This window comes from Symphalangus syndactylus, chromosome 9, assembly GCF_028878055.3.
Source record: "Symphalangus syndactylus isolate Jambi chromosome 9, NHGRI_mSymSyn1-v2.1_pri, whole genome shotgun sequence".
Taxonomy (NCBI): Eukaryota; Metazoa; Chordata; class Mammalia; order Primates; family Hylobatidae; genus Symphalangus; species Symphalangus syndactylus.
Window position 1 is genome coordinate 18,116,475 of NC_072431.2, and position 144,179 is coordinate 18,260,653.

The following is a 144,179-nucleotide window of genomic DNA, read 5'->3' on the forward strand; positions in this document are numbered from 1 at the left end:
AGAAAGTAAATCCAAAACAAGACATGTGCATGTGACTTCACTGTATTGAACAACTGATCCTCAGCAGGACAAAAGTTTTTCTTTATTCTGATTCCAAAAACCTTGTTACAAACCTTTTATTGTTAAGTACTATTTCATATCTATTTTTAAATGATACAATGTATACAAACACAAATAGATATTTAATAAGGCAATGTTGAAATTTAGGTGATTACATCTAAAAGTAGTCATACATTCTTTATATATTTGTAATAATTATATGGCTTGTGTCTGTATCCTTGTGAATTTTTATACTATCTCCAGGTAATTTATTTTATGGAATATTGCCATATGATATATTGCCCTTTCTCAGTGTCCTCAGGAAACCCTGAAATACAGAAGCACTCTTGACACACAGTTTTTTTTAATTGGCAAAATAATGGAACTTAGAATATTAGAATATTGTAATATTGGAAGTTCCATTTATTACACCAATTAAACAGCATAGAATAACATTGAAGATGTAGATGTCATGCAGTCAAGTCTCAGTCTGCAAAGCCCATTCCCCTCCCTCCCAGGGCCATCATGGTCCTGAGTGGAATCCTAAGGTGACACCTGGAATGTGCTTGCCTCTGAGAGCAGCCTTTTGACTCCCCAGGCCTCAGCTGCATTCCTGGGATATGAGAAGTTGCTTGGAATTCCTTTTCCATAGCCTCTGTTGAACCTGTGTCTGTCTCTGTGGATTATGGCTCTGCTCCTTGGTTACTTCAATTTAGAATAGCTTTCTTTTCTAGGTTTTTTTTTTTTTTTTGAAATGGGGTCTTGCTGTGTCGTCCAGGCTGGAGTGCAATAGTGCAATCACGACTCAATCTCCCAGGCTCAGGTGATGCTCCCACCTCAGCCTCTGAGGTAGTCGGGACTAAAGGCATGCACCACTCTCCTGGCCAATTTCTTATTTATGGTAGAGGAGGATCTCTTGATGTTACCCAGCCTTGTCTGGAACTCCTGGCCCCAAGAGATCTTCCTGCCTTTGCCTCCCAAAGGACTGGGTTACAGGTATGAGCCACCAGACCTTGCCTCATTTTCCGGGTTTCGAGAAGCTGCAAGTTAGATAATTATTGCTGCCTGTCTAACCTATTCTCTTCCACACATTGCTGAGGTCACTGGAAGAAACAGTAAATCACAAACTTTTTCTTCTATCCATAACTTTTCCTGCCTCATCTAGAATCACCACTCTTGACAACAGGACCCCCCATTTTTGTCTATCACCTTATTAAAACTTCTGTCAAATCGCTTTATTTAAAACATTTTACAAACTTAGAGAAACTATGGTTATAACTAAAAATTATAAGCTGATAGTCATTTTAGCTGGTTGCTCTAAGAGGGTGGCAGAATTCCTCTTAAAGAGCAAACTGCTCTTTTGTTGGGAAAGCATCCAGTGGGCTTTTCTGAGTGTGGGGGTGGACCCCAGGAGAGTCTGAGCAGGAGAGGGTCAGCCTGAAAGAGAGCCAAGTTTCTCTGCACTATCAAGTCACAGGAATTTTGGAGTGGGTTCCACCCACCACTGCAGGGCTGAGGAAGGTCAGACCATGAGAGAGACATTGAAAACAAAAAGCTTTCTTAGAGTCCAGATAGCAGGCCCCAGAAGTACGCAGTTAAGAGTGCCACCAGTAAGGACTCCTCGAGGGGAAGACTTCAGAAAACTTTAGCAATAGTGTGACCAGCATTCAATTTTAAGTCAGTCCCCGTTTTGTGCTATCATTCCTCTACATTGCTCATATAAAACAAAATACAATAACACACTGCTAATCACAAGAGCATTGTCGTGAAGAAAAGGGTGGTGAGTCCATATTTTGAAGCAAAGCAAACTAGAAGGGGCTGGGGCAGCCTGGAAAGGCAGTAGGCAGATGGAGGGAAGAAACTGAAAAAGTCAGGAGCAAGAGAAAAATGGGAAGAACCAAGTCTCAACTCTAGAATCTGCTGGAAAATCGAACACGTTAGACTTCCCACAATTTAGGGGATGGCTGTTAAAGAAAAGGATGGCCTCAGAAGGACAGAAGAGTTAAGGACTTTGGGGTTTTATGGATAATCCTTATATGAAACATTACATGTTTTTTTCACTGCTTAAACAACAGACTTCAATGATGTATGTCAGAGAAGTGGGCACAGAAAGTGAGGAAGGACTGTGTGCCTGCAGTTTGTCCCATTAAATTGTGGCAATGAAGGCAGGAATCCTCATGTATATTCACATATAATAGTAATAAGAAAAAGATCAACAGAAAGTGATTATGCAACATTCAACATTTTTGCAGTACCCAAAGACTTCATTGAGTTGATTCATGTTAATATTGTCATTTTGATGCAAAATATCTTTGCAGAATATTTCTAGGCACGACTACCCCAAATCCCATCTGCATTAATCTAAAACAGCCTTGCAGGCCCAGTGCCAGAAATTCCCTGGGCAAGCCCATCATGTGCATTCACCTTCAAGCATGAAGGAATAGTTTATCCGGCAGAAATAGCAGAGGCCAGGTTCTCAGTACTCAAGACATCTCAAGTTTTTGAACAGTAAAGTATAAAATGCTGGCAGGGGTGGGTAGGGGGAACAGGATAAATTGGCGATAGCTCAGAAAAAATATCCAAGGGGATCGCATTTTTCTTCTCCAAAGCAAAACAGAATTCATAACTGAAAGAGGAACAGAGAAAGAGGAAAAAAGTGATCTGGGACCTGTTGTTTTTCTTGCATCCCATTTCTACTCTGCCTGTCAGTGAAGACTTGTGGAAAAGTCAACTGGAGAGACCAGGTCAAAGGCCAAGCAGAAGAGGAATTAGGCTTAAGACTGCACTAAGAGGGAACACTAGACCATGGTGGTAAGTGTTCTTGTTGCATCTCTTGGTCTTTCATTAAATAGTGGCATTTCAGCTGGGTTGTAGCCTCCTTAGCTCTCACTCATTGCATCTTTGATGTTTTGCCCAAAGGTATAATTAGATTGCATGAGTATACTGTTTTGGCCCCTGGAAACCTTAATATTGCTCTCTGGAGAAAGGACAGTTTAATCACTCACATGACATTATGTACATATGTACGTATTTGTATCGTTTTCTTAACTAAAAGTCCTTCTCCCACCTCCTTGACACTCCCAAACTGCTATTTGCTACCCACATTTTTCTTCTGTTGCTGGTTCTTTTCTTTCTACATGAATTTAATACAGTTATGGGAATAAAGCTCTTTCTGAAATTGGAAGAAGCCCTCCCAAGTTGTCATCCCAGTTGCCAACTTGGAAACCTGTTTAATTGTGGAAGAAAACCACAACAATGATGTCTCATTTTGGAAAGTATCTTTCAGAGGATATAATCAAGCAAATTACAAATATAAACTTCCAACTAGGTTTTCTTAGTGTTCAATGAAGTTACCCCAGTGATCCCAAAGACATGTTAAATATAGTTGTAGGCCCAAGATCACAGAGTTAATTGGTAGATAAGTCATAACTCTAAGGAGTGGGTTCTTCCTCCTTTCTTTCTGCTGTATCCAGCAAATGACTTAAAAATTTATAAAAGTACATGCTTCTGTCGGGCATATCGGGCATTTTGCTAGGCATAGTCTATATTATTTTAAGCCACATGAACTTTTGAGTTTTTGCAACTGGCTGGGACCTATTTTATGACATTTAATGGAAAGTGCTGTGGTTCCTATGTTCTTCCCAATGTGGAAATGTGATTTCAGGTAGGGTTGAAATCAAGCTATTGACTCCTGAACTTCCATCTCTAACCATAATGGGATGACTGATACTGTACTAGCCCAAAACTACTCTAAAACTGGACAGAATATGTGAAGCATCCGATTTCAGGCAGTGGATAACAAGCAATGTAAGGCTGTGATCCTTGACAGAAGGGAAGTGCATGAGGTAAGCTACATGATTGCCTTAGCTCTGTGCCTGGAGACAATTTCCTGACCATGGTACAGAGACCTGGAGTCTGAGCAGAGCATGGTAGTCCTGTTGAGCTGGGGAGGCAGACATCGGGGTTCAGGGTAACTGAAACAAGTAGAAACTGTGGAGCCTGAATGGAGGGAGCTATGTAGAGAGAGAGGACCCCAGAATCCAGCAGGGATCTCCTGCAAATCAGTGGCTGAGAGTTGGATTGTACACGTGTAGTGTGAGGCGACCTGAGCTTTACTAGATGTCAGATGCTATGCAGTTGAAAGTGGAATCAAGATTCTAGAGGTTGAGCAGTGCTTGGGGAAAAGCAGTGGCAGAGATGTCAGAGTTCTGGCCCTGCCAGAGAGGAGAGATTTATTAACATCTTGTTAAAACTCCTGACATCCAGCTGAGACACCACAAAGTGCACATATTAGGAATAAGGAATATGCCCCTTGAGAAAGACCAACTCTAGACTCACCCTAACAAAGCCTAAAACCAAACCCCAACAAGATTTATACAGGAGACACAGTTTGGAAAGTGACCACTGAAAGGTTAGAAGGGCTTGAAAACACCTTGGACTGTCCACAGATCTATACTAGCAACGCAAAACACTAAGTCTACACAAGTTAATAAGCCATTAAATGAACTGCCACCTGAAATATGAATCAGCCATTTTTAGAGGAAGACTACAGAATCTAGACTATCTACAGTGTGTTGTCCACAGTGTTCACTATGTAATCACTAGACATACAAATAAAAATCACATTAAAAGACTCAAAAATATGATCTTAATGAGTAATCAAATGGAAAACGGCAGATAAATGGAAACTACAAATACAACTATATGAACATTCTAGAAATGAAAAGTATAGTAACTGAACTAAAAAATGAGCTTAACAACAGATCAGACTTAACACAGAGAGTCAATGAACTTAGATACAAACCAATAGACATGCCTGAATCTGGAAAGAGAAGAAAAGCAGAGTTTCTAGGAGATAATATCAAGCAGCCTAGCACACAGGTAATTGAGTCCTAGTAGAAGAAAATAATTTGAGGCAAAAATAATTGAAAGAAATCATGGCCCCAAACTCCCTACATGTGAAGAGAAACACTGACTTACACATACAAGAATTTCAGTGAACCCACACGGGACACATACAAGGAAATCTGCACCTAGTCACGTTAGAGCTAAACTGCTAAAAACCAAAGATAAAAAAATCTTAAAAGCAGCCAAAGAGAAAAAAAAAGTACTTTATATACAACGGGACAAAAATAAGAATGATCACTTACTTCTCATCAGAAACAATGGAGTCCAGAAGACAATGAAATGACTTTTTTAAAGAACTGAAATAAAAAGAAAACTGTCATCTCAGTTTTATATCCAGCAGAAAGAGCCTCCGTAAACAAGAGTTAAATAAAGACATTTGCTGAAGAATAAGAGCTGACAGAATTCGTTTCCAGCCTGCCTGCACTGCCTGAAAGAAGTCTTTCAGGTCAAAGAGAAATTTAAATCTCCAAGATCAAAGGGCACCAGGAATGTTAAATAAGAGAAGATGAGCAGCATCTTCATCAGAAACATGAACAGTTTTAGACAAACGTCTTCAGGACCGTGCTGAAGACAGATATCATTACAGAACTGAAGTTCCTATAGACTTAATTTCAAGTCACTTCTACCTAATAGTTAACTGTCTTTATTTATTTATTTATTTATTTTATTTTCTTATTTAAGTTTTAGGGTACATGTGCACAATGTGCAGGTTTGTTACATATGTATACATGTGCCATGTTGGTGTGCTGCACCAATTAACTCATCATTTAGCATTAGGTATACCTCCTAATGCTATCCCTCCCCCCTCCCCCCACCCCACAACAGTCCCTGGAGTGTGATGTTCCCCTTCCTGTGTCCGTGTGTTCTCACTGTTCAATTCCCACCTATGAGTGAGAACATGCAGTGTTTGTTTTTTTTGTCCTTGCGATAGTTTACTGAGAATGATGATTTCCAGTTTCATCCATGTCCCTACAAAAGACATGAACTCATCATTTTTTATGGCTGCACAGTATTCCATGGTGTATATGTGCCACATTTTCTTAATCCAGTCTATCATTGTTGGACATTTGGGTTGGTTCCAAGTCTTTGCTATTGTGAATAGTGCCGCAATAAACATACGTGTGCATGTGTCTTTATAGCAGCATGATTTATAGTCCTTTGGGTATATACCCAGTAATGGGATGGCTGGGTCAAATGGTATTTCTAGTTCTAGATCCCTGAGGAATCGCCACACTGACTTCCACAATGGTTGAACTAGTTTACAGTCCCACCAACAGTGTAAAAGTGTTCCTATTTCTCCACATCCTCTCCAGCACCTGTTGTTTCCTGGCTTTTTAATGATGGCCATTCTAACTGGTGTGAGATGGTATCTCATTGTGGTTTTGATTTGCATTTCTCTGATGGCCAGTGATGAGCATTTTTTCATGTGTTTTTTGGCTGCATAAATGTCTTCTTTTGAGAAGTGTCTGTTCATGTACTTCACTCACTTTTTGATGGGGTTGTTTGTTTTTTTCTTGTAAATTTGTTTGAGTTCATTGTAGATTCTGGATATTAGCCCTTTATCAGATGAGTAGGTTGTGAAAATTTTCTCCCATTTTGTAGGTTGTGTGTTCACCCTGATGGTAGTTTCTTTTGCTGTACAGAAGCTCTTTAGTTTAATTAGATCCCATTTGTCAATTTTGGCTTTTGTTGCCATTGCTTTTGGTGTTTTAGACATGAAGTCCTTGCCCAGGCCTATGTCCTGAATGGTATTGCCTAGGTTTTCTTCTAGGGTTTTTATGGTTTTAGGTCTAACATGTAAGTAAGTCTTTAATCCATCTTGAATTAATTTTTCTCTAAGGTGTAAGGAAGGGATCCAGTTTCAGCTTTCTACATATGGCTAGCCAGTTTTCCCAGCACCATTTATTAAATAGGGAATCCTTTCCCCATTTCTTGTTTTTGTCAGGTTTGTCAAAGATCAGATAGTTGTAGATATGCGGCGTTATTTCTGAGGGCTCTATTCTGTTCCATTGATCTATATCTCTGTTTTGGTACCAGTACCATGCTGTTTTGGTTACTGTAGCCTTGTAGTACAGTTTGAAGTCAGGTAGCATGATGCCTCCAGCTTTGTTCTTTTGGCTTAGGATTGAGTTAACTGTCTTAATATTTGGCCCTTGTAAGCAGAATCGTGCTGAGAGTTAGCTAAAAGTTTTTTAAATTAAAGCATTCTTTTCCAAGGTTGTCTGGAAATTTGACATTTAATTCAGCATTGAATGTGAATAGCTCAGAGTCTAGTCTCAGAGCTCCGAGCTACTTTTCCTTTGTCCAGCAGAAGAGGGCTATGATTCAGAGTTACATTGTTGATTGCCTCTACCAGTACTTAGTGAAAGGGTCTGACTCATTTAATATGTGTAGAGTTTTACACTACCCATCTCTGTACATTTTTTAAAATTCTTCTATATACTTTAAATAGTCACGAAATGTTTTAACTCATAAAAAAGAAATGTAGGAACTACTACAGAAATAGATTTCCTGTAATATGTATTCAGAGTTGAGTTACTGCCTTTAAATACCTAATTTTGCTATAAATAGATAGCACAAGACTAATTAAACTTTATCTGTGGAATCTGATAAAAGGGCCTACTATTTCTTTTGTTGCCTTTATTCTGGTAATTCCAGAATAATTTTTTCTATTCTGGCAGAAAAAGATAGGTGAGAACCTAAGAACTACTTTATTAAATATATAACCAATACTTAAAAAAAAACCAAAGCAAGTTTTAAGTTTTTATGTTAACAAGAGCCAATTAGTTTATGATCACAGAGGTATTTTGCAGCTAAAACAAATCAAAACCAAATGTCATAAATTCAGAGGGCTGGGAGGCTTTTTGAGATGGGAGAATGTAATACCCCTTGACAGAAATCCTAAGTTATTGGGAATCTGTGCTTGGGGAGAGTGAGGAGGAGACTGCATTAGACCAACCGGACAATGAGGCTTGAAAAACTGAGCACTGGAAATGGATGGGATACATGGGTCATAAATCAGGAAATCAAAATGCATAGTTTGAGACACTATAAATGCAGTATTTAAAATGTAGTACTTAAAGTTGGAAGGCTATGGGGAGATCATTTGAAAACAAGGAACATTAAGCAAATGTTAGAATTGGGGAGGGAGGATAAGGAACCTCTTCAGATACTACCATAATTTTCTATAAATTTCTAGTGGCTCTGGTAGTGACAGAGTTATTTACATATTTTTATGCTCTAGAAATTAAATACCATTTTTTATTTTCCTGTTAAGAAAAGAACTAATCAAAGATCATTAGAAAATTTTTGAGCTAGACACTGATACAAATTTTTAAATTCTAATTACTAAAGATCAAAATCAAAATCCTATATTTTTAGTTGGCAGAGTAGATGAGCAGAATAAATAGCTAATACATTTTCATGGGCTTTTACGTTAACTAAAAATACTAAAAACTGTCTAACCATCTATAGTTTTTAATATATTTACATGCCCAACCCAACCCCTGGAAGCCCACTAAAACACAAATTCAGATTGCAATCCAGCGACAATGCAAGCCAGGCACAAAAGCCTTCTAATGATCTTTGATTAGTTCTTTATTAAATTCATCAAGGGAGCAAAGAAAATTTAATAATCTTCACTAGTTGTCATCTTTCTGATTAGAGTTTTGATTAGAACTTTCAGCTTTTATTTTTCTCCTTGCTAGCCTTCGCCAGAGCTTTGCCATTGCTTCTAGTTGGAGAGAAAGAACAAGGCAGATGGAAAAGGTTAAATAACCTGTGTTTGCAGAACATGCTAAATATACCCCACATTTGCTAATACTCCCTGGGTATGGTCATCTGTGTCAAGAGCTTATTGAGGGAGAAGGTCAGTAGATCTCTAAGTATCCCCTCCCACCACCTAGCCAGCCTCTTCATGTGGCAAAACATTTCTTAAACAGCAGACCTTCTGCTTTTACAGGCTTCTTGTCCAGGAATGCATCTTGCTTGCCTTTGATAGTTATTTTCCCCCGGGGTTGAAACTGATTTTTTCCCTATCTTGTTAAATTTACAAATAAAAATTGTATTGGGGGTTGGTTAGTGATACTGTACACATTTCACGCATGAAAGCAATGGGATTATAGAAGCTACCATCCATAGGTATTTGAGAAATGCCCAATTAGATTGTTCAGAATAAAGGGCTCTGAAAGGTCACTCAGTCTCAAATGAAAGGAGTGAGAAGAACAGTAATGATGTTTACATTTTTCTTCCTCATACAGCGTATGGGAGAATAATGACATTCAGATTTCAATATAGCACATTTCTTCCTAGTATTCACAAATATCACCTCAATTATTTTTCTGCCACTGCTGAAAAGTAGGAAATGTGTAAATATTATCTCCATTTCCCATTATATTATATCATGCTATTTTAGTATCTGCTACCTCAAAAGAAGGGCAGCTAGATTGTGTGTTTATAATCACACTCGATCACCATTAGACCTCAGCATTGGAAAGAGATAATCGGAAAGAAGGTAAAAAGAAATAATAAAAATGCAAACATGGGAAATTCTTAACCTACAGAAGGATTATGTTCTAAAAGTTCATTTATCAGGCTATCGTTTAGAACTCAAAAATCTATATTTCCACGGAAACAATATTATAATTGGTAGTTAGGTTCTTAGGATAGCCCATCACAGACAATTTATTTATGTAGTTGAAAATACAAGTACTACAAAAATTACAGTAGCAGAAAGCTATTAAGTTAGAAATACATGGTATTTTAACTACATACAAGTTTAAATCGCTTTTCTCAAACTAACCTACTAGGCAAATGTATCTGCATAGCCTCAAGTCAGTACTTCACACACTGGCAATACTGACGCTGTGCCAACCACTCAGGGTCTGGGACACTCATAACCACAGGATCCTCAGAAGGAACTGTCTAAAAGTCCATCAAATAGGTCACTTTCCCCGTTACTTCCTAGACCACACTAGACATTGGCAACCTGGGAAAGGGCAACTTGGTGTTAAAAAAATGTTTGAGTCCAGGATCCCAGAGGAAGTTCTCCTTCTCATTTCAAGTATGGTACAGGTTGCTGATTCAAATGGTGCTTTCCGGTGAATTAAACTCTAGGTTATTTTCAAAATATGCTGGGCACATACAACATGCCAGGCACCACAATGCTGAATAGAATACTAAAAATATTAATTTTGAGCTCTGGCATGCTTATAGTAATATAAAGAACATGTGAAAAAATATGGTATATAGTATAGTAGGAGTAGGGTATATTTAAGGAATGTCAAAACCAATGTTTAGTTTCAATGCCAATGAGCAAATGAAAATCTTAAAGGAATTGGTTGATTCAATTGTTAAACTAATTGGAGTTCTTGTTCAGAATACTGAATTGAGGTTATTCTTTCCTTATTGCTACTGAGAAATCGGTTTGAACTCATTCATTCTCTTTCACAAGAAAGAAGGTAAAAAATAATAAAAATGCAAACGTGGGAAATTCTTAACCTATAGAAGATATTTATTAATATTTATAAATATTTTTACTTATAAAAATACTTTCTCTTTGCAAGCAAGAACATAGATACACATTTCCATAATGAAACAAACATAGATGATACCCTCTCCCGGCATCAGAAAATGTCTAGCCTTTTGAAAACAAACATAAAGCTGAACATCTCAAAGAACACTGCTCATTTCCCAGGGCACACGTTGTGATTTCCAGACACAGTTCAACGTTCTAGAGCTTATGGTCCTAGATTTTTTGCATATCTCTATTACAGCACTTAATGCATAGTACCGTAAGTATTTATTGTAAATCTAATTCATCCGCTTTCATTTAAGCTCTTAAAAGGCAAGGATTGTTGTATCTTCTGTCCCTTGCATAGTGCCTGGACCACAGCAGGAGGTCGATATGTGTAAGAAAAGTGGCAATGTTCTTCCCCAACTCCTTGTTTCCTTCCATGGACATAGAGCTGTACCAGCTGCTTTTCCTCTCCTAGCTCTTCTATTTCATTTCTCATTTTGTACAGAAACTGGGAGGACAAAGAGGTACTGTTTATTGTTCCCCCAAACACAACCAGATTGATAGGTAGGAAGATGAATTGCAACACATAAATTAACCTGCCCTACATCCCTACTTCCCATTTAAATTGCCGTTGAATATATAATAACCAACTAGAGAAAGAGAGCAAACACCACTAAACTTCAAAAAGCTATTCTTGACAAAGTGGATGCCAGAAATAGATAGTTTGGGAGATTCTGATTGTACCTGAATCCATTTTGTCCATTCTCTCTCAAAGGTATTTGTGTACTTACACAGATATACACACAACCATACTCATCAGAGATCTGAGACACCACGAATAATGGTAATGCATATTCATAAATGGTTTTTAGAGTGTATCATTTATGTAATCGACATAAATAGAACTTTGAGAGCTATTCTTAATATTACAATTATATATTTAGGACACATTTTCCATAGATTTAAAAATTAAAAATTTAAGGCAGTATGTTTGTCCCACAGCTGAGTTTTAAAATTTTGCCTCCCATATTGAACAGGTAAATTTGGAAGATCTCTGACTGAATCAAGTAGCAGGTTTGGTCCCCTCTAGTACTAAACCAGTTATGGGATTTAAGAGAGTTTTTTTTAAATGTCTCTATAATTTCTCTTAATGTGTAAAATAAAGGGGTCAACTAGATAGTCTCTTAGATCTCTGTTTTAACTCTGAAGTTTTAAATTCTAATAATTGCATTTTTTAGTGCTGTTCTAAGCTACTCTTAAAATCTTTCCAGCCAGGCACAGTGGTTCATCCCTGTAATCCTAACTACTCAGGAGGCCAAGGAGGAAGGATGGCTTGAGGCCAGGAGTTTGAGACCAACTTGGGCAACACAGCAAGATCCCCCACCTCTAAACAAAAAAAATTTTTAAGTTAGCCAGGCATAGTGTCACATACTTGCAGTCCTAGCTACTTGGGAGGCTGAGGTGGGAGGATTACTTAAGCCCAGGAGTTTGAGGCTGCAGTGAGCTATGATCCTGCCACTGCACTACAGCCTGGGTGACAGAGCAAGACTCCATCTCTAAGTAAGTAAACTTTTATTAAAAACCTTTCTTTCTTTCCTTTCTTTTTAAATCTGAGTTTCTGCGTCTATTTACAGTAGACAGCATAACTAGAATCCTTCCAACCTTAACTAGCTGGAAGGATTCTAACTCCAGCATATAATTAGAGTAATAGCAAAGTATTTCTGCAGCCACACAAAAAGTAGAATATATATATATATATATATATATATTCAGAATCGATAGTTTAAACTCCCAATAATAGGTTTTAATGGAATGCAAAGGCATAATGTTTTATTAACGAGAGGGTGTTCTTTTGTTTAGGTAAAGATCGTGGAAATGGAACTAGAAAGTGGTAGTTAATTCCATTTTCCAGAACACAGACAACACACATGAAACTAGCTTGACGAAAAAGTGGCCTATTCAGCCAAAGTCACATAGAGAAAATATCAAGATAGAAAATAAGCCATTCAGCAGCCACAGTTCTGAGCATCGGGAGCAACAATATTATTGGCAAGAGCTTTCCCTTCAAGCTACCAGCATCACTGGACTTCAAAAGGATGCAATTCACATGCCTGGGAACATGCAGGCCAACAGCAGGGGAGGGAGGGGGTGTCTTTTTGTGAGAAAGCATGAAAATTTTCTAAGGTACATTATAAAATGGCTTGGCAGAAGCTTGGTGTGTAAATACCAAGGTTAGCATATTCTTTGTTGTAGCTCTACAGAATGTTAAGCACTGTATTTTTTAAATCTTAACATTTTAGAGTGCTTAAAATGAGTACTCTTCCCATTTATTTAATTGGAGCGTTTTTTCCCCTCTGATGGGCAGACTATGAGGTTTCCTAAGTGCTTTCCCTAAGTCTCAGAATCAAAGAGATTTGATTGGTTCTTTCCTTCACCAGCTTATTTTATTGTGTTGGATGATGACTTGGCTTTTCATGTAACCCTGAGAGACAGGGATTTGTTTACGCTCCCCCGGGCTTTGGGAGCGGACTGAGGTCTTTGAGGAAGAAGGCAGCTTTGGATAACATCGAGAACTAGGATTTGGTGGTGAAGTTGTATAATGAGACCACATTCTACCCAGGACTGAACACGACTATCAAAGCCAACCTACTCAGAGCATTTGATACAGAAGTTAAAATGGGTTCAGTCTTCTTTGTAACTAAAATTGTATGTTTTTCCTTGTGGTTGTGGCGTCCCAGTTAGAATAAGCTGTTTATAATGACATAAGTAAGCATGGCATCTCTAGAAGTTATGCATCAACGTCTTTTCACCAGTGTGCAAAGAAGGGAAAAAAAAAAACCTAACAGAGGAAACAGGCCAGCTAGCTTCCTCCATTCCCAGTCACTTATTAGAAAATAATTAAGATTTCAACATAAAATAAGTTGGTGAAACAGAAATAGGATTAATCATCTGCAAAGAGGAGAAAAGGTATTGAAATAACTTTGCACTCACTATTGCTGGGTTTAAAATGGTTTCTCTTTTACAAATGTGCTTGCTCTAACATCCAGGAAATTGACCTTCTCGGCCGTAGAACTAATTAGCCATGAAAGTCATTCTATCCCAGAGAGAGAAAGATTATGGTATAGCCTCTATCATCCACCTTAGAATTCATGGCTAGAGTGTCTGAATTGCCTGTCCTAACCTGATTTGTTGGTCGCTGTAAAGTTCAGATGGTGTTTTCCTTAGTCATCATAAGAACTCTATTAGGAGAACTGCACTTTTAACCTTCCAGTGCAGGCCAACTATATTCAGAGTTTTGTCTGTTAACGCTTCAAGCCTTTAATAGAAGTGAGCAAAAATTTAGAAAGAAAACCACCAAACACTGGCAATCCCTGCACAGTTGTTTTACGATGTTCACTATTAGGCAAGATGTATATTATCATACCTTCTATTTCTGCCTGACACATGAATACGACTGTTAAAACCAAAGATAAAGGTACATTCCCTAGCAACCACAGACAGATTTTGGGGACAACTGTAACAATAAAGGAAATATCTCTCAGACATATTAAGTGCAAAAAGCTGGATGTAGCACAACACATATGATGTGAGTCTATTGATTAAAAAACCAAGAGTATGTATATGTTTCAGTCTGGAAGGACACACGTCAGACACCCTGCTTAGAAAGGATATTTTTACTTTGTCTGGAATATTTGAACTTTTTATAAAGGAAATCTATTAGTGTGTTTTCACTTAAAACAATTTAAAACATATAGCACTAAAAATTCAGACGTAGTTGAGCCTTAATTTAATAACTTACACATATTTCACTCTGCTTTGCCAGGAACATGTTTCGTCCTTATGTTCTCTGTGGTGTATTTTATTAAAAAGCCATCAAGGACTTCGGACTTATCTGAAGACAGAGGAAGCGTGTGAGCAAGCTGTTGCTGTAGGGTGCCTAGAATACTTTTCACATATTCCTTAGCATGAAATCCTACACACAATAGCCATCGGGTGGATGGACAGACAGACAGGTGGACGGATGGGCAAAACAATATGAAGACTTTTGAACTTACCATTAATCCTGGCTGACTGATAAGAGAAGCATGTAAGCACTCTAGAATGACAGTTCTTTTGGGTAATTTCTATTTTGCAGTAAGTTTAGAATTGCTAGTTTTTATAGTGCCTCTGACTGTATTTAAAAGAGAACTTCTCATCCTGTTCACTGACAGCTTTTCAATATTTGATATATATCACGAATCACAAAACCACTAAGCAAGTTTTCAAGAGTTTTCAAATGCAGTTTCGAAAAGCTCTAAATTGTACTTGCCTCGCCAAATGTGAAAGTTCCTTCCATGGCTTCTTCTACTGTGCGAAATCATTAGTTTCATTATCGTCCTGAAGCAGATATTCCAAGACACCATCAATTCCTAAAAAAAAAAAAAAAAAAAAAAAAAAAAAAAAAAAAAAAAGGAAAAATAAATAGATCAGGAAATACCCATCTAACTGTTTCATTAACTTCCTTAGCTGAAACTACAGTTAAAGGAAAGGTGATTGGTTAAAATACCTAAAACGCTAATTTAAAAAATACCTGTGATATCATCTCTCTTCTTGACCCATCCTTAAATTTAACTGCTTTTTTTTTTATAGATTGAAAACAAGGGATTTATTTTAAACTCTCAATTGTTGTCATTATGCTGGGGGTAAATAAATGGGGGCAATAGTCAAAGTGAAAATAATCTCATAGAGAAACAGACAGAGATGGAGAGAGAATGTGCCTTTAAATCACCAGAGAGGCCATAGAGGTAGAAAGAACATAAGAGGTAGAAAGAACATAAGACAAACATAGCCAGGTCCTAACCTTAGAGGAGGGACAGCTGTGCGTGGCTTGATGGGGCAAGCACACTTACCTGCTCTAAGTGTAGCATATTCTTTTTTACTGCTTCCTCTAATGTCTTTTCATCATGGTCTTAACATCGTCTTATAAACTGCTCTATCTACTGCTCACCCCTCCGCTTCTAGTCTTCTGACTGCACGTTGAGAGAAGGCAAAAATGACTTGAGATGGGCCGAGAATGATGGGATCCTGGAGAATATTCACACGTCAGCTGTGAGAAGTAGTCAATGGACCACTGTGGCTCTTTATTTGCATAATGAGGTTATTCCCCTGGATAGCCCAAGGTTACTTCCAGGTCTAAAACATTTGATATTTTCATCCCTTTTGGTCAAACATATGACACTGCCTGGGGAAATTAAGTGTCCTATGACATTAACTTAATATTAAATAGTAGGAATTAACAAAGGTATCACTGTTACAAAGATACATTACATTGTTACAAAGATATATATAGCAAAGACATATTAATAAAGATATCATTTTCTGTCAATGTTCTACAGGAATCTCTTCCTTCCAGTGTATTTATATTGTAAAAATGGTTCTGATGTCTCCTGGCAGCAATGCAGAACTACATTGTAAAGGGATGGGGACATAGAGGTCAGTGGGGAAATGTACAGGTTGTAGTATCCAGTGTTTTCAAATTATCTGTCTATATATGAAAATTAAGAATCAATCTGTAAATGTCCAGGTATGGATAGTTGTTTAATAAAAAAAAAAAATAGTTCTAACTTTAATACATTTAAGACGTTTTCCTGGAAAATTTTCTAATTTAGCATGATGAAAAGAATGACTGGTTTCTAAAGTGCAGTTGAACAGGCAAATTCCCTTTATAAGAAAATAACACATGCAAGGATTACAACTTTGAAATTGCTTGAAATCTTTTCTACCAGCAAACACTGAAATTTGTATCTATTTATATTACCTTCTTTCAACAAATGCTTTAACCTTAGTATTTTATAGCTCCTTCCTTTTTATCCTCCTAAGTAGAAACTCTAATTTGGTGGCAAACATTTAGTGAAATATGATTCATCTCACCTATTTCATTCTATCCATATGGCTTCTAAGTCTTGAGCGTACAGGTGGAAACTGTCCATAGCAAATTGTTCCTGTCATAGTTTTCCGAATATTTTAGTCTTCAATTAACCATAGTTTAAATTCCAGAACATCCAGGAAATGAACACTGGTGAGAGTGAATGAGGCATAAAATTTGATTGTGTTATATATGAAATTCAGCTATTCAGTGAAATTCTCCAATTGTGGTAATTCTGCTGTCCTGATTACAATTATTTCATCTATGTGGTGCATATATATTTTAATCTTCTCCTGACACCGTCTGTTGTTATAAATGAATTTCTCTTCCCAGCTATTCACAAACGCATTTGCATTATTGAGGTCATGTCTGACTATAGGTCTTGGTTCCATGATTTAAACAATACTTAATCTTACCTCCTGGGATTATTTTTATATTAGATGATAATTGATTGGAAATCCACTGACAAATTATAAAGACATCATTTTCTGTTAATGAGCTTGACAAAGGAGGATTCATGCCGTTATATTTTAAAAAGAAACATTTCTTGACCTTGAATATAGGACTAAAACTACCTTATATCACAAAACATTCACAATAGAATGTTAGTTAAGCTTAACAGTTTTCTGGCAAAAGCCCTTCTAGATATGTGCAGAATTCCTGTAAACTCGGGTTCTAAACATGTTTTCAGCCCATGTGGCCCTGACCTCTGGAAGTTAGTCCACTTATATTCTACATCCAGATTTTCTTTTATATTTTCCTTTCTTCCTCCCTGCCTTCCTCACCCCGTTCCTCCCCCCCTCCTCCCCCCCTCCTCCCCCCCTCCTCCCCCCCTCCTCCCCCCCTCCTCCCCCCTCCTCCCCCTGTTCCTCCCCCCCTCCCTCCCCCTTCCTCCCCCCTCCTCCCCCGTTCCTCCCCCCCTCCCTCCCCCATTCCTCCCCCCGTTCCTCCTCCCCCTTCCCTTCCTCCCCCCTTCCTCCCCCCCTCTCCCTGCCCCCCTCTCTCCTTCCTTTCTTTAGTTCCTTAAGGTATTTCTTTGTTCTTTTTTTTCCTCCATGGTGTCTAGTTGCTTTTCCCAATTTCCATTGTTAAGGCTGGATTCCATAGGAAATAAAGGTGAAAAGAAGTAAAAAAATTGCGCCTTGGGGGAGTGCAGAGAAGATGTGGGAGCAGTGACATATTTTTTAGTGTCTCCTTTTAATTAATTTCTCCCCATTTATGCTTATTTTATTCTTTTCAAAAATTTTAAAGTTATTTTTAGAGATGGACTCTTGCTATATTGCCCCAGCTGGCTTCAGACTCCTAGGCTCAAGTAATCCTCCTGCCTCAGCCTTCTATGTAGGTGTGCACCACCTAGCATGGCTATTTTTGTTTTTTATTTCACTCAATTTATACAACAAAACCTAAGACAAGTACTCTTGCTTCAGATTTTAACCTTATTTTTCAGCTCTTAGCTATTATGTAAAGACAGCTAAAATTTTCTTCAAAAACAAAAAAACCTACCATCCATTTTTGTTTTTATGGAAATTTTGGAAAGCTTAAAAACACTTCTGTTGAAGAGAACTGACATCATACAAGCATGTGGTCTCAAGTCAATACCTGGATGTTCCCAGTACCAGTCCAAACTCCATTACTGATGGAATCATGGCAAGGTTTTGAAAATCACTTATTTTCTTAGCATTTTCCCCTAAATCAGGGACAATGATAACATCCTTTCCACAAAAGTACAAGGTAATGTATCATGGATTGACTGTCTAAAAATATAAATCCCAGATTGCAGGCAAGATGGCCGAATAGGAACAGCTCCAGTCTACAGCTCCCAGCGAGACTAATGCAAAAGGTAGGTGATTTCTGCATTTCCAACTGAGGTACCCAGTTAATCTCATTGGGACTGGTTAGACAGTGGGTGCAGCCCATGGAGGGTGAGCCGAAGCAGGGTGGGGCATCACCTCACCCAGGAAGCACACTGGGTCGGGGAACTCCCTCCCCTAGCCAAGGGAAGCCCTGAGGGACTGTGCCATGAGGAATGGTGCACTTTGGCCCAGATACTATGCTTTTCCACAGTCTTTCCAACCCGCAGACCAGGAGATTCCCTCTGGTCTGCCACAAGGGACCCGGGTTTCAAGCACAAAACCAGGTAGCCATTTGGGCAGACACTGAGCTAGCTGCAGGAGTTTTTTTTTTTTTTTTTTTTTTTTCATACCCCAGTGGCACCTGGAACGTGAGACAGAACTGTTCACTCCCCTGGAAAGGGAGCTGAAGCCAGGGAGCCAAGTGGTCTTGCTCAGCGGATCCCACCCCCACAGAGTCCAACAGGCTAAGATCCACTGGCTTGAAATTCTCACTGCCAGCACAGCAGTCTGAAGTTGACCTGGGACACTCAAGCTTGGTGAGGGGAGGGGCATCTGCCATTACTGAGGTGTGAATAGGCGGTTTTACCCTCACGGTGGAAACAAAGCTGAATTTGGAGAGGCCCACGGCAGCTCCGCAAAGCTGCTATAGCCAGACTCCCTCTCTAGATTCCTCATCTCTGGGCAGGGCATCCCTGAAAGAAAGGCAGCAGCCCAAATCAGGGGCTCATAACCCTGGGACAGAGCACCTGGGGGAAGGGGCAGCTGCGGGTGCGACTTCAGCAGACTTAAATGTGCCTACCTGATGGCTATGAAGAGAGCAGCGGATCTTCCAGCACAGCATTCAAGCTCCGCTAAGGATCAGATTGTCTCCTCAAATGGGTCCCTGACCTCCATGTCTCCTGACTGGGAGATACCTCCGAGCAGGGACCGACAGACACCTCATACAGGAAAGTTCCAGCAGGCATCTGGTGGGCGCCCTCTGGGACAAAGCTTCCAGAGGAAGGAACAGGCAGCAATCTTTACTGTTCTGCAGCCTCTACTGGAGATACCCAGGCAAACTGGGCCTGGAGTGGACCTCCAGCAAACTCCAGCAGAACTGCAGCAGAGGGACCTGTTAGAAGGAAAACTAACAAACAGAAAGAAATAGCATCAACGTCAACAAAAAGGACATCCAGACAGAAAACCCCATCCAAAAGTCACCAGCATCAAAGACCAAAGGTAGATAAATCCACAAAGATGAGGAAACACCAGCACAAAAAGGCTGAAAATTTCTAACACCAGAACGCCTCATCTCCTCCAAAGGATCACAACTCCTCACCAGCAAGAGAACAAAAGCAGATAGAGAATGAGTTTGACAGATTGACAGAAATAGGCTTCAGAAGGTGGGTAATGAACTCGAAGCTAAAGGACCACGTTCTAACCCAATGCAAGGAAGCTAAGAATCTTGAAAAAAGACTAGACTAATTGCTAACTAGAATAACCAGTTTAGAGAAGAACATAAATGACCTGATGGAGCTGAAAAACACAGCACAAGAACTTCATGAAGCATATACAAGTATCAATAGCTGAATCAATCACGTGGAAGAAAGCTATCAGAGATTGAAGACCAACTTGATGAAATAAAGCATGAAGACAAAATTAGAGAAAAAAGAATAAAAAGGAATGAACAAAGCCTCCAAGAAATATGGGACTATGTGAAAAAACCAAACCTACGTCTGATTGGTGTACCTGAAAATGATGGGGAGAATGGAACCAAGTTGGAAAACACTCTGCAAGATATTATCCAGGAGAACTTCCCCAATCTAGCAAGGCAGGCCAACATTCAGATTCAGGAAATACAGAGAATGCCACAAAGATACTCCTCGAGAAGAGCAACTCCAAGACACATAATTGTCAGATTCACCAAGGTTGAAATGAAGGAAAAAATCTTAACGGCAGCCAGAGAGAAAGGTCAGGTTACCCACAAAGGGGAAGCCCATCAGACTAAAAGTGGATCTCTTGGCAGAAACCCTACAAACCAGAAGAGAGTGGGGGCCAATATTCAACATTCTTAAAATAATTTTCAACCCAGAATTTCATATCCAGCCAAACTAAGCTTCATAAATGAAGGAGACATAAAATCCTTTACAGACAAGCAAATGCTGAGAGATTTTGTCACCACCAGGTCTGCCTTACAAGAGCTCCTGAAGGAAGCACAAAACATGATAAGGAACAACAGATACCAACCACTGCAAAAACATACCAAATTGTAAAGACCATCAACACGATGAAGAAACCGCATCAAATAATGGGCAAAATAACCAGATGGCATCATAATGACAGGATCAAATTCACACATAACAATATTAACCTTAAATGTAAATGGGCTAAATGCCCCAATTAAAAGACACAGACTGGCAAATTGGATAGAGTCAAGACCAATCAGTGTGCTGTATTCAGGAGACCAATCACATGTGCAAAGACACACATAGGCTCAAAATAAAGAGATGGAGAAATATTTACCAAGCAAATGGAAAGCAAAAACAAAAGTAGGGCTTGCAATCCTAGTCTCTGATAAAACAGACTTTAAACCAACAAAGATCAAAAGAGACAAAGAAGGCCATTACATAATGGTAAAGGGATCAACTCAACAAGAAGAGCTAACTATCCTAAATATATATGCACCCAATACAGGAGCACCCAGATTCATAAAGCAAGTCCTTAAAGACCTACAAAGAGACTTAGACTCCCACACAATAATAGTGGGAGACTAACACTGTCAATATTAGATGGGAATATTAACAAAGATATTCAGGACTTTAACTCAGCTCTAGACCAAGCAGAACTAATAGACATCTACAGAACTCTCCACCCCAAATCAACAGAATATACATTCTTCTCGGCACCACATAGCACTTATTCTAAAAGTGACCACATAACTGGAAGTAAAACACTCCTCAGCAAATGCAAAAGAATGGAAATCGCAGCAAACAGTGTCAGACCACAGTGCAATCAAATTAGAATTCAGGATTAAGAAACTCAAAACTGCACAACTACATAGAAGCTGAACAACCTGCTCCAGAATGACTACTGGGTAAATAACGAGATAAAGGCAGAAATAAAGATGTTCTTTGAAACCAATGAGAACAAAGACACAACGTATCAGAATCTCTAGGACACAGCTAAAACAATGTTTAGAGGGAAATTTATAGCACTAACTGCCCACAAGAGAAAGCACGAAAGATCTAAAATCAACACCCTAACATCACAATTAAAAGAACTAGAGAAGCAAAAGCAAACAAATTCAAAAGCTAGCAGAAAACAAGAAATAACTAAGATCAGAGCAGAACTGAAGGAAATAGAGACACAAAAAGCCCTTCAAAAAATCAAAGAATCCAGGAGCTGATTTTTTGAAAAGATCAACAAAATAGACTATTGGCCAGACTAATAGAAGAAGAATCAAATAGATGCAATAAAAAATGATAAAGGGGATATCACCACTGATCCCACAGAAATACAAACTACCATCAGAGAATACTATAAACACCTCTATGCAAATAAACTAGAAAAATCTAGAAGAAATGGATAAATTCATGGACAAATACACCCTCCTGAGTCTACACCAGGAAGAAGTTGAATCCCTGAATAGACCAATAACAAGTTCTGAAATTGAGGCAGTAATTAATAGCCTACCAACCAAAAACATTCGAGGACTAGACGGATTCACAGCCAAATTCTACCAGAGGAACAAGGAGGTGCTTGTACCATTGCTTCTGAAACTATTCCAAACAAAAGAAAAAGAGGGACTCCTCCCTAACTCATTTTATGAGGCCAGCATCATCCTGACACCAAAACCTGGCAGAGACACAACCACAAACGAAAAATTTCAGCCCAATATCTCTGATGAACATTGATGTGAAAATCCTCAGTAAAACACTGGCAAACCGAATCCAGCAGCACATCAAAAAGCTTTTCCATCATGATCAAGTTGGCTTCATCCCAGGGATGCAAAGCTGGTTCAACATATGCAAATCAATAAACGTAATCCATCACATAAACAGAACCAATGACAAAACCACATGATTATCTCAATAGATGCAGAAAAGATCTTTGATAGAATTCAACACTCCTTCATGCTAAAAACTCTCAATGAACCAGGTATTGATGGAACTTATCTCAAAATAATAAGAGCTATTTATGACAAACCCACAGCCAATATCATACTGAATGGGCAAAAACTGGATGCATTCTGTTGTGGGAAGTCAGGGACCCCAAACGGAGGGACCGACTGAAGCCATGGCAGAAGAACGTGGATTGTGAAGATTTCATGGACATTTATTAGTTACCCAAATTAATACCTTTATAGTTTCTTATGCCTGTCTTTACTGCAGTCTCTAAACACAAATTGTGAAGATTTCATGGACACTTATCACTTCCCCAATCGATACCCTTGTGATTTCCTATGCCTATCTTTAATCTCTTAATCCTGTCATCTCGTAAGCCGAGGAGGATGTATGTCACCTCAGGACCTTGTGATAATTGCGTTAACTGCACAAATTGTAGAACATGTGTGTTTGAACAATATGAAATCTGGGCACTTTGAAAAAAGGACAGGATAACAGCAATGTTTAGGAAACGAGAGATAACCTTAAACTCTGGCCGCCGGTGAACTGGGTGGAACAGAGTCATATTTCTCTTCTTTCAAAAGCAAATGGGAAAAATATCGCTGAATTCTTTTTCTCAGCAAGCAACATCCCTGAGAAAGAGAAATACATGCCTGGGGGTGGGTCTATAGACGGCCCCCCCGGATGTGGCCATCTTCTATGGTCGAGGCTGTAGGGGTGAAATAGACCCCAGTCTCCCATAGCGCTCCCAGGCTTATTAGGAAGAGGAAATTCCTTCCTAATAAATTTTGGTCAGACTGGTTGCTCTCAAAACCCTGTCTCCTGATAAGATGTTATCAATGACAATGGTGCCCGAAATTTCATTAGCAATTTTAATTTCGCCCTGGTCCTGTAGTCCCGTGATCTCGCCCTGCCTCCATGTGCCTTGTGAAGTACGTAATCTCTGTGACCCACACCTATTCGCACCCTCCCCCCGTTTTGAAAATCCCTAATAAAAACTTGCTGGTTTTGCAGCTTGTGGGGCATCACAGAACCTACCAACGTGTGATGTCTCCCCTGGATGCCCAGGTTTAAAATTTCTCTCTTTTGTACTCTGTCCCTTTATTTCTCAAACCAGCCGACGCTTAGGGAAAATAGAAAAGAACCCACGTGAGTATCGGGGCAGGTTCCCCGATAGCATTCCCTTTGAAAACTGGCACAAGACAAGGACGCCCTCTCTCACCACTCCTATTCAACATAGTATTGGAAGTTCTGGCCAGGGCAATCAGGCAAGAAAAAGAAATAAGGGGTATTCAATTAAGAAAAGAAGAAGTCAAACTGTCTCTGTTTGCAGATGACATGATTGTATATTTAGAAAACCCCATCATCTCAGCCCAACATCGCATTAAGCTGATAAGCAACTTCAGCAAAGTCTCAGGATACAAAATCAATGTGCAAAAATTACAAGCATTTCTATACACCAATAATAGAAAAACAGCCAAATCATGAGTGAACTCCAATTCACAATTGCTACAAAGAGAATAAAACACCTAGGAATCCACCTTACAAGGGATGTGAAGGACCTCTTCAAGAAGAACTACAAACCACTGCTCAAGGAAATCAAAGAGGACACAAACAAATGGAAGAACATTCCATGCTCATGGATAGGAAGAATCAATATCATGAAAATGGCCATACTGCCCAAACTAATTTACAGATTGAATGCTATCCCCATCAAGCTACCATTGATATTCTTCACAGAATTAGAAAAAACTACTTTAAATCTCATACGGAACCAAAAAAAGAGCCCATATGGCCAAGACAATCCTAAGCAAAAAGATCAAAGCTGGAAGCATCATGCTACCTGACTTCAAACTATACTACAAGGCTACAGTAACCAAAACAACATGGTACTGGTACTAAAACAGATATATAGACCAATGGAACAGAGCAGAGGCCTCAGAAAAAATACCACACATCTACAACCATCTGATCTTTGACAAACCTGACAAAAACAAGCAATGGGGAAAGGATTCCCTATTTAATAAATGGTGCTGGGAAAACTGGCTAGCCATATGCAGAAAACTGAAACTGAACCCCTTCCTTACACTTTATACAAAAAAAGATCAATTCAAGATGTAAACGTAGGACCCAAAACCATAAAAATGCTAGAAGAAAACCTAGGCAATACCATTCAGGACATAGGCATGGGCAAAGACTTCATGACTAAAACACCAAAAGCAATGGCAACAAAAGCCAAAATTGACAAATGGGATCTAATTAAACTAAAGAGCTTCTGCACAGCAAAAGAAACTACCATCAGAGTGAACAGGCAACCTACAGAATGGGAGAAAATTTTTTCAATCTATCCATCTGACATAGGGTTAATATTCAGAATCTACAAAGAACTTACATTTGTAAGAAAAAAACAACCCTATCAAAAAGTGGGCTAAGGATATAAAACTTCTCAAAAGAAGACATTTATGCAGCCAATAAACATGAAAAAGAGCTCATCATCACTGGTCATTAGAGAAATGCAAATCAAAACCGCAATGAGATACCATCTCACACCAGTTAGAATGGTGATCATTAAAAAGTCAGGAAACAACAGATGCCGGAGAGGATGTGGAGAAATAGGAAAACTTTTACACTGTTGGTGGGAGGATAAATTAGTTCAACAATTGTGGAAGACAATTTCCACAATTTCTCAAGGAAAATGTGTGGCAATTTCTCAAGGAGCTAGAACCAGAAATACCATTTGACCCAGCAATCCTATTACTGGGTATATACCCAAAGGATTATAAATCATTCTACTATAAAGACACATGCACATGTATGTTTATTGCGGCACTGTTCCCAATAGCAAAGACTTGGAACCAACCCAAATGCCCATCAATGATAGACTGGATAAATAAAATGTGGCTCATATACACCATGGAATACTATGCAGCCATAAAAAAGGATGAGTCGTGTCCTTTGCAGGGACATGGATGAAGCTGGAAACCACCATTCTCAGCAAACTAACACAGGAACAGAAAACCAAACACTGCATGTTCCCACTCATAAGTGGGAGTTGACCAATGAGAACACATGGACACAGGGAGGGGAACATCAAGGGGTGGGGGGCTAGGGAAGAGATATCATTAGGAGAAATACCTAATGTAGATGACGGGTGGATAGGTGCAACAAACCTGCACGTTCTACACATGTATCCCAGAACTTAAAGTATAATCAGAAAAAGAAAAAAGAATGAAGATGAATGACAAGTAATAATGTCAACAGATTTTATTCTTTTTGGTGACAAAGTAAATGTACCCATGCTCTCTAAGACACACTGTTTCATCAGGAGGAAGGCAATAAGCATTCTAATCTTTCATCACAATGCCCTTCAGAAACATCAGCGTGTGTGCATACATATTTTATTTTCTGAAACTAATAAAAATCAGTCACTGAGGACACATGCAAACATCCATGAAAAGTAGAGCTGTTCTCAGTCTGCAATGCTCACCATGAGCAGAGACATACAGTGATGTACAAAAACTTACCAGGCAGAACCCATAGACCATATAATCTTCACAAAAGCTAGAAAAACTAGTTTTGGACAACGTGACGTTTTACAGAACACATTCAAGTTGGTACTGTCATGAGGGGAAACGCCCATAAACCAAAAGTTTCATGCAGAGCATGATTTTAGAGAGGACAGAGAATAGTAAGATACAATCTATTGGATGCAGTAACATTTCTGCTAATGTGAAAGTCTAGTCTGTATTATTGAATGAACAATAATCCAAAGGAGAGCTACATTTTATTAGGTTAAGAAAATGGAAATGACTTTGTGCTTTTCTCAATATGAATATTAAATATATATATAAATATAAATATATAAATCCCTTTCACCAATTTGGTTATATGAACAAACTTAACAAGCAACCACTAAAAGATACTGCCAGCACATGGGCATCCAAATCTTAGGATTATTTTGTGAAATTGTATAGGACACAGAGAGAGAGAGGAAGAAATTTTCAATCAAGCAACTTTAGCAAGATTTGGCAGACTCAGTTGTGCAGATGGGTTGAAATTTGGTCTTCCATTATTACTATATCATTTACTCTTGCATCATCTAAGGACAACCTTCTAATTAAGACTCTCTTATGCTGCAAATGATTATAATTTAAAGACCATGAGTGTATAAAATAAGCTATTATATATGTATATATAAAATATGCTCTAATAAATACAAAATAAAGAGTGTATGCATTAAAGAACCACTTGTGAACTCTTGGAGGGTGGGGGTAGCAACCAGCTACTTATACACCTATAGTAGTATGTATATCATCATCTAACTAGGTTTTCTTGATAAAGTTTTTACTGTGGAACCTCAAAATTGTTATTAAGGCTTTTTTGTATCTCAATTTCTTTTCCTTGATTTACATTAGGAATACAGATAAGGAAGAAAAATAATTCTCAGTCACTTAACTACCTTGGAGTTTCAATAGTGAATTCTTTGGTTTTCGAATGTTAGAATCTTTAATAATGAGATAATTATAGCTCTTTGGCCATTTTAATCTTCATCTTCTAAAATTTAGTCATTGTCTCGCAAGAAGCTGTGCCTTTTTCCTGAGGTGTAATTTGTGCCATGAAAACTCACCTTAAAGGAGAAAAAGCTCCAGCAGAGAATATAATACTCATCAGGGCACTGTTTTCTCATTTATATGATACAAAAAACTAATTTGTGAATGCATGGAGCCAAGAAGGGAAGATGACACAGAAAAAATTCATTTGGTGACTCAATGTTTTCACATTGGGTCATATCAAATGGTAATGTTGAAATTAGACATTTTACATAACAATTAAAATTATTTACAGACATCTCTACTTGGATATCCCAAAGGGAACCCAATCCTAGCATGTTTAAAACTGAACTTCCCCAGCTCCTTGCCCTTCCCCCAGAGAGAGAAAGAGGAAAGAGAGAGAGGCCTCTACTCCTCTTGTGCTCCCGATTTCAACATAATGCACCACCTCCCTAACCACACAACCCCAGTCAGACCCTCAGCACCTCTCACGTGGCTGTTACCAATGCCTCCTGACATTCCTGTCTTACCTCTCCCCAACCCATCTTTCACACAGTTCCTGGAGTGATCTTCACTGTAAGTAATATTTAATGATATTTTCTAATCACAACAGTAATTTGGTTCGTTGAAGTAAATTTGAAAAATACAACAAAATCACAAAAATGAAAATCTCACTATTCATTGATATTCACTGTTAACATTTTGGTATCTTTTCAGCATGTTTGTGATAGTGTACATAATTTTGGAGGGTACATATTATATAACCTGTTTTTTAAAGTAAGTTTCATATTGAAGTGATAATGTACATAAGTTAACAACAGCTTCATTAATTTTTACGAAGTAAACTCCTCTATGTAACTACCACCCAGATCACTCACCAGAAGCCTTCATTGTGTCCCCTCCCACTCATTATCTCCTTGAAGGTAACCACTATTCTAATGGCATTGACTATTTGTGCCTGTATTTTAATTTTACATAAACAGAAACACACAACATGTTTTCTTTAGATTCTGTCTCCTTTCACTTAATATTGTAGCAGTAGTTTTTTTTTTTTTTTCCGAGACAGGGTCCCACTGTGTCACCCAGGCTGGAGTGCAGTGGCACCAACTCAACTCACTGCAGGCTCGACCTCCCAGGCTGAGGTGACCATCTCACCCCAGCTTCCCAAGTAGCTGGGACCACAGGCATACACCATCACAACTGGCTAATTTTTTGTAGCGATGGAGTCTCGACATGTTGCCCAAGCTGTTCTCAAACTCCAGGGCTCGAACAATCTTCCCATCTTGGCCTCCCAAGGCACTGGAATTACAGGTGAGGCACCATGCCTGGCTTGTTTATTTTTATTATGTAGTATTCCATGTACAAATATAACAAGATTTATTTATCCATTCCACTCTTATTAGAATCTGAATGTTTCTACTATTATAAATTACACTGCTATGGACATTCTCAAATGTGTCTTCTGGTGCACATATAGATGCGTTGCTGTTGGGTATAAACCTAAGAGTGAATTTTGGGGGTCAAAGAATACATGTTTTAGCTTTAATAGATACTGCCAAAGAATGTTCCAAACTGGTTGTACAAATAATCTCCTATTAGTGGTATGTGAGAGTTTCCATTGCTTAACACCGTGGGTGTCAACATCGTGTCAACACTATGGGTTTTTATTGTTTTGATTTCTAAATTTGCCATTCTGATGGAAGCGTAGAGTTATGATTTGAATTTGTGAGTCCCTCACGGCTAATGTTTTCATAGGCTCAGTGGCTATTTTGGATATTGTTATAAACTAAATATTTGTGCCCCTGCCAAAATTTATATGTTGAAATCCTAATCCCCAATATGATGGTATTAGGGGATAGAACTTTTAGGAGTAATTAGGTCAGGAGAGCGGAACCATCACAAATGGGGTTAGTGCCTTTATTATAAGAAGAGACGAGAGAGAGATTATTTCTCTCTCCGTCATGTGAGGATACAATGAGGAGACACCCATCTGCAAATCAAAGAGGACCATCACCAAGAATACAATCATGCTGGAATCCTAATCTCAGACTTCCAGCCTACAGAGCTGTGAGAAGTAAATGTGGGTTGTTTGACCAACTAGTCTATGGTATTCTGCTGTAGTAGTCCAAGCTGACTGAAACAGCTGTCCTCTTTTGGAAGTGCCTGCTAAAACCTTGGGTTGTCTTTTTTCTTTTTCTTTTTTTTTTTTTTCCTTTTGAGATGGTGTCTCGCTCTGTTGCCCAGGCTGGAGAGCAGTGGTGCCATCTCAGCTCACTGCAACCTCCACCTCCTGGGTTCAAGCAATTCTCCTGCCTCAGCCTCCCAAGTAGCTGGGATTACAGGTACCCGCCACCAAGCCTAGCTCATTTTTGTATTTTTAGTAGAGAAAGAGTTTCACCATGTTGGCCAGGCTGGTCTCAAACTCCTGAACCTCAAGTGATCTGCCTGCCTCAACCTCCCAAAGTGCTGAGATTACAGGTGTGAGCCACTCGCCTCACTTTTGTTGTTGTTGTTCTCATAGTTCTCATATTCTGAATATAAGCCCTTTGACATAGATCTTTTAAAATACTGAATATTAAGTTCTTATTTGTATTGTGAATATATTTACCTACTCTGTGGTTGTATTTTCACTATTTTGATGCCTTTTTTTTTGATGGGATCTCATTATGTTGCCCAGGCTAGAGTGCAGTGGCTATTCACAAGTGCAATTGTAGCACACTATAGACTCAAATTCCTGGGCTCAAGCAATCCTCCCACCTCAGCCTCCTGAGTAGCTAGGACCACAGGTGTGTGCTGCCACTCCTGGCTTTTCTTGATGTCTTTATTAAAATAAAAAAAACCTTTTATTCATCAAAAGTCCAATTTATTCATTTTTTCTTTAGCATTTTTTTTTACCTTCAAAAAACTTGTCTATCTCAAATCATGGAGATATATTTGTATGTAATATTGTAGAAATTCTATCACTTTACCTTTTATATTTATATCTAAAATCCACACAGAAGACTTAAGATTTCCACTCTGATATGTAAAGAGTTTGCAAGTCATCATTCTTGTCCTCACAAGAGGGCTGAAAATTTGAAAATCAACAACAATTCTTCTTAGATCCATCAGAGCATTGCAGTTACAAATCACAATGAAATGAAAAATCATTTTCATGAGTTTTCCCTCCAAGAGACTCACCAGTTTATCACGGTGACCATCTGAGAAAAATTCCCTCTTGCTTCCAGCAAAGACAGGTAAAAAGTAATAATTTTGAAATGTACTCAAGGGAAAAGTACCCATTTTGAAATATGCCCAGAGCATTCTGTTCTTCATTCTGTCCTCTGTAACAAAGGCTGGCTCTCAGGGAAACTACCACAGCCTTATCTGACCTGAGGGAAGGTCAATTAGCTAACTCCAGCCTCGATTTCAATCTCACATAAGCATAGGGGAGAAAAAGGCTAAGAAACTCTTCTAAAAGTCACAACCCAGGGAATATAGCCCACCAAAGAGAAGAGAAAGGAGAGAGATATTTATTTATTTTTTAATTTTATTATTATACTTTAAGTTTTAGGGTATGTGTGCAAAATGTGCAGGTTTGTTACATATGTATACATGTGCCATGTTGGTGTGCTGAATGATGAGATATTTTAATCACAAAAATAATATAAGATTATCATAAGATAATAGGCCAGAACATCAAAGAACTGTGGGACAAGACAAAAGGTACAACATACATATAATGGGAATACCAGGAGAAGAATGAGAGAAAGAGGCAAAAGAAACATTAGAAGTAATAACGTATCATAATTTTCCACAATTAATAAGAAACACCCAGCCAAAGATCGAGAAAACTCAGAGAATACCAAGGGAATGAATACCCAAAATTTAGGCATATGATATCCCAACTGTAGGAAACCAAAAACAAAACATCTTGAAAAAAGCCAGAGGGCGGGGGCGGGGGTGGGGGCAAGGAGGTAATACCTTATCTACAGAGGAACAAGGATAGAGTTATATTGGAACACTCTTCAGAAACCACGCAAGCAAGAGAAGGGTGGAATGAAGTATTTAAAGTGTTGAAAGGAAAAGACCACCAACCATGTCCAGTGAAAATATCCTTCAAAAGTGAAAAAATTATAAAGGCTTTTTCATACAAACAAAAACTGAGGAAATTTGTCAGCAATAGATTTATTTGCCTTGCAAGAAATGTGAAAATTTCTTCAGGGAGAAGAAAAATGATATAGGTGAGAAACTTGGTTTTACATAAAGGAAGGTTTGTTTTTTTTTTTAAACTTATTCATATCTTATGTAATATATAATTGTTCAAAATAATAATAACAACATATATAGCTTCCGAATAAATAGAATAAATGCACCAATGTTATAAGGAATAAGAAGACATTGGGAAGATTCTGTTATAAGGTATTTGTACTTCCCATGAAGCTACATACTATTATTTGATAGTGAACTTAGATTATTTGTAAATATATATTGAAAACTCTACGTCAAGGCCTAAAAATTTTTTAATTGATTTCTAAGAAAGGAGGGAAAATGGAATCATATAAAATGCTCAATTAAAATCAAAGAAGTTAGAAAAAGGGAAGATTTTTCAAAAGTGAAACAAATAGAAAACAATTTAAAATGTGGCAGATATTCAACTGTATCAATAATCACTTTAGATATCAGTCCCTTCAGGCTGCTATAACAAAATACTATAAACTGAGTAGTTCATAAAACAGAAGTTTATTTATTTCTTACTGTTCTGGAGTCTGGGAAGTCCACAATCAAGTCACCAGCAGATTCAATATCTGGTGAGAGCACACTTTTTGGTTTATAGGTGGTACCTTCTTTCAGGGTCCTCATGTGGTGAAAGTTGTGAACAAACTTCCTTGAGCCTCTTTATAAAGGCACTAATACCATTCATGAGGGCTCTACCCTCATAACTCAACAAGCTTCTAAAAGTCTCAACTCCTAATACCATCATCTTGGAGGGTAGCATTTCAAAACATGAATTTTGAGGGGACATAAACATGCAGACCATAGTAGATCTAAATGACCTAAATATAACAATTAAAAGACAAAGACTATCAGAGTGGATCAAAAACAAGACCCAACAATAATCCTGCTTTAGACACAGGTTGAGCATCCCTAATTTGAAAATCCAAAATCAAAAGTGTGCCAAAATCCAACGTCTTCTGAGCACTGACATGTTGATCAAAAGAAATGCTCACTGGAGCATTTCAGATTTTCAGATTAGGGATGTTCAATCTGTAAATGTAATACAAATATTCTGAAGTCCAAAAAAGTCTGAAATCTGAAAAAGTTTTGGTCCTAAGCATTTTGGATAAGGGATACACAGCTTGTGTAGAAATGCAGATTAAAAGTAAAGGGATGGAGAAAGATGTACCATGTTAACACCAGTCAAAAGAAAGCTAAAGAAGCTATGTTGATTTCAGATAAAGCAGAATCAAGGCAAGGAAATTTATCGGGGATAAAGAAGAGGGATAAAGAAGAGTGTTACATATTAATAAAAGTGTCAATTCTCCAAAACGACATAATAATCATTAATGTGTATTCAGAGAACCAGAATACATTATGCAAAACTTATAGAAGTATAAGGCAAAGTAGATGAATCCACAATTATAGTTGGAGATTTTATCTGTAATGGACAGATCCAGCAAGCAGAAAATCAGTGTAAGAATATAGTTGAACTGAACAGCACTGTCAGTCAAATGGATTTAATTGACATTTTTAGAACACTTCCCCAACCACAGCAGAATAAACATTCTTATCAAACTCACAGGGAACATTCACCAAGGTAGACCACATTCTGGGCCATAAAAACATCTGTACTAATTTAAAGAATAGAAATCATACAAAGTATGCTCTTAGACCACAATTGAATTAAAATAGAAATCAATAAAATCTAGATGGATCTCAAATATTTGGAGATTAAACAACACACTTTTAAATAACATATGGGTCAAAGAAGAAGTTTTAAGAAAATTAAAAAATAAAAATAAATACAATTTATCAAAATGTGCAGAATGCAGCAAGAACAATGTCTAGAGGGAAATTTGTAATACTGAATTTACATATTAGAAAAGAAGAAAGACCTAAAATCAGTAACCTAAGCCTACACATTAGATAACGAGAGAAAGAGTGATATAACCCTAAAGCAAGCAGAAGAAAAGAATAAAAATTAGAGTGGAAATTAACAAAATTGAAAATGGGGAAGAAATAAGAAAATCAACAAAACCAAAAATAGAGCAATCTAATTGATAAGCCCTTAGCCAGGCTAACAATGTAAAAATAAATTATCAATATCAGAAATGAAAGAGGAGACATTACTACTGACCCCCCATGGCCAATAAAAGGATAATAAAGACTATTTTGAACAACTCTATGCCCACAACGTGATAATATTTAGATAAAGTGGACTAATTCCTCAAAAGATCTATAAAAACTCATACAAGGAGAAATAGACCATCTGAATAGGCCTGAATCTATTTAAGAAATTGAATGAGCAATTAATAACCTTCCAAAACAAAAAGCACCAGGCCCAGATAGTCTCACTGGTGAATTCTACCAAACATTTAAGAAAGAAATGATAACAATTCTTCACAATCTTTTCCAGAAAACAGAAGCAGAGGGAACACTTCCTAATTTATTCTGATAGGCCAGTATCACCTTAATACCACAACCAGATGAAGATATTGCAAGAAAGAAAAATCATGTACCAATGTATCTCATGAATACAGGTGTTAAAATCTCCAACAAAATACGAGCAAATCAATCCATCACAACCAGACGGCAGGTATGCAAGGCTGATTCAGTGTTCAAAAATTTATTAATATAATCCATAAAATCGGTTAAAGAAGAAAAATCACATCAATAAATGCAGCAAAAGCATTTGAAAAATCCAACATTTATTCATGATCAAAACTCTCAGCAAATTAAAAATTTAAGAAAACTTTTTCAGCTTGATAATATCTACCAAAAACCTCCAGCTAACATCATACTTAATGGTGGGAAACTAGTTGCTTTCTGCCTAAGATAAGGAATGAAACCAGGATGTCCCTCTCACCACACCTATTCAACATTACACTGAAGTCCTAGCCAATGCAGTAAGACCAGAAAAGAGGACAAAAGGCATACAGGTTGGGAAGAAACAAATAAAACTGTCTTTGTTCACATATGACATGACTGTCTGTGGAAAAAAAATTCCTGGAATAAGCAATTATGACAAATAGCAAGATTGTATGACAGAATGTTAATATATTAAAGTCAATAACTTTCCTACACACCATCAATGAACAATTAGAATTTGAAATTCAAAGCATATCTTTTACATTACCACCAAAAGCACCCAAAATAACTAGGTGTAAATCTGATAAAATATATAAATACAAATCTGGCTTAGATAAAATATATACATATATATGAGAAAAATATTTTTAGATAAACTATATACATATATGGATAAAATACATAAATCTGGCCAGGTGCAGTGGCTCACGCCTGTAATCCCAGCACTTTGGGAGGCCGAGGCAGGCAGACCACCTGATGTTAGGAGTTCGAGACCAGCCTGGCCAACATGGTGAAACCCCGTCTCTACTAAAAATACAAAAATTAGCCGGGCGTGGTGGCACGTGCCTGTAATCCCAGCTACTTGGGATATATATATAATTTGACAAAATATGAGGAAAACTATAAGACTGAAAAATACCAAAGAAGATCTAAATAAAGGGAAAGATATTTCATGTTCAGGCATTAAAAAAAATCAATATTATCAAGATGTCAGTTATCCCCAACTTGATCTATAGATTCAATGCAATCCAAATCAAATTCCTAGCAAGCTGTTTTGTGAATATCAACAAATTGATTCTAAAGTTTATATGGAAAAACAAAACACTCAGAAAAGCCAATATCAAAGAATAAAAACAATCTGAAAACTGACACCACCTTATTTCAAGACTTATTTTAAAACTACAATTATCAAGATGATGTATTAATTTTAAAAATAGACAAATTGATTTACACTTATGAACAAAATAAAGAGTCCAGAAATAGACTCACACAAATACAGTCAACTGACCTCTGACAGAGGAGTAGTGGTAACCCAGTGGAGAAAAGATAGTCTTTTCAACAAATGGTACTAGAAAAACTGCACATTTTCATTCCCCCCCAAAAAATCGAGACACAGACCTTACACCTTTCACGAAAACCAACTCAAAATGAATCATAGACCTAAATTTAAAATTCAAAATGTTAACTTCTAGAAGATAACACAGGAAGAAAATCTTTAATGATCCAAGGTTTGATAATGAGTTTTTAGAACATCAAAGGTACAATCCATAAAAGAAATCAAGTTGGACTTCATTAAAATTAAAATTTTCTGCTCTGAAAAACTCTTAAGAAAATGAAAAGACAAGCCACAAAAAGATAACCCAATTAAAAAATGGAAGAACTATCTGAACAGACACTTCATCAAAGAAGATATACAGGTGGTAAATGATCATATGAAAATATGTTCAGCATCACATGTCATTAGGGAATTGAAAATTGAGATACTACCGCACGTGGATTAGAATGACTAAAATAAAAAACTTGACAGTATCAAAGGCTGGCAAGAATGTGGACCAACAGGACCTCTCATCTATTATGGGTGGAAAGTGCAAAATGGCACAGCTGCTTTAGAACACAATCTGGCAGTTTCTGACGAAGGTAAACATGGACTTAATACAAATACCAATATGCTCCTAAGTATTTAACCCAAATGAATTAGAACGTGTTTTGGTATTATGGCCACACAAAAACCTGCACACAATGTTGATAACAGCTTTATTCATAATTGCCCCAAATGGAAAGCAACTAAGATGTCCCTCAATAGATAAGTGAATAATTTAAACTGTGATACATCCATACAACGGAACATTATTTAGCACTAAAAAGAAATGCGCTACCAAGCCATTAAAAGATACAGAGGGAAAAAATGCATATTGCACAGTGAAAGATTCCAGTCTGAAAAGTTTACATACTCTGTCATTCCAGCTACATGACATCTTAGAAAATGTAAAACAATAGAGGCAATAAAAAGGTCCATGGTTGCATGGATTCTTGGAGGGTGATGGAAGGGATGGATAGGTGAAGCACAGGGAACTTTTAGGACAGTGAAACTATTCTGTATGGTATTGTAATGGTGGATACCTGATATTATGCATTTGTCAAAACCCACAGAACTATACGGCACAAAGAGAACCCTAATGTAAACTATGGACTTTAGTTAATAATAATCTATCAATATTGGTTTATTAATTATAACAAATATACCACACTAATGCAAGATGCTGAAACAAGGGGAAACTGTGGGGAAGGGGGGACATATAGGAATACTTCATGATCCATTCAGATTTTCTATAGTTTTAAGTTTTAGCTCTAAAATATAGCCTATTAATTTTTCACCCACATAAAATTGATTTTTGTGTATGTTCTAAACTAAGGACCATAATTGCATGTAGAATCTATATTCACATATACACATGTTGTGTGTGTGTATGGGGGAGTAGCAAATAATGGAGGAAGCTGGGAGGCTCTCATAATCATCCAGTTGCAGGGTGATGGTGGCTCAGATCTGGGTGGTAAAAGCAGTATAATGAGACACACTTGGATTCTGTATGTATTTTTAAACTGGAGCCCAGTTATTATTTTCTGTTATTATAGATTATTTTAGTCTGTATTACAATTTTCCAGAAATGCAGTTGTGTACTATATACTGTTTTATATCTGGCTTTGTTCTTTCAACATGTTTTTGGAGCTCATCCATGTTCTTTCATATATCAGCAGTTTGGTCAGTATTATATTGCATGGATAGTCCACAATTGCCCTTAATTGTTTTCAGTTCAAGGCTATTATTAATAAAGCTTCTATGTTCATCCATGTGCGGTCTTTGTATGGACATATATGCATTTCTTTTTTTTTTTTTTTTTTTTTTTTTTTGAGACAGAGTCTTTCTCTGTCACCCAGGCTGGAGTGCAGTGGCGCCATCTCGGCTCACTGCAAGCTCTGCCTCCCGTGTTCACGCCATTCTCCTGCCTCAGCCTCCTGAGTAGCTGGGACTACAGGGGCCTGCCACCACACCTGGCTAATTTTTTGTATTTTTGGTAGAGACGAGGTTTCACCATGTTAGCCAGGATGGTCTTGAACTCCTGACCTCGTGATCCGCCTGCCTCAGCCTCCCAAAGCGCTAGGATTACAGGCGTCAGCCACCGCGCCCAGCCACATATATGCATTTCTTTTGAGCAAATATCTACAAGTGGATTTGCTAGACTGTACAGAAAGGGGATGTTTATACTAAACTGCCAAATTGTTTTTCAAAGTAGTTGTATAATTTTACATTCCCATAAGTAATGTATAAGGGTTCCATATTCTCACCAATACTTGGTTATGTCATTCTTTTAAATTTTAGCCATTCTAGTGGGTATGTAGTGGTAGTTTAATTTGCATATCCTTAATGATTAATGATGTTGAACATCTTTTCATATGTTTCTTGGTCATTCACATATCTTCTTTTGTGAACTGTCTAAAATTTTGCCAAATTTTTTAGTGAGTTGTCTGTCTCTTATTGAGTTATAACTGACAAAGGTTTTATATCCAAAATACATAAAGAAATGTTATATGTACAGCAAATAATTTCTGACAGTTTGTAGTTTGCCTTTTCATTTTCTTAACAGTGTATTTGAAGAGTAGAAGTTTTGAAATTTTGAAATCCAATTTATTTTCTTTTACGACTTTGTGTTCTAAGAAATCTTTGCCTATACCAAGGACATATTCTTCTGTTTTCTTCTAGAAGCTTTATCTCATTTCAGATCTGATGCTTAGGTCTATTTTGAGTTAATTTTGTATATAGAGTGAGTTAAGGGCTAAGATTCATTTTTTCCCTCACATGGATATTCAGTTTGTCTAGCACTATTTATTAGAAAAACTGTCCTTTTCTCCATTTGAATTACCTTGGTTTTTCTAATTTAGCAGCCACTTCTTCCTGTTCTCTCCTTTACCATTTCTTCCTCATCACCCCAGATGTTAAATGTCAGAGTGATCCAGGTCAGAGTGATCCAGGGTTCACACTTAAGCCTCTTCTCTACTTCACTTACTCCTTAGGAAATCTCATCCAGTCCCAGGACTTTATTGCTATCAATATGTAGATAATTCTCAAATGCATTTCTCATTCTTCCCCTGAACTCCAGGTTCATATGGCCAATAATCTCCTCATCATCTCCACTTGCATGTCTAACATCTAAAATTTCACATATTAAGATATAAGTATTAATTCCCCATACCTCCCCTACCATACCTGCTCCTTTTGCAGCCTTCACCGTGTTAGTTGCTCCATGTTATATAAGATCACATATCTATCTTATAGTTGCTCCATCTCCATGTCAGAAACCTTGGAGTTATCCTTGACTCCTCTGTCTTTCTCACAGAATATATCCAATCCAATAGCAAATCTCCTGGGCTCCACGTTTAAAATACACACAGAATCCAACCATTTCTCATTACGCTGCTCCTACCACTCAGATATGAGCCATCACCACCCTGAAACTGGATTGTGGTGAGAGCATCCCAGCTTCCTTCCTTATTTGTCCCCCACTCCAATGCACACATAATCTGTTAATTGTACCCAGCACCATAATCATCATCTACTCAAAACCTTCCAGTATTGCCCATCTCATTCAGAGTATAATCTCAAGTTCTTACATAAGCTGCAAGACCCTCCAGAATATGGTCCCCTTGATACCTCTATGATCTCATATTCTATTATTCTTCACTTGCATGCTCTCCTCCAGCCACACTAGCCTCCTTGTCGTACCTAAAACATGTCAAGCTGCTCCCATTTCAGGTTCTTTGTGCTTGTGGTCGCCTCTGCCTGCAGCACTCACACCCTAGATATCTGCATGGCCTACTCCTTCCTCCCTTTGTGTTTCTGCTCAAATGTTATCTTCTTTGTGAAGCCATCCTCATCCACCCCAATAAAATAGCACCATCCATTTTCGACCTTGTTATTCTGCTTTTTTTTCTATAACACTTACAAAGAAAAAAAGAAACACTGCATGTAACTTTCTTGTCTTCCCCTTCCAGAATGAAAGCCCCTCAAGAATAAGGACTTTGTGTTGTTTAATGCTATATTCTCAATAGCAAGAATAAAGCCTGCCACATAATAGGTGCTCATTAAATATTTGCTGTCAAATGAAAAAACTCCTACCCATTCAGTATCTCTGTCCTGACCTACTTAAGAATAACAAAGAACTTTCTTTTCTCTCTAGACTCCCAAATAATTTTGTTTTGTATCTCTTCTGTAAGCCTATGAAGGTCTCTCTTCACTATTTGATGCTATCTTATTTGCATTCTATTCCCTGGCACCTAGCATAACATCAATTAACAAGTATTTGTTGAATAAATAAATGAATGAGTTGATAAGGGGCCGGTATTATAAGCATAATTACTGGGTAAATAGTATAAATCCTGCCCTATCTCCCTTCCTCATACTTCCATTCTTACTCTTATTCTTACTCTTATTCTTCTTCTTCCAACCATCCCCACCTGAACCCTGAAACTGGCTACCCTCTCTCTTACCCATGCCTCCTCATAATCATATCTTATTACTCTTGCCTCTTATTAATCCTAGATAAGCAATCTTGGAAACTTACTTCTAAAGTATAAATAGAAAATTTAAAACACCACCAAAATTAAATGTCTAATGATTAATCCTCATCCTGTCCTTTCTTTACAGAGACAGTGCCCTGCAGGGAGTCTACCACTGTGATGGTTAATACTGAGTGTCAACTTGATTGGATTAAAGGATGCAAAGTATTGTTCCTGGGTGTGTCTGTGAGGATGTTGCCAAAGGAGATTAACATTTGAGTCAGTGGGCTGGGAAAGGTAGACCCAGCCATAATCTAGGTGGGCACCATCTAATCAGCTGCCAGCACACCTAGAAGATAAAGCAGGCAGAAAAACATGAAAACATTAGACTGGCCTAGCCTCTGAGCCTACATCTCTCTCCCATGCTGGATGCTTCCTGCCCTTGAACTCCATGTTCTTCAGTTTTGGGACTGGGACTTACTCTCCTTGCTCCTCAGCTTGCAGACAGCCTATTGTGGGACCTTATGATCATGTGAGTTAATAATGTATATATATATCTGTCCCTCTAGAGAACCCTGACTAATACAACTACTAACAAAAATTAGGGGCAAAAGACATTGATTGGGTATTGTAAGTAGGTTATGCTCACAGTAGCAATATCTCTTGAGGCTTTTTAGAAGACTTCCTAATAAAAGAGATTTAAAATACAACAAATATCAAGTTTGTGCATTTTCAATCTCATTATCGGCACCACCTTCATTATCCAAAATTATTACTAAAGCTTATGACACATACAGCATGAGCAGCAAACAGAAAATTTTGAAGTCAGTGCCTCTGTGGTTCACAGGTGCAGAGGCAGACATCACAGCTGTCAAGCAGTTATTTACAAGTGAGACACTTCTCCAGTAGTAATTGACTACCTTCTTTAAGGGAAAAGAGGTTGCAAAACTGTGGAATATTAGAACATGAAGCCAAAGAGGAAAACTGACTTGCCTAAGGCCACTCAACAAATTATTCAACCAGAATGGGAACTCATACTTGACTCCAACTTTTTATTCCTCATGTTCTTACTCCTACAAGTTTTCTACTACTCAGGGGCTCTTTAGGGTAAATTAACCATGAAAACACACACACACACACACACACACGAACTAAATTCCATTCATGTTAAGATATGCTCCCTTTTTTCTCTCCCCTATCCGTGGTAGTAATAACAAGAAGTAAAAGCTTTTTCATTATAAAGTAAACTTCCATTTTTCTTTCTTGATACGTTTTCAGGTTTTCCTCTAACTAATTAAAAGTACTACTCAAGTTCTTCCTAGTTGTCTAGAATGGCTTATGCTGCCATTAGCTTCTATAGCTCTATCATTAGAGAAATGGACTGTACTTCTTCTTAACCTTTCACATGCAGCCAAAATTGGGTTACTTTAAAAGGCCAGATGTCAAAAGCAGATAAATCCTTTGTACTGTAATGAGCATAATGATGAATAATGGCACTTGTGTTCAATAAACGATGCCCTGACCATAAACAGCCTTTCCTTTCAGATATTCTATTTAGTTCAATGATATATTCCAGGTAATTTGTGGAACTGAATGAGAAATTACCTTAAACGGGAAGACTTTGGAATTTACTAAAATATATCTTGTTGAAAATAATTAATGGAAGCAGAGTTTGCATTAGTAAAATTATGGCATTAAAATCCCTCATTGCATGAATTCATCTTCCAAGTGGCCTGCCTTGGAGCAGGTGTAGAGATGAGGGCATTGTGGCATGAACAATGTTGGTAATAAAAGGCATGCTATTGATATCAATGTGTCATGGTATGTGGTGCTCTTTGTGTGTTTTAAGAACAGAGAGAATCCATATAGCGTTCATCATCTCCCACTTAAACTACTCCAAAACCCAACTGATCTTGCCACCTATATTCCGTGGAACTATCCTAGTAATCTTTGGAAAACAAATTACATCACACCACCCACCCCCATTCAAACTACTAATGGTTTCCCACCATAGTTGAAATAAAAATCAAAAATGCTTTCCACGCCCTATAAGACTCTAAAAAGACCTATCTCTAGCCTGCCTCTCTGACATTGTCTTCTTCTATTCTTTCCCCCTTGCTACTCCACACCAGTTACACTTGCGGTATTGATAGTTCTTAAATATTCAAAGATATTCCTTCCCCCAGGGACCTTGCGTTTTTTTTCTCCACTATATCTCACTTTTGCATGAATTGCTTCCTCATCACGTTCAAGAATCTGCTTATATATCATCTACAACTTCTATTCCCAGCAACACAGCAAACTACATACCTTGAAAAAAAAACTTTTCCAGCAGAGAACAGCTAAAATTGCTTTAAAAGTACATTTTTAGGTATTTTAAGAGTTTGAGAAGTTTTTTAAAAAAATCATAGAAACCAAAAAGTTAAAGCAAAAACATTAATCTCCAAAGGTAAGAGAATACTGAAAACAATGCCTGTCCTGGGACAATGGCTGGTCCCTGATAGTCCAGAGCTGCACTGTTTGATACAGTAGCCACTTGCCACCTGTGACTAAATTTTTAAAAATAATTGTAAATTTAATTTCTCAATTACATAAGCCACATTTCAAGTGTTCAATAATCACAGTGGTTGATGGATACCATGTTGGACAACACAAATACAGAACGTTTCCATCATTATAGAAAGTTGAATTGGATGCTCTGATCTCAATTTTTAAACAAAACCTACAGCCCATGGAAAGAGAAAGTTAGATTGGAGACCTCCTCCTATTTCAGATACACAGATCCCCCTAAAGAAAAAAACACTACACCTACAGGGAACATCCGAGCTAGAAAGAAAATCTTTCCTCCCAAAGTAAAACAGGAAAAACAATGCATGTCTTAGACTTGACCCCAAATTGAAGAAAAAAATGTTCTTCTAGAATACATAACAATCTGTTCTTCACGTATGTTTGGAGCCAGAATTTTCTCTACCTCTATGATCCAGTTAATCTGAAGCTGAGAAATTTCTTTAATGCTGGAATGGGAGTGTCACCATGTTCCCAACAGAAGTAAATGTAAACCATCTATTAAGGAACCTACCCTAAATTCCAGGCTTCAACAAAATCCCTGCAAAATGTATAAAAATATATATGCTCACAAAGATAAAATACAACAGTAAATAAGATACAGTGAGCAGAAACCACCGAAAGAAGAGTAAAACTCTCAAATACTGTAGATATTAGAATTATTGTATATAGAATATAATGGTTATGTAATAAATACCCTTAAAATAAGAGTGTCAATACTACAATTAATAGATGATTCACTACATACAGCCATTATGGAAAACAATACAGAGCTTCCTCAAAAAACTAAAAACAACTGCCATATGACCCAGCAATCCCACTGCTGGGCATATGTCCAAAAGAAAGGAAATCAGTATGTCGATGAGATATCTGTATTACCATGGTTATTGTAGCACTATTCACAATAGCCAAAATATGGAATCAACCTGAGTGTCCATCAGTAGATGAGCAGATTTTTTTAATGTGGTATATACAACAATGAAGTAGTATTCAGCCATAAAAACGAATGAAATTCTGTCATTTGCAGCAACATGGATGGAATGGGAGGTCATTATGTTAGTGAAATGAGCCAGTCACAGAAGGACAAACATCACATGTTCTCACTTAGATGTGGAAGCTAAAAAACTGAATCTCATGGAGGTAGAGAACAGAATGATGGTTACAAGAGGCTTTGAAAGGAAGTGGGGAGGAGGAATGAAGAAGAGTTGGTTAAAGGGTACAAAAATATTGTTAGAAAGAGTAAGTTCTAGTATTTGATGGTATAGTATGGAAATTATAGTTAACAATAACTTATTATATATTTCAAAATAGCTGAAACAGAAGAATTATAATGTTCCCAACATAAAAAAAAAATGTTTTGAGGTGATATCCCAATTACTCTGATTTGATTATATATTGTATGCATCTGTCAAATTATCACATGTATTCCAAAAAACATGTACAACTATGATATATCAATAAAAATACAAATAAGACACTACAAAAATGATTAGTTTTTTTTAAAAAAAAGTCTAGAAATTTAAAATATAGTAAATAATATTTTTGACCAGATTTGAAATGATTGAAGAGAAAGTTAATAATTGGAAAGTAACTCTGAAGAAATTACACAGATTATAGCCTAAGATAACAAAGTGATTGATAGGAGGCTACAGTAATAAATCTAATTGAAGTTTGGAAATAAGGAATAGAAATAGACAATATTTGAAGAGTAAATGGCTAAGGATTTTCCCAAATTATGAAAGTCATAAATTCCCAGGTTCCAGAAGCCAAACAAATGCTAGAAGGGTACATAAAAAGAAACACACATGTAGAGATATTGTAATGAACCTGCAGAATACCAAAGATAAAAATATTTTTAAAGTATACAGTAAAAAGGCAAACCAGCAACAAAGTAATATCAATTAGACTGATGCCTGACTTCTCAAAAGCAACAATGAAGCTAGAAGTAAATGGAATAACAACTTCAAGATTAGATAGTTATGACCTAGAATTATATACCAAGTGAAAATGTTGTTTCAAGAATCAAGGCTGTGTCAATCAAACTCTATCTTAGATCAGGGTCTCTAGAAATACAGCTTGAAACAGGAGTCTCTATACAAGTGATTAACTGACAGACTTCTCTCCTGAATAAATTATAATGATGTAAGGGGAACAGGATAAGGCAGGGGAAGAAACTCAAGATGTGGTTTCAGCTATAGTCTATCCCCAGCCTGACCCCAAGGGAGTTCTGGAGTATGATTATCACCACGTGGTTGTCCCACCTTGAGGCAAAAGGCTTAGGCGTCTTTCAAAGACCCAGGTCGTGTTTATTAATTCCTTAAATCAAGTATCTTCTCCATCAAGACTTTAACTGGTGTTTTAGAGCCATGTTAAGACAAATAACTTAGGCATTATTTATAAGCTTTACTATTTTCATTGTTCATTTAAATTTTTTATATATCATAGCCTTAATATGTAGTCTTTTTAAAGTTATGTTTACGCTCAAGGCACATGATATTAATACATTCACCACTGAGATTGTCTGTGCTAATATTTTGCTACATTCCCTTTAAAGTGTCATTATTTTCAAAGAAACAACACATTACAAACACAGTCCCACCTTCCATCTCTTCCTCATTCCTGTCTACTCAGAAGTAACACTTTTTCTGAAATAAGTATTATCATACTCATATATGCTTATTTCTTTCCTTTGGATAAACTTCCTAAATGTTTGATACTCTATATTCAACTTTTTTTTTTTTAGCCACAACATTATGTCTCTGAGACTTGCTATGTTGATACGTTCAAATCCAATTCATTCATTTTCATTCTTAGGCATTCTACTGGACCAACAAACAACAGCGTATTTTTTTCATCCCCCTGCTGTTTGACAATAAGATTTTCTTAGCCTTGTAACAGTTAAAAACTCAGAAATACACATCTTTGTATATGTCTCCTTGAACGAGAGTTTCTCCCTGAGAAGCTCCCAAAAGTAGAACTGTTGGGCTATGGAGAATATGCATTGTCAACCTTTCTTGGTAGTTCCAACATAGCTTTCCAAAGTGGTTATACTTATTTTCCGTCCCTCCAGCCATGCCTTGGAATTCTTGTTTTGTTCGCATTATCACCAACAGTGAATATTATCAAACTTAATCAATTTGTAAATGTAAATTGTTTTCTCCTTGTTTTAATTTACATTTCCTAAGTACTAAAGAAGTTGGATATCTTTACATATATTTATTGGCCATTGTATTAGTTCATTTTCACACTGCTAATAAAGACAGGCCTGAGCCTGAGTAATTTATAAAGAAAAAGAAGTTTAATGGACTCATAGTTCCACATGAATGGGGAGGCCTCACAATCATGGCAGAAGGTGAAGGAGGAGAAAGGCATGTCTTACATGGCAGCAAGCAAGAGAAAGCATGTGAGGGGGATTGCTGTTTATAAAATCATCAGATTTCATGAGACTTATTCACTATCACGGGAACAGCATTGGAAAAACCCACCCCATGATTCAATTACCTCCCACAGGGTCCCTCCCGTGACACATGGGGATTATTAGAATTCGAGGTGAGATTTGGGTGAGGACACAGAGCCAAACCATATCAGCCATCTATCTTCCTCTGTCAGTTTACCATTATATATTTTAACAATATTTATATCTGATATTATTGATTTCTAAGAGCATTTTATATATTCTGCATATTAATATTTCATTGGTAATGAGTTGCAAATGTCTTTTCTCAGTCTATAACTTTTATTTTCATCTGTCACCTTTTATACAGAAGTTTTATGTTTCAGTGTATCAGAATGTATTAACTTTTCCTTTTGTGCGTTCTCTAAGAATTATATCTTAGGAATAACTTCAAGAGAGCTATTGTACAGTATAGTTAATAACATTTTGAAAATCACTGACTAGACTGTTTTTACTACAAAAAAATGATAAGTACATGATGTATGTGTTAATTAACTCAATTGAGCCATTCCACAATGTATACATATTTCAAAACAATGTTGTATACAATAAATATATAAATATATAGAATTTCTATTGGTCAATCAAAAATATATTTTACTAAAGGCATAAAAATATTCTCCCATTTTTTGGTTGAAAGTTTTAGAGCTTTGCTGATCACATTTAGGTCTTTAAGCTATCTGGAATGTATTTTTGTGAATGATGTGATATAGTGATCTAATTTTATCTTGTACTATATAATGGCCAAGTTCCTCAGGCATCATTTATTGATGATTTTATCCCCTTTCTCATATAAAAAACTCCCAAGTATACATTGGTCTGTCTTCTCTCTCTTCTTTATGGTCAATTTGTCTAGCTGGGAAAGTATCTCACAGTTTTAAATGCGGTTTCATATTACTGCCGAGAATCTGGTAAAATGATTCATCACATTTTGTTCTTTTCTCAAGTTACCTTGCCTAAGGGCTTAGGCTTTTGTATCCCTGTCCCTCCAATCAGTCAGCATTGACTGCAGGCTGCCCCCAGGGTAGGAGGGCCTAACTTCCCAGGCATTTCTGAGCAAGGTGGCTCCCAGGGGCCAAAGGCAATTCTCTGGAGAAGAGTGCAACTGTAAGCCATAAGCAGCCAACAGTCACAGTAGCAGGAAGACAGGTACACTGGCCTGGTAGAAGGGATCTCGGTGGGGCGCCAACAGCTTCCAGTACAGGATCCAAAAGGAAAACAGATGGCACATTCAAATTAGGATAATTAAAGATAGTATATTTGCAAAGGACTAGTGATAAAGGCGTGCTTGGTGTTAGGTAAACTACAAGAGATGGAACTGTTACTATTTCTAGAGCTAGGGATGAAGGGATAGTGTGGCTGCTGGAACCAAGAGTGACAGGGTCATGTAGAAAGAGCTACCTTGGGAGAAGCAATGACCTTCAGTCAAGGACTACAATCAGCCAAAGTGACCACTGAGCAGAGTGGAGCAGAGAAAGAAATATCCCAGCCTCACTCTTCTTCCACCCTCTGATCTCCTGCTAGGCTCCTGATTTGCTAAGCCCAATGAGAAGTCAGAGGAAGTGTTTGTCACAGTGTCTACGGGCCAGCCTCCCAGAGAGGAGCTCTGTGGGAAGGGCAGAGAGTGAACCTAGAGGGGCAAATGCACAATCTCCTGCACGAAGGCAAATAAAAGGTGTTTCCAACAAACAAATGTCACCTCCTCTGAGCAGTCTTACCAACCATGCTGTCTAAAATAATGTGCCTCCAACCTCTGTCCTTTGTTGATTCTCCAAACTCTTACCCTGCTATTTGGCTTCAAAGCACTATATTCACATGAAATGATATAAAAGACTTCCACACAATAATGAAGAAAACCAAGCACATGAATAGAAACATGAGCAAAGAGGAACAAAAATAAGTAATTTGCCAAAGAAAAGTGTAATGTTTAATTACATTTGTAGTCAAAAACATAAAATGTATTATAAAATACATGATATAGTTTTGACCCATCAAACTGACAAATATTTTAAAATAATTTCCAATGTTAGGGTTTGAGGAAAACACACTAAGATTGAAATATAAAATTGGTGTAATGTTTCTGAAGAGTAATTCGAGAATTTATATAAAAAATTTATGCTATTTTATCCAGCCATTTTACTTTTAGGGATGTATTCTAGGAAATGGTTCAAGATGTTCTCCAAGACGAGAATTATTTATAAAGGCTAAAAACTGCAAACAATTTATATGTCCAACAATAGACAATAGCTTACCAATGTTTCCCCAACTGTGTTCCTTAGAGCACTAGTTTCATGAAATTCTGCTGACAAAGTGTTCCACAGTCAACTAAATGTGGAAATACCCTTGGAATGAAAGGCAAAATTTATAATGTAGCCTAACATGGTGTAACCTGTGATCAGGACAAAAACTAAGCAACTACATGGGTTCATAAGTGGGTCAAAAATTATAAACTTAGCCTCATTAGCCCTGTGTTCCAACCACCAGGACTCATTAGTCTGAGTTCAGTTTAATTATCGTTTTAACTTAAATTTATGTTTGTTATAAATGAGGTAGTTCATTGTTTATCATTCATTGTGTTACAGATAACTCCACATTTAGAAGCTGAAAACAATGAAAATTTATTATCTCATATTTTCTGTGGGTCAGGAACCTGGGCATAGCTTAGCTGGATGTCTCTGACTCAAGGTCTCTCATGAAATTCCATGGAAGCAGTCATCTAGGTCTGTGTTCTCATCTGAAGGTTTAACAGAGGAGGATCAGCTTCTAAGCTTAGTCATGTCATTAGCGTGCTTTGGCTCCTCACTGGCTGTTGGTCAAAAGCTTCCTTCTGTTCCCTTCCATAGGACAGCTCAAAATGACAGCCAGCCTCCCTCAGACAGAGCAAGCCAGTGAGAGAGTGAGAGAGAGTCTAAAAAAGAAGCCATAGTCTTTTTGCAACCTAATCTCAGAAGTGGTATCTCATCATATTTGTCATATTCTATTTGTTAGAAGCAAGTCACTAGCTCCAGCCACAATCAAGCAGAAGGAATGACACACAGGGACAAACACCAAAAAGTAGGGATCACTAGGGGCCATATTAGCAGCTGCCAACCACAGTCACAGTATGAAGGCCCTTGAACATCTCAAGTGACAAAGACTTGCTAAGTAAGAGCTTCTCTAATCACAGTGGAGGACTGTCTGACTGAAGGGGTGTGCCAAAATGAGAAGCTGAAATTATAAAATAAATGGGTAAATAGCAACATCAGTTTCTTTCCAACTTAGTTTGGTGAATATTCTGGCTGACTAGGTGGGGTTCTGGGGTTCTTGGGTCCCAGGGTGGAAAAGCAGGGGGTAGGTGGGGACTAACAGGAGAGAGAAAGGGTGGAGAAAAGGATGGAAATGTCTTCAAAACCAGGAGAAGTGACAACAAGCACTGCTCCACAATTTTGCTAAGGGCGAATTCAGCTTTATTACTACAATGTCACTTCAACCTTTGAGGGATAAGGGGTTCATTTCTGATGTAAATTATCTAGGCCTCTGTCTCATCAGCTTCTTCCCGATTTTATGTACATTTTTGCTATTTCTTGCTTCTTCTCATGGTCTCTGGAAAATTTAGGAAGGAAAGGAGAAGTAGTAAAATTCAAGTAAAATTCAACAAGCCATTGTTATATTACATTTTATCTCCAGAGAGAATATCATTTTCCTCTCAATGCTTATGTACTGACCCACATAACTGGATACATTAGTAGGAAAACCCTACTTGATTTGATTGCATAATTCAGCACAATCAATTTAGGGAATGTTACAAATTTCTTTTGATCTTAAAGTCCTCAAACATGGGACCTCAGTCAATAAATTTGTCAATAAATTGCTACCGCTCTTTTTCAACATCTGTAGAAATACTGTTTTTCCTCCTGAATTGACAAAAACAATCTTATCCTGCCTCCAAGAAATTACTCCTTGAGATGTGTGAAGACTGTGGTCTATTTTGGACTCCCCAAGAAAAGCTGCATTAGGATATAATCTTTTTCTTTGCCCTTCCTGGGATGGGCTAGGTGACATAGGAAGTCTTTTCTATTTCCAATTTTACAACTCCTCTCAGCAAACAGCAGGTAAACAGTTTTAATACAAGGCCATTTTCATTATGTGTCTACTAGAGAACATGCCCCTGCATTAAAATAAACAGTAGTAATACAAAAAAAGTTTGCTCATACAGTAATAGCAACCTTCCAGAATTACAGTGATTGTGCTGCCCAGCAGTATAATACAAAATGTGGTTTCTATCCCAGAAGACATAGAATTTATTATTTTCCTCCTACCTGGCTTTTTAAAGCAATTGGAGCCAGATTTCTGAAAGAACAATTCAGTACATTAGCTCTCAAATACAAAAAAAATACATTTTCAGCATTGAAATGAGTCATTTAAAGCAGCACTTCAACAAAATGCTGTCCACCCTGCCCTGGTAATTATGTCGTGTCTGCTGTGTACTGATTTACACAGTGTATTGTTTTCCTGCATAATTAAGGCTATTAAGCTGAATTCAGAGGCTGTAATATACCGACAGTCCTTAATTAATTAAACAAGCACACAGAGAAGTTACTGACAGGGTCAGAGCCTGGTCTTCATGCTCCTGGTGGGAAAGATGCTAAAGAAATGGGTGAGAAGCATTGTCACCTGGAATGTTCCTTCATTAACAATTTTGGATTCATAGAAATTTGAATAGAGGGGGTGGGAGGGACCCAATCCAAAGTCATTTCCCAGAAAGTAGACATTTTCATTCAGTCCTTCACAACCACTTGCCATTAAACCACCAAACATAAGAAAGTATTTAAAAACAAAAGCAGGTAATGAAATTGACAACAACATCTCAATAGTTTCATTGAAGTGAAGGATTTTCCAATATACTTACTTTGGGCTACCTTTACACCAGGGGTGTCCAATCTTTTGGCTTCCCTGGGTCACATTTGAAGAAGAATTGTCTAGGGCCACACATAAAACACTAATACTAATGATAGCTGATAAGCTTTAAAAAAATCCTAATGTTTTAAGAAAGTTTACAGATTTGTGTTGAGCCACATTCAAAGCTGCCTGGGTAGCATATGGTCCACAGGCCATGGGTTAAACAAGCTTGCTTTAGATAGTACCATGGGTCATAAACTAGATTAAATCCGGGAAAGACGCTTTCTCCAGACTTTTCATTCTCTTTGAAGCCACCAAAAAACATCACATTCATCCAGCCCACTAGATCTAAGCATTCTGTGGGTCAGCCACTAGCAACCAGTAACACATAAGAGAAAATCCCAATTGGTGTGGGTTTTAAGATCCTAAAAAAAACATAACACTTCTACTTTCTTTGGAATTTCACCCAATACCAATACTGTGCTTTGCACTCAATGCACCTGTGGCCGGTTGACTGCCCCAAAGGCAAGGAAGGGATACCCAAGAGCACTGATATTGAATATCTTTTCTTCATAGTTATAATGTGGTCTTTTTCAAGCATGTGCTCAAAAATTTTTTAAAAAAATCTTTAAACATACCTTTTAACATTCTCCATGTTAAAAGAAACTTTATATAAATGCAAATTTCTACTGCAAAACAAAGGTATATTGAGTATTTCACGATGACTTCATTTCTGGCAAATTTTACTTCCCTCTTTCACTACTCCTAGTGATTATCTTACTGGTGCAACCTATGTTCCTGAACACAGATGCTCTGTCAAGAGAAGAGAGGAAACCACTGTAGAGAGAGATGCTATCAACCAAGTGCCAGTATACAGTACTATTCTGTGTATGTTCCTGCAACATAATTAGGAGCTAAGTATAAGAAGATTCAGAACCCTGAGGGTGGTTCCAAGATGGCCGAATAGGAACAGCTCCAGTCTACAGCTCCCAGCATGAGCGACACAGAAGATGGCAAGGCATTGCCTCACCCTGGAAGCTCAAGGGATCAGGGAATTCCCTTTCCTAGCCAAGAGAAGCCATGACAGATAGCACCTGGAAAATCGGGTCACTCCCACCCTAATACTATGCTTTTCAATGGTCTTAGCAAATAGCACACCAGCAGATTATATCCCGTGCCTGGCTCAGAGGGTCCCACACCCACGGAGTATCGCTCATTGCTAGCACAGCAGTCTGAGATCAAACTGCAAGGCGGCAGCAAGGCTGGGGGAGGGGCGCCTGCCATTGCTGAGGCTTCAGTAGGTTAACAAAGCAGCAGGGAAGCTCAAACTGGGTGGAGCCCACCTCAGCTCAAGGAGGCCTGCCTACCTCTGTAGACTCCACCTCTGGGGGCAGGGCATAGCCAAACAAAAGGCAGCAGAAACTTCTGCAGATTTAAATGTCCCTGTCTGACAGTGTTGAAGGGAGTAGTGGTTCTCTCAGCACGGAATTTGAGATCTGGGAACGGACAGCCTGCCTCCTCAAGTGGGTCCCTGAACCCTGAGTAGCCTAACTGGGAGGTACCCCCCAGTAGGGGCAGACTGACACCTCACACTGCTGGGTACCCCTCTGAGATGAAGCTTCCAGAGGAACGATCAGGCAGCAACATTTGCTATTCAGCAATATTCGCTGTTCTGCAGCTTCCACTGCTGATACCCAGGCAAACAGTGTCTGGAGTGGACCTCCAGCAATCTCCAACAGACCTGCAGCTGAGGGCTCTGACTGTTAGAAGGAAAACTAACAAACAGAAAGGACATCCACACCAAAAACCCATCTGTACATCACCATCATCAAAGACCAAAGGTAGACAAAACCACAAAGATGGGGAAAAAAGAGAGCAGAAAAGCTGAAAGTTCTAAAAATCAGAGTGCCTCTCCCCCTCCCAAAGGAATGCAGCTCCTCACCAGCAACAGAACAAAGCTGGATGGAGAATGACTTTGATGAGCTGAGAGAAGTCTTCAGATGATCAAACTTCTCCGAGCTAAAGGAGGAAGTTCGAACCCATCACAAAGAAGCTAAAAACCTTGAAAAAAGATTAGACAAATTGCTAACTAGAATAACCAGTGTAGAGAAGTCCTTAAATGACCTGATGGAGCTGAAAACCATGGCACGAGAACTATGTGACGAATGCACAAGCTGCGGTAACCGATTTGATCAACTGGAAGAAAGGGTATCAGTGACTGAAGATCAAATGAATGAAATGAAGTGAGAAGAGAAGTTTAGAGAAAAAAGAGTAAAAAGAAATGAACAAGAAATATGGCACTATGTGAAAAGACCAAATCTACGCCTGATTGGTGTACCTGAAAGTGATGGGGAGAATGGAACCAAGTTGGAAAACACTCTGCAGGATATTATCCAGGAGAACTTCCCCAATCTAGGAAGGCAGGCCAACATTCAAATTCAGGAAATACAGAGAATGCCACAAAGATACTCCTCGAGAAGAGCAGTTCCAAGACACATAATTGTCAGATTCACCAAAGTTGAAATCAATGAAAAAATGTTAAGGGCAGCCAGAGAGAAAGATCGGGTTACGCACAAAGGGAAGCTCATCAGACTAACAGCAGATCTCTCAGCAGAAACTCTACAAGCCAGAAGAGAGTGGGGGCCAATATTCAACATTCTTAAAGAAAAGAATTTTCAACCCAGAATTTCATATCCAGCCAAACTAAGCTTCATAAGTGAAGGAGAAATAAAATACTTTACAGACAAGCAAATGCTGACAGATTTTGTCACCACCAGGACTGCCCTACAGAGGTCCTGAAGGAAGCACTAAACATGGAAAGGAACAACCGGTACCAGCCACTGCAAAAACATGCCAAAATGTGAAGACCATTGACACTAGGAAGAAACTGCGTCGACTAACAAGCAAAGTAACCAGCTAACATCATAATGACAGGATCAAATTCACACATAACAACATTAACCTTAAATTTAAATGGGCTAAATGCTCCAATTAAAAGACACAGACTGGCAAATTGGATAAAGAATCAAGGCCCATCAGTGTTCTGTATTCAGGAGACCCATCTCACATGCAGAGAAACATATAAGCTCAAAATAAAGGGATGGAGGAAGATCTACCAAGCAAATGGAAAACAAAAAAAGGCATGGGTTGCAATCCTAGTCTCTGATACAACAGACTTTAAACCAACAAAGATCAAAAGAGACAAAGAAGGCCATTACATAATGGTAAAGGGATCAATTTGACAAGAAGAGCTAACTATCCTAAATATATATGCACCCACTACAGCAGCACCCAGATTCGTAAAGCAAGTCCTTAGAGACCTACAAAGAGACTTAGACTCCCACACAATAATAATGGGAGACTTTAACACCCCACTGTCAACATTAGACAGATCAACAAGACAGAAAGTTAACAAGGACATCCAAGAATTGAACTCAGCTCTCCACCAAGTGGACCCAATAGACATCTACAAAACTCTCCACCCCAAATCAACAGAATATACATTCTTCTCACCACCACGTCACACTTATTCCAAAATTGACCACATAGTTGGAAGTAAAGCACTCCTCAGAAAATGTAAAAGAACAGAAATTATAACAAACTGTCTCTCAGACCACAGTGCAATCACACTAGAACTCAGGATTAAGAAACTCAGTCAAAACCGCTCAACTACATGGAAACTGAACAACCTGCTCCTGAATGACTACTGGGTACATAAAGAAATGAAGGCAGAAAGAAAGATGTTCTTTGAAACCAAAGAGAACAAAGACACAACATACCAGAATCTCTGGGACACATTTAAAGCAGTGTGTAGAGGGAAATTTTTAGCACTAAATGCCCACAAGAGAAAGGAAGAAAGATCTAAAACTGACACCCTAACATCACAATTAAAAGAACTAGAGAAGCAAGAGCAAACACATTAAAAAGCTAGCAGAAGGCAAGAAATAACCAAGATCAGAGCAGAACTGAAGGAGATAGAAACACAAAAAACCCTTCCAAAAATCAATGAATCCAGGAGCCGGTTTTTTGAAAAGATCAACAAAATTGGTAGATCACTAGCAAGACTAATAAAGAAGAAAAGAGAGAAGAATCAAATAGATGCAATAAAAAATGATAAAGGGGATATCACCACTGATCCCACAGAAATACAAACTACCATCAGAGAATACTATTAACACCTCTACACAAATAAACTAGAAAATCTAGAAGAAATGGATAAATTCCTCAACACATACACCCTCCCAAGACTAAACCAGGAAGAACTTGAGTCAGGAAGAACTGAATAGACCAATAACAGGCTCTGAAATTGAGGCAATAATTAATAGCTTACCAAACAAAAAAAGTCCAGGATCAGATGGATTCACAGCCGAATTCTACCAGAGATACAAGGAGGAGCTGGTACCATTCCTTCTGAAACTATTCCAATCAATAGAAAAAGAGGGAATCATCCCTAACTCATTTTATGAGGCCAATGTCATCCTGATACCAAAGCCTGGCAGAGACACAACAAAAAAAGAGAATTTTAGACCAATATCCCTGATGAACATCAATGCAAAAATCTTCAATAAAATACTGGCAAACCGAACCCAGCAGCACATCAAAAAGCTTTTCCACCATGATCAAGTGGGCTTCATTCCTGTGATGTAAGGCTGGTTCAACATACACAAACCAATAAACGTAATCCAGCATATAAACAGAACCAAAGACAGAAACCACATGATTATCTCAATAGATGCAGAAAAGGCCTTTGACAAAATTCAACATCTCTTCATGCTAAAAACTCTCAATAAATTAGGTATTGATGGGATGTATCTCAAAATAATAAGACCTATCTATGACAAACCCACAGCTAATATCATACTGAATGGGCAAAAACTGAAAGCATTTCCTTTGAAAACTGGCACAAGACAGGGTTGCCCTCTCTCACCACTCCTATTCAACATAGTGTTGGAAGTTCTGGCCAGGGCAATCAGGCAGGAGAAAGAAATAAAGGGTATTCAATTAGGAAAAGAGGAAGTCAAATTGTCCCTGTTTGCAGATGACATGATTGTATATCTAGAAAACCCCATCATCTCAGCCCAAAATCTCCTTAAGCTGATAAGCAACTTCAGCAAAGTCTCAGGATACAAAATCAATGTACAAAAATCACAAGCATTCTTATACACCAATAACAGACAAACAGAGAGCCAAATCATGAGTAAACTCCCATTCACAATTGCTTCAAAGACAATAAAATACCTAGGAATCCAACTTACAAGGGATGTGAAGGACTTCTTCAAGGAGAACTACAAACCACTGCTCAACAAAATAAAAGAGGACACAAACAAATGGAAGAACTTTCCATGCTCATGGAGAGGAAGAATCAATATCATGAAAATGGCCATACTGCCCAAGGTAATTTATAGACTCAATGCCATCCCCATCAAGCTACCAATGACTTTCTTCACAGAATTGGAAAAAACTATTTTAAAGTTCATATGGAACCAAAAAAGAGCCCGCATTGCCAATACAATCCTAAGCCAAAAGAACAATGCTGGAGGCATCACACTACCTGACTTCAAACTATACTACAAGGCTACAGTAACCAAAACAGCATGGTACTGGTACCAAAACAGAAATATAGACCAATGGAACAGAACACAGCCCTCAGAAATAACACCGCATATCTACAACTATCTGATCTTTAACAAACCTGACAAAAACAAGCAATGGGGAAAGGATTCCCTATTTAATAAATGGTGCTGGGAAAACTGGCTAGCCATATGTAGAAAGCTGAAACTGGATCCCTTCCTTACACCTTAGACAAAAATTAATTCAAGATGGATTAAAGACTTACATGTTAGACCTAAAACCATAAAAACCCTAGAAGAAAACCTAGGCATTACCGTTCAGGACATAGGCATGGGCAAGGACTTCATGTCTAAAACACCAAAAGCAATGGCAATGAAAGCCAAAATTGACAAATGGGATCTAATTAAACTAAAGAGCTTCTGCACAGCAAAAGAAACTACCATCAGAGTGAACAGGCAACCTACAAAATGGGAGAAAATTTTCACAACCTACTCATCTGACAAAGGGCTAATATCCAGAATCTACAATGAACTCAAATAAATTTACAAGAAAAAAACAAACAACCCCATCAAAAAGTGGTCAAAGGATATGAACAGACACTTCTCAAAAGAAGACATTTATGCAGCCAAAAAACACATGAAAAAATGCTCATCATCACTGGCCATCAGAGAAATGCAAATCAAAACCACAGTGAGATAACATCTCACACCAGTTAGAATGGCAATCATTAAAAAGTCAGGAAACAACAGGTGCAGGAGAAGATGTGGAGAAATAGGAACCCTTTTACACTGTTGGTGGAACTGTAAACTAGTTCAAACATTGTGGAAGACAGTGTGGTGATTCCTCAAGGATCTAGAACTAGAAATATCATGTGACCCAGCCATCTCATTCCTGGGTATATACCCAAAGGATTATAAATCATGCTGCTATAAAGACACATGCACACGTATGTTTACTGTGGCACTATTCACAATAGCAACGACTTGGAACCAACCCAAATGTCCATCAATGATAGACTGGATTAAGAAAATGTGGCACATATACACCATGGAATACTATGCAGCCATAAAAAGGATGAGTTCATGTCCTTTGTAGGGACATGGATGAAGCTGGAAACCATCATTCTGAGCAAACTATCACAAGGACAGAAAACCAAACACCACATGTTCTCACTCATAGGTGGGAATTGAACAATGAGAACACTTGGACACGGGAAGGGGAACATCACACATAGGGGCCTGTCATGGGGTCGGGGGAGTGGGGACGGATAGCATTAGGAGATATACCTAATGTAAATGATGAGTTAATGGGTGCAGCACACCAACATGGCACATGTATACATATGTAACAAACCTGCACATTGTGCACCTGTATCCTAGAACTTAAAGTATAAAAAAAGAAGAAGAAGAAGATTCAGAACTCTTTAATGCACTTAAAATTGCTGTCATGAGGCAATGGATGGCATATTTGCATGTGAAAGGACTGTGAACAGCATGTAGGAAGAATTGTGAAATTACTACAGTATTTATTATTATAACTTGGTGTCATGCTAGTCTCATTTTAGAATGAACTATAAGAATAGATTAAATTAGTGCCATTTTCTTTCCTTGTTAACATCTTTGTCACAAGAACAAGCTGTCAGAATTTTCGTATCTAAAATAGTCCATGGAGTATGCCTCATGATACTTGGCCATTTCCAAACCCTGGGTTTTGATTGGTTGCTCTCAGCCCTGTCCTTTGAGACATGTGGGTTGAACACAGGGAAATAATAATCTTTTAAGCAACTAATCAGGTTGCAGACAACCTGATAAAGGTAGGACAGACAGTATAATGCTACAATTTTAAAACAGAATTTGATCAGAAAACATTCTCTCTTAAGAAAATGCTTTTGACCACTGCTGAAAAATACTTTTTGACATGTGACTTCAGAATAGAGACTACTCAGAGATGTGTAATCTTATTAGTGTCTGTCTGAGTTTTTTCACTGTCATAACGTACAGTGAACATTTCTCTGAGGCATCGGGAGCACCATGGTCTCATCAACCTTGAGACAAGTCGTGATCAGAAGTCTATGATCTGTACTTCCCATGTCTGTAACTCGCTGGTTCTCTGGCCTCAGTTTCTATATCTAACATGGATTCCTCTTTCCACTGTGATTTTTCCTCAACTACAACTCTCCATAGCCAGGAGACTGCTTGGTCCTGGTGTGCCCGGGGCTGCCCCACTTTATGTCTGTGGTCTTAGCATAATTATTAGAAGCATCTTCTTTCACTCTCAAAGAGTGCCAGTTTAGACAATACTTGATAGTATGACTCTACCCATCATGCTTGCTCGGAGCCTCTCTGGGATGTGTCACTGTTTATGATATAGTACTAAGTTATGAATATGTCTTAGCAGCCCTGCTAAACTATGACTTGAGGGAAAAATTTGGTCTCACTCATCTTTTTGGTTCTCACAGGACCTTGAACAGAGTAGGTACTCAATAAATATTTTTTAAATTTATGAAATCATAGAGTGCTTAATTGCCTCAATGCGCAAACTACAGTCATTAACTCTTTTGAAGATTCATATTAGGACTGTGGTGTCTAGAAGATAGTTTTACTTTTTACTGAGATCAAACCCACTCAAAACATCATATATAGCAGGTGACAGGGCTGCTGTGCAGAATTTATAATATGGACTTTGTGTGAGGTCACCCAGCCCAGGGAGGGAGCACAGCTGAAATTCAACTAGTTTATGTGTCATGCCATGTGCTATGTGGATTAGTGGAGATCCTGCCTGATCTCTAGATGCAAATACAGATTTTAGGGAGCCAAAAGCTTATACAGTTGGTGTAGAAAAAAGGGATTTCTTTCAGAAAAATAATTATAAGGAGAAAATTAGATATGAAAGTAGATATTTATTTAGAATAAGAAATATTAAATTTGGAAAAGTTACTAAGATACTACAAAGTCCATTATAATAACATAATATTTATATTACATGAGGGCTCAACACACCTCTACAATACTTTTCCACTGATTTACTGCCTGAAGAATACTTTAGTGGTACTTTGGCATATGGGTGTTCAGTTTTCCTAGAACTACCTGTTGAAGAAACCATTGAATGGTCTTGTTGCTCCTGTTGGAAACCAATTACCACATATGTGAGGGTTTGCTTCTAAGTTCTCAATTCTATTTCATTGGTTTATGTCTCTTCTTACACCATTACTACACTGTTTGACTACTGTAGCTTTGTAATAAGTTTAATCAAGAAATGTGAGTCTTCCAACTTTCTTCTTTATCAAGACTGTTTTGGCTCAAGATTCCTTGGAATTTCATGTTTCATTTCAAATTTCAAATCAGGATTACAGTAGCTGGAATAACTTAAGCGTATGCAGAAGTGACTTCAAGCCATGTAAACGGATCCCACTGAACCCAGACAATATGCATGTCCAAATCCATTTTTCCCTTAGTCGCACCCCAGAAATGTTCAAGGCCATTATGACAATACTCTACCTGAGGGGAAGTGTGACGAATGGGAACTCCAAGTGGAAAGGGGAAGCAGTTTTACAAAGATATATGCCCATGTGAGCACATCTCTAGGGTCCTATGTGAGTGAGGTACTTTAAAATTTAGCTTCACTATAAATTTGTCTCTTACGGTCTTCATGTTTTACAGAAGTGGGAAATATGAAATAAAGCAGAATGAACTAGAAGAGAGAAGACCTTATGGGGACCTGAAAACAGCCTTCAAATACCCCAGTGACATCATATAGAAATTGGATAAAGATTTAACTGAGTGGGACAATTCTGAAGATATTGAATGTATTTGTTTCAAACTTGGAGCATGACTGACTTCATAATCTGTATCCTGGAGTCTTCACACTAAAGCAGATTTTTGGAAGGTGAGAAATAAATCCAGTCAATTATCCAAAAAACCAAACCTCAATTGACAATAGCAACTCCACAGTCCTGGATACTGGATGTGTAAACAGAGCTTGTGGCTCCTCAGCATGGAATACCATCAGTGAAGAAACTCCATTTTTGCATCTGTTTATGTATTTGTTTCTCCTCACTATTCTTGAGCTTATTAAGAACATGAATTGTTCACCTTTTTATCTCCAACACCTAGCTCAGAGCCTGGCAGCATACAGCAGTTCCAAATATATGTTTTCTGAGTCAATCAAAGGATGAATAAATGTTTAGAGTATCAATCCACAATTTTTATTTAGTGCTTACTATACACAAAGCATTACATGGAAAAACTTCTTGTCCCCCAAGGAATCACATTCCATTGAAGAAAATAAGAATTATGGGAGGATGTGACGGCAATTCAAAAGTAATTGAATGGTTCTAAGTAAAATAATAAACAATCAGAAAATGTTGACCATCAGTTTCTGGCTAATGCACATTTGCTCAAGTTTATCTAAAGCCTATAGAGAGCAGACACTCCAGGCCTCCTTTAGTTAAAGAATTCTGCCATCGATAATAACTTGTGTGTCTACTGGTTGGCAGGTACTATGCGCTGCCCCTAGGAACACAGTAAGACTGACACCCTCCCTTCCATGTGGAACTTACAGTCCAGCTGAACTTTGAAAGATGCATGCAATCATAATCACAAGGTGGCACTGAGATTCAGCTGTGCCATTTGAACCATCTAATGTTCTTTCACCGTTAAGTTGCTGAGGTCTGTATCTCATGGAGTTTTCAGGTGGCAGCAGATGCCCAGGTAAAATCTGAGATCCCATCTAGGAATGAGCTATGAATACCAGACAGCGCCACGAGCCTGTTCTACTTGGGTGCTGACTGGAGACCCAAAAGGCAGAACAATATGGTTGAATTCTTCTCAAATTTTCTTTATTTTCACCTTTTTTAACTGTCAAATTTTGTCCTGCAAATATTAACCATATTTGGTCAGTAGACATTACTTTTATAAATAAGGACAAATAAACTATTAAAAACCAAAGATCAACTGACTACATAGCAAGTCCAAACCAAGTATCAGATATACTAAGAGTAAGATTAAGAAGGATAAACAATAGAAGAATAAAGCAACATAAAAATGAAAGTTGGAGGGAGCCAAGATGGCCGAATAGGAACAGCTCCAGTCTACAGCTCCCAGCGTGAGTGATGCAGAAGACGGGTGATTTCTGCATTTCCATCTGAGGTACCGGGTTCATCTCACTAGGCAGTGCCAGACAGTGGGCGCAGTGCCCCGTGTGCAAGCCAAAGCAGGGCGAGGCATTGCCCCACTCGGGAAGTGCAAGGGGTCAGGGAGTTCCCTTTCCTAGTCAAAGAAAGGGGTGACAGACGGCACCTGGAAATTCAGGTCACTCCCACCCTAATACTGCGCTTTTCTGATGGGCTTAAAAAAGGGCACACCAGATTATATCCCGCACCTGGCTCAGAGGGTCCTAAGCCCACGGAGTCTCACTGATTGCTAGCACAGCAGTCTGAGATCAAACTGCAAGGCGGCAGTGAGGCTGGGGGAGGGGCGCCCACCATTGCCCAGGCTTGCTTAGGTAAACAAAGCAGCTGCATAGCTCGAACTGGGTGGAGCCCACCACAGCTCAAGGAGGCCTGCCTGCCTCTGTAGGCTCCACCTCTGGGGGCAGGGCACAGACAAACAAAAAGACAGCAATAACCTCTGCAGATTTAAATGTCCCTGTCTGACAGCTTTGAAGAGAGTAGTGGTTCTCCCAGCACGCAGCTGCAGATCTGAGAACGGGCAGACTGCCTCCTCAAGTGGGTCCCTGACCCCCGAGCAGCCTAACTGGGAGGCATCCCCAAGTAGGGGCAGACTGACACCTCATACAGCCAGGTACTCCTCTGAGACAAAACTTGCAGAGGAACGATCAGGCAGCAGCATTCGCGGTTCACGAAAATCTGCTGTTCTACAGCCTCCGCTGCTGATACCCAGGCAAACAGGGTCTGGAGTGGACCTCTAGCAAACTCCAACAGACCTGCAGCTGAGGGTCCTGTCTGTTAGAAGGAAAACTAACAAATAGAAAGGATATCCACACCAAAATCCCATCTGTACATCACCATGATCAAAGACCAAAAGTAGATAAAACCACAAAGATGGGGAAAAAACAGAGCAGAAAAACTGGAAATTCTAAAAAGCAGAGCGCCTCTCCTCCTCCAAAGGAATGCAGTTCCTCACCAGCAATGGAACAAAGCTGGATGAAGAATGACTTTGACGAGTTGAGAGAAGAAGGCTTCAGACGATCAAACTACTCCGAGCTACAGGAGGAAATTCAAACCAAAGGCAAAGAAGTTAAAAACTTTGAAAAAAACTTAGACGAATGTATAACTAGAATAACCAATACAGAGAAGTGCTTAAAGGAGCTGAGGGAGCTGAAAGCCAAGGCTTGAGAACTACGTGAAGAATGCAGAAGCCTCAGGAGCTGATGCGGTCAACTGGACGAAAGGGTATCGTGATGGAAGATGAAATGAATGAAATGAAGAGAGAAGGGAAGTTTAGAGAAAAAAGAAATGAACAAAGCCTCCAAGAAATATGGGACTATGTGAAAAGACCAAATCTACGTCTGATTGGTATACCTGAAAGTGACAGGGAGAATGGAACCAAGTTGGAAAACACTCTGCAGGATATTATCCAGGAGAACTTCCCCAGTCTAGCAAGGCAGGCCAACATTCAGATTCAGGAAATACAGAGAATGCCACAAAGATACTCCTCGAGAAGAGCAACTCCAAGACATAATTGTCAGATTCACCAAAGTTGAAATGAAGGAAAAAATGTTAAGAGCAGCCAGAGAAAGTTCGGGTTACCCACAAAGGGAGGCCCATCAGACTAACAGCTAATCTCTCGGCAGAAACTCTACAAGCCAGAAGAGAGTGGGCCCGATATTCAACATTCTTAAAGAAAAGAATTTTCAACCCAGAATTTCATATCCAGCCAAACAAAGCTTCATAAGTGAAGGAGAAATAAAATACTTTACAGACAAGCAAATGCTGAAAGATTTTGTCACCACCAGGCCTGCCCTAAAAGAGCTCCTGAAGGAAGCACTAAACATGGAAAGGAACAACTGGTACTAGCCACTGCAAAATCATGCCAAATTGTAAAGATCATCGAGGCTAGGAAGAAACTGCATCAACTAACGAGCAAAATAACCAGCTAACATCATAATGACAGGATCAAATTCACACATAACAATATTAATTTTAAATGTAAATGGACTAAATGCCCCAATTAAAAGACACAGACTGGCAAATTGGATAAAGAGTCAAGACCCATCAGTGTGCTGTATTCAGGAAACCCATCTCAAGTGCAGAGACATATACAGGCTCAAAATGAAAGGATGGAGGAAGATCTACCAAGCAAATGAAAAACAAAAAAAGGCATGGGTTGCAATCCTAGTCTCTGATACAACAGACTTTAAACCAACAAAGATCAAAAGAGACAAAGAAGGCCATTACATAATGGTAAAAGGATCAATTCAACAAGAAGAGCTAACTATCCTAAATATATATGCACCCAATACAGGAGCACCCAGATTCATAAAGCAAGTCCTGAGTGACCTACAAAGAGACTTAGACTCCCACACAATAATAATGGGAGTCTTTAACACCCCACTGTCAACATTAGACAGATCAACGAGACAGAAAGTTAACAAGGATACCCAGGAATTGAACTCAGCTCTGCACCAAGCAGACCTAATAGACATCTACAGAACTCTCCACCTCAAATCAACAGAATATACATTTTTTTCAGCACCACACCACACCACACCACACCGATTCCAAAATCGACCACATAGCTGGAAGTATAGCTCTCCTCAGCAAATGTAAAAGAACAGAAATTATAACAAACTGTCTCTCAGACCACAGTGCAATCAAACTAGAACTCAGGATTAAGAAACTCACTCGAAACCCTCAACTACATGGAAACTGAACAACCTGCTCCTGAATGCCTACTGGGTACATAATGAAATGAAGGCAGAAATAAAGATGTTCTTTGAAACCAACGAGAACAAAGACACAACATACCAGAATCTCTGGGACACATTCAAAGCAGTGTGTAGAGGGAAATTTATAGCACTAAATGCCCACAAGAGAAAGCAGGAAAGATCCAAAATTGACACCCTAACATCACAATTAAAAGAACTAGAAAAGCAAGAGCAAACACATTAAAAAGCTAGCAGAAGGCAAGAAATAAGTAAAATCAGAGCAGAACTGAAGGAGATAGAAACACAAAAAAACCCTTCAAAAAATTAATGAATATAGGAGCTGGTTTTTTGAAAAGATCAACAAAATTGATAGACCGCTAGCAAGACTAATAAAGAAGAAAAGAGAGAAGAATCAAATAGATGCAATAAAAAATGATAAAGGGAATATCACCACTGATCCCACAGAAATACAAACTACCATCAGAGAATACTACAAATACCTCTATGCAAATAAACTAGAAAATCTAGAAGAAATTGATAAATTCCTCGACAAATACACCCTCCCAAGACTAAACCAGGAAGAAGTTGAATCTCTGAATAGACCAATAACAGGCTCTGAAATTGTGGCAATAATCAATAGCTTACCAACCAAAAAGAGTCCAGGACCAGAAGGATTCACAGCCGAATTCTACCAGAGGTATAAGGAGGAACTTGTACCATTCCTTCTGAAACTATTCCAATCAATAGAAAAAGAGGGAATCCTCCCTAACTCATTTTATGAGGCCAGCATTATCCTGATGCCAAAGACTGGCAGAGACACAACCAAAAAAGAGAATTTTAGACCAATATCCTTGATGAACATTGATGCAAAAATCCTCAATAAAATACTGGCAAACCAAATCCAGCAGCACATCAAAAAGCTTATCCACCATGATTAAGTGCACTTCATCCCTGGCATGCAAGGCTGGTTCAACATATGCAAATTAATAAATGTAATCCAGCATATAAACAGAACCAAAGACAAAAACCACATGATTATCTCAACAGATGCAGAAAAGGCCTTTGACAAAATTCAACAACCCTTCATGCCAAAAACTCTCAATAAATTAGGTATTGATGGGACGTATCTCAAAATAATAAGACCTATCTATGACAAACCCACAGCCAATATCATACTGAATGGGCAAAAACTGGAAGCATTCCCTTTGAAAACTGGCACAAGACATGGATGCCCTCTCTCACCACTCCTATTCAACATAGTGTTGGAAGTTCTGGCCAGGGCAATTAGGCAGGAGAAGGAAATAAAGGGTATTCAGTTAGGAAAAGAGGAAGTAAAATTGTCCCTGTTTGCAGATGACATGATTGTATATCTAGAAAACCCCATTGTCTCAGCCCAAAATCTCCTTAAGCTGATTAGCAACTTCAGCAAAGTCTCAGGATACAAAATCAATGTACAAAAATCACAAGCATTCTTATACACCAATAACAGACAAATAGAGAGCCAAATCATGAGTGAACTCCCATTCACAATTGCTTCAAAGACAATAAAATACCCAGGAATCCAACTTGCCAGGGACATGAAGGACCTCTTCAAGGAGAACTACAAACCACTGCTCAATGAAATAAAAGAGGATACAAACAAATGGAAGAACATTCCATGCTCATGGGTTGGAAGAATCAATATGGTGAAAATGGCCATACTGCCCAAGGTAATTTATAGATTCAATGCCATCCCCATCAAGCTACCAATGACTTTCTTCACAGAATTGGAAAAAACTACTTTAAATTTCATATGGAACCAAAAAAGAGCCTGCATCCCCAAGTCAATCCTAAGCCAAAAGAACAAAGCTGGAGGCATCACGCTACCTGACTTCAAACTATACTACAAGGCTACAGTAACCAAAACAGCATGGTACTGGTACCAAAACAGAGATATAGACCAAAGGAACAGAACAGAGCCCTCAGAAATAACGCCGCATATCTACAACTATCTGATCTTTAACAAACCTCACAAAAACAAGCAATGGGGAAAGGATTCCCTATTTAATAAATGGTGCTGGGAAAACTGGTTTGCCATATGTAGAAAGCTGAAACTGGATCCCTTCCTTACACCTTAGACAAAAATTAATTCAAGATGGATTAAAGACTTACATGTTAGACCTAAAACCATAAAAACCCTAGAAGAAAACCTAGGCATTACCTTTCAGGACATAGGCATGGGCAAGGACTTCATTTCTAAAACACCAAAAGCAACGGAAACAAAAGCCAAAATTGACAAATGGGATCTAATTAAACTAAAGAGCTTCTGCACAGCAAAAGAAACTACCATCAGAGTGAACAGGCAACCTGCAAAATGGGAGAAAATTTTCACAACCTACTCATCTGACAAAGGGCTAATATCCAGAATCTACAATGAACTCAAACAAATTTACAAGAAAAAAACAAACAACGCCATCAAAAAGTGGGCAAAGGACATGAACAGACACTTCTCAAAAGAAGACATTTATGCAGCCAACAGACACATGAAAAAATGCTCATCATCACTGGCCATCAGAGAAATGCAAATCAAAACCACAATGAGATACCATCTCACACCAGTTAGAATGGCGATCATTAAAAAGTCAGGAAACAACAGGTACTGGAAAGGATGTGGAGGAATAGAATCACTTTTACACTGTTGGTGGGACTGTAAACTAGTTCAACCATTGTGGAAGTCAGTGTGTCGATTCCTCAGGGATCTAGAACTAGAAATACCATTTGACCCAGCCATCCCATTACTGGGTGTATACCCAAAGGACTATAAAGACACATGCACACGTATGTTTATCGCGGCACTATTCACAATAGCAAAGATTTGGAACCAACCCAAATGTCCAACAACGATAGACTGGATTAAGAAAATGTGGCACATATACACCATGGAATACTATGCAGCCATACAAAATGATGAGTTCATGTCCTTTGTAGGGACATGGATGAAACTGGACATCATCATTCTCAGTAAACTATCACAAGGACAAAACACCAAACACCGCATGTTCTCACTCACACGTGGGAATTGAACAGTGAGAACACATGGACACAGGAAGGGGAACATCACACTCCAGGGACTGTTGTGGGGCGGGGGAGGGGGGGAGGGATAGCATTAGGAGATATACCTAATGCTAAATGAGGAGTTAATGGGTGCAGCTCACCAACATGGCACATGGATACATATGTAACAAACCTGCACATTGTGCACATGTACCCTAAAACTTAAAGTATAATAATAATAAAATAAAATAAAAAATAGCCAAAAAAAAAACAAAAAACAAAAAACAAAAAAAAAATTAAAGAAATGAAAGTTGACTATTTGGGTTAAGCAGAAAAGAGATGGTATTATTAAATTCCCTACAATAAATTTGATATATTCACTAAAATACAATTTTAAGAACCTTAGTATTGTAAACCTCCATAGTTTAAAGAGAAAATTTTAATGTGTAGCATAAAAAAAAAGATGTTTGTTAAGTTTAATTGAAACAAGAAGAGGCAGGTGTTATTGGAGTTTAGAACAAAAAGTGCCCTCAGTGGTAGCTCGTATGGCCAAGAGGATGTGCGCAGGCTTTGGCAAAACACAACCTGGGCGGGAATCCTGGCTCAGCCCCTTTCTAAGTTTCAGCATGTAATTTAACCTCTCTGTGCCTCGATTTCCTCATCTGCATAGTGAGGAGGAAGGAAGATAATAATATCTGGACTCCATATTACTATACGTAATCTCTTCTTTCTATTTTCATATGCTCATATGGTGTTGCAAGGAGCAACTTAGTTCATGCTATCTGCCTGGCACGGTACAAGGCTGGCACTTAATATAGACACTCAAGAAACTCTCAAAAGAAAATCTGTCAGATTTTACTGACATTTTCACCTGGTTCTACAAACCCAAAGTTTTACTTTTCCGAAATGAATTTTAAAAGACCACCATTATTACCAGAAATATTGAGTGCCTATTAGTACATTATAAAGTAGGGAAGAGCATCTGAGTACACTAGACAGCAACATTCAGCATCTAATCCAGATGAGGACTCCCGGACTCTCTTGCAATTTTCTCCGTATAGTAATTTGTTATTAGGTTCATCTGGAGGCACCATTTGTGGGACCCCCACACAACAAAATCATTAATCAGAATTAATCACGCAAGTAAGACAAAAGCACACGGCCAGCCCTGGGCGAGAGCAGCCTATTACACAATCAGAATGCATTAAAACCATGGACACTACAGTTTTTTTTTTAAGCTCGGGGGTAGGGGCAAGAAGCAGACATGTTTTAAAGATCATAGACAATACACTCTTCAAATGAACTGAACTTAATGCCTCTTGCAAGGTCAGATCAAGGGTGAAGAAATGAGAATTGACCAAACACTAGAGCAATTTCCAGCTAAATAAAAAGCCAGATATTCTTTTCTTCACTGACAACAGAAAACATACTGGGAGACGAGAAGGGTTGATCATTGATGCCAAAAATGTACTCTCCATTCTTCGAGGCTTGTAAAGTCTCTCCTTTTATCCATTTTCTATTTTTCCTCGTATTGCCATTCTCAGTTTTTGTCAATGACCTTTCTTCAATCCAACTCAGCCTCTGTCTAATGGCCTGAAGAGGACTTCTTCACTTGATGGAAAGCTTCAGATTTAAGATCCCCCTCCTTCATTAGAGGGAAAAGTGAACAGCCTCTATGTGCTGGGTGTTAATGAATGTGAAGAAAGATTTTTTTGTATGTGTTTTACACATTATGTTCTTGACTCCTAGAGGTGCTACAATAAATTGCCGCGCTTCATTTACAAGGAGCCATAACAGGAGAAAAATGAGAATCTGGCGACAAATTGCTTCTCAGTCACCCTGGGTCAGGCTGTTGGGGCTAATGAGAAGAGGGGCCCTAATTTTAAACTCCTCCTCAACCAAGCCATTCCTGCATTAATGTTCACTGTTGTGAATTGTAAAGTCAAATGAAGGAGCACTGTTGAAAATTAACCAGTATTTTTATCCTTCGAGTACTAAATAGAGCATATTTTGGCTTCTGTAGCTGGTGGTTATCAAAGGCAGCTCAGCCTACACCGGGGTGCCAGCTCCTCAGTAGAGTACCCCCTCCCCACACACAACAGCACTCTTCTAATTTCTTCTCCTTTGACACCAAAGCCTTCCTTCTACCTTCACAAAGAAAAACCAGCTGGCAGAAGGAAGTAGCGTAGGTTTTCAACAAGATTAGAATTCGGCCCATAAGAGCAGTGTTTGAAACCAGCCCCTTTGTGGGTACAGTTAGCAAGATACTGTATACAGGCATTAAAAGTCAGAGAATCGTACTATCCAGTTTGGCCTGCTGCATGCTTAATGATCCATAACTGTGTATGTGGAGGAAGAGCCAGTAAATCACTGACCCCGTGAGGGCAGGAAGCACTTTGTCACTGGAAGCCTAAAGCAGGATTTGAGCAAATAGTGAGAAACCAATGTAGCACCTGCCTCTCACAAAATACTCTCCTAATTCCACATTTTGCCAGTTTATAAAAGCAGGCAGCAGGCAAAAAGAGGGGCAAGAGAAAGGAAGATGTTTTATTAAACATCCCACATGGATGTCCAGGAAATGACTCAAATTTCACAATGGGATTTTTTGGGGAGTTTTGGTAATGTGTTTTAAGTATGTACGAATGAAACGAAGTTCCTCTTGTGTGTAATGTGTCTGTCCGGGTGCATTCTTCCATGGAATCACTACATAAAATACAAATTAACCACACTACCCTAGTCTAATCATTGTAATCAGTTATGTTTTCATGTGTACATTACTGATATATAAGGCTGTTGTAGTTCTTGTGTGTGGTTTAATTGCTTGTTTTTGCATATCTTGTGTGATTGATGATGTTCTAGAAATCTTTTCCCCTAAAGGAGACTTTGTAAATTACTTTGTTTAGATGCTAATGATTGTATTTCATTAGTGGCCCTCTCATCCAGAATCATCTTTAAATGAATGAATATGCCATAATTAAAAATCTGAATTATGAATTACTTTGAAAGGAGACAACATTGTCCCGATTTCCCACTGCGACACAGTGTTATTTCAATTATGTAAATATGTTTAATCATTCCCCTTTTGTTTTTCTAATTATTTAATATTAATGTTGCTTTACCCCTTTATTGCTACAAGAAGGGATATGGCATCTTAAATGAGAGTACTTAGACAAGTGATACACAGATGACTAGATTAAAGCAGACATTTATCAGAATGCATAACCCATTTCAAAAACAAACATGCTATTAACATTCATACTAATATAGCAATACTGGCTATAATTGCACTTCATGAATGTTTTGTCTGTAGAAATCTAATGTATTCACAATGAACAATTTCCAATTATTGTTTTTTTTTCTTATAGAAAGTCCAAAATCCCTGGTGAAAGTTTCAATTATCTTGAGGTGTACATCTGAACCATCCACAAGACCATCATTTTTTTCTATAGAAGGAAATTTGCAGCTGCTTGAGTACTATGCAACATGACATATTTGACTTTCACCTCTCCACTTTTGAACCTTCCAAAAATATCTGCAAAACAAGGAATGTTTTAAGCCCCTCCCCATCACCCCCCCCTTTTTTTTTTACTCTCTACCTGAAGCAGGAGAAATATTAGGAAATTTACCCTCACTCTCAACAGCTCTCACGCAAGCCTTCAAGAAGCTACACTTATAAGAGAAGCATGAACTGAGCACTGGAGAGGTGCAGAGGTCACGGTGTATGACAGTCAACTTTATACATTCATACTTCAGGCATCTTATTCTAACTAACTGCATAAGCCTGATTGGTTCCTTAGAAAACATGGCACTGACTTTAACTGAGACATTTCTATTTTAGTGCAGCCAGACTACATGGGAGTCTGTTCCTCTACCATTTAGTAATTTAGATACTTTCAATATTATTGCTAACTGACTCTTGAGGTATAAGAGCCTTAATGATGTTGGTTTAATATTTTACGCTTAAATATTGTTATTTATAAACTAACAGTGGGAAATGCTACAACTTCCCTGTGTTTCTTTTTTATTTCAATGCTATAATAAAATATGATATCGTTGATTGAGGGTTACATTTTATTAATGATACTTGTAATTTGGATTATGATTTAAAATATTTCGTTTTTATCTACACATTACAGGAGTGAGGAATCTTTAAAGACCTCTCTTCCCAGCCACCATCTTTTTCTAATTTGAACCCATAACTTTAGCAACCACAAAGACGGGGACTAGGGTGTAATATCATATCTGGGTATAACTCGCACACAAACATACAAATTACCTTATTCATCAGGGGCTATGCCTACAAAACACTCCATGACATCACAGTATTTAGCATTCTACATAGACAAAAATAATGTGACATTTATTTGCAAGTTATTAAGAAAAATATGTAAACTATATGCCACTAACACTTCTATTTCTCATATTTTTTCCTCAGTAAGAGAAAAAAAAAGATTCATACTCAGGTAACTACTGATTTTCCCATAATTTAGATAAATCTTTCTATTAAGAAAATGTTTTGTGATTAACAGGGTAAAGCTACTGATTGTCAAGATCAAAGAAAGAAAATCCAAAGTTTTGTGTAAGTGATAAGAAATGCAAAGTCTTTTTGTCAATAACACATTGATTGTAATGGCTTTTTGAATAATGATCCCTGTTGAATTTTACAGATTGGAATGAGTTTCTAATTGTTTCTAATTAGACACTAATTTAAAATTATTTTTTCCCATACATCTAACTGGAAATCCTGAAATATCATAGTACCAATATAGAGAAAATCCAAACAACCCCTTGAAATCAGTGTTTGAAAGCTAGTGAAACATTTTGCTTTGATTAGCTCAATATTCTGTCAATGACCTTGGAATCCACAGGAGGGAAATTCACGGGAAGGGAGTGGGAGATGGAAATTCACGGAAATCTGCAATTTAGTTTTTTAATCGTGATTCCAGTGGATTTTTTAAAAGTAGATGATTAGGATTTTGTCTAAATATTCATTATCAAGAAGAAAGATGAGGGAAATATTGGGAAAACTATGCCTATGTTATCACCTAAATTATGTGAATATTGCGTTTTAATAAAAAATGCAGCATAAAAAAGAATATGGAAAAGGTTTTCACTGGGAGCTGAGGGCTGCTGCTGCCCAAGACAGAAGACAGCATTGGAGAGGCCTTGAAATAGCATGAGGGTGGCAGGTCCAGGAAATCAGTCATGGTAGACAAACTGTCCTCTTCAAAGCATATTTTTATTTCGCAACACATGAGGAAACCACATTGCTTTTCACTGATGAAAGCTTAGAATGCAAATGGTTTATCCATTCAGATCTTCCTCAGACCAAACTACCCTAGTGCCTTGACTTCAGTAGTTGGATGGATGGACACAGGAAGTTAAAAACAAAGTTGCACTAAAGCCAAGCCTGTCATTTCAGGAAGGTGAGACTAAGTTATAGACTCTTACCTGCTATGATCTGAATTCAAAACAAAGCCAGAGCAAGCATCCTAACCTCAGATCCCTAAAAAAATTCCTCCCTTAGGAGTACAAAAGCCATGAAAAATGATTTAGAAAGATACAAGTTCAGACAACCACTCCTTCCCATTCACACTTGAAAAAGTCAGCATGAGGCAGTTATACCCTGATTAATTACCACAGATACGGGAAAGCAAGATAGAGGGAAGTTGTTTTTCTTCCCTAAGTTTTCTTTCATTTATTCAACAAATATACTGCGTATCTACAATAAGCAAAGCCCTTTTCTAGAGGCTTTGGAGGCTACATAAATGAAAATAATAACAATTCTATTTACAAAACTTACTCTAATAAAATGTAATATGTGCAAGTGTCAGAGATTGGTTGGTATAAATCCTCATGTACATTTGTATCTAATTATGAGGTAATTTTTCTTGTTGTCACCCTTCAACATAAATTTACTTTGCTCAGCACTCAATGTGTACTTCCATTGTGAATACTAATGTCCTTCTTCAATTCTGAAAATTATCAGCTATTATCTCTTTAGCTATGGCCTCTCCACCTTTCACTCCATTCTTTATGTCTGGGTTTCTCACTAGACATGTATTGGAGTCCCTCAACCTATATACTATGTTTCTTCATTTTTATTTCATATTTTTTATCCCCTTATCTGTCTTATGTTTGGGATTAGTTTCTCAACATCACTTTTCAATTTACTTTCTTTGCGTTTAGTAAAAAATGTATCCCAATCTGTTGAGTTCTATTTGCTCCAATGATTATAGTTTTTAAAGTGTTCTTGGCTAGGCACGATGGCTCACATCTGTAATCCCAGCACTTTGGGAGGTCGAGATGGGCGGATCACTTTGAGACCAGCAGTTAGAGACCAACCTGGGCAACATGGCAAAACCCCCTTCTCTACAAGAAATACAAATAATTAGCCAGGCGTGGTGGCACACATCTGTAGTCAGGGCTACTCAAGAGGCTGAGGTGGGAGGACTGCTTGAGCTCAGGTTGATCAAGGCTGCGGCGAGCCATGATCACATCACTGCACTCCAGCTTGGGCAACACATTGAGACCCTGTCTCAAAAAAAGAAAAAAGTTCTCAAAATAATTATATTCACCTGCTTTTATCACCACTGATTTTCTTTTTGTATTTTCCTTTGAATTTATTTTAAAGCCCATTGTAATGTTTGAACATTTTATGGTTTATCAAATAAGATTTTTTTTAAGTTTTCTTTTTTTTTAATTATACTTTAAGTTCTAGGGTACTTGTGCACAACATGCAGGTTTGTTACGTATGTATACATGTGCCATGTTGGTGTGCTGCACCCATTAACTCGTCATTTACATTAGGTATATCTCCTAATGCTCAAATAAGTATTTTTAAGAACACCTGGGATTCACGTAAAGATATTCTCCCTTTTAATTGATGTAATAATTGTGCATATTTATGGAAAAAAGAGTGATATTTCAATACATGTATACAACATGTAATGATAAAATCAGGTGATTAGCATATCTATCACCTCAAACACATAATTTCTTTGTGTTGTGAACATTCAAAATCCTCTTACTGCCAGTGAAACCAACAGGGCTTAGAGATTTCTCTTTCAGAACGTTTTTAACTACAAATCCAATTACTTCAATGGTTATAGAACTATTGAGGCTACCTATTCATCTGAGGTGAGTTCTGGGAGTTTGTGGTTTTTAAAGGACTAATTCATTTCATCTAATTTGTTGAATTTTTGTGAGTAGAATTGTTTGTCATATTTCTTATTTCCTTCTAATGTTAGAGTTAATAATAATGTCCCTTCTTTCATTCCTGATATCATTTGCATTCTCTGTTTTCTTGCTAGAGCTTCACAAATTGCATTGATCTTTTCAAAGAACCAATTTTTAGTTTCTTTGATTTTTCTCTATTTTTTGTTTTCAAGTTCATTGATTTCTGCTTTTGTCTTTATAATTTCCTTCATTCTTATTGATTTGAGTTTAATTTGTTCTTTCTCAAGTGTATCATGGTAGAAGCTTAAGTTCTTTAAGACCATTTTTCTCTTTAAAATATGCATATTTAGTGCTATAAATGTCCCTCTAAACACTTAACTTCATCCTACAATTTCTATTTTGATTTTCATCTACTTCAAACTATTTTCTAATTCCTTTGAGACTTTCTCTTTTGCCCATTATTTTAAAATTTGATGATTAATTGCCAAGTATTTAGAGATACTATCTTTCTGCTGTTACTTCTGGTTTAATTTTCTTGTAGCCTCGGAAGATACTTTGTACTATTTCAATGAGATTCAATTTTTAAGGCTTATTTTATGATCTATGAGATGGTCTATCTTGGTGAATGTTCCATACACTTGAAAAGAGTGTCTATTCTGCTGCTCTTGGATAGTGTTTTGTGACAGATCCAGTTGGTTGAAGCATTCTGCAGTTCTATATTCTTGTTCATTTCCCGTCTACTCATTATATCTATTGCTGAGAGGAATGTCGAAGCTTCTAATTATAATCATAGATGTGTCTACTTCTCCTTTCATCCCTGTTAGTTTTTACTTTATATATCTTAAAGCTCTATTATTAGTGGCATATATATCTAGTATTTGTACATTCTTCTTGAGTTAATCCTTTTAATGGTATGTAATGGCACTTTTTATTTCTAGTAATTTTCTTTGCTCTAAAGTCTTCTTTATTTAATATTAACCTAGCTACTCCGGCTTTCTTTATAGTAGTGTTTGTATGGTGCATATTTTTCCATTTTTTACTTTTAACCTACTTATATATCAAACTGAAGTGAGTTTCTTGTACACAATACATAAGTTAGGTCATCTTTTTAAATCTATTCTGATTATATCTGTCTTTTAATTGGTGCAATTAGATCATTTACATTTAATGTAACTATTTATATGTTTGGGTTTAGGTTTCCATTCTTCAATTTATTTTGTCTTTTTTTTTTTTTTGATTCCTGCGTTTTTTCTGCCTTCTTTTGGTTATTTAAGCCTTTTTAAAATATTTCATTTTAGTGTATCTATTCTTATTTTGTATGGTATTTTTAGTCATTTCACTTGAGATACACATTTAATTTTTTGCAGTTTTTTTAGAATCCATGTATCACCACTTCAATTGGAACATAGAAACCCTACCGCTTTGTATATTTCTTTAGCCTGTCCACTTACGCTACAGTTGTCTTGAATTACAACTACATTCATTGAGAACCTCATCACACAAATTCCAATTTTTGCTTTTAACAGCCGAACATATTTTTAAGAACTCAAGAGGATAAGAATATTCTATTATTATATTTACCAAGATGTTTTCCATGTCTCTTTAATTCCTGATGTTCTACCTTTCCTTTCAGTATCCTTTCACTTCTGTTTGAAAAGCTTCCTTTAGCAATCCTTTTAGAATACGTCTTCTGCCTATAAACTCTCTTTTTCTTCATTTGAGAAGTTTTCATTTCACCATTAATCCTGAAGAATATTTTAGCTAGAAACAAAATTCTAGGTTGACACTTCTTTTCTTTCAGTACTTTAAAAATGTTGTGCCTCTTCCTCCCTGCCTCCTTGCTTTCTGATGACAAATTCAGTCATTCAAATCATCATTCCCCACATGTTAATGCATTATTTTAATCTGGCTGTTTTAAGACTTTAGCAGTCTGATTTCAATGTCTCTACACATGGATTTCTTTGAGTTTATACTATATGAGGTTTGCCCAACTTCTTAATAAGTATAAACTTAAGTAAGTTTTTGTCTTTCAACAAACTTGCAAGATTTGGGGCATTATTTTTACAAATGTTTTTCAGCATTGCATTTTTGCCTTTCTTTATGAGACTTCGAAGATAAGAAAATTTGATTTTTTTTATTGCTCCACAGGTCCCTGAAGCTCTACTAATTCTTTTCCAGTTGTTCAAAAATCTTTTTCAGATTGAGTAATCTCTATTGATCTATCTTCAAGTTCACTGATTCTTCTTTCATCTCCATTCTGCTATGAAGTCCATCCAGAAAGCCTTTTAACTTTTTTGGTAATTGTATTTTTTAATTCTAAAATTTCCATTTTGTTTTTGTTTATATTATCAATTTCTTTGCTGAGGCTTTCTAATTTAACTGGTGTTGCAAGAGCATATGTCTGTATACTTTTGGTATTAACATATATTGGTTGCCTTTTTCCATGTGAGTCAAGATTTTTGTGGTTCTTTGTACACTAAGTAATTTTGGATTATATTCTAGACACTTCGAATATTATATCCTGGCACTCTGGGTTTTGTTTAAGTTCTGTGGAGAATACTGATATTTGGTTTTAGCAGGCAATTGACTGAGTATGTACAAGCTACAGGTTTCAGTACACTCTCTATAGACTGTGATTCCAAAGTCAGTTCAATTTTCAAAGCTTCTGTCATGCTTTTGGATCTTTCCTAAGTGTGTACTGCCAAATGGTCAGTCTGAGACCCGGACAGTCTATTAGTTCAGTTCTCAAAGTCTTTGGTATGCAAATGAGGATCAGACCTATATTTGTGCAGCTTAAAGGTGAGCTTGGTGCTCATGAACAACTTTATAGGGTTGATTTCACAAGCCCCTCCCTTCCCAAGATCTCTCCAGTACTTTCCCATTCCCTGGGCCTCCCCTACATGGTCCACTAGACAAACACTTGGAGTTCTAGTTACCCTGCTGTGTCACACTTTGTGTCACACACTTTCATGAGTAAACCTGTGTCCTGGCCAAAGCAGACGGAGAACAGAGGCAGGGAATCAACAGGGGTTTGTCCCACTGTCTTGGAACAACAGCTCCACCAAATGGAGAGGAGTGGTCCTCTTCCTCAGAGTTTTGTCTTTTGGGGTTTTCATAGCTGCTGCCACTGTTACCATTCAGAATTGCTTGAGTGGGCTAGGAAATAAAAGAATGAAGAAAAGAAAAGATCGGAAAACAGGAATGAGGTCATTTTCAAATTCTCCCTGAGCATGAGGGGCTTCCTTTCCTAGGCTTCAAACCAAGGACAGAGGCTTCTCCTGGAGCCCTTTCCATCTGAACTACAGTGCTCACTTCCAGGTTAACAGGCACATTGAGTTCAAGTTGGGGTACATCAAAGAGGGAAAATAGTAAATTCACCACGAATTGGATTATACTTCAAATTCTGTTTTGTTCCAATCTGCCTGCTCCTATTTACTTTCCAGAATCTTCCAATAATTGCCATCATGCATTCTGTTTGGGTTTTATAGTTATATTCTATGGGAGAGAAAGGGTGAAACATGTTTACTCCATCTCATCCACAACCGTAACTCCAGTTTCAGCCTTTTTTATTAAAATGTCAGACCGAAAGTGATCTAAATAACTTCCTGTCTAGAGAGAAAAAACAGTGTGGTGAATGGGTAGGATTTTTCTCTGCCCTTCTGGTCACTAAAATATTTCATTCTTCTTTCTACACTTAAAACACTCCAACCCAAAGAAAAAACCTACAGTCTCAGCCAATTATTGCAACCAGCTTAAAATCTAGGTTCTCCAGTTGGTGTTCAGTCTTTCCCTGGGTGCTCCCTTTGGTCTGATAACCTATAAATTAAAAAAGACAAGTTCCCCGCTTTCACCACACTTACTATACAACAGAGAAACAAGCACAGGATACTCACGATAATGTTACTATTTAAAATGGGAAATAGGCTGGTGGCAGTGGCTCATGCCTGTGATGCCAGCATTTTGGGAGGCCGAGGCAGGCGGATCACTTGAAGCCAGGAGTTCGAGCCCAGCCTGGCCAACATGGTGAAACCCCATCACTACTGAAAATACAAAAATTAGCTGGGCTTGGTGGTGCACACCTGTAATCCCAGCTGCTCAGGAGGCTGAGGCAGGAGAATGGCTTGAACCCAAGAGGCAGAGGTTGCAGTGAGCCAAGATTGCGCCACTGCACTCTAGCCTGATGATAGAAGCGAAACTCCCTCTCAAAAAAGAAAAAAAAAATGTAATGGGAAATAATAGGAGATATACAGCATTTTCTGGTCCACAGCAATTCTAAAAAAATATATTGGTAAAAATTGTGAGGTCATTCAACTACCCATCCTGTAGGAAGGGAAAGCTCCTTGTATGGAGCCTGAACTTGCACTCTGAGAAGTGCTCCCTTGTCCATTTTCCTCCATCTCTTTCCAAACTGCAACTTTGGCCAAGTACTTTCTGCAACAGCAGCAGATGGGTTCCAACCCACCAGCATATCATGCCAGAAAGTGAATGGTGTTTGCATTCTCCATTGGTTCCAATTAATCTGAAATAAGACTTCCTTACAGAAGAAATCCTTTATCCTAGTAAAGTGTTCATCTCAACAAGCCAGAGGGAGAGGAATAATGGAGTTGGAAAAATGTATTCTGCATTTTGAAAAATGAGCGCAGTTCTTTTAAGAGTGTGTGTGTCCGTGTACATGAGTGTATCTACAGCCTCAAAAGAAGAAATGCATTTGGTTTCAAAAACTTTTCCATAATTTTGAAACTAGCTTTAGGACAGCACTGAAATAATTTAATTCTTTGAAACAAACATTCAAGTGTTCGTCTTGATATTCAGGACAAACATTTCTGCTTATAAATAATTTTATAGTAAAAAGTTCTTCAAAGCTTCGGTTCAGCTTTGTGGAGAGTATTTATATGTGGTATTTTTTTCTTTTCTAAATGTGAAATTATGCTATGTATGAGAATTAAGTAAAATAGGTGGATTATCTATTTTCATTTATTACTCTTCATTTATTTTTACGAGTATTTGGAATGAATGCTTTGTATTCTGTGAATCGTTTCGCTTGTATTTCACATCTTAGTACTTGGCACTATTTACTATGTATTATATCATGTGAGGACTAAACATTAGGAAAAGATTGACTTGGTTTCACAAAATCTATTCCAAATACAAAAGCAAAACAATGTGTAGCAATTATGGATGTGGTACTTTTTATATTGTCTTATACTGCCTCTTATGCAAAAACACTAGAAACTTAAGTTTTGTATTTTTTTAACCACATGAGTACAGTTTTACTTCACATGCTACAATCAGGCTGTCACAAATACTTAAGATAAAAAGAGAAACCAGATCAAGCAGATGCTGTGAACTTTACTGACTCTCCCATCCACTGACCAATTGTTTTGCTACACAGGTGGGAATGCTGATTAGTCTGCACATATTCCCTTAGCTTAGAGCTTGTGAACAGTGAGGTAGGGTATGGATAAAGAGAAAATAGGACAACGTTTTTGCAACTGGCTAATGTTTTCCTGGTTATATTTTTAAAACTTACAAATAAGTTGCTTATTAATCTGTCTTATTCATCAGCCAACCAAGCTTCTAGTGATATTCTGAATCAGTTGATTCATCTACTCAGCAGTCAAAATGGAGTTGTGTCAGTGGAAAATTGAACTAAATTCAAGTATGTATACAATCATGTAGGAGAAAATAGAAAAAAAGTTATGTCCTAAGAAAGTATTCCTATCACCAAGGTGGAAAATAGTATGATTCCATGCTAGAAATTAGTATGATTCCATAGTAGAAATTAGTATGATTCCATCCTCTATTGCTATGGGAAAAATAGTCACATCTTGGACAGAAGATAGTAATAGTAGTACTTTTTATTTGCCCAGCATTTGATACATTTTCTTTTTTTTTTTTTTTTTTTTTTTTTTTTTTTTTTTTTTTTTTTTTTGAGACGGAGTCTTTCTCTGTCCCCCAGGCTGGAGTGCAGTGGCACGATCTCGGCTCACGGCAAGCTCTGCCTCCCGGGTTCACGCCATTCTCCTGCCTCAGCCTCCCGAGTAGCTGGGACTACAGGCGCCCGCCACCACGCCCGGCTAATTTTTTGTATTTTTTAGTAGAGATGGGGTTTCACTGTGTTAGCCAGGATGGTCTCGATCTCCTGACCTCGTGATCCGCCCGCCTCGGCCTCCCAAAGTGCTGGGATTACAGGCTTGAGCCACCGCGCCCGGCCAATGTTGATACATTTTCTAGTACTTTTACATATCCTGATAATAACGGTGTGAGGTCAGAAAGAAGACCCTTGGGGCACACATTCTAGAATATGGTAAATTAAGTAAGGCTCAGGAAGACCAAGTGGCATGTCAAGTCACAGAGGGCCTGAGGTGGCTCCACATTCCACTTGCTGCTGGCTCCCCCCGCACTCTGCTCCCATCCAATCATCCTTCTACCTTAAATGTCAGGCTTTACTTCTAAACAAATCCTAGGATAAAAGTGTGGAAATAAGTTAATTTCCACTTGATAAACTCTATGGCAGTATTCACATTCTCTCTTTTAGATTTGGATTTGTTTTTTTAAATCAAATATGTTCAAAGTTACCAGGTATGCCTCAAGTTTTCAATTAAAAAACTGACCATCTTTCAACCATTTGCAGAAACTGAAAACCTGTCTCATTCTCCAGCCCATATACTTAACTGGCATGGCATCGGGCCAGTTGCCTAACTCCCTGAAGTCTCGGTGTTCTGACCTGCAAAGTAAAGATCACAATAATAACGCTTCTCATATGGCTGCTGTGGGGTTTAAATGTGATATTGATTGTTAGGCACTCAGCTCAATGCCTGATGGCAACTGGTACAACTAGGGCTTGATCCAAGTTTCTCTTTTTTTTTTTTTTTTTTTTTGCGACGGAGTCTCGCTGTGTCGCCCAGGCTGGAGTGCAGTGGCGCGATCTCGGCTCACTGCAAGCTCCGCCTCCCGGGTTCACGCCATTCTCCTGGCTCAGCCTCTCCGAGTAGCTGGGACTACAGGCTCCCGCCACCGTGCCCGGCTAATTTTTTGTATTTTTAGTAGAGACGTGGTTTCACCGTGGTCTCGATCTCCTGACCTCATGATCCGCCCGTCTCGGCCTCCCAAAGTGCTGGGATTACAAGCGTGAGCCACTGCGCCCGGCCGATCCAAGTTTCTCTTGCTTTCAACCAAATGCTTAACCTCCACACTCTAGCAGATTGCAGGGACATATTGAGAAATAAAAATAGAAAAATAAGTTGGAGACAAATTGAGGAGAACATAGCACACTAAGCTAAAATATTTGGGTTTTAATCCGTAGGCAATTAGAGCCATTGCAGATGTTTGAGCAGAAACTAAAATGTTAAATAAGAAATCTAGAAAAATTACTTTGGAGACATGCATAGGATGGATTGAAGAGATACTGTAAGAACTTTGATTTATTGGAAAGATTCTTTTCCACTTTTCTTAATTCCTACTAATATAGTCAAATTGATAATTATGAGCAAATGAAAATTTTTTGTAACATGACAGTATGTTCCTAATATTGTAACAAGTCAAAATTAATTTATAACCTCCCTTAAATATCAATTTTTGCCTTTAGTAGTTAGTCCATGAGTATTCTCTATACCACAAAAAAGCTAAGGAGAGAACAAACAAACACAGAGACACCTCATAAAAAGAAGAACCAAACATAATTTTGGAGATGGCCTTCATTTAAGAAGCCAGTTTCCATGAGGAATGTAAAAATACAATATAAAACTAGAACACTGATACCTAAAGATCACTTCTATTTTAATAACATTTCTAAAATTAATTTTGTGATAGAAGATTTAGTTCTTTTCGCCATTTAAGTATGAGAACCATTTTTTCATATTAAGAATATGTGAAACAATTAGAGTGAAGGTATCTGCTGATAGAGGGAAAGCATAATTATATAAAATTACTGTGCAATGTATTCATGCTATTAAATAAATTGGCATTGTATTATTTACAGTAGCATCTACATATATTTTTTGAACAGCGTAGATAGGTACACATATGTAAAGCCATGTCATTTACTCAATCTACACAAAACGCCAATTTTTTATTTTTATTATTTTTTTTTGTTGAGACTTGCACTATCCCCCAGGCTGGAGTGCAGCGGTGCGCTCTCTACTCACTGCAACCTCCGCCTCCTGGGTTCAAGCGATTCTTCTGCCTCAGTCTCCCGAGTAGCTGGGATTACAGGCACCTGCCACCACGCCCAGCTAATTTTTTGTGTTTTTAGTAGAGATGGGGTTTCACTATGTTGGCCAGGCTGGTCTTGAACTCCTGACCTTGTGATCTGCCCACCTCAACCTTCCAAACTGGGATTACATGTGTGAGCCACCGCGCCTGGCCAATATTTTTATAAATTCAAGAAACCTTTGTGATAAATTCAGGACCACCAGGAGCTTGAAAACTCCAAGTTTTTGTTTGTTATTTTAAATTGGTGGGGGTTTTGTTTACTTTTGTTTTTTAGAGACAGTGTATCACTATGTTGCCCAGGCTGGCCATGAAATCCTGGGCTCAAGCAATTCCCCAGCCTTAGCCTCTCAAATAGCTGGGACTACATGCATGAACCACCATCCTCCACTTTTATAGAATAATACTGTCTTCAAAAAATATCAAAAGTACCTATCATTGCAGAACTGTGAAAAATATTTAAAAAGCAAACAGAAACCTCTTTCCAACACAATGAAACTATTAAGAATACTAGCAAGTGATATGTTCTCAGAGTTCTTTTCAAATAGCAATATTCTTCACTTATTCTCCCACCCTCATCCCATCTTCCATCAATATTTATTCTAGGGACCAATTAAAAAATCTAAGGATCATTCATTTTATTCATTCTCTGAACATTTACTGTGAGCTTAATATGGGCCAAATAGAGATAATGAGCTAATGCCTCACATGAGCTAATGCCTCACAGAGATCACATTCAAGAAGAGACAGACAATAGTCCAAGGATAATATAAATAAATGTTTCTGATAATGCCAGGAACCAAAGTGCAAGGTACTATGAGTGTGTGGAGAAAGACGACTTGACAGAATTTCAGGTCGGGACTTAGTCAAGGAAGAATTCCCCAAGTAAAAAAGGAAAAAAAAAAAAAAAAAAGGAAGGAGGGGGAATAGGGGGAAAGAGTTACTAGAGTGGGAAAAAGCGTTACATGATTGAGAAATTAAAAGAAGGTCAGTATGTCTGGCCTTGGTAGTAAGATGGGTTCATAGACAAGAACCAGATCATATGGGATTTTGTAAGGCACATTAAGGTATTTGTTATCCGTCTCAAAAGCAATGAGAAATCATTGAGTCTTGCATTTACTAACCATGGGATCGGGGCAATTTACCCTTTCTGTGACTTCTTTTATTTTAAAAAATAAGGTTTCTTCTTTTATTAAATAAAACAATAAATAACTTATATAGCTGTAGTGATGATTAAATGAGATGATATGTGTCTAGCTTTTGGCACAGTGCCAGTTACATAATAAACACCATTACATGTAAGCTTTTTTTTTTTTTTTTTGAGAGGGAGTCTTGCTCTGATGTCCAGGCTGGAGTGCAGTGGTGCAATATTGGGTCACTGCAACCTCCACCTTCCAGGTTCAAGCAGTTCTCCTGCTTGGCCTCCCAAGTAGCTGGGACTACAGGTGCATGCTACCACACCCAGCTAATTTTTGTATTTTTAGTAGAAACGGGGTTTCACCATGTTGACCAGGCTGGTCTCGAACTCCTGACTTCAAGTGATCCACCCACGTCAGCCTCCCAAAGTGCTGGGATTACAGGTGTGAGTCACTGTGCTTGGCCATGTTAGCTATTTTTATAACAGGGCTATGCCTTTTCACTCTCCTTGCTTATGAGCTAGTTTTGTATACCTTTTTCCAAGGACACCAATGAGATGTTTTCCTTCCATCCTGCTGTATTGAATATTCAGGGATCCACCTTCATGTTCTTTGATTCACAAAAGACCAGGAACCTTCTATATTTGGGGAGGGAGGAAGTAAGAGAGAGAGGAGTCCAACTTATTTATGTTGGACAGTAACCAGCCAAAGTTTTTATACAGAGAGAGAAATGAGGTCTCACTATGTTGCCCAGGCTGATCCCAAACTCCTGAGCTCAAGTGATCCTCCTGCCTCAGCTTCCCAAAGTGCTCAGATTATAGATGTGAGCCACCACGCCAGGCCCCAGACAGAGTTTTGAAATACAGGTAAGTGTCATAGCCAGTCATCTGGGGGGACCTACTGACTACTGTGAAAAAAAGTGTTCACAATATGCCAATAGGACCGACATTAAACACAGCTGTTGTTGAACGGTAAAGCGAAGTTCTCTTAGAAGTAGACTGACTCTGAACATGATATGCTCACCCCCATCCCCTTCTCTCAAGCACCACAACCCTTCTATCTCGTTTTATCCCCTCTATTGCTTCTCCTCCCTCCCCTAGACTAGAAAATCTCTTACAAGTATCAAGAGGCATATTAATTAGAATTATTAATGATTATTAATGCTAGCCATTGTAACCACAAAAATCTCAGTGGCTTCACATATCAAGATTTTTTGTTTTTTTTCCTCTTTCACAGCACAGTCCCACATGGGTTATGTGGCTCTCTTGGGTGACTATCCTCCAAGTTCAGGGACCTAAACAGCTTTCATCTTGTGGCTACCCCATCTGGAGCATGTGGCTTCCAGTGTTACCAGAAAATGGGAAGAGAAGGCCAGCAGTTGATGCAGGATGGTGTGTGTTTATTTGTTTGTTTGTTTGTTTTTTTGTTTGTTTTTGAGATGGAGTCTTGCTCTGTCTTCCAGGCTAAAGTGCAGTGGTGCGATCTCTGCTTACTGCAACCTCCGCCTCCCAGGTTCAAGCAATTCTCCTGCCTCAGCCTCCCGAGTAGCTGTGATTACAGGCATGTGCCAGCACGCCTGCTAATTTTTGCATTTTTAGTACAGAAGGGATTTCACCGTGTTGGCCAGGCTGGTCTCAAACTCCTGACCTCAGGTGATCCACCCACCTTGGCCTCCTAAAGTGCGAGGATTACAGACATGAGCCACTACACCCGGCCAATGTAAGATGTGTTTAAGGATCAAGTCTGGAAATTATATCATCATTTTTACCTACATTTCATTTTCCAAATCGTATCATTCCAGACCTACCTACCTACAAGGAAGGTTAAAAAATGTAATCTTTTGGGCCAGGTATGGTGGCTCACACCTGTAATCCCAGCACTTTGGGAAGCCAAGGTGGGTGGATCACTTGAGGTCAGGAGTTCAAGACCAGCCTGGCCAACGTGATGAAACCCCATATCTACTAAAAATATAAAAATTAGGGGTGTGCTGGCACATGCCTGTAATCCCAGCTACTGGAGAGGCTAAGGCAGGAGAATCGCTTGAACCCAGGGGGCAGAGGTTGCAGTGAGCCGAGATCGAGCCACTGTGCTCCAGTCTAGGTGACAGAGCAAGACTCTGTCTCAAAAAAATAAAAAATTTTAAAAAATTTATCTTTCTGCATGGTGAGAAAGTGTAACGAACACTGAGCATTGTCTCTGCCTGGTGGGGAGGAAGGCTGGCTCTTACTGAGGATGTTTTGTATATGCCATTTGTCTCTTTATTTCCAGCAAAGCACACTGGGAGAGTCACTAAACAGCCACACCTGTAGCTCACTCTTACCATTCCTTACTCATGACAGATGTTTCATCTCCATTTTAAAAGTGGGAAGATTAAGATTCAGAGAGCAACACAGAGTCAACGGCAGGCCTGCACATGTCTGAGGAACCGCAAGTCCTAAGAAGAAAAAGAACCTTAGCCTTCTCCATAAATGGCCATTGTCATTTTCAGAGATCTTTTTGTGTGACAAACTTGATGTCAACTTGATACTTGATTCCATTTTTCCAGTATGTATGGTTTGCCAGCTCTATCTAAAACCTGTTGGCAACTACAGTTATACAACTGTACATAGGTGAAATATACATAGACTGATATAGTTTAGATATTTGTCCCTGCCCAAATCTCATGTTAGATTGTAATCCCCGATTCTGGAGGTGGGGCCTGGTGGGAGCTGTTCAGATCACAGGGACGTATCCCTCACGGGTTGGTGCTGTCTTCATGATAGTGAGTTCTTGTGAGATCTGATCATTTAAAAGTGTGTGGTTCCTCCCCACACCCCATCGCCTTTTGCTCTCTTTCTCTCTGTCACTTGCTCCTATTTTCACCATGTGAAGTTCTTGCTCCCACTTTGCCTTCCACCATGAGTAAAAGCTCCCCAAGGCCTCCCGAGAAGCCAAGCAATGTTGACGCCATGCTTGTACAGCCCGCAAAACTGTAAGCCAATTAAACCTCTTTTCTTTATAAATTATCCAGTGTCAGGTAGTTCTTTACAACAATGCAAGAACAACCTAACACATAGACCCTGCCCTCAAGGAATTAATAGTCTAATGGGAGAGACAACATTTAAACAACTAATGTTTAAAAAAGATTATTTTATCATTATTTAGCTGAAATATTTATTCTATATTATAATCAGCCAAAAATATACAGAGAAGCTCTTATCTCTAAGGCCTTCGATTTATTGAATATTCTTCAGGGCTCTTGGTAAAAGCTTGATGATAAGGAAATATTTTCAAATAGGAGTACACTTTTTTTAAAAAAAACCACCCATCTCTAATTGATATCTAGAATGCAAAGTTCAATTCTACATGACTAGAAGAACAAAGGAGAAGCTCCAGAGTCCCATTAGACAGCTATAGAAGGGGCGTGAGGGCCCAGGGCCAGCTGAGAACTCGTCTGTGAATCTCAGCTTCTCTTCCTGTAAGAAAAGAACCTTATCATTGCTAAGTCAGTACCAAAAATGTAAGTTTTATTAAATTCTTCTAAGTAAACTTTGAGTTCCACCAACCAGTGAAAGCATACAGCTGAAACCAAAGAAACTGAAATGCAAATGTCTATAGGTGCTAGCTCCACAAAGTGCGTCTCTATTCCAGAAGCATCAGCAGCATGTGGGAGCTTGTCACAACTGTATCATCTTGGACCCTGCCCAGGACTTACTGAATCAGAATTGCATTTTAACAAAAATCCCTTTGGTGATTCACAGGTACATTAAACTTTGAGAACCACTGGCATAAAAAAACTATGTCTCTAGGGGAATTTTGGATAATTCTTCTAAGAACCTACAGAGATTTATAATCCCCAAACAGGTAGACTGTATTTTGCTTCAATATAGCATTTTGCTTTTGGTGTTTCTCTTCTATTATGAAATAGAATGAGAATATCCTATGCCAATAGACAATATGATTCAATTGAAGCTGGCTAAATTTTAGCATTTCTAAAAGCAAATGGCAAAATAATACAAAATATTTTAATTCATGCAAATAGAATCAAATAAAAGCAAGAATATAAACACTAATGAAAACAGAGGATAGTGCTTCCAGGTAGACATAGAAATTTGTGATCTCAAATACTGTATATATTTTAATAAATGTTATTTTTTCCCTTTGATGGTCCTGTTTTATTATTAAGGGCACAGACTTTTTAACAATTGCACAACTAATTAACCTTAAGTGTTCGAAATTCCATAGGGATTTGTGGGCGATGGCTGAAAGAGCCTTAAGTTGATAAAATGTTCATGTCTTAAAGCATCTTTCTCTATTGAAGCCATGTACTCAGACAGGAGGATGAAAAGGAAAATAAAAGGGAAATGTTTTCAAGGAGAGATTCTTTTTCCTGGGAGAAGAGGGTGAGGGGAGAAGGGAATGGCCAGAAGTGTTGGAGGCCACCGGCCAACAATTTCCGATCCCTTTCATCACACCTCAGAAAGTAGCAGAGATTACGAAGTCGGTAGAGTAGATATTACTATGGAGGCTTTTTACAACTTACTTCCACCGTCACATTGCCCGCTGAGTTCCTCTTGCTAACATGACACATTTTTTTTTTAATTAGAGCACTTTGTTTCATAGGATGAGCGGTACCTTTCTCAAGATCCCATTCCTGCTGTTTCTGAGCCTCTTTGCCTTGAGGGCCCTTCTGTACCAGTGAGCCTCCAGTAAGTCTTGCTTCGCAAAGAAGCAGAGTGCTGCATTTCAATACTACAGACTACTTCAAAATCATGTTTTCATTTCCCAGAAAGAGTTTTTTAAAATGCACTACACTTCAGCGGCTGTATCCTGCCAGAGCCCAGCACCAACGGGCCAAGGAGCACCTAAACAAGCTCTAGAAGGAATTCACTTTCCTCCTTTTGTTGAAAAATAAAGGCAGGTCAAGCCGTGGGCCAGAGTGCTCTCTTGGAGAACACACAGAGCGATCCACATCAGGCAGGTTGTGTCTGGTTCTTTCAGAGGTCCATGCCTTGCCCCAGCAGCAACTGCAGAAATGGCTAACCCCACCCCACTTTCCACAGCCAATGGGAGCAGAGCCAGGGGACAGCTGCTCTAGGCCCCCTATGCACAACTTCTGAAAGAAACCCCCAAATTTCACCCTATCTCCCCTATCTCCCCCACTCCTTTCACCTCTGCCCCAAGGGGGTGCCTTAAAATCTTACTTAGGAATAGGCTCTAAGGGAATTAAGCCTTACACCTTTAAATGACAAGAGAATGGTGAAATATAACACTTTCATTCTGAAGAGTCTATAGTGCCTTCATGTCTATTTTCTTCAATTGCCAGTAGAGATGTTTCCATTTAACATTTAGTGGCAGGCAGCCCCGAAAGAAGAAAGCAAGGAGTAAGACAGATCTACATTTTAAATGGAAGAAGGGGCTACTTCAGATTCCCCTGGCTATTATGCCTGTTCGGTAACAGTTTATTTTAGATTCCTGATTCTTTATTTACAGAGACAGAAATTTACAAAGCATACAGTATTAAAAATTAATCAATTTTTACAGAAGGATTTTCACAGATTTCTTTAAATAGAAAGTTTCTTTAGTAAATATAAACCTTTACAAAATTGTTTAGTATCAAGTGGCAGAGTATAATCTCCCAGCACTGGCAACGTCTAAATAAAATCAAATCTAATACAAAATTATAAAGAAGTATGTTTTACTTCCAGGTATCTGATGAGCAAAAAGCTACTAAGCACCTACTATATGCCAGTGTTACTTAGATGCCAGAGAAACCAAATCTAGTAAGATACCCTCCTGCCTTCAAAGCATTCACAAGGTTATGTGGATTCCCAGCATCACAGGCCGCTAGACGTGGTTCAAAGGCTGGTGCTTCTGAGTGTTGCCAGGTCACCTGTATCGTATCTACAGTTAGTTTTAAGGGAGAACCCCAGCAGCCCGACACACCTGCTCTCTCCCTGGGATCTTTTTCTTCAGGCATCTCCATCAACACTATAAGTAACGAGTTGGGACACTAGGATAAAGCCCACATGTCCTTTACGAAAGGAAGTTAACCACTGCACTGCCAGTTCTCTTCACCTGTGATGCCAGTTGTCTGCCATCTGTTTACTTCATTAGGAAGTTAAAAAGGAGAAAAGGGAAAATAAAAACACCCACATTTATTAATTAGCTTCTACTATAACAAACCTGAGGGTGGGTGTTAGAACTAAGTACTTAACAGTAATTTAGAACGTTAGATTATCGGCGTGGTACTTCGTTCTGTCATTTATTTGTGACAGCGCACCCTGTAGTTGAGAAACTGCTTTGAAGACCACAGGGCACTGAAAGAACTGTTCTTAAAATGAGGAATTGAACTATATTCAAAATGTGGTACTAGACACCCAAATTCACTAAATTTACCAATTCACTAAAAAAAAACTAACAATTTTAAGCCTCAAAATTAATATGTCACATTTCTTGAACATTTATTGTCTGTCAGACTAAGCACTTTACCTACCTTTTAATTGTCACAAGAACTTTCACATACCTCAGTCAGTCTTTATAAGAACCCTATGAGGTAGGTACTATTATCTCCATTTTACAAATGAGAAAATCAAGGCACAGAAAGGTTAACTAACTTGCCCCAAGGTACACTGGTAGAGATTAGTGGAAGATGTTTGGGCCCAACCACTAAGGTATACTGCCACATCATAAAAGAATATTTCTATGGAACCCCAGTGAGTCTGAGATTTGAAATCATCCACAGAAAAATACTGTGAATGCTGCCCTTCACAGAATATCTGAGCAAAGAAAAGCAGAAAATCATCCCTGACATTTGTTAAGCATTTACCATATTCTATGGTAAGCACTTCACATGCTTCATCTCACTTCTCAAAACCCTATTAGAGGCCAGGCACAGTGGCTCAGGCCTATAATCCCAGCACACTGGGAGGCTGAGGCGGGCGAATCACCTGAGGTCAAGAGTTCAAGACCAGCATGGCCAACATGGTGAAACCCCATCTCCACTAAAAATACAAAAAATTAGCTGACCGTGGTGGCGGGTGCCTGTAATCCCAGCTACTCAGGAGGCTGAGGCAGGAGAATCGCTTGAACCCGGGAGGTGGAGGTTACAGCAAGCCAAGATCGCGCCACTGCACTCCAGCCTGGGTGACAGAGCAAGACTGTGTCTCAAAAAAAAAAAAAAGAAGAAGAAGAAGAAAGAAAGAAAACCCTATTATGTACTATTATTATTCCAGTACCCATTTTACCAGTAAAGAAACTCAGGTACGGAGAAAGAAGATCTTGGTGGCTCAAGATCACAGGATAGATTTGAACTCAACTCTAACTGAGCCCAGAGCCAGAGGTTTTACCACTGTGCTAAATAACACACCAGAATAAATATTTTAAACCAAAGCATTCATGGGCGTAGACGGTGTTGAGTTTTGGGATATCTCAAACACTCCAAGGTTTCCTATACAAACTATTTACGTTTTCTTATTTTAAAACTACTGATACTTACAAGCAATATAATCTCTTCCTTTCTCTTTCATTTAACATTCATATAACCAGATTATTGCCTTTGGAGAGGCCTCCTGTACCTAATAAATATATAAAGACATGTTTTTAAAACAAGAAAGTTGCCTAACCCAAGTTCCATCTCTGACGAGGGTTCACTGCTGGTTTGCAGCACTAACTCCTGTATGTCCGGTCAACACATGGATCTAGAGGCAACAGATTATATCAGAGGCAGAGGCTCTAGAAACAAAGCAATCTAAGAAGAATGTCATATTTTTTGTTAGGCAATGTTTTTCCTTTAGATAAATTTAACCAAGAACAACACAATCTTTACTTTTTAAATAATATTTAAAGATGATAAAATTCTCACGGAAACATCTAAGCATTGAGTGGATAGAACAGACTCTTATTTCCCCCTAAGTAGCTAGAACAGTCTCTCATGTGAGCACCTAAACACCTATTTAGATCATTTAAATGCTATACACGTCAAAACACTCCAACCTCACACTTCCTTTGAAGTCACGACAATCAGTTTTTTCTTAGTGTCATTTTTTAGCATTGCTATGGCACTTCACTTTTGACAAGTGTTTTATAATTATTTCTACTCTTAGTTAACTCCCAGTTATTCATTTGCATGCAGTTAACTTTCCCAGTGAAATATAGATTTTTTGGCAAAAATGAACCTACCCATAACCAAGAGGTTCATACATCAGAATTGCAGATAATTGTGTACCCATAGGACAAATAACGTAGATAGGTAGGTAGGTAGACAGACAGACAGACAGACAGACAGACAGACATAAGCAACTAATTCCAAGGGCCAGTAACATTCTTGTATTCTTGTCTTGCTGGAATTATCGGTCACATCCCTATGTTGCCAATGAGAACATGAACGAATGAGAGACTGGTATTCACATGTGAATTAATATTGATTGAGAAGTGACTGTGGCAGACACTGCTAGTTATCAGCCAGTGCCCGTTCTCTTTTTTTCCTTTAAGTAACAGAATCCCCCACTACCCATCTAGACAGTACATTTCCCAGCCTGCCTTCCAGCTAGAAGTAGTAACATGAAGTTCAGGCCAACATAATGTGAATAGAAGTGCTGTGTGTAGCTGCTGAGTCACCTACTTAATGATAAAGCTCCTTGCCATGGACCTCCTCTGCCCTCTTCCCTTTCGCTGAGAAATGTCAATAATTAACACAGTTACCCTGGATGTCTAAAGTGGAAGCCACATGTTCAACAGAGCAGAGCTGACTCACCAGCCCAGGTCCTCAAATTACCTCATAGGACAGAGCTACTGCATTTCTGGGTCTCTGTTACAGCAATTTAGCCTGTATCACAACTAATGGAGTGAACAAATGAAGAGGGAAAAAATATATAAACACACGCACAAACACATACGCTATGAGATTGGTTTGACTAGCTCTTGATAACAAGGGTAGATAATGATTAAGGGGAATTTTAAAGGAAAGTAGCTGGAAACATGACAGAAATTATTCTAGATTAAAGTAAGAACAAACTTCTAACTAAATACAAGTAGAAAGTCCCATAAAATATATTTTATACCATTACAAATGTAAAACAACTTCAAATAAATTAACAATTCTCTACTGAAGTTGAGACACTCATAGAGCGTAAAACAAATGCACCAGTGTCCAAGATTTCTATCATGTTGACGGTAGGCCTGAGCCTGTAAGCTCCCAGAAGGCAGGAATAATATCTTGTTCATTTTTGTATCTTCTCCCTTCTTCCTACCTCGACCCTAGTATGTTGGTAAGCACCAACATCTTAGAATAATGTAAGGATTAAAACCAAATGCATGCTCTTCCGAATTCATTGCTGTTACCTTCATCACAATAATCCTCAACTTCTGCCACTTTCTGGTTTTGAGAAACACAAGCATATTTTTTAATATTTAGAGCTATTGTAGAATCTATAAAAACTTAGAGCTACAGAACATTAATATTTTTAGATGTAGAATTAACAAACATTTATTCAACATCTAGTTTATGCCTGGCTCTGTGTTTGCTTCCACATAATACTTAAAGTTAACATCATCACCACCATTTTTTTTAAATGAAGAAACGAAGATACAGACTAAAGTGATCTGCCCAAAATTATACAGCTACTACACAGCAAAGCTTGGACTAGAATTCAGGCTTCCTGAGTTACAGTTTAGTTCTGTTTCTTGTTTTTTTCTTTTTTTGTGAGGCGGAGTCTCGCTCTGTCACCCAGGCTGGAGTGCAGTGGTGCGATCTCGGCTCGCTGCAAGCTCCGCCTCCCAGGTTCACGCCATTCTCCTGCCTCAGCCTCCTGAGTAGCTGGGACTACAGGCGCCCGCCACCACGCCCGGCTAATTTTTTGTGTTTTTAGTAGAGACGGGGTTTCACCGTGTTAGCCAGGATGGTCTCGATCTCCTGACCTTGTGATGCACCCGCCTTGGCCTCCCTGGGATTACAGGCGTGAGCCACCACGCCTGGCCAGTTTAGGTCTGAGAGGTCTATTCCATTGCCTCATCCTTTAATGATACATTTCTACATATCAAATATTAGACCAAACAACAACAACACACACAAACAAAACACCTGCCAGCATAGTAATGACTGCTATGTACTGTTGAACAGGAAAACATAGACATATATACTGTCTTATACAGTATATCAGGATCAGGAAGGACTACAGGTAAACATGTCAGAGTAATTCCTCTGAATAAAAATAGGAAAACTTTCCAAGATGAAAATGAGCAACTGGATAGCACCGTTAACATTAACATCTTATCCACTTTTGAAAACTATTACTTAATTCAACATAATTCTTCACTATTGGTCTAACCAGAACCTGTTTGGATTTAAAGATACCAACAAATATGATAAGAATTGATATGCCAAGGTTAAGAAGTATCCAGCTATATATTTAGGACTGCAAGTGGTTGAATTAATTGCACATCTTCCCGTAAAACTTTACACTTTCTTAAGGAGAGATTCCATGTGCTCAGTTTAAGACCTCTTGATCTGAAAAGGTCCAGGGTTAAGAAAGTTAGCAAGTTTTGAATCTCCAGTTTGATGTTGTTTTGTTTGCTTATTATTTGTTATTTAAATTGGCTGTACTTAAAGCTAAAGAAAGTTACGGAGAAATGAGACTGAGCAACCAATGCAATGAGTTATTTATGCAGTTCTTGGCCCTGATAATGGAAACATAACAGTATCTAAGAATTTCAGGTGCTAAGTAATTAGCAACTTGGTCTCACATCTCTGAGATTAGACTTCTCACTGTCCAGATGGGAAAATTTGATGTGAGACCATAGGCAAGGCTTCCTAAAGGAAATTAGAGTTGGAGATGTTAAAATCCACGATTCCCAGTAGTGTCATGACATGGCTTATAGCAGTGACTTTCACCCTTTCCTAACAAAAAGCATGACTCTAATCAAGAAGTAATCCCATACCCTTTACCCACTCACATGCTAAGGGCAAGTTTGCCTTTCACAGAAGAGAGCTTTAAGAGTTTTAAATAAACGCAATAAAGCATTCCCAGTAGTGAGTTAAATGCGATATTACAGACCTTCCTCCAACTGTGTACTTAAATAAGGGTGGGGTAGGAGATAAATGTAGGGAAATAGCTGGATCACATGGAAAGACCTATGTGGGAGGCACTGTTTGATGGACCCAGTGAGCACAGAGTCCCCTCCCATTCGGGGTATCTAGAGCACACCCTTGATTCTTAGTGCTTGTGACGAAGTTTCTGCTTCAATGGGACAACGGCTTTCTATCAAAGAGTGTCATAACATCTTATAAAAGACTGTCATAACACAGAACCCTTCTAATTGGTGTGGAGAGCTCTGCAAGAGCACAGTAGTTGTAAGCCATAGCATCACCTCTCTTTAGGGAGAGGGAACAAAATTTAATACACAGGGCGACAGAGAGATAATTAATTGCCTTCTTGGCAACCTACCACTCTACTGCCAATGGGATCACTGTGACAAGTTATGAAATTCAAGTCAAAATATTTAACTCAGCCACTTACTCAAGTGGTAGACCCAATTTTAGGCACCCCACAGTTAGGGTGCTCATAAAGAAAAGTCTTCTCTTCATTATTCTGCAGTAGCACATGTAACTGTTGGCATCTATGGGTGTTCTGTTGCCTCTATGAAGGATATATCTGTCTGTAAAGTATACTCACACATTTCTATCAGTGTAAGGAAGGAATGAGGAATACAGAGAATTATAATAAGCTGAATAGTTCCAGGAAAATGCAAGAACTAGATCAAAAATGAGAAAAGATTAGTACTGAAAGTCTTCAAAAATAACCTGATACAAAGTGGTCCAATCCAAAGGGTGTAAGAGGATGAATTAGACAATTTTCCCGAAAGAAATGCTGATTACACCAACTGGATCCACAGCTCCTGGAAGATGATAGGCCACCCTAATAAAGTCTAAAGATGTGAATTATACAACCAAGGCAGGAAATTCTGTGACCTAAGATTCAGGGGTCAGAGCAGAGGACGGAGGAGGCCCTAGGGAATGAGTTGGAAGTAGGAAAGGGGAGGAAGGAAGGAGGAAAGTCGTGTCTCTGTATTGACTAAGCCAGGGTCTTCACCTCCTCACTGGGTCAAGGCTGACAGAGCCAGGTTACACGATTTTTTTTTTAAGAGGTAACAGCTCCCTAATGAGAATATACAGAAAGTATTTCCTGCTATGTTTTCAGATTCGCAAACAATAAAATACACTTATTTTGAGCACACAGTTTGATAAGTTTAGATAAATGTATACATCCATATAATCATCACCACAGTCAAAATATATAACATTCCCATCATTCCAAAAGGTTTCCTCAAGTCCTCTACAGTCCCACCCCCAACCCCTAGGCAACCACTCATCTGCCTTCTGTTACCGTCAATCATTGCCTCTTATTGATTTCCATATAAGTGGAGTTCTGCTTTATATACTCTTTTTGTGTCTATCTTCTTTTGTTAAGAAAAATTTTTATATTCATTTGTACTGTTTATAGCAGTAGTTCACTCCTCTGTATCGCTTCATAGTATTTCACTGCATGAATACACTATAATTTATTTATCCATTTACCTGCTGATGGACACTTCAATTGTTTCCAGATTTTGCTTCCAGATTTTGGCTATTACGAATAGTTACTATGAATATTTGTACACACATCTTTGTATGGACATATGTTTTTATTTCACTTGCCTAGCAGTGGATTGCTGAATCATATGGCAAAAAAAGTAAATATTTTAACTTCATAAGAAATTGCCAAGCCATTTCCAAAGTGGCTGAATCATTTTACATTCCCACCAGTGATGTGTGAGAGTTCCCTCACTTCATATCCTCGTCAGCACTCAATATTGTCTGCCTTTAATTTTAGCCATTATAGTGTATGTATGGTAGTATCTCATTGGTTTAATTTGCATTTTCCTGACGAATAATGTTGAGCATCTTTTTATATGCTTATTGGGCATGCATATATCTTCTTTTTCTGAAGAGTCTGTTAAAATCTCTTATTTTTTTAAATTGAGTTGGTTCTTGCTATGTTGACTTCAACGTTTTTCTAAGAATGACAGCACTTCTCATCAATTTGATTTAGAGCTAGTAATTTGAGGCTCTCTAATGGCACTGCCAGGCTAAAAAATCGCTAGCCAAAGTTCAAGTGAAAGGGTCAAAAATGGATGGAATGCATAAATCAGATCATATCACTCTCCTGCTGAAAAATCTGCCAATGGCTTTCCATCGCAATTGAAATAAAATCTGAACTCTTTATCTTGGTCCCTAAAGCCCCACGTGATTTGACCTCTGCATCCCTCTCCAACTTCATCTCTTGCCATCTTCCCTCACTCACCATGCTCCTGACACCTGCCTTTCTTTTTGTCCCTTAAACACATGTATTTGTTCCTGACGTTATCCCCTCTGCCCAGAATTCTACTCAGGGAGAGCTTGATGTGCTGCCTCCTTCAATCATTCAGTCTCAACTTTAACGTCAGGGCTTCCCCACCTAATCCTGATAAACAGCACCCCTCTGTTCCTCTGTATCTTAGCATTTGTCACTACCTGAAATTATTTTATATTTTTATATGCGTTTATTGTCTGTTTCTTCCCAATATAATTCAGGCTTTATGAATACAGAAACTTTGGGTCATTGATTCATCCCCAGAACCTATAAGTGATGCCACTAAATAGTGTCAGCTCACTGACTATTTTTTAGGATAGTTGGTTCTCTTCCTTCTCAGCTGTTTCTCCCAACAAAAGTTCCCAGCCTCTAGCATCAGAGCAGCCTTTGCTGGAGTCATAGAAGCCATCACTAGAGAATGCACCAAATGTATTCAATTTGAAGGCATCATCACCTCCCTCAGCCAATCACAGGTAAGAGCAATTTGACTTGTTAGATGAGATGAATAAGAGAAAGGGGGGTAGCTCTCGGCTAGAGGAGGGAAAAAAGGACATTTCAGATATTATTTTATAGACAATAAGTTGTTTTTTTTGGATGGCCTCGAGTTTCTGGGGCATTCTCTCTTCTCACTGTGGCAAAAGCTCTCAGTGTTCACAATGTTTTGATCGTCTCCTCTGAACCTCTTCAGTGACAGAAAGCTTCAGCTTGCTTTCCAGGCCAGGTTCCCATCTGTCACTTCTAACCCTCATTTTTATTTCTTCTAATTCATGATCTGATCACTTTGATCCTTTGTAAAATACTTTAAACTCCATTTATTTTAATTCAAATTGGAAATGTAGAGCAAACATGGTGTTTTGGTTTTGGTTTCAGTTTTTTCTCCTGTCCCTCTGGGTTTCCCATCTTTTGCTCCTGGTCACTTAAAACTATGATAGATTAAATAGATTGATTGATTGAGACAGACAGAAAGATATCCACATATTATTTGTGTTGTTGTTTGAGAGCACCTTTCAAGGCCCTCATGGCTGGTGACCATACAGAACCACTTTCCTATTTTCTAAGTGTTATTTTTCCAGTGCCAAATCTGGAAAGCACACATTCTCTGCCCGTATCCCAACTAATGAACGAAGTTTCCTCTGCTTCCAATTGTTATAATCTCTGTAAAGCCACAGGCCTTCTGTTTATGTGTTTAGTAACAAATCAAAAACAAAAATAAAAACCATTCCCAAGTTTTGAGTCAACTTTATATACGTAACACTTCCTAAATTACATGAAAGCCTTTTCCTTTAAGACCCCCCTCTGTAGCATTCATTTGTGAATTTTATTTATTTATATTTTTTAGATGGAGTCTCACTCTGTCACCCAGGCTGGAGTGCAATGGCGCCATCTCAGCTCACTGCAAACTCTGCCTCCTGGGTTCAAGCAATTCTCCTGCCTCAGCCTCCAAGTAGCTGGGATTACAAGCGTGCACCACCACGCCAGCTAATTTTTGTATTTTTAGTAGAGACAGGGTTTCACCATGTTGGCCAGGCTGGTCTCAAACTCCTGACCTCAAGTGTTCCGCCTGCCTCGGCCTCCCAAAGTGCTGGGATTACAGGTGTGAGCCACTGCACTTGGCCTAATCATCAATTTTATAAGTAGTTAGTGAAAACCTAGCATATGCTAGGTAGGAGGGGGAGGCTAACACATTCAAGAAACAGTATACAGTATACAGTTGCCACCTCTAAAGGCTTTTGTTCTTAATGATGAACTAAATAATTACACATTGTATGTTGTATTAGGGTTTTCCACAAAAACAGAACCAATAGGATGTGTATATAGAGAGAGATTTGAGGAATTGGCTTGCATGATAGTGGAGGCTGGCAAATCCAAATTCTACAGGGTCGGCCAGCAGGCTGGAGACTGCACTTGTTTATTAGCCATTTAGATATCCTATGTTATGAAGTGCCTGCTCAAGTCTTTTGCCCATTTTTCTATTGGGTTACTTTTTCATCAGTTTGGATGAGTTCTTTATATATTTTGGATTTGAGTTTTTTGGAGGGTATGTATTAATATTTTGCAAATATCTTCTCCCACTCTCTGGCTTGCTTTTTCAGCCTCTTTGTGTTGCCTTTTGCTGAACAAAAGTTCTTAATTTTAACTTGGTCATATTTATCTATCTTTTCCTTTAGAGTTAGTGCTTTTTAAGTCCTGTTTTTTAAATCCTTGCACTCTCAAGGTCATGAAGATATTCTTCTTTGTTTTCTTCTAGAAGCTTTATTTTTTACTTCTTGCAGACATTTAATTTTCACAATTATATCTATAATCAACCCAGAATTAACATTTCCATATGATATGAGGTACTTATTATAAAGTAAAACATAGATGCAGAAAATATCACACGGCAAATGTATAGCTTAATGAATTATTATGAGCCAAACGCCACCTACGTCAAGAAATGGAACTTAACAACACATGCACGCATATGTTCATTGCAGCACTATTCCCAATAGCAAAGACATGGACTCAACCTAGCTGTCCATCAACGGTGGAATGGATAAAGAACACGTGGTACCTATACATCATGGAACGCTCTGCAACCACGAAAGGAATGAAATCATGTCCTTTGTAGCAACATGGATGCAGCTGGAGGCCATTATCCCAAGCAAATTAACAGAGGAACAGAAGACCAAATACCACATGTTCTCACTTACAGAAAGATGGCAACAGTACATACTGGAACTACTGGGTGGGGAGGGAAGAAAGGGGACAAGTGTTGAAAACTAACTGTTGGGCAGTGTGCTCACTACCTGGGTGACAGGATCAACTGTACCCCAAACCTCGGCATAATGCAATGTACCCAGTTAACAAACCTGCACATGCATCCCCTGAATCTAAAATAAAGATTGAAATTATTGGAAGGAAGGAAGGAAGGAAGGAAGGAAGGAAGGAAGGAAGGAAGGAAGGAAGGAAGGAAGGCAGGCAGGCAGGCAGGCAGGCAGGGAGGGAGGGAATTTTTAGGAGAGATTGTTATGTTGCAATTAAAATTATGTTTATGAAAAGTGGGAAAAAAAAAAAAAGAAATAGAACTTTGCCTGCCAGTACTGGAGCTCCTCCATGTACCCCTTCCCAATTTCAATCCTCTCCCACAACCTGACTGTGGAATGCTGTCAGAATTCTCCCATATTGTGCCAAAATGGCCAGGAGTTTCTATCTCACCTCATTCCGTCATTGCATGTGGGCTGCCCTGGGAAGGTATAATCCCAGATAAGGCAGCTCTCTGCAGCTGAGACAGCTCCTGAAGTAGCTAACAGGTCCTTGCAGTTAGGCAGCAAGTCTTCCCCGGGTGGCTATCTCCATCCCTCACACACCATGTCACCTAGTTTTGTTATAAATACTGTCTACTGCAACTTTATTTGAAATCACACTGCATCTACATAGATAAATTTGGAAGAATTTATGTCTTTACGATATTTAGTTTTCCAGGCCAGGCGCAGTGGCTCATGCCTATAATCCTAGCACTTTGCGAGGCCAAGGTGTGTGGATCACTTGAGATCCGGAGTTCGAGACCAGCCTGACTAATATGGTGAAACCCCATCTCTACTAAAAATACAAAATTTTGCTGGGCATCGTAGTGGGTGCCTCTGTAATCCTAGCTACTTGGGAGGCTGAGGCTGGACAATCCCTTGAACCTGGGGGACAGAGGTTGCAGTGAGCCGAGATTGAGCCACTGCACTCCAGCCTAGGTGACAGAGCAAGACCCTGACTCACCAAAAAAAAAAAAAAATTAGTTTTCCAATACGTAAAAATGACATCTCTTCACTTATTTAGTTTTATAGTTTTTATAAAGTTTTATGGAGAAGTCTTACACATCTTTTGCTAGATTTTTCTCCTAGTTATTTAATGTTTTTGATGATATTGTGATATTTTTAAAATTTTATTTTTGAATTGTTTACTGCTGTTTTATATTGACGTCATACATAAGATCCTTTCTAGATTCACTCATTAATTCTAATAGTTTTCCTGCAGATTTGTTTGGATTTTCTACACACATAATCATGCCACTTGCAAATAATGAAAGATTTATGTTTATTTATTTTTAATTTTTATAACTTTTCTTTTATTTGCCTTTTTCTCTGTCTAGGATTCCCAGAAAGTCTTGAATAGCAGTGATGAAAAGCAGGCTGTCTCATTCCTGATATCGAAGAGAAAGCGTTCAATATTTCACCAATATGAAGCTGCTATAGGGTTTTGTTTGGTTTGGTTTGGTTTTTTTTTGAGATGGAGTCTTGCTCTATCACCCAGGCTGGAGTGCAGTGGCCCAATCTAAGCTTGCTGCAACCCCCACCTCCCAAGTTCAAGTGATTCTCCTGCCTCAGCCTCACGAGTAGCTGGGACCATAGGCATGCATCACCACGCCCAGGTAATTTTTTGTTTTCTGAAGACATATATTTTCAGATTAAAGAAGTTATCTCTATTCCTAAGTTTTCTTAATAATCACTGAATCTTGTCAAATGTTTGTTCTGTATCTTCTAAGATAATAATTTTTTTCTTTATTCTTTCATGTTATAAGTTACCTTAATATTTTTAATATTAAACCAACTTTGGTGTGAAAGTAACTTGATTGAGATATATATATTGTTTTATAAATCAATAGATTTAATTTGCAAATGTTTTATTTAGAATTTTTGCATCTTAGTTCACAGAAAGATTGAGTGTACTTTCTTACAATGTCTTTGTTACGTTTGGGTTTGAAGGTTATATTGGCCTTGTAAAACACGTTAAGCAGAATTACTCTTTTTCTACTCTCCGGGATAATTTAAGAATGATGCTTTTTTTAAATGAAGGTTTGAGCATCTAGGCTTAGAGATTTCCATTTGGGAAGATATTCAACTTATTTTAATGGCTATAAGACTACTCAGATTTTCCATATCTTGTTGTATTATTTTTGCTAAGCTGTTATTTCCCAGCACTTTGTCCATTTTATCTACATCTTCAAAAATATTCACATAAAGTTCTTTGTAATATCCTCCTATTTTCTCATTAATTTTGTAGAATCTGCGGTGATGTCCCCTTTTTCATTTCTGATATTAGTAATTTTGTGCCTTCACTCTTTTTCTTTCCCCGATCAGTCTTGCTAGAAGCTTATCCATTTGTTAATCTTTTCAAATAACCAAATTTGGCATTTTTTATTCTATTGTATGTTTGTTTTTTACTCCTTTAATTTCTGTTTTCATCTTCATTTTTTCCTTTTTTTTAACATTCTCTGGGCCCAATTTTCTGTAGCATTTCTAATTTCTTTAAAATGGATACTTTGATCATGACTTTTTCAGTGAAATAATATAAGCATTTTAAGGCTAAACATTTTCCTTTCTGCATGGTTTTAGTTATATTCTACAATAAGTTGTGCTATATCATTTTTTCATTATCATTCAGTTGAAAATATTTTCTAGTTTTCATTGTACTGTCTTCTTTGACCTTTGTGTAATTAAGTAGTGTATTTCCAAACATTTGGGCATTTTATTATCGCCCTGTTGTTATTTAGCCTAACCTGCACTGAGGCCTAAGAACATATCTGTACAGTTTTTGTCTGTAAAATGTGTCAAGAAATGCTATATGGCTCTGTATATGTGCAATATTGATGATGTTCCATGCTCTGCAGTTGCTGGTTGCAGTATTCTATCTGTGGATAACATTGATTTTGTTAGTTTCATTAATCATATTAATAAATCTTCTATATACTTAAGAGTTTTGTGGGGTTTGTCTGTTAGTTCTGTCAATTACTGATGGACATGTTTTGGAGTTTCTCACTATAATTTTGGAGTTTCTCACTATGATTCCATTTCTCATTTAGTTCTAAAAAATTTGCTTTCTATATTTGGAATCTAGGTTATTAGATGCACACAATTTTATAATTGCTTTATTTGGGGGTTCTTTGACCCTTTATCATTTTAAAATGTCTTTTTTTCATTTATAGTAATGTTTGTTTTTGGTTGATATCAGAATAACTCCTTCTGCTTAGGTTTTCTGTGGTATTTCTTTTAACTTTTTTTTTTTTTTTTTGAGATGGAGTCTTGCTCTGTTGCCCAGGCTGGAGTGTAATGGCGTGATCTCGGCTCACTGCAACCTCCACCTCCCGGGTTCAAGCAATTCTCCTGCCTCAGCCTCCCAAGTAGCTGGGACTACAGGCGTGTGCCACTATGCCTGTCTAATTTTTGTATTTTTAGCAGAGACAGGGTTTCACCATGTTAGCCAGGATAGTCTTGATCTCTTGACCTCGTGATCTGCCTGCCTCCGCCTCCCAAAGTGCTAGGATTACAGGCGTAAGCCACCACACCCAGCCTTCTTTTAACTTTCAATCCTCCTTTGTATTTACATTCAAGACGTATCTCTTCTAAGTATAATATAATTCGGCAGAGTTCATTTTTAATATGGTTCGGTAACTTTAAATTGGAGAATTTAGTCTATTAATGTTGAATGTACTTGCAGATAAATTTGGGTTTATATTTACCAACTTGTTTTTTTCCTGTTTTACTTACCATTTCTTCAACTTGTTTTATGTTACTTTTTCTCTTCTTCTTGTCTTTAATGAATTACATATATTGTTGTTCCATTTTCCCCTCTATTGACTTGTTAATTATATATTATTTTACTATTCTTTTAGTTGTTACCCTCCTTGACAGCATGCATTCTTGATTGTTTTTAGAGTACAAACTAATTCTTTTATTACTCCCCAGACAATGTTATGTCTTTAGCATAATTTAACTCCATTTAACCCACCACCACCTTCTTAATTATTATTTTCATTGTACATACATTTTAAACCTTATGAGCCCTTTTTTTGTTTATATAGAAAACATTCATTTATATTTGTTCTATTTGCCTCTTCAATCACTCTTCATTTATTCCTATGCTTCTGTGTTTCTGTCTGGAATCATTTTGCTTTTACCTAAAGACCTCCTTCTGGTACTTTATTTTTAGTAAAGCCTGTTTGTGAACAATTCTCCCAGGTTTTTGTCTGGAAATATCTTCATTCCACCTTCTCTTTGAAGGATACTTTTGCTGAGTAAAGAATTCTAGGTTGGCAGTTACTTTCTTCTAGTTCTCCTGGAGATTCTGAAGGCTACCTAAAACTTTAGCTAATTTTACGCAGAAGGAAATTTATTAAAATGTGTTTTGTTGTCTGCAACTAGGAACTTTGATGACTATAGGGTTGAAAATCACTAGTCAGGTGCCACATTCAATAATAATTGATGAGTTAATAATAATAATTATGAGTTGTAATTACACTTTTATCACATACAAATGTCTTATACATACTAAACTCTGCTTCTGGGTTTCGTATTACATTTTACTTATTATTCTTGCTATGGACAAAAGTTGTTATTTATTTTTAATTTATAATACATTAAATATCTAATAATATACTCTCACTTCACTGCTTTTCTTTTTCAAAATTTTACTTATATATTCCCATCCATTTTTTTCTTTCAGGTAATCTTAAGAATTGTTCTACAAAGTTTCTATATAAATGTTATTAGGATTTTGATACAAAAGTAACATATTTATAAATTAATTTACACTCAATTTACAATATGTCTTTACTCCAGGAACATGTTGGCTTCTGAATTATAGAAGTTGCATGTCTCTGAGAAGACGTGTGTGTGTGTGTGTGTATAGCCTGTACATTGCATCTTATTTTTGTTTATAAGTACAGAAGCTTTTGTAGATATAAATGAAGTAGTTTTCAAAATGTTTGCTAACTGGTTGGCATACAGGAAAGTCACCATGCAGAACTCTCTAGTTATAATCATTTTTCCGTAATCCTTTTGGCTTTTCAAGACACACAATTCTATAATCAGAAAATAAGGACAATTTTACCTTTAATTTCCCAAGATTCGTGCTTCTTTTTAAACTAAACTAGTCACAACTTAAAGGAAAATGTTAAATAAACATTGTGAAATATGGTATAATCCTACAATGTAATATTATTCAGCCATAAAAAAATGAAGTACTGATAAATACTACAATCATGGATGAAACTTGCAAACATTAAGTGAAGGAAGCCAGTCACAAAAAAACAAATATTGTATGATTACATTTATACTTAAGTCCAGAATAAAGAAATCTATGGAGACAGAAAATAGATTAATGGTTGCTTAAGGGTGAGATAGAGGGAGGAATGTGGCGGGGAAGGGATGTGGAATGGAAGGTACAAAGCTTCTTTTTGAGGTGATGTAACTGTCTAAAATTGATTATGGTTGCACATTATCCATGAACGTACGGTATGTGAACTAGATATCAATACAGCTCAAAAAAATAAGAGCTGTCTACAGAATGAGAGAAAATTTTTGCAAACTATGCATCTGACAAAAGCCTACTATCCAGCATCTATCAGGACCTTAAACAAATTTACAAGAAAAAAAACCCCATTAAAAAGTGGGCAAAGGACATGAGCAGACACTTTTCAAAAGAAGATATACATGTAGCCAACAAGCATATGAAAAAAAGCTCAACATCACTGATCATCAGAGAAATGCAAATCAAAATCACAATGAGATAGTATTTCACGACAGTCCAGATGGCTATTATTAAAAAGTCAAAAAATAACAGGTGCTGGCGAGGTTGCAGAGAAAAGGGAATACTTATACACTGTTGGTGGGAGTGTAAATTAGTTCAACCATCGTGGAGATAGTGTAGCTACTCCTTAAAGACCTAAAAACAGAACTACCATTTGACCCAACAATCCCATTACTGGGTATATACCCAAAGGAATATAAATCGTTGTATCATAAAGACATATGCACATGTACATTCGTTGCAGCACTATTCACAATAGCAAAGACATAGAATCAACCTAAGTACCCATCAATGGTAGATTGGATAAAGAAAATGTGGTACACATACTGGATAAAGAAAATGTGGCTGCAAGAATACTGTGCAGCCATAAAAAAGAATGAGATCATGTCCTTCACAAGAACATGGATGGAGCTGGAGGGCATTATCCTTAGCAAAATAATACAGGAACAGAAAACCAAATACTGCATGTTCTCACTTATAAGAGCTAAATAATGAGAACACAGGGACATATAGATGGGGCCTACTGGAGGGTGGAGGATGGGAGGAGGGAGAGGATCAGGAAAAGTAACTAATGGGTACTAGGCTTAATACCTGAGTGATGAAATAATCTGTACAACAAACCTCCATGACATAAGTTTACCGATATAACAAACTTAACACATGTATCCCTGAACTTAAAAAAGCTAAAAAAAAGAGTTGTGATAACCTGAATCTTTGGCTTGTCCCTGACTTTTAAAAAGCTAGAATTTCAGTTATGTGCGATTTTGGTTATAGGTTTTATATAGCCAATCATTTCGCTCTAAGGCCTCATTCACAACATTTTGTGCTTTGATATTTAAGGAGACAGGAACACTGAAAACTGCATCTTCCAGCCACTCTTCTGGCTGGCTTCCAGTATGATCTGCCAACGGAAGGCAATGGGAGAAGAATGGAAGACCGGAGGTTGGAAGAAGCCATCCTCTTCCTGTTTCTGGTTTCTAATGGTATATCTGATAGCGGCAGCAGCCGCAAGGACAGTCTAAACTTGATGCAGTGGCAACAGTAATACCAAAAGCAGCGGTAGCCAACAGCAGCAGCAACAGTGGGATGGCAGCTGAGGTTCCTGGATTCTGTCCAGCAGAATCTGGACAGTAGACTCTTTTTTTAATTTTATTATTATACTTTAAGTTTTAGGGTGACTCTTAAAGCAGGAGCCTCTGCAGCATGATGCCCCTGACTGCTGGAAACCTGTCCCTTGAATACTAGTTGTTTACAGCAGTAACTTTTTTCAGTAAACTTGTCTTCCTCCAGTCCTAGTTTAGGATCCCCCAAAAAGCAGAGCCTGATATAGGGCCATTAGTACAGTAATCTACTTGAAAGGTAATCCCAGGAAACTAAAGTGAGAGAGTGGAGAGATGAGACAGAGACAGAAGAAAAGACAATAAAGGGTACATTGATGAGCTGATTACTACTGAGGGCAACTGGGGCTCCATTCCCCTTGGGGACCCTCAGAGGTATTGTGTACCATGCACACCGGAATGCCTCCTTATTGAGTTTTAACCCCAGTGGCTGACAGTTCTCTTTGGGGACACTAACTCGCCCGCACTCCTGGGCTGCTCCTGCACGCAGGCTGACCAAGCTCCCAGGGATTGGGGAAGTCTGAGGCAGAAGAAATGACAGACTGGCTGTGGTGAAGTCAGAACCCACTCTTGCCCCATGGGATGTGGGCAGGGCACTGAGGCATCTTTGTATGGAAGTTTTATATGTTGTTTTCCTTGAGCATCAGAGTGATTATAAAATGCATTGTGAAGCTTTGAAATATTTAAAATAGTATCTCCTTCATTGAAGTTTTAAGGAATTGGCTTGTAAAACTATAAATCTGGTGCTTTTCTGGAGGTAGATCTTTGATGACTTTTTACATTTCAAGATGTGCCTCCTTCTACTGCATTTAAATCAATTACAGAAACAGGATGTGATTAGTTGGAACCAGAATAATTGACCACATAACCAGAGGCTGTAAAAACTGCAATTATTTTTGCATCAACCTAATAAAAAGAATTTCAACTGGGGTTAGCTGCAGGCAGACACAGATCATAGACATAGATTTGGCTTTTAAATGTGCTCATCTCTATCAAGCAAAAGAATATGGAAAGAGTACCCAGAGATCCTGCCCACCAAACAGGCCATAAAGAATACCAACTTTCTCAGTTTATAGTATTCACTAAGGATAACTGAATTAGTCACCCTTGGTATTTCTGATATAGCACATCAGGGCATATAACATATTCTCTGTATGAATAAATAGAGAAATATACCTGAGGAAAGAGACAGCAAAGGTAGAGGGATCCCTGGGGCACAAACAAAAGATACTTATAGTTAGAGAAAGTTCTTTTTTTTTTCTTACTTTAAAAAACAAGTTATTTAAGATTTTGCATGAGATGTTTTGACTTTCCCTTCAGTGCAAAACCATTTTTCCCTCAAATGATTTACCTAATAGACATGAAGAACTGCTATCAAGCCTTTGCTCATGCAGTTATAACAGTGAGAAAATTATTTTACATCAGCTGCTGACAACTAGTCCCCCTCTCAGGGGCACATAATGAGAGAACTGTCAGGCAGATGAGTGTCCAGCACGGAAATATTTAATTAATGAGCTCTTGTCTCGCCTCTAGGTAATTCTTCACAGCCCTAAGGATATAGAGAGAGCACCCTCTGATCAATCCAGGGAATTAAAAAAACACACACATTCACTGCTGAAAGAATTTCAGTTTTCATTTTTTTAAAAAATCCAAGTTACCTATAAAATTTCACGGACTTATTTTTTTTAACAGGCTTAAATTTTTAAAGGAGGAGACTGCCATATGATTAGACTTGGCATTTCATATTTTAGATCTTAGGTCTTTAAGAAAATAATATAAGAGAAAGCTACTATGAATTCATTCCTTTTATTCATACTTTTAATAACTGTAATTTGGTCATTTAAACAGTATTTCCATAGATTAGAAAACAGTAGCACAATACGTGCGAGGTATTTATTCAGTGCATTCACAGGGTCTGATGTGTGTTCTAGAGCCACAGATCCCTGTAACCTATTTCCACGGTCCCCAATTTTGGAACCACCCCGTACTTCAGACCGGAACAATGCCAGGCCACTCTGGAATCCTGCTTTGTTGTATCAAGGCCTTTTGACTCTTTCTTGGAGAATCTTAGCCTCTGAGCTTGCACGTTCCCTTTAAGAATAACGTATAGCATCTTATTCCTAGAAAGAGCTTCTTCCCTCTAACAGGCTCTACTAATGCTGTTCTACAACAAAAGACTGGGGCTTCAGGGCGGGTTGGGGAAGCAGAAACTGAGAAGGTGAGGTGGGGGGTGCAGAGTGGAATTCAGGGAGATGTCAGACTAAAAGCCAGATCTCTGGGCTTCTAATGCAATGCTCCTACCTTTAAACTAAGTAAGCAAAGAAAGCATTAAAAGAGTGACTGAACCTAAGCGTCTCCAGGATTTTTCCATCACCATTATTCCCCTCGTCCACCAATCCACAACCACAAAAATCTATTCTACTTCTCGTGAGATTAATAGAATATTTTATTTTTTTATTTGCGCAAACTTGTGGGGTACCTCAGATATTTTGTTACACATAATGGGTAGTGAGTGAGTCAGGGTATTTAGGGTGTCCGTCACCTGAGTACTATACAAGTTTGTTAAGTATAATCATCATACTCTGCTATCAAACATTGAATTTATTCCTTCTATCTCACTGTATGTTTGTGCCCTTTAGCCCGCTTCTCTTCATAACAGCATATTTTAAAGATAGAATACACCATAGTTGTAACTCCTGGAACTGACTCTGGCTTCTTCTGGAATATTTTTAGCATGTTTAAATAAAACCAAATCTTAATATCACTCTCGACTTCATCTAACATTCTAGAATTCCTAAAGATTAAAGGTATCCATTTTTGCAATATTAATCAGTTATCTACTTAATACATTTAGAATAAGATAGTTCTATTTAAGTAAAGGCTAGCGATATTAAAATTAATTTTATAGGAGAACTTTCTGAAGATTATTCTAAAAAACATGAAGATGATCACCTGACATCACAATGAATTAGCCCTGTGTAAAAATATTGGGGGGAAATGGAAGTTTATAATTTATTTTTTAAAAAAAGGTAAGAGAACATTGTATCTTTTAAAGCATTAATGAAAGCCTCCTTAGCAAAATTATGTGCCTAAAGAATGCAGGCATATCATTCACAACACAAAAATACTGTAGATCCTGTACCTACTACAAATGGCATCCAAGTGACCAAGGCTGGCGTTCCCAGAATGTCACTGTGGCTGCTGTCTGTTTTGACTGGTCGGCATCCATGCCATGCTAATTATTCAATATTTTAATATTATTCTTGCAAGTCTCCCTAAAATAACCTCAGTATCTGTTCTGTTCCCAATGGTCTTTAGCAAGAGTTGCAAAGCACCCTCCTGTTAAAGTAAAGAATTCTCCTTTATATCAAATCTAAATTACTTCTGTATTAGGCAGAATCCTTTTAATTGCAAGTAACAGCAACTATACAAATTAGCTTAAGCATAAAGAGACTTTATTGGCTTGTGTTCCTGGACAGAGCTGGCCTCCAGAATTCAAAGTACATCATCCAGTCATCCTTGTTCTCTCTCCCCCTTCTCCTTTCCTCTTTCTGCAGCTCTCAGTGAATTGGCTTCCTTGCCTCCTCCTGAAGCCAGGCTTCTCCTAGGTATATGAGTTGGGAGCAGGAGAACCAAATTCCAGATAAGAATCATATCTAGTCAAATCTGGATCACATGACAACCACTCCTATGCAGAAGGTAGAAGGAATGTGATGTGGAAGGTACCATCTTTGGCTACCCCACACGCAAGCAGGATGAGGAAGGGAAGGAGTCCTGCCACTCCCAGCAGGCTGCACACCAGCAGCATTAGTAGCTGGTTAGAAATGCAGAATTTGGAGCTGCATCCCAGACCCACCAAATCAGAATCCAGAGTTCAACAAGATCCCCAGCTGATTCCATGCACCTTATAAACGGAGAAGGTTTTTCTCCTAGGAAACATGCCTTGAAGGATGACATCATCACAGAAAGGGGAAGGAGAAAAACAACAGATGTTCACTCGCACACAACTGTGATGTCATGCAACTTCCTTTTGTTTAGTCTTCAGTAAAAATGATGAACTAATTATTGTTCTAAGTATCACAAACATCACTACTCATTTTAAAAAGCAGGCCAGGCGGGGTGGCTCACCCCTGTAATCCCAGCACTTTGGGAGGCTGAGGCAGGCAGATAACTTGAGGTCAGGAGTTTGAGACCAGCCTGGCCAACATGATGAAAACCCATCTCTACTAAAAATACAAAACTTAGCTGGGCATGGTGACACACGCCTATAGTCCCAGCTACTCAGGAGGCTGAGACATGAGAATCACTTGAACCTGGGAGTGGGATGTTGCAGTGAGCTGAGATCATGCCACTGCACTCCAGCCTGGGAGACAGAGCGAGACTCTGTCTCAAAAACAAACAAACAAAACATCTGTAGGTCTCCCTACAGTTTCTTGTTCTTTATAATTCCTATTCTCCTTTATCAAGGCTAGTAGCTAACTTAGCTATTTTTAGTCTCACTTTTTATTTTAGAAATTATTTGCTATATAATGGCCAGGCACAGTGGCTCACACCTGTAATCCCAGCACTTTGGGAGGCCAAGGCAGGTGGATCACTTGAGGCCAGGAGTTCGAGACCAGCCTGGCCAACGTAGCGAAACCCCGTCTCTACTAAAAATACAAAAATTAGCCAGGTGTGGTGGCATGCACCTGTGGTCCCAGGTACTCAGGAGGCTGAGGCATGAGAGTCCCTTGAACCCGGGAGGTGGAGGCTGCAGTGAGCCGAGATTGTGCCACTGTACTCTAGTGTGGGTGATGGAGTGAGACTCTGTCTCAAAAAATAAAAAAGAGAGAGAGAGAGAAAGAAGGAAATTATTTGCTATATAAGGATTGTTGTTAGGAAGAAATCAACACTATAACTGTTTGTTTCTGTCTTTTGACTCTGGTTAAATACTCTACATCCCACCAGCATACCTGCTTCCTATTGATAGGGGTAGCACAGCCTAGTAGTTATGAGCATGGATCAGAAGCTAGGGACTGGTTTAAATCTTGATCTGCCACTTACTAGATAGGTTTCTTACCTCCCTGAACCTTGATTTCCTCATCTGTAAAAGGGGCTCATCATAGTTGTGAGAATTAAGTGAACTAATATTTGTGCCTGGTATGCAGTAACCACTATGTATGTTTTTGAAATAAATAAATGTTGCTGGAGTGAAACCCCCCAACACATCTCTAATGCTGCCTTGTGACTAATGGATTAAGTGAGCACTTTGAAAATATGTATTACTTGAGTGATTAAATTGCCAAGCTTCCCCATTTCATTTACATCTTATTTCCATTTCTAGTGAATCATTCCTTCTAAGCACAAGGTTGTGAAAGGAAATCTTCTGCACTAATAATAGCATTACAAGCTACTATAGCCAAGGCTTACTTACCTGATATCACCAAAGCTCCAATAAATTTCTCAATTTAAATATTAAAAATCAGTCAATGATCTGTTAGCTGGAAAATATCTGGGGTGAAAGAGTGATTACCACTAAAAAAATAGATTGAAGTCATTGCTGCTTTTACAGCCCAGAAAAATACAAACATCTGTTATTCTAGGTAAGTTACTTACTCTCTCTGCCTCCTTTATGGGCTGCTGGAAAGAGTAAATGATTAACGTGTGAGAAATGCTTAGAACAATGGCTGACTCAAAGTAAGTAATCAATAAATGCCAGTTCTTATTATCACAGGTATTCCAAATATAGGTTGTGGCGATCAGGAGTTATGATGACCATGGCAGGTGGCAATGCCCCAAAGTGCAGAAGATGTCAATTCCTCTTCCATATCCCCACTCAGCACACACATTCCCCTCCACAACCAAGAGAAGTGGGCATTAAAGAAAGGAAGGGCAAGAGGAACGACAATTCTAAAAGATCACCAAGGTGTATAGCCTGAATTATTTGGACTAGTTCTGCTGTGATCTTAGCCAATTGACCCTCTGCCCTAATTTCCCCACCTGAAAAAACAAAAGGCCAATTTATTAAGGGTTTCTGATGCGTGGGTGAAAGAGGCTGTTAACACTCGAAAGTATTATAGATTAACAATCTTTCTAACCATTTTAAATATTAGCAAATGTTCCAGCTCACAAAGTGCCATGGTTTTAGTGGCCTGGAAAACGCTGCAATTTGTTCAAACATCAGTGGGTGTTATTTCTGGATGTTAATCAGTACCATTTACCTTGAGAACCTGGAAAATGTGTGCACTGTGCAAGTGCGCCATCTGCTGGTCCTGGAGACTCTGCGCCGCAGGGCAGGGATGCTTGTCCAACGCGGCCGGCACAGAATTTCCTTGGAGAGCAGCAAACCAGCCAAAGCTGTTCCCAACACCTCAGGTCCTGGTGCTGAATTATCACAGTGAACATGTTGCTTTCCCAAAGGGAGGTGATTTGTTTGAGAGGGTATGTGTGTGGTCTTTAAATAGTTTTGTTCTTTGTGCTTACATTATCATCTAGGAAGAAAAGATAATTTATTGCATCTTAGAAATGAAACGACTCTGAGATAGCATCTATTTCAAATGCCTCATTTTACACGTGAGAAAAAATGTGGTCCAAGAGTCAGACAACTTTCCCAAGTTACTCAGCCAGTAGTGGCAGGGCAGGATCCCCAAGGCTCCTGCCTGGACACTTACTCTCGCTACCTTGGAGAAGGTGAAGGAGGGCAGAGGAATCTGCCAAAACAAAGAAAACTTCCCAGCCAGTGTCCTGGGTCACTGTATACATCTTATTGACATGGGCACTTTAGCCATAGTTTGCAAAGAGCTTGAACTTCTCTTCTTATACCCATATAAAAACTTTCACCTCTGAGTGTAGCCAAAAGCCAAAGCCCTTTTATGCCCTATTGCACTTATGAAAGGGGAAAAATGCAAGTAAGGACACTTTATCTTGTGATTATTTTCACTTCCCGAAAAAAGCCAAAGATCTAGCAGTTTAATCACAAAGTCTGTCCTGTCATTCAGCAGCAGATGCCAGCCTCTTGCCTGGCAGCCACCAGAATAGAAGCAAGAACCCTACAGGTTAGAAATTCTACACTCTTATTTATCCATCAGAGAGAGGTCTCTCTTAGCTTATACAGGCCAACTATTTTTTTTTAATTGGTCTTAGTCCAATACTGACATATTTGCCTGGGTCACCTGCCAGCCAACCAGGAGTGCTCATTCATCTGGGGTGTGGGTATAGAGAAACTCTAGTACCATCCAACAGAGGGCAGTAGTGCACAGACACATAACCACCCTGCTCAGCTCTCTCCTATCAGAAAAAAGGGGGGTGGGGGGCACAGGTGCATATTCTTACTGCTCTCTGTCCTGAGAGTGGAGCCAAACATTTTTCAGATGCCAAAATCAATCTTAAAAGTCAACGATCTGACAAGGACAAATATTAATCGCTAATTCCTGCTTCCTCCACTTCATGACACTCAACTTCATACTCTGCCCCTGAGCCTCCCAAACCAAAGTTCTTTTACCACGTGACAGAGACACAAGCCTTGGATCCATCTGAAAATAAGGCTGACAAGTTTCTCACCACCTAGCAACACAAAAAACTCTAAACACAATCCAAAGAATCCTCAAGGGAAACAGCTTCAAGAATCTTGAAAATCATACCTATTTTTGTTTGTAATATGTGAAATTATTACAAGTATGTTCACCAAGAGGACTATTGATGGATGACTCACAATTTAGCTAAATTCAATGAACCACACACTGTGCCTATCCCAGTAGGTGACTCATGCATTTTTTATTTCAAGTATCAAGTGTTTGCCAAAAACAGTACTTAAAAAAAGTAATGAAAATTGTTCTGAAAGAGCTCATGAATAGGGTAGGACTACCCACCGACAGCCTCATTTGTGCTCTGACCACTTACATGGGATTTGGTGGGTCTGCTAGAACAGCGCTCGACAGAGAGTGTGCTCCCCACAGCAACGCTGGCAGGCGGAGGGCAGGCTCTGCAGCTCACCACGCGTGGTTATCTCCCTCAAACCCACATCTCAGCAAGGACTCTAAAGCCCAATGATGTGTATGTGTTGAGGGGGGCGGGTACATATAGGTTTTGCTAAAACATATTAAAAATAAATGCATACATCCATTCAATTCCTGTTTGTCTTCTATTGAACTTACCATTTCTCCCCCTACCTTTTTTAATTTAAGAAATCTAATTGTCAGAGAAAAATGGAGGGAATGAAAGGTCACTGAGCAGAAATAATGAAAATGATTGCTGGTGAGGAACAGTTAAGGGGTGTAGACTTCATTCTGACCATTAGTGTTTTCAACGTGCACCTGCTACTAGGCTATTCACAAAACCCTGAGTAAGATTCCCCCTTTCTCAGCCTGCTTCTCTGACCAGCCAAAGGAAAAGTTTTTAGGTCCCACTGATTTCCAAAAAAACCCTCAAGTTCATTGACCACCTAATAATATCCTTGTAAAGCTCAGAAAGACATTACTGATTTGGATGTTTTAATAAATATTTACAGCTTTGCGGTATTTCAAGGGGAAAGGATTTGAACACTTACAAATGCCTTTTCAAAGGATGTGAGGATGAGACAGAGTTCCCAGTGCTGTCAGTATTTATTCCTAAAGCTTACTCTTCTTTTAAATCACAAACAATGACCATTTTTCAGGTTATGTATTGACTTTTTAGTTTGCTGATCATTGCAGGCAAATTATGATGAAGTGTATGCTTTCCTTTTAAGGTCTCAGGAGACTTTCCTCCCCCCACACATTGTGGACATTGCTTCTTTTATAAGCAGGTTCTAAAAAATAAGTGCAGGAGGAACTCAGTTGGCTGACTCAATGCTTTGCATTATATGGTCACTCTCTATAGGTTTCTGATCTCTTGTTGCTTAGCAACATCTACACAGATATAATTTCCATCCGGTAGTGAAATCAAGTACTTTTGGCCTCTGTCAACATCAAGATTAGCTGATCTCTAGAGACCCCACACAGCCAAGGACACTTGTTGCTATTTTAAGAGATAGAAGAGGCTCTCTTCTTCTTGCATGCCTCTTCTCTTTTCTGTTTATCAACTGCTGCATAACAAACTACCCCCAAAACACAGTGCCCTAAAAAAACTCCTTATATAGTCTGTAGTTTGCCAAGGCTCGGCTGGATGGCTATGACATTTGATGCTTCATGAAACTGCAGTAAGATGGCAGCAGGAGCTACAGTCTTCTCAAAGCCAGACTAGGCTGGACATCCAAGATGGCTTCTTCCCTCACGTGACTGGTGCCTGGGCTGGGATGGCTGAAGCAGCTGGAGACTGGGAAGACATCTCCCTTGGCACATGGCTAGCTTGGGCTTCACAGCATTGGCTTGCAGGAGGCAGGGTGGGTGAAAGTGGCAGTGGGAGTGATCCACTCATGGGAAGGGATATGTTATCACTGAGCCTTGTTTAGAATTGCTTGTGCATGCTGATAAAAGGAAGACCAATTTTTAGTTGGTTTTAGTATATTTTCTAAATACTTTATAGACAATGCATCCCTTTAATCTCTGTACTTTTAAGTGGACCATTCCCACTGCCCCCAGCCTTGGTACACCAGTCTCACAGCATGGCTGTTTCCAGACAGTTGGACTTTTTGCCTCATGACTAGCCTCCCCCAGATCCTTCCAGGAAGAAAGGCAAAATCTGTGAGCCTTCTTATGACCTAGCCTCAGAAGCCACAGAGCATTGCATCCCCTGCACTCTGTGGGGGCAAAAGCAAGTTGGAGGACCATCCTGGATTCATGGGGAGAAGACCGAACAAGTGTGCTTGCTGGAAAGGAGACTTCCCTGTGGACCAGCTTTGGAGATGAGTGACCATTTGCTTCTCCATTACCATTTGCTCCATGTGGTTCAGAACCACATGATTATTTAACCAAAGCTGGGGTTGACTACACTTCAACTAACTGGAACCTGCTATAACGGTAAGTGACTTTGCTGAAAGAGATTTTGAATTCAGAATTTCATTGAGCCTTAGGATCCTTTGATGAATTTTCTTTAACTATTTCTTGCTGAAATAACAGAACTTCTAGTACACAGGGCTAGCCTATTGCCACGACTTCTGAGTCAATCAATTTAACTCATCTTAGCCTCAGGCCAAAATTCTTGCAAATGGCTATGTTCACACTCAATTCCATTTCTCACATGTACTCATCTAACCCATTGGGAACTTACCAGAGCCAGCTCTGGAGTCATAACTCAAAACTTTTCACAGAGGTCCTAGGCCAGGTGTGAATAGAATCTTCAGGTTTCCTGAACCCACAAACTATAGGCAACCTGGATGTCAAGACCCTATAGGCTTAACTATTTCTTACAATAGCAATAGCAAGCCCTTCTTACGTGCCAGACACTGCTCTCTGCTTTACCAATAGTAACTCATCTAAAACTCATAACGACACTATGGGTTGTAACCCTTATTATTCTTCTTTACAGATGAGGAAACTAAGACCCAAAGAGGTTAAGGAATGTGTCTCAGATTCCAAAGATAGCAAGTAGAAGAAATGTTATAGTCAGATTCCAGAACCCAAGCTCTTAATCATCATGCTATTATACTTCATAAGTTGTACAGTCAGTATTGCTGACCATAAAGGACATTCATATAATTATGTACCATATCCTTGAAAAAAGTTCTTTCAGTGAACAATTAAATCAGCCAAATGTCTTAGACATTGTTTTAGTCCATTCCGGCTGCTATCACAAAATACTATAAAAGGGCTGGCTGATAACAACAGGAATTTCTCACAGTTCTGGAGGTTAAGATGTCCAAAGTCAAGGGACTGGGAGATTCATTGTCTGCTGAGGGTCTGCTTCCTGGTTCATAGATAGCACATTCTCACCTTGTCCTCACATGGTGGAAGGGATGAATGAGTTCCCTTGGGCCTATTGTATAAGATTGCTAATCCCATTCACAAGGGTTCTACCCTCATGACCCAATCACCTCCCCAAAAGCCCCACCTCCTAATATTATCACCTTGAGGGATAGAATTTCCAGATATAAATTTGTAGGGGAGGAGACACAAACATTCAGACCATAGCAGATGTACTAAAGCATACTAATGATATGACTTGTTCCCCTAACACGAACAGTTCGGTATGTTCTGAGAGAGGCAAGACTGACACCCAAACAGTAAATGAACAGTATCAGATGCCACCATATGGAAATAAGACCTGAACTGTGTGGTGATTTAGACTGCAATATTAAGCTGAGGTCAGAAAAGGTATTGTGATACTGGACACAGCACTTTTTCATTCAGCCAAATCACAAAACTCATATTTTTTTCTCAGACATGCAATGTCATTCACGCATTATGGTCTCTGTATAACGACATGATCGATACAGAGAGAGTGGTCCACTGAAAAATCAGATCCATGGCATTACACAGCAGCCTGCCTTCAGTAGACTTCCCTCACGAAGAGGCTAGCACTCTGTACTCTTAGGATGCCGTGAAGCAATAACAAAGATGAATACGTTTTTTAGATGTTTTCACAGGGGGCGTTGACTTACTGTCCCAGAGAGCAGGTTTCTTGCAGAGGAAAAGCTGAGCCCTCAGATGATTCCTTTACTGAGGTAGAAGTGTGGATTGGCTCAGGGAATAAAGCACCCTAAGGGCTATCAGATTCCAAGCTCCAAATCTGGCTCTTACCTTAGGCTATTCACTTAACCTGCAGACAGAGCAAAAAACTAAGGATAAAGAACTTACAGGTAAATAACAACATTCAAAACATATTATTCTATGGCACAAAAATACTAAACAGACACTGCATTTGGGTGAAAGCTATCCTTCAAGAGAACAGACCTACTCAAATATATCTACTTAAAGGAATATTCTGGGTTCAGAATTGAGTGTGTTTTAAATTAGGACCCATATTTTTACTAATGAAGCAGGAACTGAAAAAAACAGTATTGGGAGGAGAAAAATCAGATGTGTAGCATGCAAGAAGACTGCTTTGCTGCCTCTATGGGGGAAATAAAGTTATGAGCATCATGATAAAATTAAGTTAATTCATTCCTATCACATCTAATACGACTACTTGAAGATAAATCATAAAGTGTCAGCAAATAATGATTCTTACTTCAGTGGTAAATAAATACCTGTCACAATGATATTAAATTGCTTAAGACTAGACTCTAAGAGCATGATAAATTGTTGCAGATCTTAAACTTTGAGCAAGAGCATATTTCAAATAAATACCTTCTTTTAGGAGGAGATTTAAAAGAATCAGTTATATTAACTAAGACTTCCTTAAAAATGAATTCAGCAAATGCTGCTTATTGTTCTCTGAATATCTGATTAGCATGGACAGTTAATAGTCAAAATTCAAAATTCATCAACAGTTTTTTATGACAACAGCTATCTTAACAGCAGATCTTTTAATATTATATCTTCGATGGCTTTTATGAAAATCCCCAGTTACTGAAAAAGATAGACTTTTGTTAAATTAATCTCATGAAAAATAGTATATCTCAAAATTTTTGAAACATTAAAAGCTTTCTCACAGAGAAATCAGGATAAAGCTGTTGCAAAAACAGATAAAAATATCCGTAAGATCACTTAACCTATTAAAACAATTATATAATTGCATAATTTATTAGTATAATAAATATAATTATATGTTCTCGATGCCATTAATTGTGTCAGCCCCATTAATTAACACTAAATACTATAGGGAAAACAATCTATATTAAAATTTATAAAAGAACAAAAATCTTATTTTAAATTCCCAATAAATACCACACATCCTCAGTCACAGAGTTCCAGTGGTCTTAATTGACCTGGTTTTAGTTAAAAGTAAAAACTACACTTAGGTTCAATCACAGAAAAGAAGAGGCCACTTTTCTAGATTAATTATTATGCTTCAATTATCCGGGAGCTGTTAGTTCAGCTCTCATAATTCTAGGAAAGAGTTCTAACACTGTGTCACAGAAACCTTAAATTATATTCTAGTCCACGCTTAGAATTGTCTTACCGTCCCTTCCATACTTTTAAAAGCTGCATTCAACACTTGTCTTTGTGGTCTTTTGCTAAGGATCCAGGGGGCCAACAGGTCTGAACAAACACATTGTGGTCTTCCAGCTGGTACCTGGTTTCTGCTCCTGGATTTACCAAGTGACTCCTCCTGTGACTCTGGAAGCCTTGAAAAACTTGGCATCATTCCTTCCTCTGTAGATTAACAATAACTTTATCCATCTTCTTTCCCACAACTATGGAAAGGCTCTGAAAAAAAACAGAAATCATAACTTTGTACCTAATTTGTGATTCCTTGTGGAAGGAGGTAAAGTTCTCTGGGAAAATTAAAGTAGAGATTATACAATCTTTAAAATATTAATAACCATAATCTCAACAATCTTTTCGTTATATTAAAAAACTTACAGGAATTTAGAATAGCCTCAAACTGGAAACAACTTAAATGTCCATCAACAGGAAGGTAGATTCATACAATGGAATATTCAAGCATAAAAAGTATGAACTACTGATACATAAAACAACATGGACAAATCTCAAAAACATTATGTTGAATGAAAGAAGCCAGACTCATAAGAGTACTCATTATATAATTCCATTCCTACGAAAGCCAAATACAGGTAAACAAATTTATGGAGCTAGGAATGAGATCATGGTTGCAGAAGTAGGGTAATTTTCTAGAAAACTGCACAAGGAAAATGGTGGAGGGTGGAAATGTTCCATATCTTTTTAAGGGGTGATGTTACACAGGTATATATGATTATCAAAACTCATCATGTGAGCACTTAAAATCTGTGCATTTTAATGTATGTTACTTATATATATGTTAATAAAAGAATCTTAGCAAAATATCTCCTACAGGAGTTACAATTTGCTAAGGACTCTTCCTCAGACCATAAGAATTGACTTAGAACTAATAATAGTATTCATCTCTGGGGGAAAGAAATGGGGACCAGGCTTAGAGGTATTGGTCAAAGGGGACTCTAGCTTTATCTGTAACATTTTTCATCAGTTTAGCACCTTGCTCTTTTCCCTTTTATCTAGGAGATGAATTTATATTGGTATATGGAGCAGCTGCATTATTTTTTAAGGTCATGTAGTTGTATCAGCCAAAGTTTATCAGGGAGGCAAAACCACTTAAAGTTATGGGTTGAGAGAGATAGTATACAAATTAGACCTTGTACAAGTGTTGGGGGAGCTGGGGAAGTAAAGATCTGGGAGGGAGAGTCTGACGTTTCTGAAGAGTTGCTAGTCAATATGAGAAGCCCTACAGTACTTCAGGCCACAAAGCGAGTCAACAAAGGGGAAGCTGGGGAGGAATCTATGGGAAGCTGTTTCCTCTGTGGGTCTCTAGCAAGGTGCCAGTCAGGAGGAGAAGTTGAACATGGGGCAAAGAAGAGTGAGGGCTTGCCGGCAACCACCAGCCTCTCTGAGTCTGTCTCCCATCCAATCTCCATGACTTTAAGAGAGTAGCAGGTACTGTTCACTTCCACCTTCCAAATGTCCCACTAATTCCTCTTTTGGCCAGTTCTCATGTAGAATCCTACAGGAAAGGCGTTCTGGGGAATGTACTTCTAAGTTTACCCAGTTAACCTGGTACTGGTACAAACGACCTGATGGTATTTCTTTGTACGGCTTTACCGTAATTTAATCGGTCACCTATTGATGAGCACTTGGGTTGTTATTGAGCTTTTGCTATCACAAATGGTGTTGCAATGAATATCCCTGTCAATTCCCTCCCTCCACACATGCAAGAAGGCATCTGTAGAATACAATCCAGGTGAGGATTGGTCCAACTTGATCCAAATGTCCATAGCCAGTCCCCCAAAATTGGACCCAGCCTTGTGGGTGCTCACTGCAAGAGTCAGAGAGCAGGCACTGTGGTTTACGCTATACGTATTATGTAGGCACTGTGACTTACATAGTATATACTATGACTACTAGGTAATTTGGGCTGCCCCAAAATTACACCGTTCAAGTGAAGGAAAACAGTTCCCAAAAGCAAAATAAACAGTTTTTATAGACTGGGGTTTTTCAGCCTCAGTGCTACTGACATTTAGAGCTGAATAATTATTTGTTATCACAACAAAAATAGCTTCTGAAAGGCAAACTCATATGTACACCACCACCCACCAACTGAGAACCACTGGAAAAACAACAGATTTTAAAATTTAGAAGTAGAGCTAAGTCATTTTGCATAATAAAGGAAGAAAGGACTTGGGTTTAGGGGTGATAACCTAGGTAAAAAGGGGACTGAGCATGGTGGCTCACCTCTTGTAATCCCAGCAATTTGGGAGGCCAAGGAGGGCGGATCACTGAGGTCAAGAGTTCGAGGCGGGCCTGGACAACATGGCAAAACCCCTCTACTAAAAATACAAAAGTAAGCCGAGAGTAGTGGCGGGCACCTGTAATTCCAGCTACTTGGGAGGCTGAGGCAGTAGAATCACCTGAGCCCGGGAGGTGGAGGTTGCAGTGAGCTGAGACTGTACCACTGGACTCCAGCCTGGGCAACAGAGGGAGACTCTGTCTCAAAAAAAGTGGAGGGGTGGGGGTTAAGAATATTAAACAAGGAAAAAAGTAACTGAGAGGAGTCAGAGAGAAAGCAGCTCACAAGATAGGAAAGTAATATTGGGAGTTGGAATGTGTCCAAAGAGGAACTATTTTTAAATTTTTGACATTTTAATTTTCCCTCAGGGTCTAAGAACAATCATTTCAAACATTGTGTTAATTTTTTTCCTAATTTTAATTATCTTCCTTATCCTCAGATCTTCAGGAAAAGTTCTCTACATATAACCACTTTATCTATGTTAGTGGTACATTGAGGAGGTGTCCAGAGACAAAGAGACAAGATAGCAAACGTATGGACAAGATGCTGTGAGGGAGTAGGATTCAGAAGAATGTCCCAGAACACAACACAGCCGGGAATTCACAGAAATACTGGGGAAAAGGCACAGTGGACTTCCCACTTTCCGTGGATGGGGTCTCGACCCATTTTAAGAGGCTATTAAAGGAAAAATTGACTGCAGGAGGCAGGTCAACTTGGAAACGTGGGCTATATTTTTTTAAATTTTAGGCATGGAGATATGGAAGGATGCACAGAGGCCTGGTATATAACTAAGAGCAGGGACTCTGGAGTCAGAGGGTCTGTGTTGGAATCCCAACTTTGCCACTTATAACCATGTACTTTTGTGTAAGTTATTAAAGCCTCTGAGACTCCATTTCCTTCTCTGTAAATAGGGAAATGATAATACCTCATAGGGTTGTCAAGAGAAATAAATGAAGCACAATTGTAAAGTGGATGGACAAGAGCTTAGTGTATACAAATTGCTGTACAAGAGCTTGTTAAATAATATAAATAAGTATGCATCAAAATGTTAACAGTGTTTTCTTGATGAATATAATTATGGGGGTTTTGAATTGTTTAAATTTAATATTCACCTCTGAAGTGTTTAAATTTCCTACAAAGAGAATGTGTTACTTATAAAGTCAGGAAAAAATAATAAAAAGATTTCCATTTACGAAAAAATGCAAAGTATCCATAAGAATCTTCATGATAAGCATCAGAAGCAAATTCTTTTCTACAACAAATGATAACAATCCACTGATTATAAAGTTTTCTGTTAAAATATAACCCCTATGTCTTAAAGAAGTTTAAATCTGGACATGTGTCCAGCTCAAGATTCAACTTATCTATCATCAGAAGACAAGTAAGACTAATGAACACATTTGTTCAGGCTCTGGTTCAATGATAAGAGTCTGTTACCTTCATAGGATTCATTAGTGTCTGCCTGTAAGAGAGAATATGCTTGAATCATACAAATCTTGCATTTCTTAAGCAGGGACCAGGTTCATTCATTATGGGTGAATAATTAAAACTGCTGTAGCTGTGTCTTTAAGAAGAGTATCATACATCGATTATAGATCTATAATAGAATTACCAATAAATAGGACTCTGCCCTCTTATTTATACTTGGAAACAATAGCAATGTACACACTGCATGCAAAATGCTCACATTTGAGGAACTTTAAAAATCACAATGTAACTCGGCTACATCTCTTATATTGTTATACAGGTTAAATTTGGTTTAACATCAAATCTATAAATATGTGTTACACTTTCATGCTGTGTAAGAACCGTATTCAGAGATTCCCAGGATTTAAAGGCATGCATGCTATTGTTCTTGCCTCCTGGGTGGCTTGCAGTCTACTTGTGAGGACCACACATGTTCCTTGGCTGGTGGGGGCAGACAGGAGGGAGGAGTAGGAAGGGGACTTGTATTAGGAGATGCTCAAATCTTCTTCTGCACCTACTGCAAATACCATCTGTCAGCCTATCCTTTCCCTCTTCTGTAACTCAGGCTAATCGATTACAAAAGCAGTAACAGACCCACCAGATAGACAAGCGTGAGGCCCAGGAAACACTGGCAGTTTTGTTTTCTAAGGAGTAGACGGTGCAAGACCCCTGCAGCTTATATGATAGGACTATAGAACACCTAGCATAGAATTCCCAACCTGCTGTAAGCAGTAGAGGGGCAAGGAGGATTAAAGCAAGGATAGGGTGCTACTCCAAACTATTTTATGGACCAACACATTGGGAGTCCTTGCCCAGCCACTGGCCTCCACCTTTTAGCAAATGTATTCCTCCCTCATATTGGAATTAATTTCCCCCTTCCCAACTCCAACCACGTGGTTACAAGAAAATGTGGCATGTTCTTATATGATGCTGCCCTCCTAGTCACAGCTGGCATCCGAGGCTGAGCAGCCACCTGACCCGGCCAACCAGAGTTCTCCCCTAGCCTATTAAAAAAATTAATCTGAGAGAGTCAGTCTGTCTCTCTGATAGAAGTTATAAAAGAATTCCCATGCAAGGTGTCCACAGCCCCATTAACTGCCACGTGGAGAAAGCTAGTCTGCAGTGGGAGAAAATAGAGCCGGCACCAAGAGAAGTAATAACCAAAAAGACAGACAAAGTCCTGACAAGCTGGTTCCCGGTTTGAGGGTTCCAGAGGCCCCGCTGCACTCCTTCCTGCCCGGCTGGTGACTTGGTTGTCCTACTCTTCTTTCAGTCATGTCGGTTACCCCAAGATCCTTCCATTAAATATGTCTTTTGCCTAAACAAGTTAAATATGGACTTCTGACACTTATCTAAAGTCTAGTGACTCAAATTAGTTTTTCTCAACCAAAATAAACTATGGAATAATCCTTAAGTATGGCTTGGGTACAGACAGCATATTTATTTACAAAACAAATTCAGTGGTATGTTGATGTTCTATTAGATTGGTTGTTGTAATGGATTTCCCTGATTTGCAGAGATTTCATACCAAAACTGTGTGACAGATTTTTATTACTGAGTTATTAGATTATCTTGAAGGACAAATGCTTGTATCTGTATTTTCTCTTCTTTCTTTTCAATGATATTGTCTTATATTAGGTGGCAAGCAAAAAACCTCAGGAACAACTTGGTCGACTTCATTTGCCAAGTGTAAATTGTCCTGTGTGTACATTACTCTTGGTCATATTTCATGAGGTTATAGTGTTTTAGAACTGGAAGGAATCTCATTATCTGTATAAACCTTTTGTTAGAAGCCAACTGGAGTGTGGTAAAAATCTTGAAGATCAAATAAGTATATATTCAATCAATACAACCTCTTTAGAACACTTCTAAATTACTACTGTCAGTCCAAAAAACAATAATACTATTTTCAATATTAATACTTACATTCAGTTTGGGAACTTTAATACCCTTCTTTCTCGGTCCTTTAAGACAGAGACCAAGGCCGGGCGCGGTGGCTCACGCTTGTAATCCCAGCACTTTGGGAGGCCGAGGCGGGCGGATCACGAGGTCAGGAGATCGAGACCACGGTGAAACCCCGTCTCTACTAAAAAAAAAAATACAAAAACTTAGCCGGGCGTGGTGGCGGGCGCCTGTAGTCCCAGCTACTCAGAGAGGCTGAGGCAGGAGAATGGCGTGAACCCGGGAGGCGGAGCTTGCAGTGAGCCGAGACTGCGCCACTGCACTCCAGCCTGGGCGACAGAGCGAGACTCTGTCTCAAAAAAAAAGAGACCAATCTGCCTTACTGTAAAAGGAACAATAACAATATTAAAACAAATTGGTAGCATAAATAGAAACCATACAACCTCATTATCTTTGTGGAGTAAGTGATTACAGTGCTGCTGGTTACCTGCAGAGACAAAATGCTACCAGCGGCAATTTTGGTAAATTAACTGGGGTTTATTGGCATACTGTCAAGAATCTAGAATGACTCATGGAATGAGTGTTAATGGAGTGAAACCTTCATTCCATCTATTTGGCAAATAGCAAGGCAATCTAATTGTTTTTCCCTAAAGCAACACAACAATCAGATATTTAGACAGCGCATTACTTCCTTTCCTACTGGAAGAAACAGGAGTCATGAGACAAGAGAAGAGATCTAAAAAGCACTGAGATTTTTCTTTGAGTTTTATTAGATTTGCTGAACCTGCACTACATGTTTGAAATGCAGGACTGAACAAAAACGACTGCACTTCTAAGGTAAGCACCGTATCCAAGGGAGAAACTTTACGTGAATAAACAAATGTTACTGAGTAGCCACTGTGGACTCAGCTCTGTGCTAGATACTTCTCAATTGTACTACCTAATAAGAAAACAACTACGAAAAAAAAAGTATGAGACCATAATTAAAACTAGTTTGTAGAGTGCTCATATCACGGAGGTACCTAAGTCATACAACCCCTTACTGCTCAAAGGGTGGTCTGCTGACCATACCATCGCCATCGCCTGGGAGCCTGTTAGCAATGCAGAATCTCAAGTCCTATCCTGACCCTGAAATCAGAGCTACATTTTAACAGTATCTCCATTTGCACATTAAAGTTTAAGAAGCACTGATTTAACCAACTGTCTTGGCTTATAATTGAGAAAAACAAGGCTCAGGGTGGTTAAGTGATGTGTCTGACCAAACAGCTAGTTAGGAACCCAGCTGGGACTCCCAGGTCCCTCAGCCGGCAATCCAATGGAACTTAGGATACTGCAGGATTTCAGACAAGAGGGATTTAAGTGTGTGTCATTCCCTCAAAGGACCATTGATTGTTCCCCTCTTCTCTGTGCAAAATACATACGTACAGAGCCTGAGTGAGCTCAATCATCCTGCCTCCTCCCAACACCTCCTCCCACTAATACTCCTGCACAGTCCTCCCTGCAGGGACTTCCCCTTTGCCTGTCCTCATTCTAACCTTTTCCAAGTCCCTGTTAAAGAACCAGCTGGCCCACGAAGCCTTCCCTAATGACTCCAGTCCTCTTCAGTTTCTGCCTTTTTAATTCAGATTTGCTCCTACATTCTGCATAAGGCATTCTAAAAAGTTACTTATTATACCCTAACACATTTTCTAATGCTATGTACTAGACATATTGGCATATGGTTATATAACAATAATATAGATGCAATCTTTTTCTCTATTGTGCTTTTCAATAATTGTATCTATGTCTCCTTTCCAAAATAGATTACTTGTATTTTATCATATTAGACCATCACTTAACGCAATAACAGAAATAATACGAAACTCTTGGTGGTGGACGGGATCCTCTCTAAAACATCCCTAAGACATAGACATTCAGTTTTTTACTTGCATGCTTCCTGTGTTAGGAGGCTTACTACTTTTTAAAAAACAGCACCCTTTTAATTCTGAACTTTAGTTATTAGAAAATTCTAAGCCAAAATCTACTTCCCACTAACTTCTACCAGTGTCCTCAGTTCTGCCCTTAGAGGTAGTTTTGAACTGGCTGAATCCATCTTCCACAGGAAAGCACTGCAAGTATTTGAACTAATTTAACAAAAATAATTTGGAGACACAGAAGGTCTAGCAGTTAGGAGCAATGAAGACCTAAGCTTGTATTCTGCATTTCCTGTCTGTATGCTTCTTAATGAATTCATGCTATCCATAAATTTGTGTTGAACACCTACTATGTGCTGGGCTGTATGGCGCACATGCCTTGTGGAGAGATTATAGGACAGAGGAAAGATGACAAGATCTCACATACCCCTGAAGCTGCAGAATGGAAACAATTTCACAATGGAAGCTTGAGATCATTTCAACTGACCTTCCATTTCATCCAGGTCTTCCTAAGCTGCCAAAGTATAAGCCTCTCTAGTCATCCCGCCCCTCCCACACAGTCACTCCAATTTGGTTCTACGTTCTTCCTTAGCAAATCATCTTCCCATAGCTGCTCTTCTAGAATTCCAGCTCCCAAGTTAATAAACTCTGCTGAACTCTCCGCCTTTTCCCAGAACACTAATTCCAACTGCATGGCAGGATTTCCACTGAGGATGCTGCCTTGCCCTCTACTAAAGTGAAGGCTGCTTATTTTCCCAATGATGACTCACAACAGAGCCAGAGAAGAAGGAGCTGCCATTCTTTAAGCCTCCCAATGGCCTTTTAGATTCCTCACTTATTCATTCATTCATTCAAACTAGGATCCCTCACCCAGTAGACAAACACCTCTTCTAAGGCTAATGCATTCTAGTTACAGGAATAACTAGAGAATCTTGTGACAGTCCCTCTCAACTCTAAAGGCAATTTGCCCTCTCTGGACAACTGTAACACTGCATCAGGAATGGCTGAGCTGAGGACAGATTTTAGATTGTATTTCTGAATTCCATATTTCTTCCAAGGGGAGAAAAGTGATATCTTTTCTGCTATTTCATCATCACATTACAATTTGGAGAGGAAAATTCTACCTTCATAAATGCTAGAGAATGAAAGATAAACAATGGAATGTGTAATGCTAAAGGCTTATAAAGTTTAAGCCTACCATGATTTAAAACGAGGTATCTGAGAGGAAAGGGGTAGTTAGTGCAGCCTCCAGTGTGGGGGATTTAAGGTGCCATGAGAGGTGACAGAGGTCACGGTCGTGGTGGGTGCTTTGGTTCCAGAGGAGGCCCAGGAGGAGGGTTCGGGCTCTTTGTGCCACATATCCCATTTGATTTCTATCTGTGTGAAATGCCCTTCCCCGGGGTCAAGCCAGCACCTGAGGAAATGGCCTTCAGTGAGGCCTTGCTGAAGAGCGATCAGTACCTGGCTCCCAGCTCTGCTGAGCAGGACTCTGTCCTTTCTCTGGGGACAAAAATAAACAACGTGACTGATAATTTGATTGTGGCTCTAATTTGAAGTGCAAATTCAAGAAGTCTGACAGGTGGGATCGTACAAAAAGAGAAAGATGGCTACAGGCCACAGGGCAGCTGCCCTGGTGGTAATACTAAAGACTCTGCCAACACTGGAAGCTGTTACTGCCCTGGGGAACAAAGCTGTGGAGAGCCTCACAGCACAGGATCCTTCTGAAGTTTTGACCATGCTGACCAACAAAACTGGCTTGAAATCAGTTCTTCTAATGCTCCAGTGAAGATTCTCATTACAACAGTGTCAACTCAATCTTGGAAAACTGGACCCCAAAGTCTATTTGGATAGCAAGGTATTGCAGAATGCCTTGGCAGTCATCTGACCTGCCTGCTGGATTGAGAGAAGTGCCTCTCAGTCCATAAAGTTCTCATCAGACTACTCAAGGACTTGAGGGTTTGTTTTCCTGGCTTTGAGCCACTCACATTCTGGATCCTTGACCTACTGGGTCATTCTGCTGCGATGAACAATCTCACCAGACAGTCTTTGGCCCTAAATACTGCATATGAGCATTGCTTGCAGATTCTGGCTGCAGGACAGTTCCTGCTAGGGTCACTGGGTATCACTGACCCCTGTGAGAGTATACACAGTCATCATCATGCAACTGCAGGACATGGTCTGCCACACAGCTCCGACTCTGGTCTGGATCCTCTGGTGGCTTTAGGAAGATCCTTGGCAAGGAGGATGATGCCAGCCATCTTGCTTCTGAAATATCTACCTGGGATGGAGTGATAGTATCACCTTCGGAAAAGGCTTAAGAGAAGCTGCCAGAGAAACAGGAAGGAGAGGAAGAAAAGAAGAAGACAGAAGAACCACCTCAAGGAGAGAAAGAGGAAAGCATGGAAACTCAGGCGTGGCCTTCCCTTCACTCCCTTTCCTACCCAAGGGGGAAGACTAGAGCCTAAGCTATCTGCCAGTGGGCTTTACAGGGTGGCAGGCGTTTCCATGGGACAGGAAGACAATAGGAAGGAAAATAAACTATGTAGAAGGAAGTGTCAGTCCAGTGGGTTTTGATATTGGCTTAGCAGCCAGAGTCTCCCATTTATGACCTATGCCATCCATCTATAATGAAGCAGGATAGCAACATTTCTTCCTCATACTCTAGAATCCCCAATTCCTGAAAACCCCTCTCTCAACTAATAACTTTGCTGTTGAAATGTTGTGAGCTGTTAGTGTCTGGAAAACTTTTCCTAAGAAAAACAATGAAAGTACTTCCTAATAGGGCATAAATAAATAAATAAATAAATATAAAAGGAGATACCTGAGAGCAAACACTCCTTTGAAGATCTACAAATTTCTGCTTTTTCCTTAGAGATGTAACTCCCAATGAAGCTGTTGTTTATAGATTTTCCTTTTGTTAATTTGGATGATATAAGCCTGAAGACTAACGGACTCGGTAGAGAAAGAGAGCAATGACTATGGATGACTTTTTGTGGACTTTGCAAATTAACAAAGCCATCTGGCGACAGAGAACCCCACTGGCTGACACTCAGGCCATGTTAACTCCTATCTTTAACCAGCCTTTCACAACTTAAGAGGTCTTCCAGCCTAACCTCACTGCCCGACCTGGACTTCAAAAAGTATAGCTAGGTAATTTGTTTATTGCATTCTATTTCATATTCTATTTTTATCCCCAAATAGACCTGCCTGAGAACAGAAACTGTTCTTCCTACTTCTTTTGTCTACAAAAAAAGGCATAAAATTAATACATCTTGAGACCTTTTGTACTTTCCTCATCAGAATATACAGTGTTTTAAGAACAGACTGCAAATTTTATCAGTGGAATGTTACATATCAAGGAGGCCCTCTTTTCTCTCACCTAAGATAGGGCTACATTAAAACAAGCACTTGATAAATGCCTTTTAATGGCAGTATACTAAAAAAACATTATAACATTTAATAGCTGCTTGTCACATGTACAAATATATACAGTAGTTTTAAAACAGTAGGTACAAAATAGAAAGGTTCCCATATCTTACCAAGTTGATAGCTAGCTTTTAAATAACTGCAGCACACTGGTAGACATTATGTAAGTGAATCTGTACTTCCAGATAGGCATGTTTTACACTTCTGAATATGCGAATAAAGGAATTGTTCTAAGGTATTCACCACACACACGTGCATGCACGCACACACACACACACACACACACACGCACACACACACATTTTCATCATTGGCAACTTTTTCCTGGATTCCTCAGGCTTGAGTCAAGTGTGTTCACCCGCTCTGCCTTTCACCAGTGCCATCTCTTCATATACCCGTAACTATCTGGCACAGGGTGAAATCATGATTTAGCAAAAGGGCAAGTAGGAGGCAAAATGGAGTGCTATCTTCCCTAATTGCTATTTAAAGGAAACAATAAAAAGGATGAAACAAATTAAATTAGCAAAGAAGCAAGAGCATCCCAATGAACTGGCCAAGATAATCAACTTGGAAAATTAGCTATTAAACCTTCATGCATACTCATTTTCATAATTTTTTGTGTGTGCTTCTGAAACGCAACCCCCCATTGAAATGGCTGGGATGAAGTTGCTTCATTTCTCTGAGATAAGTCATTTGCAATTGGCCTTAATGAAATTAGAGGTGAGGTTTTTTAAATGCCCTGGTTCATCATTTCCCATTTCAGTACTGGAGTGTTCTGATTGGAGTTGGGGAAGTATGTAAAGGAGGTGAGAAGCTGGCTCAGACTAGTCACCTTTCTGAATTCTTCCACTTTATTTTATTACCTTTTCCAAATTGTATGTGCAGAGTATGGATTTTGGTTTTTATTATCATTACCTTTATGTATCATCATCATCACCATATCATCATTATCACCATATCATCATCCTCATCATCATTTAAAAGACCTGATTTTTACTTATTTGCGACTATCTTCCTTAAATGTTTAAGTGTAAGAATTTCTATGTATATTTTTTATCTTTTAATCTCACCATCTTGTGTTCTCAATGTTAGTCCTTCTTATGTATAGGTCTTCAACCTTGTAAAAGGCTAATCTTTATTACTCACAGCAGTCATTGAAAAGACCACAAGCATTAATAAAATCTATAAAGAATAAATATTCAAACTTACTTTTACCCAATAATTCTAATTTTTCAGTCTGTGAGCTGTTACTAAAGTACAAAATAAGTAGCCAAATGCATTACTTAAGATTCTTCTTTGGAACTTCCTTTCTACTCATTGGTTTGCTAAATTGATACCTGGGGCAAAACAGGAATTAGAGCACATATTTAAACAGGACAAATTTTAATAGGAAGAGAAGCAATGAATTTGGATTATTCATCAACAAAAATTGTGAGAGCCAATGTCCTGAAGATTAGCTATTCACATATGAATGTTTCAATTGAAGATTAAGAACATATCTTTATATAGTGGATTATTAGTGTGGTCTACTCCTCTTTTCCTTGATTTTGCTTTTTTTAAAATAAATATTTTAATCTACTGCTGAAGAAAATAATTTCTATAAACTCTTTTCTCCACATGTGAACAGTGAGTGGCATTTCTGAACTTAGGCAAGATTTAATAATCCCAGAACTCTCAGACCAGAATTTCAGAGGCCCCTAGATGTATTATGAGGCAGCTTAACAATATGATTTCACAGGCCTTGGGTGGCAGAAGGAAGTCCAAATGTATGCTTGGTACCTAAAAGGCCAATGTTCAAGCTAACTAGTGCTCTGCATGTTCAGTCTTATTTATTCTTTATTTCTGAGAAAGAAATAGAAGACCAAAAGAAAAGAGAAACTCTAAATCAGGGGTGTGCAATCTTTTGGCTTCCCTGGGCCACATTGGAAGAAGAAGAATTGTCTTAGGCCATACATAAAATACACTAGCACCAACAATAGATGATGAGCTAAAAAATAAAAATCACAGAAAAATTCATGAGGTTACAAGAAGGTTTACTAATTTGTGTTGGGCCATATTCAAAGTCATGTTGGACTGCACGTGGCCCGTGGGCTGCAAGTTGGACGCGGCTGCTCTAAATCAAAGTAAGTAGATGGTACTTCGGGCCAAGTATTTGACATTCATGTTAACTTTGGCTAACTTTAGCTAAATGGAAAATGCCTGATGGCATACAATTAGATTAAAATACATTTTCACTAGAAAGACAAAGAGGTCTTACCTTTTGAGGTGGCAAAAAATAGCCCTTGGTAGATATACATCCTCATAATTGTTCACTAATATTAACTTTGTATATTTTAAATTTGTCAGAATAAGATGATGTGTGGTTTACAATTGTGTTAAAACATTTAAAATGAAAAACATATGTATTAAACTGTCACACCACCTGATGCATTTTTTCCTTTGTTAGGAATCAACACGTTAGATTTTCAAGTTGTTTTTTTGCCTGTTAAATTTCATTCCTGAAATATTTTTGAGTGCCTACTATTTCCCAGGTTACTGTATTTACTCTGGGAATTCAGTATAAGGGATGAATTAGACACAGGCCCTGCCCCTACTAAAAAGACCACAGATACGGAGTTTGATGACAGACAAGGAAATGTTACCATGCAACTTGGAAAATGAAATGTTTATGTTGTAAAAGATAAGTAGACTATTTGGGTTTTATTGTCTTTCTGTTTTTTGTTTTTGTTTTTGAGATGGAGTCTCACTCCTTAGCCCAGGCTGGAATGCTGGGGCACGACCTCGGCTCACTGCAACCTCCACCTCCTGGGTTCAAGCAATTCTCCTGCATCAGCCTCCCAAGTAGCTGAGATTACAGGCACATACCACCACACCTGGCTAATTTTTGTATTTTTAGTAGAGATGGAGTTTTGCCATGTTGGCCAGGCTGGTCTTGAACTCTTGACCTCAAATGATTCACCTGCCTCGGCCTCCCAAAGTGCTGGGATTACAGCTATGAGCCACCATGCCCAACCGATAAAGTAGAATATTTGCACTTAGAAACAATCCATTTTGTTCTTCTGGGTTTTATTTGTTTATTTATTTAGAGACAGGGTCTTACATTGTTGCCCAGGCTGGAGTGCTATGGCCAATCATAGCTCACTGCAGCCTGGAGCTCCTGGGATCCAGGGACCCTTCCACCTCAGCCTTCCAAAGCACTGAGGTTACAGGCATGAACCACTGCCCCCGGCCAAATTCTTTGTTCTTTTTTTTGTTTTGTTTTTTTTGAGAAGGGATCTCACTAAGGCACCCAGACTCGAGTATAGTGGCATAATCATGGCTCACTGCAGCCTCAGCTTCCCAGGCTCAGTCAATCCTCCCACCTTAGCCTCCCTACCAGCTGGGACTATGGGCACACACCACCATGCCTGGTTAATATTTATATTTATTGTAGAGACGGGTTATACTTAAGTGATCCTCCTGCCTCAGCCTCCTAAAATGCTAGGATTATAGGCTTGAGCCACCACACCTGGCCCTAATTCTTTGTTTATTAAATCTTATGGTTGCTTAGAGCAAAAGGAAAAATGATAAACATATATAGAATCCCAACTCTGTTCTAGGGATTTTATATTTTAAAATAATGCACCCTTGTCTCACAGAATCGTAAACCATAAGAGTTGAAAGAAAACGTTTTTTAAAAGTTAAGATTTTGGCCAGGTGCGGTGGCTCACACCTGTAATCCCAACACTTTAGGAGGCTGAGGCTGGCAGATTCCTTGAGGCCAGGAGTTCAAGACCAGCCTAGGCAACATAGTGAAATTCCATCTCTACCAAGAAAGAATTAGCCAGTATGGTGGTGAGCACCTGTAGTCCCAGCTACTCAGGAGGCTGAGGCACGAGAATCGCTTGAACCCAGGAGGTCAAGGCTGCTGGGAGCTATGATCATGCCCCTGTGCTCCAGCTTGGGCAACAGAGCAACACCCTATCTCTAAAAAGAAAAAGTAAGATTTAAATTAAAGCTAACCTGATAGAGGAAGAGGTTAAACGTAAGTTTTGAGGAACATTAATCTAGGTCAAATGGTAAATAAGTGGGCTTTTATGGTCTATTTGGGGTACCCGTGGTAGATTAAGGATGACTGCAAATTCTTTGCCACTCTTTCCACTGAGAAGTAGACCACCTCTCCTTGAATCTAAATGGCCTCTATCACAATTTTGACAAACAGAAATAACACTGTACTAGTTTTCCAGGCCTAGACCATAAGAAACTGGCAGCTTCGACTTTATATCTCTTGGAACACTCACTCATGGAATACAGCCACCATCCTGTGGGGAAGCCTAAGCAGGCCCACAGAAAGGCCCTTGTTGAGAAGAACCAAGGACTATGGCCAACAGTCTCCATCCTGTTCCCAGCTGACAGCCAACACCAAGTTGCCAGCCATGTGAGCCCTGTTGGAAGTGAATCCCCCAGCCTCAGTCTAGCTACCACAGCTGACACCAGGTAGGACAAATGTAAACTGCCCAGATGTGCCCTTTCTAAATTCCTGACCCACAAAATTGTGAGTAAAAAAAAATTTGGCGGGGGGAAGAGGGTAGATTGTTATACAATAACAGATAATCAGAACAGAATCTAATTATGATTAATACCACCAACTCTATGTGCAAAGTGGGTAATAATACAGGTTCTAGAGTCAAACTGCCTGGGATACAGCTGTGTCACCTTGAACAATTTAATCTCTCTAAGCCTCAGATTCTTCTGCAAAATTAGGTTAACTATAATCTAAGTCACAGGATTTTTGAAAGAATTAAATGAGACAATTCACATAAGCACTTAGAAAGGGCCTAGCCCATAGCTAACATTATTGAGAATTCACTATTATCATTGTAGGAAAATGTGCTGAAAAGTTAGAGACTACCAATATTAAATGGACTTTGAAAACACACGTGTTCACAGCTTGAGACCTGTCTGTCTATCTATCGGATTCTTCAGCTTTACTCTCCTCAGCTTCCCATATAAAATCATGAGCATGTCAATGACTGTCTCCCTCAGGGTTAATTTGGTGTTATCCCAAGCTCTTATATTTCACGTACTGTGAAAATATTGTTTCAAGAAATGGTCTGCTCATCAAAATTGTGTATCTCAATTGTGTTAAGTATATAATGACTTGCCATGTTAGCAGGATAAATCCAGGGTTAATTTAATGTGAGTATTTGAGATTTATTGTATTTTTTCTGGTTCTGGGAACTTAAACATTTCTTCCACTTGATTTTTTTTCTCCCTTGTTTTTAGTTAGAAGCAGCATTCCAACAAGCAGATCCACAAGATGAATTTGCAAATAGCAGTTTCCAAACTTTTGAATTGTTCAACCTGAGCAACAGTTCTATCCCCATGAATACTTCACATACTGTTTATCCTGCTCTTAAATGTTACCTGATTCTTCTACTACAAATCAATCAAAGAACTTGTGATTCATCTTGGGGTCTTAAATTAATTTGGAGCAGCTCTGCGAGCTGTGTGCCATGAGAGAGCTTGTGGGGAGGAAAATCAAAGAAAAGCTAAAAAAAAAAAAAAAAAAAAAAAGGAGAATAAAAACAAAAGAACACCCACAGGTTTGCAAATTGAGGTCTGAATAATATATACTAGTCCCATTAAATTATGTTGTTAATCCCAAGACAATTAGTCTTCCTGTGAGAAGTGTATGTAGGAGCACATTCTAAGTACATAGATTGTTGTCTGAAACTCAGAATAGTATCGCGTATCAACCCAAAATGATCTCTCCACAGATCATAAATGACATTACTTGAAATATCTTCATTTGTGCATCAGGTTCTTCGACATGGGAAAATTCCCTGTTTATACAAAATGAAAGCAAAGAACACTATAAATTGAAATGCAATAAAAGGAGTTTATTTCCAAGCCATAGCTTGGAATCATCTCCGTTTTGAATGTTGCTGGCAAAGAATGTATTCTTGATTAGGCTTTGTTGATAGGCAAAATGTGGAGCACATTTCCAGTTCTAATAAGTCTCTGAGGCTCTAGAAATTCAATTCTGAGCTACATAAAATAGATCAGCACGATTTCTCCTCTTGTCTCCTACCAAGAGAAAAAGAAGCACCCAACCAGAATAGAACTGACAGTATACAAGAGAATTCACAATTTCTAGGATGATCTCTGAACATATATACAAAGATGAAATGCCATGGATGGGGAGCAAAGTTGGAAGGTCTTAAGAAAGGGTTGGCCAATGCCAATGGTATAGGAGAAAAAGAAGGAAGGAATGGGGAAGGACAGAGAACAAGCATAATTGGGAGGGGAGCAGGGAGAAATTCATGATGATATTACATCCTGTGTTAACAGAACTGCTTCTAGAGGCAACTGTGCCATAATTTACTGCCCCCAGAATTTGCAGATACCTTACAGAAGGGAGAATGAGAACCCCAGGGGTCAGTTCCCCATTTTGCCACTGGCCAGCTGCATGATCTTAGAAATATTAAATATTCTGCATTTGTTTTCCCAGATATGTAAAAACAACAATTACCATGTTACCCACTCGTCCTATAGAAATTTCTGAACTAGAATTCTTTGAAAGTCTATACAACTTGTAACTTATATGATACAATTTCACAGTTAAAATTTTTGTCATCCCCATTCTAAGAACCTATCCAAGGTGTAAACCTCATAAGCAGTAAGGCCACACCTCAGCATCTTGGTTCTGCTTCTTACCTTGCAGGCAGGCTCAAAACTGCCACAGAACCAGAGAGAATGTGATTAGTTTTCTTACTTTTATGGTTATTATCGACCCTCAACTACAGGTCTCCCTCCTGGTGGGTTCCCTCCTCCATGGCTCCTCATGTCATGGGGCTACATTTTTGTTGTCAGATTACCTCCAAACACACGGTCCCCCAGCAAACATTAAGTCTAATAAAAACATTAACCAAAAGGTATTAAAAGTTCAGCCTGCATTTTTACGTTTCCTCTGGAGTCTTATTCTTGATAATTTACATAACTGCTTCAGAATACTGAACATGCATTTTTAAATGTCACTGCTTGCAGGGATTATTTGTATATTGCCTTAATTAGCTTCAACTTCAAAATCTAGTTGATCAGAATCGGGTTTTTTTGTGCATTGTATCTCCTGGCCTCTCTAGCACTGGTTTAATTAGGTTCCCAGCTTGCTTTCACCTAGATCAAAGGCGCGAAGAGGGGACTTGAGGAGGATTATCATAATAAATAAAATACACTTGCTTGTTCTTTCGTTCCTCATTCTGTATGCGTTTTTGCATTTTTTGGTTCATACTGTAGAAATAATGAATGTACAACATGCCTATTCTACATATGATTGTGTATCTAGCATTCTGCAGACATTTAACTTTTTTTTTTTTTTTTTTGAGACGGAGTCTCACTCTGTCGCCCAGGCTGGAGTATAGTTGTACAATCTCGGCTCACTACAACTCCATCTCCCAGGTTCAAGCAATTCTTCTGCCTCAGCCTCCTGAGTAGCTGGGACTACAGGTGCGTACCACCACACCTGGGTAATTTTTTTTTTTTTTTGTATGTTTAGTAGAGATGAGGTTTCACCATATTAGCCAGGGTGGTCTCGAACTCCTGACCTCAGGTGATCTACCTGCCTCTGCCTCCCAAAATGCTGGGATTACAGGCGTGAGCCACCGTACCTGGCCTGACACTTAACTATTAAACCAAAAACTGTGTATTCAGAAAACTAAACCTACTTTCAAGCTCAACGTTATGTCTCAAGGGAATGCAGAACAAATAACTCACACTATGTTTTTAGTGGTCTACACTCTTTCAGAAACACTGATATCAAGAAAGAAATGTCATCCAAACTATTTACTCAGAAAGCCATATTAATTTTCAAACTGACAGAGAAATCACAAGATGGAATCATCTATCATCAGAATAGGCAAAGAGAAATGGGAAAGATCTCTGATTCATAGAAAAATGAAATCTAGATAAAATATTAGCTAGAGGAAACCTATGTATATCATTGAATCTTTTGATGCTCATTTGGCCATTTTTCAAAAAATACAGAAGTACACAGTATAAAAAGTAAAAGGTTACCTATTCTCTCACAATCCTTCAGCTAACTCCTTCTCCTCTTTCTTGGACAGCCATTGCTCAGAATTTAGTGTATAAATGTTTTCAAAACATTCTAGTACCAGATACACAATTGATATGTATATATATAAGGTTTATAAATATAATCATGCAAATAATATCTATATGGATGTACATGGTTATACATTCATTTAATGATTTTCCTTTTGATGAATATTTAGGTTGTTAAATATCCTAGCAGACACATCTTTGGGCACAGGTTTCAATATTTTTGGAGTACGTATTCCTAGGCATGGGAGAGTGGAGCTCCTGTTGGGGGATTCTAGCTGGAAAGAGAGAAAATATTGAGGAACCAAGCAACTGGTGGTAAGATGAGAGAAAGCAAGTTCTACTGTGGGTACAAGAACGAGAAGAGGCTGGGTGTGGTGACTCACACCTATAATCCCAGCACTTTGGGAGGCCGCAGCGGGTGGATCACCTGAGGTCAGGAGTTCGAGACCAGCCTGACCAACATGGAGAAACCCCGTCTCTACGAAAAATACAAAATTAGCCAGGTGTGGTGGCGCATGCCTGTAATCCCAGCTACTTAGGAGGTTGAGGCAGGAGAATCGCTTGAACCCCCGGAGGCGGAGGTTGCAGTGAGCCAAGATTGCACCATTGCACTCCAGCCTGAGCAACAAGAGCGAAACTCAGTCTCAAAACAAACAAACAAAAAAGAATGACAAGAACCCTAAAGTTTTCAAGTGTTGGAAACAGGAGCAAACATCAGACTTTTTAGCAAGATGTGCTAGTGTCTAAGGATGTGAGCCCTCTTAAATGCCTGAGATTGAACAAATGAAGTGCAATGATCTGTCTAATCCATCAACAAATCTTCATTGACCATCTCAGACGTACAGGCTTTAATCTGAGATTTGCAATGATTTTTTCACTAATTAAAATAAGTGTAGATAGCAGGGCATTTACATTTCAAGATACTATACTTTAGACCTGATTATAATTCAGTTGCAAATAATGTCTGCTTAGCTGAGGTGTACGACACTCTATGGAGAGGGCCCCAGCATCTTTTGTCACATGCGATAAGTCTATGCTTAGCACAGTTGTGATCCCAGTTGTAATTTAATACAATTTTTATCATCCTAAACTTCCTTACTATCAATTTCTAAAATACAAACGGTACTTTTTTCTTATTATATAATTAGAAAACATCCACTCATTAATTGTTTGTGAGTTACCTTGGTGTTTTAAGTGGTGAAATAATCAGTGGTTATTAAATGATTTCATAACTGTGCTGCCTAAATCACAATGCGGAGTGTTACAACCTATACATCGAGTCTTATTTGAACATTAGCCAAGTGTACAATCATTTGTTAATGCTCTCAACAAGTGGTTTCCAGGATCTTTTTCTTAAATGAATTTGTCAAAAACAGACTGCAAGACATCCAAATCAAGAAAGTTTAAAAGTATTTATCCCTTTGAGCAAAGAAACGTTTATATATATATTTTCATATGTATGTAATTTTACATAGTTTTCTATTTAGCATATTTATTAGCATCAAATAAAATGTTACTTTCTGTATTGTTGCAAAGCATAGTATAGTACTTGTTTCATTGTAGGCAATGCTTAAAGTGATAGTTAAGATTCTTGAGAATCAGCTAAAAATCAGTACCTAAGAATCAGGTATATGCAATAAGTATCACTGAGACAAAACATTTCCTGCGGCCAGGCATGGTGGCTCATGCTTATAATCCCAGCACTTTGAGAGATCAAGACGTGTAGGCCAATCTTATTGTACAGATGGCACATTTGATTTGCTAAACATTGTTATTTCTTATATCACACAACTGGTCTCTTCCTGTTTCTAAAATACGCAGTTCTACCACACACCATTGGCAGCGCATATCAGTACACAGGTATACACTAGTGGTTTGCCTTGTCTTGGACTCAAATACTTGGCCTTATATCTCTTTTTGTAAAACTCATTTTGGAATATTTTTGCCATTCTGACTACAGCCAGCTCTTAGTTACTTGTAAGAGTAGAAGTGTAGAAGAAAGGTTTTTTCAGTTTTTTTTTTATTTTTTTTTTTGAGACAGGGTCGCCCAGGCTGGGGTGCAGTGGCACGATCACATCTTGCTGCAGCCTTGATCTCCAGGAGTTCAACACCATCCTGTGCAACATAGAAAAACCCCATCTCTACAAAATAATTTTTTGTTTTTTTGAGATGGAGTCTCACTCCTTCGCCCAAGCTGGAGTGCGGTGGAGCAATCTCAGCTCACTGCAACCTCTGCCTCCCGGGTTCAAGTGATTCTCCTGCCTCTGCCTCCTGAGTAGCTGAGATTACAGGTGCGCACCACCACACCTGGCTAATTTTTGTATTTTTAGTAGAGATGGGGTTTCACCATGTTGGTCAGGCTGGTCTCGAACTCCTGACCTCATGATCCACCCACCTTGAACTCCCAAAGTGCTGGGATTACAGGCGTGAGCCACTGCGCCTGGCCAAAAATTTTTTTAAAAAATTAGCGGGGTGTGGTAGTGCATGCCTGCAGTCCCAGCTACTCAGGAACTCAGGAGGCTGAGGTAGGAGGATCACTAGAGCCTGGGAGGTTGAGGCTGCAGTGAGCTGTCATCATGCCACTGCACTCCAGCCTGGAGGACACAGTGAGACCTTCAAAAAAAAAAAAAAAAAGAATGTCTGGGCCAGAAATAGGAAGAAGTAGGAATGTAACTATGAGCAAATCAATGGTATAACATCCCTAAAGAAAGAAACTGTTGGTCAGAAGGAAGAATGGTTAGGCTGGAACATAGAAAAATGAATGCTTATCCACACATTTGACCAAGGAAAAGGATGGCCCACTCAGGGACTTGACCAGTCCTAAGAGAAAAATTTCTTTATTACGGTTGCACATTCTTCAGACTCCCTGGCACTCTTATACAGGATTATGAACCCTCCTTGACCGAATTCCGAGATTCTGACTTTAAACCTTTCAAGGTACACGAAGAGTGTTCCCCTTCTCTTATGTTTCTTAATGCAGATTATTAAATATTCTATCTATACAACCATCAACAGTTTGGTTAATATGACTTTTTCCTCGAGAAAGTGAACCACTATTAGTATACTGACATAATCCTGGGAATAAATCACTTATACATATGCATATCTGCACAGTATTTAATTTTTTGTAGGAGACTTATTTAAATATTTTAAAAGGTCTATCATGATAGACTTCAGCAATTTTATAAAGAACCCAGTTAGCCCCCTGTAAAGCCAGGGTCTAAAAGAAATTTCATTTACTTTACCTATACTTTGCACCTAATTATTCGTTTGGTTGAAGTTTTAGACTTCTATGACCCTTAATGGAAACAAAAACAGAATAATCACCCTTGCTTCAGAGTGCAGAGCCACTTCAGGACAGAGACAGCAAAATGTAACAAAGAAGCAAGCAGTGTGAAAAAAATGCAAAAGGAGAACTTTCAGAGCCTTCTGAATCAGGTCTCCTTAGAATGGCTTGAAGAAAATATTAGATGTAACCATATAAACAAAAAAAAAAAGCTGGGCACGCAGTGGCTCATGCCTATAATTCCAGCACTTTGGAGGCCAAGGCAGGTGAATTGCTCGAGTCCAGGAGTTTGAGACCAGACTGGGCAACATGGCAAAACCCTGTCTCTACAAAAAATACAAAAATTAACTGAGCTTGGTGGCACACACTTGTATTCCCAGCTACTAGGGATACTGAGGTGGATCACTTGAGCCCGGGAGGTCAAGGCTGCAGCAAGATGTGATCGTGCCACTGCACCCCAGCCTGGGCGACAGAGCAAGACCCTGCCTCAAAAAAAAAAAAAACAAAAAAACAAAAAAACAAAAAAAACCCCAAAAAAACCTCACTTCTACACTTCCATTCTTACAAGTAACTAAGAGCTGGCTATAGTCAGAATGGCAAAAATATTCCAAAATGAGTTTTACAAAAAGATATATAAGGCCAAGTATTTGAGTCCAAGACACAGCAAACCACTAGTGTATACCTATATACTGATATGTGCTGCCAACAGTGCTGGAAGGCCCAGGCTGCAGCCATGTCAATCTAGGAGCCTAATAGCAACCCTGACTGAGTACGGAGCACAGCCAGCAGCTCCATACAACCAGGGAGCCCAGTCGGCATCCTTACCCTACCTTGGGCATGGGCAGCAGCCACACCCAACAGAAACCCAAGGAGCAAGCCCCACTGGCCCACAGACACTATCAGCTGGCTGTTCCACAACCCCAGGCTGGGCTAACTGGTGAAGGTATTTCCCTGCCAAAGCAAACCTGTAAAGGCTGAAAGAGGGGACTGCTTCCTCAAATGCACAGACACCAATGCAAGGATAAAAAGATCATGAAGAATTAGGGGAGTGTGACACCACCAAAGGAATCTAACAAAGTTCCAAAAGTTAGCCCTAAAGAAACAGAGATCTATACATTGACAAGCAAAGAATTCAGAAGAATCCTTTTAAAAGTTCAATGAACTAACAGAAAACACAGATGCCAAAACAAAATTAGGAAAACAATATATGAATAAAATAAGAAGCTAACAAATAAATTAAATATCTAAAGACTTTCCCAGACAAACAAAAGCTGAGGGAGTTCATCACCACTAGACCTGCTTTACGATAAATGTTACAGGGAGTTCTCCAAACTGAAATGAAAGAACACTAATTACTAACATAAAAATATATGAAAATATAAAACTCACTGGTCAAAATAAGTACATAGTCAAATCCAAAATACTCTAATTCTGTAATGGTGGTGTGTAAATTACTTATCCCTAGTACAGTCTTACCTCGAGATAGTGCAGGTTTAGTTCCACACCACCACAATAAAGCAAATATCTCAATAAAGCAAGTCACAAGAATTTTTTGGTTTCCCAGTACATATAAAAGTATTATTTATATTAGGTTGTAGTGTTTATTAAATGTGCAATAGCACTATGTCTAAAAAAAACAATGTACAGACCTTGAAAATACTTTATTGCTAAAAAATGCTAACAATCACCTGAGCCTTAAGCAAGTTGTCCTCTTTTTGCTGGTGGAGGGATGGTCTTGCCTCAATGCTGATGGCTGCTGACTGATCAGAGAAGTAGTTAACTGAAAGTTGGGGTGGTTTTGGCAATTTCTTAAAATAAGACAATAAAATTTGCCACATTGACTGACTCTTCACAAAAGACTTCTCTGTAGCATGTGATGCTGTTCGATGCATTTTACACACAGTAAAACTTCTTTCAAAATTGGAGTCAATTCTCTCAAACCTTGCCACTGCATTATCAACTAAGTGTATGTATAATTCTAAATTCTTTGTTGTCATTTCAACAATGTTCACAGCATCTTCATCAGGAGTACTTTTCATTTCAAGAAACTACCTTCTTTGCTCATCCATAAGAAATAACTCCTCATCTGTTCAAGTTTTATCATGAGGTTGTAACAACTCAGTCAGATCTGTAGGCTCCACTTCTCATTTGAGTTCTCTTGCTATTTCTACCATATCTGTAGTGACTTCTTCCACTGAAGCCTTGAACCCCTCAAAGTCATCCATGAGAGTTTGAATCGATTTCTTCCAAACTCCTGTTGAAGTTGATATTTTGACCTCCTCCCATGAATCATAAATGTTAATGACATCTACAGGGATGAATCCTTTCCAGAAGGCTTTTAATTTACTTTG

General features: G+C 38.6%; 1 long non-coding RNA gene and 1 pseudogene across 1 annotated transcript; one reads left to right on the forward strand and one right to left on the reverse strand.

Moving 5' to 3' along the window:
• Positions 1–15,361: 15,361 nt before the first annotated feature.
• Positions 15,362–112,913, reverse strand: LOC129489207 (uncharacterized). Its single transcript, XR_008659930.2, has 3 exons — positions 112,653–112,913; positions 16,376–16,520; positions 15,362–15,529 (listed from the first exon to the last, which is right to left on the reverse strand). It is a non-coding gene; the product is annotated as an uncharacterized lncRNA (long non-coding RNA).
• Positions 112,914–128,246: 15,333 nt separating this feature from the next.
• LOC129489202 (interleukin enhancer-binding factor 2-like) lies at positions 128,247–129,478 on the forward strand (annotated as a pseudogene).
• The last annotated feature ends 14,701 nt before the right edge of the window (positions 129,479–144,179 follow it).